The following is a 139,759-nucleotide window of genomic DNA, read 5'->3' as shown; positions in this document are numbered from 1 at the left end:
CTGCCTTGCTCTGTTTGTCCTCTGCTTTGGGATGGGTAGCGAGGACGTTTCCCGGAGCTTCTGTCCTTCTCTGTGTAGTTTCTGTCACTACGGCAGGATGTGCAGCTGTTCCCATTGCAGTAGTGCTGCTGAGGGCAGTTTTGTTTGCTGCTTTGCAGGTTGTGAGAGCACCTCCTCTTGGGAGAATGAGCACCCCGTTCGTGGACACTGGCGTGTTTTGGCTCCTCTTGCAGGGCTCTCTTTCTCTTTAAAGGCCTTGAGCTCTGCATTTCAAAAGAAGACATTCTAAAATGGCTCTGTGCAAAGACACGGCTTGGAAAAGCCCTAGACACAATCCCCCCCGCCTCCAGTGCTCAGGAACAAGCCATGGTGTTTTTGCAGTCTCAGCAGATGCCACCAAACTAAAAGTAAACCGAGCAAAATTCTGCTTGTTGTTTTTTGCTTTCATGATATGAGCATGATTAGGCCTCACTTGCAATGCCTCGCAAGGCCTCGGGAAGCTGGGCTGCGAGTGAGGAAGCAGGAGGGCTGCACTCTGTCTAGTCTTAGCCACTGGTTGAGGGATTGTGGCTGCAGCAGGAGGGCTTTCTCTGCACTGTGGCAGGGAAAACATAACGCACAAGCTACGCGTCCTGCCCATCCCTCCGCAAAACAAAGAACAAAAAAACCCCAAAATAAATAAATAAGGAAGAAAAAGGAAAATGCCACAATCCATTTTGTGCCTCAGTCCTTCCCTCTCTAACCCCCGCAAATACCTTCATCATGGGAGGTGGGTGCTGTGGTGCCGGAAGTGCAGCCTGCTCCTTCTTAGCCCGCTGCTGAGCAAGGCGCGAAGGGCCATGAGATGGCACGGGTGCATAAGAAGGGCGCTCTCCAGGTGTCTCTTCACAGCACCTTGGGAAACAACAGTCACCTCGCTTGAGACCTGTTCTGTGAGCCTGCTCCTGGGCTGAACCCCATCCTAGCATTTTCTAGGAGCGGCTGCCATGGCATACTGAAAACGTAGGCCAGACTGCCAAGTGAAGACTAGATACTGGTCTTCCTCCCACGCCTGTCCCTTTCAGAGCAAGAACTCCTGCTTACACCACCTCTGGCCTGACTTTCCCCTCATTTCAGCGCTCGCCGCTACAGGGAGCGTATACGTGACAAGTGACGCCAGTGCAGCAGGTGATGGCCAAGAAATGAAAGCCAGTACGTGCCTTGGGGAATTGCAGACTGGATAGAGTTCAATTCTACCAATAGCCCCTTCCCGTCAGGACAGAGAATAAAACACAGAGCAGGACGAGGATAAGAAGAGATGTTTGAGTAGTGCCAAAAGCAAATGTACCCTGAAGGCCCTGCAATACACTTGCTCTTACCTGACATAAAAAAGTATATATGCCTGCTGTTTGAGGACGGTTTTGATGTCACAGGCGACTACCGAGTCATCGTTCATCTGATACCACCGTCCATTACTGGCCTGCAAATAAAGGCAGAGATGCCTTTAGAGCAACCGCATGCTTTCTTCAGGAAAACGGCCAGAGAACGCTAGCAGGCAAAGGATACTCCAAGACTCGTCACCAGGACACCCGTAACAAGTCCTTTCCCCTTAAAAGCGGTGCTTGCCAGCCACAGGCAGGGGCAAGCTTCTCTTCACCAGCACAGATTTTGCCCCGCCACAAATGAAGCTGATGCTTACCTTGGTGAAGCAGACGTAGTGCCCTGCACGACCGCTCAGCCCTCTATGCACCAGGACCGCGTATAAGGCATAGAGGACCCGTTCTCCAGAGGACTGGGACATGTACGGTCGAAGGTTCAAATACTCAGGGTAGGCCACATCCTGAAGGCAGAGCAAGAAGATTGAAAACCCCTCTGGGAAGCCTTCATGAAAGAGGCGCAGGAAAACCCTTCTAAGAACATGGGCTGCACATTTTGTGACAGACACGTCCTCTGCTTCCTCAGGGAGTGTTCTTCCCCCAGACTGCATTTTAATCATTTCAGTTGCAGAGAACGGCTCCCTGCAAAATCAGTTCCTTAAGAGCAGAGCATATGTTTCTCATCCCATGGGAACTTTGCTCTTACTGCAAGAGAGAGCGAGACCTGCTAGTCTCACTGATTTTTCCTAGGCATCCTCCAGGGCTGCAGTTGCAGCTGGCAGACATTAAGAACTTTTGAAGGAGTCTTCTGCCGCGGGAAATCTCCCTGCCCGAGAAGGCATTACAGCCGCACACATACCTTGCTAATCTTTTCACCAGTGAAATCGCCAAATCTTTTCAAGGCGATGGTCAGGACGCTGGGTGAGTCTTGTATTGTAAGGCTCTTGGATGCAGCACCGATCTTTTCACACCTGCAAAGTACAGGCAATCGATTCAACTCACTGAGAGAGCAGCTAGCTGCAGTTTTCACAACTGAGGAACTGCACAAGATGTTGTGCGAGCGAGGCCGCAGAGCTTGTGCACTTGGATACTCTAGGCCCTTCACTTGGGAACTCTAGCACCTTTCGGAAGCTGTGGTGGCCTCCCACCCCAAATGCTTGTGCTCAGCTCTTTCCTGCTGGAGCTCACTGCTACCCAGAGGAGGCAGCTTTTAACTCCTGGCTGTAGGAGTAGGTTGGTGCACAATTTCCCAGTTAGCAAGGACGAGCGCCCCCAGGAAGACAGCAAGCAGAAGAAAATACTCCCATAGGCCAGCGTGTGCGCTCCTTGGCCAAGACTGCCAGCTAGTTGCAGAGAATGGGAAAGGTTCCGCTTTGAGAAGCAAGTGGACGCTTTGCAAGCTTCGGGTTGAGTTCAGGCTGTGAGTTGCACAGCCAAAAGCTGCCTCTCATGCTCTTCTTTGTGCAGTAAGTCAAAGGAGAACTTGTGCTTTGAGATAGGCCACAGGTTCGGCCAGGATGAAGCTCCAATTTGGATGGCATTAGGCAGAATCTTACTTGCTGCATTGGTAGCAATTTTCACCTTCCAGCAGCTCCGCTCTCACAAATTCTTTGAGAGCGCTGGGGACAGAGGAGGCTGCCTGCATGAGGAAGAAAGTAGGGCACTGAGATCCCGGAATCTGGATCCCAGCCCGTGACTCCCCTCTTGCCGCGGGGCCTCCCTCGTTAACACCTGGGAATCCTCCTGTGAAGCAGTGAACACTAGGGAGAGGGGAGCTGAAGGAGAGTGTGCTGAACACTGACTGCGCTTGAGCGTCTTGAAGAGCCTTATCAGGCTAGAAAGCCTTGTTGGAAAGGTTGTCTCAAAGTACTGGGCTACCAAGAGCTACCTGTCTGTGGTGGCACACAATGAAGTTAGCTTTGCAGGAGTAAGAAAGGACAAAAAGAAAAGAAAAGAAAAAAACCCAAACCCAAACCAAAGCAAACCACTAGTAAAGCCATCGTATAGCAACTGGCAGTGTACAGAGGCAGTACTGAGGAAGCCTGGCAGGATGAGCATGTGTGCAGAGCCCCCAGCCATCCATCACCCCACGATTTTGCTGTGACCAGTGAGGTCTTCCTAAGGGAAGTCTGACGAGGTGAGAAAGTCACAAAAGGGGAGAGCCAAGCTCAAAATCTCAGCACCTTCAAAGACATCGTCGGCCAGAATTCCACAACCGCTTACCTTTATCTCCAAAGCGATGTCGAGGAACGCCTCAGAGGACTCTGAAACGGCTTGGCAGCTCAGACACGTTACTGCAATGCAAACAGAAACACTTCACAAAACACGAAGGACACTCACTTGCTCCATCTTCATTACTGAGAGCCAGTACTTGAGGAAAGCTCTTTGCAACAAACAGGCACAAAGGCACACTTCTGAGGGCACTAAGAGTCGTAAAAAGTACCTCTGGATGTTAGGAATCCTCCAAATATTTCACGGATGACCGTGGTGCCTTGCAACAAGGTGTCCAAGCTGGAAACAAAATGTTATCATTGTCACTCCCAAGAGCCCAAGCAGAGAGTCAAAGAGCTTTTCTTTTCGGTGAAAACCCTGGGCAAGGCAGGGTAGCAAATGAAGGGTCCTAAAGTCCTAGAGAACACTTAAAGGATAAGTTGGTTCTGCTTACTCGGTGCATCCGTTCAAATAATCAACGTGCATAGCAGCCACGATGTAACGTAGGAATTCGTGAGCATCTTCCTGTCTGCCGAAGCAGAAACGCTCACCTCTTCCTAGTGAATAAAAGGGTTATACAAGGCTTATCTCATAGAAAGGGATAGAAGAAGATGTAGTTTGCTAAAACCTCCCTTCCCTCACAAAAAACAAACAAACAAACAAAAAACTCTCCGTACCCATTGCACCCATGAAACAGCCCTCTCAAAATTTAGGCCTTTCTACAGAGAAAGCCATGTGAAAAGACTTACGCCGAAGGTCATTGAGGACTGCCAGAGGCTCGATGGCCTTGTCAGAGCTGAACAGGACCTGGTTGATGTGTGTTTCCATGGTACACAGCATGCAGGAACCTTGCTCACAACCTGTTGAGCGTCAAGGAAGTAACCCCCTGGCTTTAGTGAAAGCTAGCGACGTTGCTAGAGACAACCTTAAGCAACAACAACCTTGCAGCTTCAAGTGCACTCTCTGCCCTGCGTACCACGCTCTCCTCTCCAAAAGGGCCAAGAGGCCAGTCTGTGTGCATAAGCATTAAGCAGGAAGTCTGCAGTAGCATGCATTTTCTGAGGAAACACCTAAAGGACTATTGGCAAGACATCCTTTGCAAGGGCAGGGAAGTGCACAGGAATAGGCACACCAACTGAGAGTGCTTTCACAGTGCTCTTTGGTAGCTTTCCTCCTCTTGCAGTGCAACCGCATCTGCTGTCACAGTGGTCGTGCATTAGGGAAAGCCAGCTGTGACAGAACGCTGAGAACCTGTGACAGCCTCCTGCAAAATTTTAGCTTCTTTCTACGAACGCGTAAGTAACTCCAGGCCAAATAGTCCTGGAGTGCTTTGCTTCCCTAAACCCTTCCGCATTCACTGGAGGGAGGAAAGAATGCCTCCTTGGCATTTGGGCACAGGGCGTTAAATGAAGGCGAGCACTGCAGCAGCTCTCCTGAGCCTGCCGTGCACGCGCTGTTGAACGCCAGCCCCATCAGGCAAAATAGGGCAAAGTCAGAGTTTGCTTCCCAGAGGCATTCTTGGTCTTTCAGCAGGAGCAGAGTTGTCCAGGAGGTTGCGAGGAAAGGCTTCCCAAGTACTCACACGACTGGCTGTGCTCTCTGGAAAGCATGTAATTAGCCAGAGGGGGAGTGTAGGTCAAACACTGCAGAACCGCGTTGAGGAAACACGTATTTCCCAGGTTGTGGAGTCCAGCTCCAACGCTTTGCCTCTGCTGCCAAGACACAGGAATCTTCTTGGCTGGCAAAGACATCCTTCCTGGTGGAGCCATTCCCTCAGCAGTGGCTGCAAGGAAAGCACATTGTCAAAGAGACTGCCTGCCTTTGTTCTAGGAAGGCAGGTTTCCAAGCCGGCGTTCTGGAGAGCAGCCCCCAGCACCAGAAGCAGCTGCGTGGAGAACACAAGCACCTAGCAGAGACAGCCCATGCGGGGCTGCCGCTCCCATTGGCTGGCCACTCAAGAGCTTATTCACGTCTCTTTCTCATGGGCGACAATGACTTGTGGGCCTCGGGGAGTCACAAGATTAACCCTTTCTCTTGAAGCCTTTACTCACAGGAGTAGCTCCTTTGTCGGCCATCTCTTGCAGGCGGTACCGCATGGCAGCCTGCAGAGCGGGAGTCCATCTCTACACCGTCCAGTTCCGACTGGAAAAGGAAGGAGCCCAGTTCTTCCAAGGGCTTGCTCAGCTCACGCTCCCTTTCAGCAGCGTGCTCGCGAGCGCCGGGGCAGAGAGCGCGCAAGCAGCTCTTGCGCCAGCAGTCTCTGTGCCGCCGAGTGACCCCAGCCGTGCGGGCCATTGTGAGGGAGGGCAGCGCGGCCAAGGCGGGGCTCGTGGCAGCTGAGTGGGCACATCCTTTATGAGGCAGGATCATGGCAGAGACGCGCTCAGCTGACGCCGGGGAGCGCAGGGCGCTGTGCAGAGCCTGTGGCCGCTGCGCTGCCCCACTCAAGGTGGGGGCAGGAGCGGGGACGGTGCTTCCGCCAGCACAGCTCTCACACCTGTTTCTCAGGCAGAATACACTCAGGAAGGGAAGAAGGCACGCGCTTGTCACCATCCCTCATGGGCACTTTGACATGGCCTATTCTCCTTGGTGCGAGGTGTCTCTTTCCCTCTTGTGGTGTGCGCCACACTCTCCCACGGCCTTGTAGAGCACAACGCCGCGCTCCTAGAGGCCCCAGGGCCCTTTTCCAGGCTTTCTCTCTAGGTGTGGAGGGAAAGCAGTCAGCTCATGTTGCAGTACTGGCACCAGGGAAAGAGCCCTTCGGCAGCCATTCCGAGCAAGACTGTGTGAAGACCTTGGAAGGCCAAGAAACTTTTAGGTCATTCTGGGAGTCTCTGCACCAGTTGACGTGTGTCCACGAATGAGCAGAGAAACCTGAGGCCGCTATGCTTTAGCAGTAGGGCCCGTGCATGAGCAGTGCCAGCGTGCTCTGACTTGCTCCCTGCTGAAGGCTCTGCCAAGGACAGGGCCGCTCCCTCCTTTTGCCCCCTTAGCGGCAAACTTAGTGCCATCCAATTGACCCACAGTAGAGTGTGCAGTGAACTAGACAAGAGCACCCGATCTTAGCTACTCAGTGGGGTATGCTTGGCTAAATTTGCTTGGCAAGTTCTGTGCTCTGCCATTAGCACATGAGGGTGTGCAAAGCATTGTTGGCTGGATGCGTCTTTTCAAAGTGCATCAGGTGTTGTCCACGATTACACTGACGGGTCCTGCAGTTTGAGCTTGGCTCTCTGAGCTGCTCGGAGGGCAGGGGATTGTGCCTCCGGAAGTGCAAAGCAACGCTTCTGAAGCCATCCAGCATTTCATTCTGAGGCAGCCAAAGAGGGAGGGGCAGAGGAAGGGGGAGAGGAAGAGAGAGGGAGAGAGAGAGAGAAGAGGGAAGGGAAGAGGAAGGAGATGGCTTAAAGCAAAGATGCCTTGTTCGTAGTCCTATCACAGGCTTCTTAGGCTATGCACACATGTCCAACTCTCCCTCCGGCAGCTGAGCATGTTAGCCCCTCCTGAGAGTAGCAGTGGGGGCCATAATCTGCACTCTCTCCACGAGAGAGATGTAAGCAGATTCCTGGTGGGATGACACTGCTTGAATTTGCTGGAGCTCTGTGCAAGTTTAAGAGCTCTCGGAGACCCTCTCCCACCAGCATCCCCCTGTATCGTGCTGAGCATGTGGCGGTAACTTCTGTTTGGAGGAAGTCTGTAGTCATTGCCAGTAACTGCGGAGACGGCGTAGTAGAGCCCGCGTGTGTGCAGGGGCTCCTGTGCGGGTCTTTGTGGGAAGACGGGGCACGTTTAGGCTTGCCCTTCATGTTTCCAGTTAGGAGCCAGTGTTTTGGTCATGGGCTAAGGTTTTAGTGCTTGTCGTTTCAGGGTAGGGATTGCGGAAGGCTTGGGGGAAGGAAGTGTTTGGAGCCCTGCTCAGGGTTCCTTTGAAGTGGTGAGGGCATGGGCTAGGTTCTGGGGCTCGAGTTAGGGCTCAGGGTGAGCATGGCGTGGCAGAGAATTGGAGTGAGGGATAAGAGTGAGGGCTGGGGTGAGAGCAGCGCCTTGGGGTGTGGGTGAAGGGAAGGCTCGGCCGGCCTGCCACCATGGCCCAGTGTGAGCTCGTGGCACGTGGCCTCTGTGTGTGCTGAGCCCTGCTTTGCTGCATCCCTTATCCAGTTTGGTGTGTCTGCCACCTCTGCGTTGGCCACCATGGCCTCACGTGGCTGTGTTGTCAGGAGCATGAGTGTATGAGTGGCCCTGCAGCTGCAAAGCCCCCATCATCCTCCAGCTGGGCCTCTTTGCATTTCCCTTGACCTTGACCTTGACCTTACACTAGATACTAGAGGTTTCCTTTTCCTTGCTTCTGCCACCACGTGGCAGGGAAACACTCCCAGCTTCTCATGAGGAGGGCTGACGCTTGAGCTGCCCGAGGTGCAGAAAGACTTGCTTCTCGCACTCCTGCCTGGTGCCCCATTTGGGCCTTTGCCACCACCAGGCCCTGCGCACCAGCAGCATCTTTGCCACCCCTTGATATTTCTGGCACCTTTAACAACACGCGCCAGAGGGAAAAGATGTGGGAAAGAAACGCCGCTTCTTTTCACGGTGAGATTTCATACTGTGAAGAGTCCCAAAGATCACACACAACTCAGCAGTTGCTTTCCTGCCTTTATTTCATCCACCTACCCAAGGGATCTGCACTACTGAGTGCTCCTTAAGGCCAAGAGGACAGAGAAGAGGAAGAGGCAGAGGAGAAAGAAGTACAAAGTGATGAAATGTCCTTTTTCACTCTTTCTCCGTTTCCTTTGCATTTCGTTCTCAGCTTCCCCTTCTGCATGGGGATGTCTTCTTTTTCTGCTTCTCGGCTCTTGAGTTTTCTGGGAGGAGCCCTCAAGAGCAGAAGGAAGGGGCACGGCTGCAGGTGCTTGTCTTGGAGGAGAGCATTTTCCAGAGGGCTGCTCCAGTCCTGAATAGAGCCAAGAATCTGCTCGGTGGCTGCTGAAGCGATGCCCATGTTGCCCTCTGGACACGGATGGCAGGTGGAGCCAGCTGCTTTTGCAAGAACGCACGTGTGACCTGCCTTGCTCTGTTTGTCCTCTGCTTTGGGATGGGTAGCGAGGACGTTTCCCGGAGCTTCTGTCCTTCTCTGTGTAGTTTCTGTCACTACGGCAGGATGTGCAGCTGTTCCCATTGCAGTAGTGCTGCTGAGGGCAGTTTTGTTTGCTGCTTTGCAGGTTGTGAGAGCACCTCCTCTTGGGAGAATGAGCACCCCGTTCGTGGACACTGACGTGTTTTGGGTCCTCTTGCAGGGCTCTCTTTCTCTTTAAAGGCCTTGAGCTCTGCATTTCAAAAGAAGACATTCTAAGATGGCTCTGTGCAAAGACACAGCTTGGAAAAGCCCTAGACACAATCCCCCCCGCCTCCAGTGCTCAGGAACAAGCCATGGTGTTTTTGCAGTCTCAGCAGATGCCACCAAACTAAAAGTAAACCAAGCAAAATTCTGCTTGTTGTTTTTTTGCTTTAATGATGTGAGCATGATTAGGCCTCAGTTGCAATGCCTCGCAAGGCCTCGGGAAGCTGGGCTGCGAGTGAGGAAGCAGCAGGGCTGCACTCAGTCTAGTCTTAGCCACTGGTTGAGGGATTGTGGCTGCAGCAGGAGGGCTTTCTCTGCACTGTGGCAGGGAAAACATAACGCACAAGCTACGCGTCCTGCCCATCCCTCCGCAAAACAAAGAACAAAAAAACCCCAAAATAAATAAATAAGGAAGAAAAAGGAAAATGCCACAATCCATTTTGTGCCTCAGTCCTTCCCTCTCTAACCCCCGCAAATACCTTCATCATGGGAGGTGGGTGCTGTGGTGCCGGAAGTGCAGCCTGCTCCTTCTTAGCCCGCTGCTGAGCAAGGCGCGAAGGGCCATGAGATGGCACGGGTGCATAAGAAGGGCGCTCTCCAGGTGTCTCTTCACAGCACCTTGGGAAACAACAGTCACCTCGCTTGAGACCTGTTCTGTCAGCCTGCTCCTGGGCTGAACCCCATCCTAGCATTTTCTAGGAGCGGCTGCCATGGCATACTGAAAACGTAGGCCAGACTGCCAAGTGAAGACTAGATACTGGTCTTCCTCCCACGCCTGTCCCTTTCAGAGCAAGAACTCCTGCTTACACCACCTCTGGCCTGACTTTCCCCTCATTTCAGCGCTCGCCGCTACAGGGAGCGTATACGTGACAAGTGACGCCAGTGCAGCAGGTGACGGCCAAGAAATGAAAGCCAGTACGTGCCTTGGGGAATTGCAGACTGGATAGAGTTCAATTCTACCAATAGCCCCTTCCCGTCAGGACAGAGAATAAAACACAGAGCAGGACGAGGATAAGAAGAGATGTTTGAGTAGTGCCAAAAGCAAATGTACCCTGAAGGCCCTGCAATACACTTGCTCTTACCTGACATAAAAAAGTATATATGCCTGCTGTTTGAGGACGGTTTTGATGTCACAGGCGACTACCGAGTCGTCGTTCATCTGATACCACCGTCCATTACTGGCCTGCAAATAAAGGCAGAGATGCCTTTAGAGCAACCGCATGCTTTCTTCAGGAAAACGGCCAGAGAACGCTAGCAGGCAAAGGATACTCCAAGACTCGTCACCAGGACACCCGTAACAAGTCCTTTCCCCTTAAAAGCGGTGCTTGCCAGCCACAGGCAGGGGCAAGCTTCTCTTCACCAGCACAGATTTTGCCCCGCCACAAATGAAGCTGATGCTTACCTTGGTGAAGCAGACGTAGTGCCCTGCACGACCGCTCAGCCCTCTATGCACCAGGACCGCGTATAAGGCATAGAGGACCCGTTCTCCAGAGGACTGGGACATGTACGGTCGAAGGTTCAAATACTCAGGGTAGGCCACATCCTGAAGGCAGAGCAAGAAGATTGAAAACCCCTCTGGGAAGCCTTCATGAAAGAGGCGCAGGAAAACCCTTCTAAGAACATGGACTGCACATTTTGTGACAGACACGTCCTCTGCTTCCTCAGGGAGTGTTCTTCCCCCAGACTGCATTTTAATCATTTCAGTTGCAGAGAACGGCTCCCTGCAAAATCAGTTCCTTAAGAGCAGAGCATATGTTTCTCATCCCATGGGAACTTTGCTCTTACTGCAAGAGAGAGCGAGACCTACTAGTCTCACTGATTTTTCCTAGGCATCCTCCAGGGCTGCAGTTGCAGCTGGCAGACATTAAGAACTTTTGAAGGAGTCTTCTGCCGCGGGAAATCTCCCTGCCCGAGAAGGCATTACAGCCGCACACATACCTTGCTAATCTTTTCGCCAGTGAAATCGCCAAATCTTTTCAAGGCGATGGTCAGGACGCTGGGTGAGTCTTGTATTGTAAGGCTCTTGGATGCAGCACCGATCTTTTCACACCTGCAAAGTACAGGCAATTGATTCAACTCACTGAGAGAGCAGCTAGCTGCAGTTTTCACAACTGAGGAACTGCACAAGATGTTGTGCGAGCGAGGCCGCAGAGCTTGTGCACTTGGATACTCTAGGCCCTTCACTTGGGAACTCTAGCACCTTTCGGAAGCTGTGGTGGCCTCCCACCCCAAATGCTTGTGCTCAGCTCTTTCCTGCTTGAGCTCACTGCTACCCAGAGGAGGCAGCTTTTAACTCCTGCCTGTAGGAGTAGGTTGGTGCACAATTTCCCAGTTAGCAAGGACGAGCGCCCCCAGGAAGACAGCAAGCGGAAGAAAATACTCCCATAGGCCAGCGTGTGCGCTCCTTGGCCAAGACTGCCAGCTAGTTGCAGAGAATGGGAAAGGTTCCGCTTTGAGAAGCAAGTGGACGCTTTGCAAGCTTCGGGTGAGTTCAGGCTGTGAGCTGCACAGCCAAAAGCTGCCTCTCATGCTCTTCTTTGTGCAGTAAGTCAAAGGAGAACTTGTGCTTTGAGATAGGCCACAGGTTCGGCCAGGATGAAGCTCCAGTTTGGATGGCATTAGGCAGAATCTTACTTGCTGCATTGGTAGCAATTTTCACCTTCCAGCAGCTCCGCTCTCACAAATTCTTTGAGAGCGCTGGGGACAGAGGAGGCTGCCTGCATGAGGAAGAAAGTAGGGCACTGAGATCCCGGAATCTGGATCCCAGCCCGTGACTCCCCTCTTGCCGCGGGGCCTCCCTCTTTAACACCTGGGAATCCTCCTGTGAAGCAGTGAACACTAGGGAGAGGGGAGCTGAAGGAGAGTGTGCTGAACACTGACTGTGCTTGAGCGTCTTGAAGAGCCTTATCAGGCTAGAAAGCCTTGTTGGAAAGGTTGTCTCAAAGTACTGGGCTACCAAGAGCTACCTGTCTGTGGTGGCACACAATGAAGTTAGCTTTGCAGGAGTAAGAAAGGACAAAAAGAAAAGAAAAGAAAAAAACCCAAACCCAAACCAAAGCAAACCACTAGTAAAGCCATCGTATAGCAACTGGCAGTGTACAGAGGCAGTACTGAGGAAGCCTGGCAGGATGAGCATGTGTGCAGAGCCCCCAGCCATCCATCACCCCACGATTTTGCTGTGACCAGTGAGGTCTTCCTAAGGGAAGTCTGACGAGGTGAGAAAGTCACAAAAGGGGAGAGCCAAGCTCAAAATCTCAGCACCTTCAAAGACATCGTCGGCCAGAATTCCACAACCGCTTACCTTTATCTCCAAAGCGATGTCGAGGAACGCCTCAGAGGACTCTGAAACGGCTTGGCAGCTCAGACACGTTACTGCAATGCAAACAGAAACACTTCACAAAACACGAAGGACACTCACTTGCTCCATCTTCATTACTGAGAGCCAGTACTTGAGGAAAGCTCTTTGCAACAAACAGGCACAAAGGCACACTTCTGAGGGCACTAAGAGTCGTAAAAAGTACCTCTGGATGTTAGGAATCCTCCAAATATTTCACGGATGACCGTGGTGCCTTGCAACAAGGTGTCCAAGCTGGAAACAAAATGTTATCATTGTCACTCCCAAGAGCCCAAGCAGAGAGTCAAAGAGCTTTTCTTTTCGGTGAAAACCCTGGGCAACGCAGGGTAGCAAATGAAGGGTCCTAAAGTCCTAGAGAACACTTAAAGGATAAGTTGGTTCTGCTTACTCGGTGCATCCGTTCAAATAATCAACGTGCATAGCAGCCACGATGTAACGTAGGAATTCGTGAGCATCTTCCTGTCTGCCGAAGCAGAAACGCTCACCTCTTCCTAGTGAATAAAAGGGTTATACAAGGCTTATCTCATAGAAAGGGATAGAAGAAGATGTAGTTTGCTAAAACCTCCCTTCCCTCACAAAAAACAAACAAACAAACAAAAAACTCTCCGTACCCATTGCACCCATGAAACAGCCCTCTCAAAATTTAGGCCTTTCTACAGAGAAAGCCATGTGAAAAGACTTACGCCGAAGGTCATTGAGGACTGCCAGAGGCTCGATGGCCTTGTCAGAGCTGAACAGGACCTGGTTGATGTGTGTTTCCATGGTACACAGCATGCAGGAACCTTGCTCACAACCTGTTGAGCGTCAAGGAAGTAACCCCCTGGCTTTAGTGAAAGCTAGCGACGTTGCTAGAGACAACCTTAAGCAACAACAACCTTGCAGCTTCAAGTGCACTCTCTGCCCTGCGTACCACGCTCTCCTCTCCAAAAGGGCCAAGAGGCCAGTCTGTGTGCATAAGCATTAAGCAGGAAGTCTGCAGTAGCATGCATTTTCTGAGGAAACACCTAAAGGACTATTGGCAAGACATCCTTTGCAAGGGCAGGGAAGTGCACAGGAATAGGCACACCAACTGAGAGTGCTTTCACAGTGCTCTTTGGTAGCTTTCCTCCTCTTGCAGTGCAACCGCATCTGCTGTCACAGTGGTCGTGCATTAGGGAAAGCCAGCTGTGACAGAACGCTGAGAACCTGTGACAGCCTCCTGCAAAATTTTAGCTTCTTTCTACGAACGCGTAAGTAACTCCAGGCCAAATAGTCCTGGAGTGCTTTGCTTCCCTAAACCCTTCCGCATTCACTGGAGGGAGGAAAGAATGCCTCCTTGGCATTTGGGCACAGGGCGTTAAATGAAGGCGAGCACTGCAGCAGCTCTCCTGAGCCTGCCGTGCACGCGCTGTTGAACGCCAGCCCCATCAGGCAAAATAGGGCAAAGTCAGAGTTTGCTTCCCAGAGGCATTCTTGGTCTTTCAGCAGGAGCAGAGTTGTCCAGGAGGTTGCGAGGAAAGGCTTCCCAAGTACTCACACGACTGGCTGTGCTCTCTGGAAAGCATGTAATTAGCCAGAGGGGGAGTGTAGGTCAAACACTGCAGAACCGCGTTGAGGAAACACGTATTTCCCAGGTTGTGGAGTCCAGCTCCAACGCTTTGCCTCTGCTGCCAAGACACAGGAATCTTCTTGGCTGGCAAAGACATCCTTCCTGGTGGAGCCATTCCCTCAGCAGTGGCTGCAAGGAAAGCACATTGTCAAAGAGACTGCCTGCCTTTGTTCTAGGAAGGCAGGTTTCCAAGCCGGCGTTCTGGAGAGCAGCCCCCAGCACCAGAAGCAGCTGCCTGGAGAACACAAGCACCTAGCAGAGACAGCCCATGCAGGGCTGCCGCTCCCATTGGCTGGCCACTCAAGAGCTTATTCACGTCTCTTTCTCATGGGCGACAATGACTTGTGGGCCCCGGGGAGTCACAAGATTAACCCTTTCTCTTGAAGCCTTTACTCACAGGAGTAGCTCCTTTGTCGGCCATCTCTTGCAGGCGGTACCGCATGGCAGCCTGCAGAGCGGGAGTCCATCTCTACACCGTCCAGTTCCAATTGGAAAAGGAAGGAGCCCAGTTCTTCCAAGGGCTTGCTCAGCTCACGCTCCCTTTCAGCAGCGTGCTCGCGAGCGCCGGGGCAGAGAGCGCACAAGCAGCTCTTGCGCCAGCAGCCTCTGTGCCGCCGAGTGACCCCAGCCGTGCGGGCCATTGTGAGGGAGGGCAGCGCGGCCAAGGCGGGGCTCGTGGCAGCTGAGTGGGCACATCCTTTATGAGGCAGGATCACGGCAGAGACGCGCTCAGCTGACGCCGGGGAGCGCAGGGCACTGTGCAGAGCCTGTGGCCGCTGCGCTGCCCCACTCAAGGTGGGGGCAGGAGCGGGGACGGTGCTTCTGCCAGCACAGCTCTCACACCTGCTTCTAAGGCAGAATACACTCAGGAAGGGAAGAAGGCACGCGCTTGTCACCATCCCTCATGGGCACTTTGACATGGCCTGTTCTCCTTGGTGCGAGGTGTCTCTTTCCCTCTTGTGGTGTGCGCCACACTCTCCCACGGCCTTGTAGAGCACAACGCCGCGCTCCTAGAGGCCCCAGGGCCCTTTTCCAGGCTTTCTCTCTAGGTGTGGAGGGAAAGAATCAGCTCATGTTGCAGTACTGGCACCAGGGAAAGAGCCCTTCGGCAGCCATTCCGAGGAAGACTGTGTGAAGACCTTGGAAGGCCAAGAAACTTTTAGGTCATTCTGGGAGTCTCTGCACCAGTTGACGTGTGTCCACGAATGAGCAGAGAAACCTGAGGCCGCTATGCTTTAGCAGTAGGGCCCGTGCATGAGCAGTGCCAGCGTGCTCTGACTTGCTCCCTGCTGAAGGCTCTGCCAAGGACAGGGCCGCTCCCTCCTTTTGCCCCCTTAGCGGCAAACTTAGTGCCATCCAATTGACCCACAGTAGAGTGTGCAGTGAACTAGACAAGAGCACCCGATCTTAGCTACTCAGTGGGGTATGCTTGGCTAAATTTGCTTGGCAAGTTCTGTGCTCTGCCATTAGCACATGAGGGTGTGCAAAGCATTGTTGGCTGGATGCGTCTTTTCAAAGTGCATCAGGTGTTGTCCACGATTACACTGACGGGTCCTGCAGTTTGAGCTTGGCTCTCTGAGCTGCTCGGAGGGCAGGGGATTGTGCCTCCGGAAGTGCAAAGCAACGCTTCTGAAGCCATCTAGCATTTCATTCTGAGGCAGCCAAAGAGGGAGGGGCAGAGGAAGGGGGAGAGGAAGAGAGAGGGAGAGAGAGAGAGAAGAGGGAAGGGAAGAGGAAGGAGATGGCTTAAAGCAAAGATGCCTTGTTCGTAGTCCTATCACAGGCTTCTTAGGCTATGCACACATGTCCAACTCTCCCTCCGGCAGCTGAGCATGTTAGCCCCTCCTGAGAGTAGCAGTGGGGGCCATAATCTGCACTCTCTCCACGAGAGAGATGTAAGCAGATTCCTGGTGGGATGACACTGCTTGAATTTGCTGGAGCTCTGTGCAAGTTTAAGAGCTCTCGGAGACCCTCTCCCACCAACATCCCCCTGTATCGTGCTGAGCATGTGGCGGTAACTTCTGTTTGGAGGAAGTCTGTAGTCATTGCCAGTAACTGCGGAGACGGCGTAGTAGAGCCCGCGTGTGTGCAGGGGCTCCTGTGCGGGTCTTTGTGGGAAGACGGGGCACGTTTAGGCTTGCCCTTCATGTTTCCAGTTAGGAGCCAGTGTTTTGGTCATGGGCTAAGGTTTTAGTGCTTGTCGTTTCAGGGTAGGGATTGCGGAAGGCTTGGGGGAAGGAAGTGTTTGGAGCCCTGCTCAGGGTTCCTTTGAAGTGGTGAGGGCATGGGCTAGGTTCTGGGGCTCGAGTTAGGGCTCAGGGTGAGCATGGCGTGGCAGAGAATTGGAGTGAGGGATAAGAGTGAGGGCTGGGGTGAGAGCAGCGCCTTGGGGTGTGGGTGAAGGGAAGGCTCGGCCGGCCTGCCACCATGGCCCAGTGTGAGCTCATGGCACGTGGCCTCTGTGTGTGCTGAGCCCTGCTTTGCTGCATCCCTTATCCAGTTTGGTGTGTCTGCCACCTCTGCGTTGGCCACCATGGCCTCACGTGGCTGTGTTGTCAGGAGCACGAGTGTATGAGTGGCCCTGCAGCTGCAAAGCCCCCATCATCCTCCTGCTGGGCCTCTTTGCATTTCCCTTGACCTTGACCTTACACTAGATACTAGAGGTTTCCTTTTCCTTGCTTCTGCCACCTCGTGGCAGGGAAACACTCCCAGCTTCTCATGAGGAGGGCTGACGCTTGAGCTGCCCGAGGTGCAGAAAGACTTGCTTCTCGCACTCCTGCCTGGTGCCCCATTTGGGCCTTTGCCACCACCAGGCCCTGCGCACCAGCAGCATCTTTGCCACCCCTTGATATTTCTGGCACCTTTAACAACACGCGCCAGAGGGAAAAGATGTGGGAAAGAAACGCCACTTCTTTTCACGGTGAGATTTCATACTGTGAAGAGTCCCAAAGATCACACACAACTCAGCAGTTGCTTTCCTGCCTTTATTTCATCCACCTACCCAAGGGATCTGAACTACTGAGTGCTCCTTAAGGCCAAGAGGACAGAGAAGAGGAAGAGGCAGAGGAGAAAGAAGTACAAAGTGATGAAATGTCCTTTTTCACTCTTTCTCCGTTTCCTTTGCATTTCGTTCTCAGCTTCCCCTTCTGCATGGGGATGTCTTCTTTTTCTGCTTCTCGGCTCTTGAGTTTTCTGGGAGGAGCCCTCAAGAGCAGAAGGAAGGGGCACGGCTGCAGGTGCTTGTCTTGGAGGAGAGCATTTTCCAGAGGGCTGCTCCAGTCCTGAATAGAGCCAAGAATCTGCTCGGTGGCTGCTGAAGCGATGCCCATGTTGCCCTCTGGACACGGATGGCAGGTGGAGCCAGCTGCTTTTGCAAGAACGCACGTGTGACCTGCCTTGCTCTGTTTGTCCTCTGCTTTGGGATGGGTAGCGAGGACGTTTCCCGGAGCTTCTGTCCTTCTCTGTGTAGTTTCTGTCACTACGGCGGGATGTGCAGCTCTTCCCATTGCAGTAGTGCTGCTGAGGGCAGTTTTGTTTGCTGCTTTGCAGGTTGTGAGAGCACCTCCTCTTGGGAGAATGAGCACCCCGTTCGTGGACACTGGCGTGTTTTGGGTCCTCTTGCAGGGCTCTCTTTCTCTTTAAAGGCCTTGAGCTCTGCATTTCAAAAGAAGACATTCTAAGATGGCTCTGTGCAAAGACACGGCTTGGAAAAGCCCTAGACACAATCCCCCCCGCCTCCAGTGCTCAGGAACAAGCCATGGTGTTTTTGCTGTCTCAGCAGATGCCACCAAACTAAAAGTAAACCAAGCAAAATTCTGCTTGTTGTTTTTTGCTTTCATGATGTGAGCATGACTAGGCCTCACTTGCAATGCCTCGCAAGGCCTCGGGAAGCTGGGCTGCGAGTGATGAAGTAGCAGGGCTGCCCTCAGTCTAGTCTTAGCCACTGGTTGAGGGATTGTGGCTGCAGCAGGAGGGCTTTCTCTGCACTGTGGCAGGGAAAACATAACGCACAAGCTACGCGTCCTGCCCATCCCTCCGCAAAACAAAGAACAAAAAAAAGAAAAAAAAAGAAAAGGAAGAAAAAGGAAAATGCCTTCATCATGCTTTCTCTTTAGAAGCTTTAAGTACACTCTCTGCCCTGCGTTCCATGCTCTTCTGTTGATGAAGTCAACAGAATCTTCTGGGATGAAGTATTCAGCCATTCCTATTTACTCGGGAGATGGAATAGTATAGCCCGCGTGTATGCAGGGGTTCCTCTGTTGTCCATGTATTGGTTTTGTAATGTCAGTGGGCATGAATGCACTGTGATCTTTGTCATGCTTGCTCCTGCATTTTCGCACGTCTTCTTCTTGCTGCTGGTGTATTTGTAGAAGCCCTTCCCTTTTTCCCCTATGGTTCTTGCTAAGTTTAATTCCAAACAAGCCTTGTCCTTCCTTGATGCATCCCTGCATTCTCTGACAGTGTGCCTTTATTCCTCTCAAATGGTCTGACTCTTCTTCCACATGATGTTTTCTTTCTTTTTCTGCTTAAATTTTACCACGAGTTCCTTCCAATCCACACAGGCCACAGGTCTCCTGCCCGCCTTGCATCACTTCTTTCTTGTAGGAATGCACCAATCCTGAGCTTGGACAAAGTAGTGCTTGAATATTAGCCAACTATCCTGGACTCTCTTTCCTTCTAGGGCCCTGGACCAGGGGACTCCGTCAAGTAGGTCCCTGAAGAGGTTAAAGTTATTTCTCTTGAAATCCAGGGTTGCAATCCTACTTTTTGCCTAGTTTCCTCCTCGCAGTATATCGAATTCCAACATCTTGAGATGGCTGGAAGGAAGATGGGAGCAGCTCAGCAGTGGATGCCACAAGCCACGGGGAACAAAGGGGTCAGAGTGGTGGATGATTGGTTGTCCCTCTTCTTTTGCCCCAATGCGCTGTGGGCCAGATCCACCACCAGCACAAAATGACCACGAGATGCCCCAAGATGTGCAACTTGTTGAGGTGAGTGTGCGAGGAAGGGCTGTGATGAGGCCTGTGATCACCATCTTGTGCATCACCAACCTCTAGTTGTGCAGATGCAATTGCAGGAAACCCAGGACATCCTCATCAATCTCCTGCTCAAAGTCCATGCAGTTCAGCAGCTGAAACACACCCTGTTGCAGATTGACTGATTATCAGAGCCAACAGCACTCCCTGAATCCTCTGAACCTCCTGCAGAGTCTCAGTTTGAGACATTTGTGAAACGTTTGAGTGGAGAATGGGCCCAAGGGCTGCATGACTTGCAAATGGTTATGAACAGTTGGCCATCAGACATGACCCTCTGGCGGAAATGAACCCAGGTTTGGGTGACTGAGGGGAATGCAGCTCCTGTGGGACAGGAGCCCAGCCCCACTGAGCTGCAGTCTGCCCCCTGCCCATGGGATAGTGAGCCCAGTGTGTGCAGGCTCTGCCCAGAGACACCGCTTACCACCATGCCCACATTGATGAAGACAGATGGTGGCAATCTCCCAGTGTTTGTAACCGCAGCTGATCACTGTGACTACATGATCAAACATCCGGGAACATTCATCAGCCGCATTCATCCACAGCTCCCTGGCCAGAGAGGGGAGAAGGTATCGTGGGCACGGAGCTGGACAGGCAAACCTCTTTGTGCTGCCTGTGCTGCCAACTCGAGCCATCCTGCCACAAGTCTGGCCCCGTGAAGCAAGCTTGCATTTCCACTCAGCTTCGGCAGTGGCAGCCTTTCCCCACCACACCTTGCCTGGCAGTACAGCTAGTCAGGCCTATTTTGGTGAGAGTGGAAAAGTGCCCTTAGTCCACCAAAGCTGTGGCCTTCCAGCTTTCTGTGTTCAGGGCAGAAATGCTGGGCCAGATGAGGAGGAAGGTGGCTCTCACCTAGTCAGCAAAGTGGCTCCTGCGTGTTAGGTCTCCAGACTCGTAAGCGTGTCCCAGCCCCCTGCCTCTCCATGGAGTCAGCCAGATGGCCATGCTGACTTCCTGCCTACATGAAACACAGAAGGCCCATTTTGTGAAGCAAGGGGTGATTGCACTGACAAAAGTGTTCTGTCCATAACATTCTGCAGATATGGGGTGGCAGGGGAGATGTCTACAACGCCCTGAGATATCTGTTGCTGCCATTGCCTTTTTTTCTCTACTGTGTAACCCTCCACCTCCAGCCCTAAGCGGGTGGCCTGACTTTGCCTAGGTGTCCCCTGCATTGCCCCCTTGGAGAGATGGGAGGAGAAGGATGGAGCTCCTGGTGGGGCTGACCAGAGGATGCTTTTCCTCCTGACCATATATCTGGCTGTAGCCTTGAAGGTCCTGCTGCCACAACCTGTGGGCAGTGAGTAGTGAGCTGCTGGGGTGCGGTTGGATGGCTGGGATCAGGGTCATGGTGTGCTGGTCCCATAAAGAGGCAGAGCTTGCAGGTCGCCAGAGGGGCTACAGCTCTGCCGCTGGCACAAAGCTTTTGGCTATCCCAGGTTCAGGGAGAGTGGGATGCACCTGCACTCGATGCTTGGGAGGCACATCATCTTTGCCAGGGGAGAAGGGGAAAGAGTTCTCTGGGCATGGAGCAGCACCATAGAAGTTGCATGTTTTGACAATACGATGCAGAGAGTGGTGGTTCCTCGCTAGTCTGACAGTATGTTGGAAGTGAGGGAATATAGGCCTGGCAGCTGGGACCTTAATCCCCTGACAGAGACAGTGTTGCAAAAATCAGCATCATTCCTGCTCCCTGAACTGAGGTGGACAACCAGCTTGTCACCAGTCACCTGTTGCTTTAGGCGATGGTCATCAAGCCAGGGCGCACCTGTCTCGATGTTCTCCTGGGGACAGGCAGGTCAGCAGGAGCAGAAGGAGATGCTCCGACAGCTGTGGGAAGGATGAGCGTGTGTGTCTGCAGGAGGAGCGGGCTGGAGAGTCACTCTCGGATTCCTTGTTTAGGCACCTCAGTGGAATGCATGCGCCCAGGTTGGGGAGCACTTGTGTTCAGTCACAGTATGTTACACTTCATTGTACATTAGCCCCTTTCAGAAGCTTAATGCCAAATTCTCTTAGTAGTTAACAGCGTTGGCACCGATGGCACATAGTTCTTCCACACTCTCAAATCTTCCTTGCTCTTTCTGGTCTTGTTTGAAGACTCTCCCAAGAGCTCTTCTGTACTGAAATGCTTCTTAATACAGTATCATCGAGATCAGTATCATCGAGATCAAGTTGCTGGCCCTCAGTACATTCTCCTATGAATGAATCAAATCCTCAGGGTAACTAGGGCAGTCTCATTTTGAGCTTCTTTTCACCCAAAGCTTTAAGAGAGTGGCACAACCTGGGCAAATGCAGATTCTCCATTAAGCCTTGAAGCAATCTGAGAATTAGCTGAGAAAGTTGTCTAGTTCATGGAATGTTGCTCTGACTGTTCTGCATGGAAGTATTAAATGGTGCAAAGAAAGACAGTTTTTGTTCAGTCATATGAGCAGCTAGCTACTAAATCTGCTTGGTAATTTGGTCAAAAACAGATGTCCCATTGCAGTGGGAAAGGTTGCCAGGTCCAGATTAACACCATTTTCAAAAAGAATAGCATTGAGGGCAGATACACACACGCATCCAAAATCACGCATGTCTTATTATCACAAGTGCTCTGCCCGATGCAGGTACCATAGAAATGTTTCACACTGCATAATTTTGAAGCACTAGGCATGGTAGGGCAGGTCCATCCTTGATTAGATAGCCAGTAGGTGCAACATTTACTAATTTCGTTAAGTGTCCAGTGCAAGCTGTCTCTTGCAACTATAGATAGCCACCTATTTTCATTCAAGGCTTTAGGAATGACAAGAGAATGGCATAAAGGTATTATTTGAGTGTCCCTCACCTGTGCAATCCCCACCAACTTTCTTTTGTGTTGTCATTGTAACAAACGCCTTGCGTAATTTTAAGCCTTTCTCCTTTGAATTTGTCTTTCACTAGGTCAGAGAGCAATCATTTTAGGGTTAGTGTAACATTATTGCCTGCTGTCAATCCTTGACCTCATGCTCTTACAGATGGTATTCCTCCTCTCCCCATAGCTCTAAAGATGGGTCTTGACTTATTTTTCAAGATCCCAGCTGTTCCACAGACAACATGAGAAGGTAGAACCTGATGCCCACAATGACACGGTGTCCTGCTAGCTTGTTAAGGGAGACAGTAAAATAATCCATAGGGGGTCAACCAATAAACTTTATTCACCAGTGCAAGATCTTTGTGCTAACAACATCCACCATTAAGTGGCACAATTGTTATGGGGCATAAGCTTTGTAATTAGCCTCTTGCAATTAGTGCAACTGACTAAGGTATGCTGCTTGTCCCTGGTAAAATGCTATAGCGTTTCTTCACCATGAGCGTCCAGGAGATGACACCACCTTGCAAAGAGATGACAACTGCTAGCATATTTCTTCTCCCTGAATGTGCAGAGGACTCTCAACTGGCTACCCTGCATGGATAGAGGAGCGTAAGATCCAAACCAGGACAGGATCACAGCTTTACTTTCCCACCATCAATCCTTCTTCCCTTCCCAGACTGGTCACAGTGCAGCAGCTCCCCTGATGTAAGAGAGCCCCAGGAAGGAAGGAGTGTTCCAAACTTTTCTGCTCCCTTGCAAACCCTGGACTCCATGGGACGACTTGCTACTACAGGGGCTGGCATTGAGCTCTCTCAGCTCTGGCTTCCTGGTGATGCAAAACATCTTGCAGGTCTGGCATTGTCAGAGAGTGGGTCCATCAGGTCAGTGTCTCATGCCCAAGGACTCCTGATGGGACATCTCCTCACAGTACCAGAAGCGGGGAGCATGCCTTGGGGAGTAGGACCATCTCCCTCAAGGGAGCATGGCTTCCCCAGCATGCTCTCCCATGAGCCAGGGGTCTCCTGGTTGCAGAGGCCCTTCTCCTCTGTCACCCCAACAGCAAAGCCTTCCTCAGTGCCCCATGTGGCTCACACTCGTCTGTCCCCCTGCCCCTGCCAAAACTTTGCCTTGCACCAAAGCAGGGGAGGAGCTTGATCCTCCTTCTCAGGATCCACACAGCTGGCAGTTGACACTGCTGGTCCCCAGCTCCTCCTCACTCACAGAGAGGGATCTGGACAGGCTGGATTGATGGGCTGAAGCCAGCTGTAGGAGATTCAACAAGACCAAGTACTGGGTCCTGCATTTGGTCACAACAACCCCATGCAACACTACGGGCTTGGGGCAGAGCAGCTGCAGAGCTGCACAGCAGACAAGGATCTGGGAGTGTTGTCTGACGGCTGTTGAACATGAGCCAGCAGTGTGCCCAGGTGGTCAAGATGATCAACAGCATCCTGGCTAGTGTCAAGAATAATGTAGTCAGCAGGACTAAGGGAGTGATTGTACCTTCTGCTCGGTGCTAGTAAGGCTGTGCTTCAAATAATGTGCTTAGTTTTGGGCCTCTCACTACAAGAAAGACATTAATGCACTGGAGTGTGTGCAAAGAAGGGCAACAAAGTTGGAAGGGGCTGGAGCACAAACCTTATGAGGGAACTGGGAGTAGTTAGTCTGGAGGAGGCTCAAGGGAGACCTTATTGCGCTCTACAACTACCTGAAAGAAAGTTGTAGTGAGGCAGTGTAAGAGACTGTTTTGAATTGTCTTTTGTCTCGACATTGTTGCCATAACTCCTTGGCCTTGGCTCAGGGAAAACCGTGATGTCAGCTCCAGGTGTTTCGTCTCCCTACAATTACCTACTTCTTGACCTTGGCACCCTACCTCTGGGAGGACTGTGAGATTAACACGAGGCCCAAACAATGCCCAGCAGTGTCTATGGAGCAGGGCTGGCACTCATGTTGGGGGAAGAGGAGCACCAGAGCAGGCAAAGAAGGGAGGCGGACTCCGCAAGTACAGGGACGTAAAAGCACTTCGTATTCCCCGCCTGGGGGGAGCGTGCAGCAGCTTCTTCACAGATGTGTGTGGTTTCTTCTGGGGTGCACAGCTTCTTTCCCGGGACATCACCTGCATCGAGGTGTGTGGAACATCACCTGCACCAAGGAGCATGCAGGACATCACCAGCACCGAGGCACCTGTGCCTGCACCAAAGCAGAGCCAACGACACTTAGCTGGACTGGTGGTGGTGGTAACTATAATCCTGCTACATCTCTCTCTTCCGCTTGCTTGCTTATCCTTCTTTCTTTTTTCCTTCTTCTCTCTGTCCTATTGCGCTTATGAGAATAAAGTTTACAAGGTTGTACGGCATTTGACCTCATTTGCGTCTTAAATCTCACTCTTGGGATCTTATCGAAACCTCCCCCGACACTGGATCGGGACAGGCAGGAGGTCTGTCTCTTCTCCAAAACAACTATCAATAGGAGAAGAGGAATTGGCCTCAAGTTGTGCCAGGACAGGTTCAGGTTAGATATTAGGAAAAAATTCTACACGCAAAGGGTAAAATGTATGTGGACTCAGAGAACAGTGGGAGAACAAAGAAGGATTTTGCAGGATCCATTGCAGCATGCATGCAACTGCTGTCCCTGGTTGCTTATCGTCTGCATGATTTGATGCAGGTTGGCTGCCAGAGGAGGCACTCACTGCATGTGGGCAAACACGGTCCTTGCCTTGCTCCCCATCCGCTCCCCATCAGTGTTATTTTCATGGGCAGCATAGATGGGACTGTTCCCCAAGCTTTTTTCCCTCTTCCATCACTCTCACCCCTGGCCACAGCACTTCCTGTAACCTCCCGTCCAGGCCCTTTTCCCTGCTAGCACAGGGGGTGGAATATAGTGAGTTGTCACTGCCCACAAATGAGTTTTGGGGATGAGGGAATATTTCACACTTCTGGGAAATATTCTTGCTGGGGAAATATTCTTGCTGGGGAAGTTGAGAAAAAACTTTGTTGTATTTTCTTTTCATTGAAATTTTCATTGAAATGAGCAGACTCCAAAGCAGCTGTATCAAATCCTATTAGAGGATGAAAAGGAGGAAGAGTGAGCCAAATGCGGAGATGAGTGCATAAGTAAGAAGCCTTACCTCTGTCCTCAGACTGGCAGTTATTGGTAGCACTTACAATAACAGGCTTTTTAAATGTGTTTTTAAACCTTTTTTTTAATAATATTTTTTTTCAAATAAAATAGCTAAGTGCTATGGCATGCTCATGCCATCTAGCACGATAAAAACATATTTTCTTTATTCTAGAGCTTTCACCTACATCCTTGTTCAGCCTGAATGCCTTCTTTGAGTTCTGGTTGTATTTCAGATACACGCTGGCATCAACTAACTTGGTCACAACTTGTAAGCAGCAGATCCTTCTAGGGATGCAGAATGCAGCTATGTATCATAAATGCCTGTTTATCTTCTTTAAGTTGGTATCTTGATCAAGTGCAATTCTCAACTCCTTTGTCTGAACACATCAGAATTACTTGCAGCATATTAAAATTCAAAACAGGAATGCTAAATTGGTGAGGAGAGGGGAGTGGAGGGGAGAACTGAAGAGGAAACAAGCCATAAAAAGGAGGAGATAGTGGGCTGCTAAAGGGCAGTCGGACAGACTCGCCGTGAAGCAGGACAAGGAATTTGTGACCTCTCCATGGAGCTGGGAAGAGGGCTTTTTAGCATTGTTGCATTTTATTCAGAGAAAGCTGCATGTCTGTGTTTTGCTGTGCATTTAGAGGAAGGAGGAGAGTTTGAGGCTGCTGCATGTGCAGTGCTAATTGTGTTTTTCTGCTTCTTGAAGCAGTACAAATAGCTCCAGTGCACAACCTGGCAGGGAAGCAAGTCCCTTCCTCTAGGCCTCCTCCTGTGATCCAGGGTCAAAGGGTGCTGAGTTACAGCCCAAGCTGCCCCCCTGGGCAGTCCCAGCTTTGCCTCGGGTCGTATCCCAGGCCACAGCCTTCAGCTGCAGGCTCTGTGAAGCAGTGACGCTTCTTCCAGCAGGGCTTTAATCTCGCTGAGCAGCAGTTACAGCCAGGTAAGGACTGTGATGGGTGCAAGGGAGCACTCTGGATTGGCTTCTCTTGTCTTCGTCTTTTGCCGTAAGCCAGTGGAGGTGTGTGGTAGGTGTTGGCTGCGTTTAATGTGCCCTACACATTGACCCACTTTTATCCTGATAGCACTGGGAGCTCAAGCCAGTGAATTTGGACTCATGGGTGATGCGGTGTCCTGTGAAGAGAAAGCAGAAGTGCAGTATGCCAAGCTGCTGAGGAAATCACATGATGCAGCCATTAGATGTATGAAGGATGTGGAACACAGGCCCTAAAAGCTCCTGTCGTTTTCTCTCAAGTTGCTGTGGGTGGATAATAATGTTTTTTCTGAAGGTTTGAGCAAGGGTGCTTGTGTCGGCACCAGCTTGATCACCTGAATGCTGGTTCGTAAGTGTAAGATATGTTCCTATAGGCTGCCCATTCTTGTCGTTAGAAGAGGTACAGCAGAATGGAGAAGTGCCTCATCTCGAAGAGAATTGCATCTTTGAGTCTCCTGGGAATGGGGGTGGGCTTGGACATGGAGCTTAAAAGAACATACTGGTAAGAGAGAAGGAATAAGACAAATTTTCAACCTAAGCTAATGCCCTGGCTGACATGTTCTTCCTTCTGAAAATACAGTATTCTGAAAACTTTACACTTGCAAACCGGAGCCATCGGGGGAAGCGGAACCGGGATACAGGGGTGTGGTGGGATCAGGGTGATGGGGAAACCAGGGTAAGGGGGTCCTGGCACGGGAGCATTGGGACATGAGGGAACTGGGGACATGGAGAACAGCGGAAAGGGGCACCGCCGGAAAGGGGAACCAAAGGATCAAAGTCCCAGGGACACGAGGACTGGAAGCTGCGGGCACCATGGACAGGGGGTCACGGGGACTTGGGGGAACTGGGGACAGAGGCACTGCGGGAAGCGGGAAGAGAGTGACAGGACCAGCGCGGCAAGGACAGACGGGGGGAAGAGGGAACCGGGGGAAGGTGAAACTGGGGATGCGGAGACGGAGGCAAGGGGGAATCGGGGACGCAGAGACCGGGGGAAGGGGAATCCGGGGACGACGGAACCGGGGGAAGGGGGAACCTGGGACGCGGGAACTGGGGGAAGGAGGAATCGGAGGAAGGGGGATCCTGGGGTGCCGGGAGCCACTGAGCTGCCGCTGACGATATCACCCAGCGCCGAGCGACGTCCCAGCCACAGTGAGGCTCTCAGCAGGCGCGAAGTCACCCCCGGCGCCGCAGTGACATCACGGCGCGGCGCTGACGTCACGCGGCGGTGCTGTTGTCGCTGCGCGAGCTGGGGCAGTGACTGCGCCTGGCGCCCTGCGAGCTCGGCCTGCAGGGGCTGGCGCTGCTGCTCTGCTCCGCGCTGCTGGCGCTCAAGGCGGACGGCGCGGCCGCCGCGCTCTCCTGGCGGGCCGTGCTCGGGCCCTGCTTCGCCGCCGACGGCCTCAGCACCTACTTCAGCACCATCGTGTCCGTGCGGCTCTGCCGGGATGGCGAGAAGCGGCTGGCCGTGCTGCGGCTGCTCTGGGTGCTCACCGTGCTGGGGCTCAAGTTCGTCTTCGAGCTGCTGCTGTGCCAGAAGCTGGCGGAGGGCACGCGCGAGCTCTGGTACGGGCTGGTCATGGCGCCCATCTTCATCCTGCTGCAGCTGCTGCTCCGCGCCTGCCGCGTGAACTGAGGGGCGACGCGGATGGCTGGGGACTGACCTTCTGGAGAGCAGCTCTGCGGAGAAAGACCTGGGTGTAATGATGGAGGATAAGTTGACCATGAGGCAGCAGTGTGCCCTTGTGGCCAAGAAGGCCAATGGGATCCTGGGGTGCATTAAGAAGAGCATCTCCAGCGGGTCGAGGGAGGTTATCCTGCCCCTCTACTCAGCCCTGGTGAGACCGCATCTGGAGTATTGTGTCCAGTTCTGGGCTCCACAGTACAAGAGGGATGTGGAGCTGCTGGAGAGAGTCCAGCGCAGGCCCATAAGGATGATCAGGGGCCTGGAACATCTGCCCGACGAGGAGAGGCTGAGGGAGCTGGGTCTGTTCAGCCTGGAGAAGAGAAGGCTGAGAGGGGATCTAATCAGTGTATATAAGTACCTCAAGGGAGGGAGTGCAGAGGATGGTGCTGGTCTCTTTTCCCTGGTGGCCACCGACAGAACTAGAGGTAATGGCCACAAACTGAAGCACCAAAAGTTCCACAGGAACTTAAGGAAAAATTTCTTAACAGTGAGGTTGACAGAGCACTGGAACAGGCTGCCCAGAGAGGTTGTGGAGTCTCCTTCTCTGGAGATCTTCAAAACCCGCTTGGACGCATTCGTGTGCCACGTGCTCTAGGTGACCCTGCGTGTGCAGGGGGGTTGGACTAGATGATCTCTAGAGGTCCCTTCCAACCCTATGCATTCTATGATTCTATGATTCTATGGGCCGGCCCCGGCCCCGACTCCAGCCCCGGCCAGGACGGGCATGAGGTGCCGGGGGCTGCGGCCCACAGCGGAGCCTCTGCGGAGCAGCCGCGTCAGGACGGGGCAGCGCTGAACCCCGAGCAGCAGGCGCGGGGCCCGGGGGCCTGCGCTGGCCTCAGCGCCAGGCTTCACTCCAGCCACGGCGATTCTGACATCTCCGCAAAGGCCCCGTTTGTGCCGTCGCCAACGTCGGCCTCGCTCGGCTCTCGTGTGAATGTGTCCTGATGTGCAGGCCCTGTTGGACGGGCCAGTGAATGTAAAGCAAAACTCTACAGATAGGGGAATTATACACATACAGCTCCTTGTTTCTTGTTGTTGTTTATTTTCCCCCTGGAAAGTTTCTGTACTGAAACCTGCCGCCTGGAGTAAGAATTCTTTGGGGGTTGTTTATGTGCTGTCGGCACCTGTGTAAACCTCAAGCTGCTGCCAGCCTTAAACAGAGAAGCTGCTGCTTGTCCTGAGCAGTCCGAGGCCATGATCTTAACACCGATTTCTGCAGTTCTACTCCAATGTGTTCCCGTTTCTCCTGTCCATCCCCCCCTCCCCCCCGCCCCGAGCGGCACTTCCTGCCCTCAGGGTGCCAGCAATGTTGTCTCACGGATTGTGCTGGGAGGCAGAGGGACTGGGGGACTGCTGCATGGTGTTGAACAGAAATGCAGTTTTTAGTGTTGGAGGCCTATTCCCCAAGGTAGTGCTAAGGGTGTTGGGAGGGCCAAGCGAAGGGGCACAGCAGGAGCAGCTGCTGCTGCTCCTGGAGGCAGTTTCTCTGGGTCACAGCTTTGGTGGGAAACGCTCCTCGACCGTCTAGAAATGAGCCGGGCTGAATGAGGGGGCTTTAGTCTTTCAAGGGGACTTTGAGATCAGCAAGTTACCGTGAGATTCACAAAGTAAAGATGCTTCAGTGTCATTTAGCTGCAGCCGTGAGGCTGTTCGGGACTATGGATCCCTCACCTACCTGTGAGACAACGAACGTTACTCTGGTGCCCAGAGGCAACTTTGTGCTGGATTTGGGGACAATGATGGTTGCAAGAAACCTCCCACAGTCGTGGGCTTCCCCGCCAAGCTCCACCGTGCTCGGTGACCCTTCGCTGCCTGTGCTGGCTCTGCCCCTTCACAAAGTTACTCTGTGCCTCTGCTGGGACGTGTCCTCTCTGGAACGTGTGGACAGACGTGGTGCCGGGTAGAGCTGCCTGGCCAGGCAGAGCAGGGTGAATGTGACCCTAGGAGGACAGGCTTGGAAGCCACAGGGAGCCGCTGCAGCCAGAGCAGTGACCCCATAGAACAGACCCTGCGGAGTGCCACTGAGTTCAGCTGGGGCTATGCGGCACATGCAGCGCTCCAGCCGAGCAGCAGTGGATGGGTGGAGAAGCCACCCTGGTGGCTTAGAGCTTGTGTCCTCCAGAAATGGGCCGAGCCGAGAGGTTCTAGGCAGGGGGATGGTGTCTGAGGGCACAGGCAGAGACAGCAGCAGCGAAGCTGTGAACATGACCATGTGCGAGTCCCTTGGCAGCACTCTGGGGCAGGGCAGGACCATGTCCATGGGGCTGATGGCCCCAGCGCTGTAGGATCCTCTGATGATCATGAAATAAGTGATTGGCTTCCTTTTCTTGACAGCCCTCGGGCATGGGGCGGACATTTTCCCTATGTGATGGGGATTGTCCCTTCACAGGGAATCTGCTACAGCCAGGTTGTGACAGAAAGGGGTCTGATCCAGGAGGAGGCCAGGGCTGACAGCGAGGGACTTAGTCCCCGCTGTGTGGTGTGACCTGGTGTCCCCACCGGCCTCTGCTCAGCTCAACTGTGGCTGCAGCCCTGGCCCAGGGACACTCAATGGCCTGTCCTGGCCTCAGGGTGTGGAGCTGAAAAGGGCCAGGAGCAGCTCAGAGACAGCTCTGGCTGCTGCCAGGAGATGGAGGCAGTGGGGGCTGCCTCTGCTCAGGGCCCCGGCCCCCTCCTTGCACGGCCATCCCTCCTTTGCCAACGGCATCCTGCTTCTGGTTGGAATCAAAGCTGCTCTCAAGACCCCGGCTGCTCTGCGGGCAATTTCAGGGCGGGGATATGACCAAGGTTGCTCTTTAAGAGGTGACAGATTCGTAAGGGCAATGTGAAAAGTGGCACGTGTGGTGTCATCATGACAATGTGCAACTGCTCAATGCCCACGTGAGGTAACCTAGAGAAGCTCAAAATTCCAGAACTCTGCCTGAGTTCTGTTGACAGTCAGGTATCCACGAGCGACTGGCAGGACGAAGAGGACAAGTAAGTCGGTTTTCCCCATCTTCACTGTTGCCCGTTAGCGATCCTGGCTCCCTCCCTGGCTGCCCGTGTGTACGTGCTGGGCAGTGCGCAGGCGTGAGAGTGCAGGCAGGTGAGAGGAGCCCATTGACCTCAAGATACCCGCAGCTTCCTTGAGGAGAGGGCCAACCTGGAGGCCGCTTTGGGGAACGGCCTCCTTGCAGCTTTAACTCATCAACGCTCTTCCCAGCGCATCACATCCAAGCAATTTCTCTCTTTCTGTGTTGACCTTTGCAGGGTCCTTTGCCAGGATGGCCATTAAAAAGAGCCGTCTGATCTCTGTTGTTCTGGCGTTACTGCTCCTGGAGTCATTCATTGCCCGTCAGCTGGTCTTGTTCAAGGTCACCTTGTCACCCAAGGCCAAGGTGAGCAGCACTGCAGAGCAGACATGTGGCACAGATGCTCCATGAGACAAGAGCTCATGTTAGGGCTTTGGAGTGTGTGGGGCTCGCTAGGATGAGTCTTGCAGGTCATAGGCGTGAGTCTTCTCCAGCCATGCCAAAATGCAGGCAGAAGAGAGAAGGCAGGGGCCCTGAAAGAGCCTTGCTGGAGCTGGGGCCAGCATGGGCCAGGCTGATCGAGCCCTCTGGCTGACTCTGTGCCCTTCATCTCAGACTCAAGACCAGACCTTGAAGGGCCCTGTCCTGTCACTGCTCTACTTGGCCGTGCTGGAGACTGCCATAGCTTTGGGAGGGTCTCCGCATTAAGAGCAATAAGAGTTGCTCTTTGGGACACCCTCTTGGGGACATCTTAGCTTGAACAAAGTGACCGGTCTCCTGGCAGGGCTGGGCTCCAGCCCCACCATCCCTGCTGCTCTTCCAGCCAGCCACGAGCTCTTCATTTGTGCTTCCAGGTGGACCGAGAGATGGACGCCGGCTCGTCCCACCCCACTCTGTTCATCATCAAAAGGGAGACAGGTGATGACAACAACATGGCTGAGATCAGGCAGAGCTTTTTCTGTAATGTGCAGGGTCAGTATCCCCTCTGCGGTGGCCTTGATGCTGCCCTGGGTTTGTGTGTGTGTCTGTATGGCAGCTGGGGTGGCCTCGTTTCCCTTTCCTTAGTGTGCCAAAGCGGGGCGTTTCTCATCCGAGTGACCTGACTCTCTTCCAGGACCAGGCATATCAAGCTATGCCAACGATACTGCGAAAGCTCTGGAGTCCCTAAGAGAGTGGCTGGACAGAGCTCTGAAGGCCATTGCCACTGAGAAAGGGAGAGAGGAAGCAGCTTTTCTTGGAGCACCAGCAGGCAGCAGGCTCCTGAGGTACTTGTGCACGCCCTGAGGAGAAGGGGAGGTGGCCAAGCTGCAGGCAGCCGCCAGCAGCCTGGCTAATGCGGCATCCTGCACGGGGCCGGCTGCGCTGAGCTCCCCAGCTGCCCTGAGCAAGGGAGCCCTGGCAGGAAGGCAGCACAGTGGGGAGCCGTGGCAGGACCTGAGCTGTACTGGCCACTGTGCTGGGCCCTGGGGGCCCAGAGACAGACGCTGGCCTTTTTGGGAGCCCACGAGCGCCAAGGATGCTGCTCTGCTTCTTGCCAAGCGGGAAATGCTCCATAGTCTTGCTTTGCTCTTCCTTCTTCCTGCAACATAAGGCAGTGGTTCCCACCAGGGCACGCACTTTCTGCAGACGTGGTTGGGTGCTGGTAGGGGAGTGTGTTCAAGGTAGAATGCCAAAGGGCTGTTGTGCCACCTCATCTTGCTTTTCCCTGGAAAAGCAAGGAACACCTTGTACAAGCTAGAGAGCAGCAAACATCATTTCACAGCAACTGCTCAGGACCAAACGCTGCAATATGTGAAAGTAGGAGGAAGCCAACTGCTTCCTTGGGTTCTCTGCATTGGGATTATTTCACTGCATTTGTTTCTTGAATTTTGGATGCTTCTTAGGGAAAAGAACAACTCATCAGCAGATCAAAGCATGGAGGGAATTGCTAAGAGCATGAAGGAGTTTGCCATGGATTTCCACGGGGTTCGAATCATCACAGGGCAAGAGGAAAGAGCTTATGGCTGGATCAGCGTCACCTACCTAATCTATTCCTTCCCTGAGGTGAGAGAAGGCTGAAACAGCCACCCCTTCTTTGCACTGGGTGCTTGTTGGTTTGTGTGGTTGTTCCTTTCTTTCTTTTGGATCTTTCTTAGCTTTTTAAACTCACTTAGCACAGAAGGAAAGGTCTGGGTCTTTGCGCCTCAGGAATGATGTAGGAGAAGGAATTCTTTTATTAGGCTAAAGTACAAGGGGAGGGAGAGAGCAAGGATGAGGGTTTTGCAGCCAGAAGATCAGGGCACATCCCCATGCCATGTGGACACAGGGAAGAAAACCCCATGCTAACTAACACCGAGCACATCTGGAAAAGCCAAGGCCAGCCGATGCCCTCAAGGACATCCCTTCTGCTTTATTCTGTTTGGCTCTGATCCAATCCAGTTGTGCTCTGGGAACCAGCTCACACATTTCCCCCTCCCTGCCCGCCAACCACCACCCCCAAAAAGAAAAAAAAAAAAAAAAAAAAAAAAAAAACGAAAACCACAACTGCCTTAAATGGGAGGAGAATGTGACTTGCACCCAGGACATAGGGCTGTCTTGGGATCCTCTTTCTGTCCTGTCTCGTCCTGGCAGAACTCCTGCTAACACGCAGCTGTGCAGCTCAGCCCCGTGGCCAAGGCTCGTGGAGACCTCCTGCCTGGGGACACGCGCTGTGCCTGTGCCAGGCCTGGCACGCAGGGCCCCAGTGCTGCTAGGGGCATCTCTGTGCTAGAGCTGCCCTCACGATGCCCCTCTCTCCTTTGGCAGGCCGGGAGCACGGACGTCGGCTGGAGCCTGGGCTACGCGCTGGAGCTCGTCGACACCATCCCACAGGAGGTGCTGCACTTGGTGTGGAAAAAACCCTCCGTGCGCGCTGCAGCCGTGGCCTTCGTGGGTCTCGTTGTCATCCACATGCAATGGCCATGTAGGAGCTGGGCTGCATCTCTAAGACAGTAGGAGGGCATCGAGGCTGGACGGCTGACTTGGGCAGGGTGACTTATAAATATATAAATTAACTTATAAAACTTATAAATATATACATTTATAAATATATAAATTATATTATAATAAATAGATAAGTATTATAGAAATTATATTATAATAAATAAATAAATACGTAATATAGAAATAAATGGCATTCTAAGGAATGCCTTCCAGAATGCATTAAAGAAATTCTCGTTCTTTGGCTCTTGAATCAAAAGGATTTTAATGTTGTTCGTCCCAGGTAAGGGGGGTGCCGATGGTGGGAGCTGAGGCGAGGTGCCAGAACAAGGGCCTTGGCCATGGGGAGGTGCTCTGCAAAATGCAGCTCAGTCCCCGGTGTGTGGTGTGACCTGGCTCCCCACCGGCCTCTGCTCAGGTCACCTGTGGCTGCAGCCCTGGCCCGGGGACGCTCAATGGCCTGTCCTGGCCTCAGAGTGTGGAGCTGAAAACCCAGCCTGGGAGCACCCCATTTCCCGGTCCTTGTGCACCCTCAGCTGTGACTGGGACCCCGGCACAGGCCACTGGGATTTCATTCCTGCTGTGGGTGCCACTGTCTGCTGAAGGGCACAGAGCAGCAGAGCGGTGGAGGAGGGAGGACAGGGGATGTGAAGGCTGAGCCGAACAGCAGGGAGCAGGAGGCAGCAAAGCCTCTGACTCAGGAGGGGACACAAACGCAGGGACAGCGACCCACATTCCAGCTCCTTTTCCCGCCCCCGCCGCGCTCCCAGCCTTTCCACGGCCGCGCTCCCGCCGACGGCCGCCGCTCCGGGCACTGTCCCCTTGCCCGGGACGGCCGAGCTGCTGCAGCCCCAGGGCCCGGCACACGGCCGCACTCGCAGCCACGGCCGCCCCCGGCGCAGAGCCCCCGGGCGCTGCCCCCGCCGCCCGCACCCGCTGCCCGCAGGGGAAGGGGCTTCGCGCTGCCAGGGACGTGCTCCAGGCGCCTGCGGAACCGGGAACCGGGGAAGCGGGAACCACTGCGGGAAGGGGGAGCTGGGGATCGCGGTCCCGGCCATGCGGGAACCAGAGCTCGGGGGCACCACGGACAGGGGCTCACGGGGACTGGAGGGAAGCGGGGACGGAGGCACCGCGGGAAGCAGGAAGAGAGTGACGGGAGCAGCGCGGCAAGGACGGACCGGGGACGGGAGGGACCGGGGGAAGGAGGAATCGGGGACCGGGAAAGGGGGAATCGGGGATGCGGGGACCGGGCAATCGCGGTCCCAGCGACACCGGCGCTGGAACCGGGAGTGAGGAGAGCGCCCCGCGCCGGGAGCCACGGAGCTGCCGCTGACGTCATCACCCGGCGCCGAGCGCCGTCCCCGCCGCAGTGAGGCGCTCTGCGCTGGGAGCCACGGAGCTGCCGCTGACGTCATCACCCGGCGCCGAGCGCCGTCCCCGCCGCAGTGAGGCGCTCAGCAGCCCCCGCCGACGGCCTCAGCACCTACTTCAGCACCATCGTGTCTGTGCGGCTCTGCTGGGATGGCGAGAACCACAGAATCACAGAATGCTGAAGGTTGGAAGGGACCTCTGGAGGTCATCTAGTCCAACCCCCTGAACACGCAGTGTTGCCTAGAGCACATGGCACAGGACTGCATCCAAGCGGGTTTTGAAGATCTCCAGAGAAGGAGACTCCACAACCTCTCTGGGCAGCCTGTTCCAGCGCTCTGTCACCTTCACTGTTAAGAAATTTTTCCTTAAGTTCATGTGCAACTTATGGTGCTTCAGTTTGTGGCCATTACCTCTAGTTCTGTCGGTGGCCACCAGGGAAAAGAGGCCGGCCCCATCCTCCTCACTGCCTCCCTTGAGGTACTTATAGACACTGCTCAGGTCCCCTCTCAGCCTTCTCTTCTCCAGGCTGAACAGGCCCAGCTCCCTCAGCCTCTCCTCATGGGGCAGATGTTCCAGGCCCCTGATCATCCTTGTGGCCCTGTGCTGGACTCTCTCCAGCAGCTCCACATCCCTCTTATACTGTGGAGCCCAGAACTGGACACAATAGTCCAGATGCGGCTTCACCAGGGCTGAGTAGACGGGCAGGATAACCTCCCTCGACCTGCTGCAGATGCTCTTCTTAATGCACCCCAGGATCCCATTGGCCTTCTTGGCCACAAGGGCACACTGCTGCCTCATGGTCAACTTACCCTCCACCATGACACCCAGGTCTTTCTCCGCAGAGCTGCTGTCCAGAAGGTCAGTCCCCAGCCATCCGCGTCGCCCCCTCAGTTCACGCGGCAGGCGCGGAGCAGCAGCAGCTGCAGCAGGATGAAGACGGGCGCCATGACCAGCCCTTACCAGAGCTCGCGCGTGCCCTCCGCCAGCTTCTGGCACAGCAGCAGCTCGAAGACGAACTTGAGCCCCAGCAGGGTGAGCACCCAGAGCAGGTGCAGCACGGCCAGGTTTCTCTTTCCCTTTTGTGGTGTGCGCCACACTCTCCCACGGCCTTGTAGAGCACAACACCGCACTCCTAGAGCAGGGCCCTTTTCCAGGCTTTCTCTCTAGGTGTGGAGGGAAAGCAATCGGCTCATGTTGCAGTACTGGCACCAGGGAAAGAGCCCTTCGGCTGCCCTTCCGAGCAAGACTCTGTGAAGCCCTTGAAAGGCCAAGAAGCTTTTATTTCATTCTGGGAGCCTCTGCAGAAGATGACGTGGGTCCGCGAATGAGCAGAAAAGCCTGAGGCTGCTATGCTTTAGCAGTAGGGTCCCTGCATGAGCAGTGCCAGCGTGCTCTGACTTGCTCCCTGCTGAAGGCTCTCTCAAGGACAGGGCCGCTCCCTCATTTTGCCCCCTCAGTGGCAAACTTAGTGCCATCCAATTGACCCACAGTAGAGTCTGCAGCGAACTAGACAAGGAGTTCTGATGCTTGAGATGCCCGAGGTGCAGAAAGACTTGCTTCTCGCACTCCTGCCTGGTGCCCCATTTGGGCCTTTGCCACCTCCAGGCCCTGCGCACCAGCAGCATCTTTGCCACCCCTTGATATTTCTGGCACCTTTAACAACACGCGCCAGAGGGAAAAGATGTTGGAAAGAAACGCCGCTTCTTTTCACGGTGAGATTTCATACTGTGAAGAGTCCCAAAGATCACACACAACTCAGCAGTTGCTTTCCTGCCTTTATTTCATCCACCTACCCAAGGGATCTGCACTACTGAGTGCTCCTTAAGGCCAAGAGGACAGAGAAGAGGAAGAGGCAGAGGAGAAAGAAGTACAAAGTGATGAAATGTCCTTTTTCACTCTTTCTCCGTTTCCTTTGCATTTCGTTCTCAGCTTCCCCTTCTGCATGGGGATGTCTTCTTTTTCTGCTTCTCGGCTCTTGAGTTTTCTGGGAGGAGCCCTCAAGAGCAGAAGGAAGGGGCACGGCTGCAGGTGCTTGTCTTGGAGGAGAGCATTTTCCAGAGGGCTGCTCCAGTCCTGAATAGAGCCAAGAATCTGCTCGGTGGCTGCTGAAGCGATGCCCATGTTGCCCTCTGGACACGGATGGCAGGTGGAGCCAGCTGCTTTTGCAAGAACGCACGTGTGACCTGCCTTGCTCTGTTTGTCCTCTGCTTTGGGATGGGTAGCGAGGACGTTTCCCGGAGCTTCTGTCCTTCTCTGTGTAGTTTCTGTCACTACGGCAGGATGTGCAGCTGTTCCCATTGCAGTAGTGCTGCTGAGGGCAGTTTTGTTTGCTGCTTTGCAGGTTGTGAGAGCACCTCCTCTTGGGAGAAGGAGCACCCCGTTCGTGGACAGTGACGTGTTTTGGCTCCTCTTGCAGGGCTCTCTTTCTCTTTAAAGGCCTTGAGCTCTGCATTTCAAAAGAAGACATTCTAAGATGGCTCTGTGCAAAGACACGGCTTGGAAAAGCCCTAGACACAATCCCCCCCGCCTCCAGTGCTCAGGAACAAGCCATGGTGTTTTTGCAGTCTCAGCAGATGCCACCAAACTAAAAGTAAACCAAGCAAAATTCTGCTTGTTGTTTTTTTGCTTTCATGATGTGAGCATGATTAGGCCTCACTTGCAATGCCTCGCAAGGCCTCGGGAAGCTGGGCTGCGAGTGAGGAAGCAGCAGGGCTGCACTCAGTCTAGTCTTAGCCACTGGTTGAGGGATTGTGGCTGCAGCAGGAGGGCTTTCTCTGCACTGTGGCAGGGAAAACATAACGCACAAGCTTCGCGTCCTGCCCATCCCTCCGCAAAACAAAGAATAAAAAAACCCCAAAATAAATAAATAAGGAAGAAAAAGGAAAATGCCACAATCCATTTTGTGCCTCAGTCCTTCCCTCTCTAACCCCCGCAAATACCTTCATCATGGGAGGTGGGTGCTGTGGTGCCGGAAGTGCAGCCTGCTCCTTCTTAGCCCCCTGCTGAGCAAGGCGCGAAGGGCCATGAGATGGCACGGGTGCATAAGAAGGGCGCTCTCCAGGTGTCTCCTCACAGCACCTTGGGAAACAACAGTCACCTCGCTTGAGACCTGTTCTGTCAGCCTGCTCCTGGGCTGAACCCCATCCTAGCATTTTCTAGGAGCGGCTGCCATGGCATACTGAAAACGTAGGCCAGACTGCCAAGTGAAGACTAGATACTGGTCTTCCTCCCACGCCTGTCCCTTTCAGAGCAAGAACTCCTGCTTACACCACCTCTGGCCTGACTTTCCCCTCATTTCAGCGCTCGCCGCTACAGGGAGCGTATACGTGACAAGTGACGCCAGTGCAGCAGGTGACGGCCAAGAAATGAAAGCCAGTACGTGCCTTGGGGAATTGCAGACTGGATAGACTTGAATTCTACCAATAGCCCCTTCCCGTCAGGACAGAGAATAAAACACAGAGCAGGACGAGGATAAGAAGAGATGTTTGAGTAGTGCCAAAAGCAAATGTACCCTGAAGGCCCTGCAATACACTTGCTCTTACCTGACATAAAAAAGTATATATGCCTGCTGTTTGAGGACGGTTTTGATGTCACAGGCGACTACCGAGTCGTCGTTCATCTGATACCACCGTCCATTACTGGCCTGCAAATAAAGGCAGAGATGCCTTTAGAGCAACCGCATGCTTTCTTCAGGAAAACGGCCAGAGAACGCTAGCAGGCAAAGGATACTCCAAGACTCGTCACCAGGACACCCGTAACAAGTCCTTTCCCCTTAAAAGCGGTGCTTGCCAGCCACAGGCAGGGGCAAGCTTCTCTTCACCAGCACAGATTTTGCCCCGCCACAAATGAAGCTGATGCTTACCTTGGTGAAGCAGACGTAGTGCCCTGCACGACCGCTCAGCCCTCTGTGCACCAGGACCGCGTATAAGGCATAGAGGACCCGTTCTCCAGAGGACTGGGACATGTACGGTCGAAGGTTCAAATACTCAGGGTAGGCCACATCCTGAAGGCAGAGCAAGAAGATTGAAAACCCCTCTGGGAAGCCTTCATGAAAGAGGCGCAGGAAAACCCTTCTAAGAACATGGACTGCACATTTTGTGACAGACACGTCCTCTGCTTCCTCAGGGAGTGTTCTTCCCCCAGACTGCATTTTAATCATTTCAGTTGCAGAGAACGGCTCCCTGCAAAATCAGTTCCTTAAGAGCAGAGCATATGTTTCTCATCCCATGGGAACTTTGCTCTTACTGCAAGAGAGAGCGAGACCTACTAGTCTCACTGATTTTTCCTAGGCATCCTCCAGGGCTGCAGTTGCAGCTGGCAGACATTAAGAACTTTTGAAGGAGTCTTCTGCCGCGGGGAAATCTCCCTGCCCGAGAAGGCATTACAGCCGCACACATACCTTGCTAATCTTTTCACCAGTGAAATCGCCAAATCTTTTCAAGGCGATGGTCAGGACGCTGGGTGAGTCTTGTATTGTAAGGCTCTTGGATGCAGCACCGATCTTTTCACACCTGCAAAGTACAGGCAATTGATTCAACTCACTGAGAGAGCAGCTAGCTGCAGTTTTCACAACTGAGGAACTGCACAAGATGTTGTGCGAGCGAGGCCGCAGAGCTTGTGCACTTGGATACTCTAGGCCCTTCACTTGGGAACTCTAGCACCTTTCGGAAGCTGTGGTGGCCTCCCACCCCAAATGCTTGTGCTCAGCTCTTTCCTGCTTGAGCTCACTGCTACCCAGAGGAGGCAGCTTTTAACTCCTGGCTGTAGGAGTAGGTTGGTGCACAATTTCCCAGTTAGCAAGGACGAGCGCCCCCAGGAAGACAGCAAGCAGAAGAAAATACTCCCATAGGCCAGCGTGTGCGCTCCTTGGCCAAGACTGCCAGCTAGTTGCAGAGAATGGGAAAGGTTCCGCTTTGAGAAGCAAGTGGACGCTTTGCAAGCTTCGGGTGAGTTCAGGCTGTGAGCTGCACAGCCAAAAGCTGCCTCTCATGCTCTTCTTTGTGCAGTAAGTCAAAGGAGAACTTGTGCTTTGAGATAGGCCACAGGTTCGGCCAGGATGAAGCTCCCATTTGGATGGCATTAGGCAGAATCTTACTTGCTGCATTGGTAGCAATTTTCACCTTCCAGCAGCTCCGCTCTCACAAATTCTTTGAGAGCGCTGGGGACAGAGGAGGCTGCCTGCATGAGGAAGAAAGTAGGGCACTGAGATCCCGGAATCTGGATCCCAGCCCGTGACTCCCCTCTTGCCGCGGGGCCTCCCTCGTTAACACCTGGGAATCCTCCTGTGAAGCAGTGAACACTAGGGAGAGGGGAGCTGAAGGAGAGTGTGCTGAACACGGACTGTGCTTGAGCGTCTTGAAGAGCCTTATCAGGCTAGAAAGCCTTGTTGGAAAGGTTGTCTCAAAGTACTGGGCTACCAAGAGCTACCTGTCTGTGGTGGCACACAATGAAGTTAGCTTTGCAGGAGTAAGAAAGGACAAAAAGAAAAGAAAAGAAAAAAACCCAAACCCAAACCAAAGCAAACCACTAGAAAAGCCATCGTATAGCAACTGGCAGTGTACAGAGGCAGTACTGAGGAAGCCTGGCAGGATGAGCATGTGTGCAGAGCCCCCAGCCATCCATCACCCCACGATTTTGCTGTGACCAGTGAGGTCTTCCTAAGGGAAGTCTGACGAGGTGAGAAAGTCACAAAAGGGGAGAGCCAAGCTCAAAATCTCAGCACCTTCAAAGACATCGTCGGCCAGAATTCCACAACCGCTTACCTTTATCTCCAAAGCGATGTCGAGGAACGCCTCAGAGGACTCTGAAACGGCTTGGCAGCTCAGACACGTTACTGCAATGCAAACAGAAACACTTCACAAAACACGAAGGACACTCACTTGCTCCATCTTCATTACTGAGAGCCAGTACTTGAGGGAAGCTCTTTGCAACAAACAGGCACAAAGGCACACTTCTGAGGGCACTAAGAGTCGTAAAAAGTACCTCTGGATGTTAGGAATCCTCCAAATATTTCACGGATGACCGTGGTGCCTTGCAACAAGGTGTCCAAGCTGGAAACAAAATGTTATCATTGTCACTCCCAAGAGCCCAAGCAGAGAGTCAAAGAGCTTTTCTTTTCGGTGAAAACCCTGGGCAACGCAGGGTAGCAAATGAAGGGTCCTAAAGTCCTAGAGAACACCTAAAGGATAAGTTGGTTCTGCTTACTCGGTGCATCTGTTCAAATAATCAACGTGCATAGCAGCCACGATGTAACGTAGGAATTCGTGAGCATCTTCCTGTCTGCCGAAGCAGAAACGCTCACCTCTTCCTAGTGAATAAAAGGGTTATACAAGGCTTATCTCATAGAAAGGGATAGAAGAAGATGTAGTTTGCTAAAACCTCCCTTCCCTCACAAAAAACAAACAAACAAACAAAAAACTCTCCGTACCCATTGCACCCGTGAAACAGCCCTCTCAAAATTTAGGCCTTTCTACAGAGAAAGCCATGTGAAAAGACTTACGCCGAAGGTCATTGAGGACTGCCAGAGGCTCGATGGCCTTGTCAGAGCTGAACAGGACCTGGTTGATGTGTGTTTCCATGGTACACAGCATGCAGGAACCTTGCTCACAACCTGTTGAGCGTCAAGGAAGTAACCCCCTGGCTTTAGTGAAAGCTAGCGACGTTGCTAGAGACAACCTTAAGCAACAACAACCTTGCAGCTTCAAGTGCACTCTCTGCCCTGCGTACCACGCTCTCCTCTCCAAAAGGGCCAAGAGGCCAGTCTGTGTGCATAAGCATTAAGCAGGAAGTCTGCAGTAGCATGCATTTTCTGAGGAAACACCTAAAGGACTATTGGCAAGACATCCTTTGCAAGGGCAGGGAAGTGCACAGGAATAGGCACACCAACTGAGAGTGCTTTCACAGTGCTCTTTGGTAGCTTTCCTCCTCTTGCAGTGCAACCGCATCTGCTGTCACAGTGGTCGTGCATTAGGGAAAGCCAGCTGTGACAGAACGCTGAGAACCTGTGACAGCCTCCTGCAAAATTTTAGCTTCTTTCTACGAACGCGTAAGTAACTCCAGGCCAAATAGTCCTGGAGTGCTTTGCTTCCCTAAACCCTTCCGCATTCACTGGAGGGAGGAAAGAATGCCTCCTTGGCATTTGGGCACAGGGCGTTAAATGAAGGCGAGCACTGCAGCAGCTCTCCTGAGCCTGCCGTGCACGCGCTGTTGAACGCCAGCCCCATCAGGCAAAATAGGGCAAAGTCAGAGTTTGCTTCCCAGAGGCATTCTTGGTCTTTCAGCAGGAGCAGAGTTGTCCAGGAGGTTGCGAGGAAAGGCTTCCCAAGTACTCACACGACTGGCTGTGCTCTCTGGAAAGCATGTAATTAGCCAGAGGGGGAGTGTAGGTCAAACACTGCAGAACCGCGTTGAGGAAACACGTATTTCCCAGGTTGTGGAGTCCAGCTCCAACGCTTTGCCTCTGCTGCCAAGACACAGGAATCTTCTTGGCTGGCAAAGACATCCTTCCTGGTGGAGCCATTCCCTCAGCAGTGGCTGCAAGGAAAGCACATTGTCAAAGAGACTGCCTGTCTTTGTTCTAGGAAGGCAGGTTTCCAAGCCGGCGTTCTGGAGAGCAGCCCCCAGCACCAGAAGCAGCTGCGTGGAGAACACAAGCACCTAGCAGAGACAGCCCATGCAGGGCTGCCGCTCCCATGGGCTGGCCACTCAAGAGCTTATTCACGTCTCTTTCTCATGGGCGACAATGACTTGTGGGCCCCGGGGAGTCACAAGATTAACCCTTTCTCTTGAAGCCTTTACTCACAGGAGTAGCTCCTTTGTCGGCCATCTCTTGCAGGCGGTACCGCATGGCAGCCTGCAGAGCGGGAGTCCATCTCTACACCGTCCAGTTCCGACTGGAAAAGGAAGGAGCCCAGTTCTTCCAAGGGCTTGCTCAGCTCACGCTCCCTTTCAGCAGCGTGCTCGCGAGCGCCGGGGCAGAGAGCGCGCAAGCAGCTCTTGCGCCAGCAGCCTCTGTGCCGCCGAGTGACCCCAGCCGTGCGGGCCATTGTGAGGGAGGGCAGCGCGGCCAAGGCGGGGCTCGTGGCAGCTGAGTGGGCACATCCTTTATGAGGCAGGATCACGGCAGAGACGCGCTCAGCTGACGCCGGGGAGCGCAGGGCGCTGTGCAGAGCCTGTGGCCGCTGCGCTGCCCCACTCAAGGTGGGGGCAGGAGCGGGGACGGTGCTTCCGCCAGCACAGCTCTCACACCTGTTTCTCAGGCAGAATACACACTCAGGAAGGGAAGAAGGCACGCGCTTGTCACCATCCCTCATGGGCACTTTGACATGGCCTATTCTCCTTGGTGCGAGGTGTCTCTTTCCCTCTTGTGGTGTGCGCCACACTCTCCCACGGCCTTGTAGAGCACAACGCCGCGCTCCTAGAGGCCCCAGGGCCCTTTTCCAGGCTTTCTCTCTAGGTGTGGAGGGAAAGCAGTCAGCTCATGTTGCAGTACTGGCACCAGGGAAAGAGCCCTTCGGCAGCCATTCCGAGCAAGACTGTGTGAAGACCTTGGAAGGCCAAGAAACTTTTAGGTCATTCTGGGAGTCTCTGCACCAGTTGACGTGTGTCCACGAATGAGCAGAGAAACCTGAGGCCGCTATGCTTTAGCAGTAGGGCCCGTGCATGAGCAGTGCCAGCGTGCTCTGACTTGCTCCCTGCTGAAGGCTCTGCCAAGGACAGGGCCGCTCCCTCCTTTTGCCCCCTTAGCGGCAAACTTAGTGCCATCCAATTGACCCACAGTAGAGTGTGCAGTGAACTAGACAAGAGCACCCGATCTTAGCTACTCAGTGGGGTATGCTTGGCTAAATTTGCTTGGCAAGTTCTGTGCTCTGCCATTAGCACATGAGGGTGTGCAAAGCATTGTTGGTTGGATGCGTCTTTTCAAAGTGCATCAGGTGTTGTCCACGATTACACTGACGGGTCCTGCAGTTTGAGCTTGGCTCTCTGAGCTGCTCGGAGGGCAGGGGATTGTGCCTCCGGAAGTGCAAAGCAACGCTTCTGAAGCCATCCAGCATTTCATTCTGAGGCAGCCAAAGAGGGAGGGGCAGAGGAAGGGGGAGAGGAAGAGAGAGGGAGAGAGAGAGAGAAGAGGGAAGGGAAGAGGAAGGAGATGGCTTAAAGCAAAGATGCCTTGTTCGTAGTCCTATCACAGGCTTCTTAGGCTATGCACACATGTCCAACTCTCCCTCCGGCAGCTGAGCATGTTAGCCCCTCCTGAGAGTAGCAGTGGGGGCCATAATCTGCACTCTCTCCACGAGAGAGATGTAAGCAGATTCCTGGTGGGATGACACTGCTTGAATTTGCTGGAGCTCTGTGCAAGTTTAAGAGCTCTCGGAGACCCTCTCCCACCAGCATCCCCCTGTATCGTGCTGAGCATGTGGCGGTAACTTCTGTTTGGAGGAAGTCTGTAGTCATTGCCAGTAACTGCGGAGACGGCGTAGTAGAGCCCGCGTGTGTGCAGGGGCTCCTGTGCGGGTCTTTGTGGGAAGACGGGGCACGTTTAGGCTTGCCCTTCATGTTTCCAGTTAGGAGCCAGTGTTTTGGTCATGGGCTAAGGTTTTAGTGCTTGTCGTTTCAGGGTAGGGATTGCGGAAGGCTTGGGGGAAGGAAGTGTTTGGAGCCCTGCTCAGGGTTCCTTTGAAGTGGTGAGGGCATGGGCTAGGTTCTGGGGCTCGAGTTAGGGCTCAGGGTGAGCATGGCGTGGCAGAGAATTGGAGTGAGGGATAAGAGTGAGGGCTGGGGTGAGAGCAGCGCCTTGGGGTGTGGGTGAAGGGAAGGCTCGGCCGGCCTGCCACCATGGCCCAGTGTGAGCTCGTGGCACGTGGCCTCTGTGTGTGCTGAGCCCTGCTTTGCTGCATCCCTTATCCAGTTTGGTGTGTCTGCCACCTCTGCGTTGGCCACCATGGCCTCACGTGGCTGTGTTGTCAGGAGCACGAGTGTATGAGTGGCCCTGCAGCTGCAAAGCCCCCATCATCCTCCTGCTGGGCCTCTTTGCATTTCCCTTGACCTTGACCTTACACTAGATACAAGACCTTATACTAGATACAAGAGGCCAGAGAAGAGGAAGAGGCAGAGGAGAAAGAAGTACAAAGTGATGAAATGTCCTTTTTCACTCTTTCTCCGTTTCCTTTGCATTTCGTTCTCAGCTTCCCCTTCTGCATGGGGATGTCTTCTTTTTCTGCTTCTCGGCTCTTGAGTTTTCTGGGAAGAGCCCTCAAGAGCAGAAGGAAGGGGCACGGCTGCAGGTGCTTGTCTTGGAGGAGAGCATTTTCCAGAGGGCTGCTCCAGTCCTGAATAGAGCCAAGAATCTGCTCGGTGGCTGCTGAAGCGATGCCCATGTTGCCCTCTGGACACGGATGGCAGGTGGAGCCAGCTGCTTTTGCAAGAACGCACGTGTGACCTGCCTTGCTCTGTTTGTCCTCTGCTTTGGGATGGGTAGCGAGGACGTTTCCCGGAGCTTCTGTCCTTCTCTGTGTAGTTTCTGTCACTACGGCGGGATGTGCAGCTGTTCCCATTGCAGTAGTGCTGCTGAGGGCAGTTTTGTTTGCTGCTTTGCGGGTTGTGAGAGCACCTCCTCTTGGGAGAATGAGCACCCCGTTCGTGGACACTGACGTGTTTTGGGTCCTCTTGCAGGGCTCTCTTTCTCTTTAAAGGCCTTGAGCTCTGCATTTCGAAAGAAGACATTCTAAGATGGCTCTGTGCAAAGACATGGCTTGGAAAAGCCCTAGACACAATCCCCCCCGCCTCCAGTGCTCAGGAACAAGCCATGGTGTTTTTGCTGTCTCAGCAGATGCCACCAAACTAAAAGTAAACCAAGCAAAATTCTGCTTGTTGTTTTTTGCTTTCATGATGTGAGCATGACTAGGCCTCACTTGCAATGCCTCGCAAGGCCTCGGGAAGCTGGGCTGCGAGTGATGAAGTAGCAGGGCTGCCCTCAGTCTAGTCTTAGCCACTGGTTGAGGGATTGTGGCTGCAGCAGGAGGGCTTTCTCTGCACTGTGGCAGGGAAAACATAACGCACAAGCTACGCGTCCTGCCCATCCCTCCACAAAACAAAGAACAAAAAAAAGAAAAAAAAAGAAAAGGAAGAAAAAGGAAAATGCCTTCATCATGCTTTCTCTTTAGAAGCTTTAAGTACACTCTCTGCCCTGCGTTCCATGCTCTTCTGTTGATGAAGTCAACAGAATCTTCTGGGATGAAGTATTCAGCCATTCCTATTTACTCGGGAGATGGAATAGTATAGCCCGCGTGTATGCAGGGGTTCCTCTGTTGTCCATGTATTGGTTTTGTAATGTCAGTGGGCATGAATGCACTGTGATCTTTGTCATGCTTGCTCTTGCATTTTCCCACGTCTTCTTCTTGCTGCTGGTGTATTTCTAGAAGCCCTTCCTTTTTTCCCCTATTGTTCTTGCTAAGTTTAATTCCAAACAAGCCTTGTCCTTCCTTGATGCATCCCTGCATTCTCTGACAGTGTGCCTTTATTCCTCTCAAATGGTCTGACTCTTCTTCCACATGATGTTTTCTTTCTTTTTCTGCTTAAATTTTACCACAAGTTCCTTCCAATCCACACAGGTCACAGGTCTCCTGCCCGCCTCGCATCACTTCTTTCTTGTAGGAATGCACCAATCCTGAGCTTGGACAAAGTAGTGCTTGAATATTAGCCAACTATCCTGGACTCCCTTTCCTTCTAGGGCCCTGGACCAGGGGACTCCTTCAAGTAGGTCCCTGAAGAGGTTAAAGTTATTTCTCTTGAAATCCAGGGTTGCAATCCTACTTTTTGCCTAGTTTCCTCCTCGCAGTATATCGAATTCCAACAGCTTGAGATGGCTGGAAGGAAGATGGGAGCAGCTCAGCAGTGGATGCCACAAGCCACGGGGAACAAAGGGGTCAGAGTGGTGGATGATTGGTTGTCCCTCTTCTTTTGCCCCAATGCGCTGTGGGCCAGATCCACCACCAGCACAAAATGACCACGAGATGCCCCAAGATGTGCAACTTGTTGAGGTGAGTGTGCGAGGAAGGGCTGTGATGAGGCCTGTGATCACCATCTTGTGCATCACCAACCTCTAGTTGTGCAGATGCAATTGCAGGAAACCCAGGACATCCTCATCAATCTCCTGCTCAAAGTCCATGCAGTTCAGCAGCTGAAACACACCCTGTTGCAGATTGACTGATTATCAGAGCCAACAGCACTCCCTGAATCCTCTGAACCTCCTGCAGAGTCTCAGTTTGAGACATTTGTGAAACGTTTGAGTGGAGAATGGGCCCAAGGGCTGCATGACTTGCAAATGGTTATGAACAGTTGGCCATCAGACATGACCCTCTGGCGGAAATGAACCCAGGTTTGGGTGACTGAGGGGAATGCAGCTCCTGTGGGACAGGAGCCCAGCCCCACTGAGCTGCAGTCTGCCCCCTGCCCATGGGATAGTGAGCCCAGTGTGTGCAGGCTCTGCCCAGAGACACCGCTTACCACCATGCCCACATTGATGAAGACAGATGGTGGCAATCTCCCAGTGTTTGTAACCGCAGCTGATCACTGTGACTACATGATCAAACATCCGGGAACATTCATCAGCCGCATTCATCCACAGCTCCCTGGCCAGAGAGGGGAGAAGGTATCGTGGGCACGGAGCTGGACAGGCAAATCTCTTTGTGCTGCCTGTGCTGCCAACTCGAGCCATCCTGCCACAAGTCTGGCCCCGTGAAGCAAGCTTGCATTTCCACTCAGCTTCGGCAGTGGCAGCCTTTCCCCACCACACCTTGCCTGGCAGTACAGCTAGTCAGGCCTATTTTGGTGAGAGTGGAAAAGTGCCCTTAGTCCACCAAAGCTGTGGCCTTCCAGCTTTCTGTGTTCAGGGCAGAAATGCTGGGCCAGATGAGGAGGAAGGTGGCTCTCACCTAGTCAGCAAAGTGGCTCCTGCGTGTTAGGTCTCCAGACTCGTAAGCGTGTCCCAGCCCCCTGCCTCTCCATGGAGTCAGCCAGATGGCCATGCTGACTTCCTGCCTACATGAAACACAGAAGGCCCATTTTGTGAAGCAAGGGGTGATTGCACTGACAAAAGTGTTCTGTCCATAACATTCTGCAGATATGGTGTGGCAGGGGAGATGTCTACAACGCCCTGAGATATCTGTTGCTGCCATTGCCTTTTTTTCTCTACTGCGTAACCCTCCACCTCCAGCCCTAGGCGGGTGGCCTGACTTTGCCTAGGTGTCCCCTGCATTGCCCCCTTGGAGAGATGGGAGGAGAAGGATGGAGCTCCTGGTGGGGCTGACCAGAGGATGCTTTTCCTCCTGACCATATATCTGGCTGTAGCCTTGAAGGTCCTGCTGCCACAACCTGTGGGCAGTGAGTAGTGAGCTGCTGGGGTGCGGTTGGATGGCTGGGATCAGGGTCATGGTGTGCTGGTCCCATAAAGAGGCAGAGCTTGCAGGTCGCCAGAGGGGCTACAGCTCTGCCGCTGGCACAAAGCTTTTGGCTATCCCAGGTTCAGGGAGAGTGGGATGCACCTTCACTCGATGCTTGGGAGGCACATCATCTTTGCCAGGGGAGAAGGGGAAAGAGTTCTCTGGGCATGGAGCAGCACCATAGAAGTTGCATGTTTTGACAATACGATGCAGAGAGTGGTGGTTCCTCGCTAGTCTGACAGTATGTTGGAAGTGAGGGAATATAGGCCTGGCAGCTGGGACCTTAATCCCCTGACAGAGACAGTGTTGCAAAAATCAGCATTATTCCTGCTCCCTGAACTGAGGTGGACAACCAGCTTGTCACCAGTCACCTGTTGCTTTAGGCGATGGTCATCAAGCCAGGGCGCACCTGTCTCGATGTTCTCCTGGGGACAGGCAGGTCAGCAGGAGCAGAAGGAGATGCTCCGACAGCTGTGGGAAGGATGAGCGTGTGTGTCTGCAGGAGGAGCGGGCTGGAGAGTCACTCTCGGATTCCTTGTTTAGGCACCTCAGTGGAATGCATGCGCCCAGGTTGGGGAACACTTGTGTTTGGTCACAGTATGTTACACTTCATTGTACATTAGCCCCTTTCAGAAGCTTAATGCCAAATTCTCTTAGTAGTTAACAGCGTTGGCACCGATGGCACATAGTTCTTCCACACTCTCAAATCTTCCTTGCTCTTTCTGGTCTTGTTTGAAGACTCTCCCAAGAGCTCTTCTGTACTGAAATGCTTCTTAATACAGTATCATCGAGATCAGTATCATCGAGATCAAGTTGCTGGCCCTCAGTACATTCTCCTATGAATGAATCAAATCCTCAGGGTAACTAGGGCAGTCTCATTTTGAGCTTCTTTTCACCCAAAGCTTTAAGAGAGTGGCACAACCTGGGCAAATGCAGATTCTCCATTAAGCCTTGAAGCAATCTGAGAATTAGCTGAGAAAGTTGTCTAGTTCATGGAATGTTGCTCTGACTGTTCTGCATGGAAGTATTAAATGGTGCAAAGAAAGACAGTTTTTGTTCAGTCATATGAGCAGCTAGCTACTAAATCTGCTTGGTAATTTGGTCAAGAACAGATGTCCCATTGCAGTGGGAAAGGTTGCCAGGTCCAGATTAACACCATTTTCAAAAAGAATAGCATTGAGGGCAGATACACACACGCATCCAAAATCACGCATGTCTTATTATCACAAGTGCTCTGCCCGATGCAGGTACCATAGAAATGTTTCACACTGCATAATTTTGAAGCACTAGGCATGGTAGGGCAGGTCCATCCTTGATTGGATAGCCAGTAGGTGCAACATTTACTAATTTCGTTAAGTGTCCAGTGCAAGCTGTCTCCTGCAACTATAGATAGCCACCTATTTTCATTCAAGGCTTTAGGAATGACAATAGAATGGCATAAAGGTATTATTTGAGTGTCCCTCACCTGTGCAATCCCCACCAACTTTCTTTTGTGTTGTCATTGTAACAAACGCCTTGCGTAGTTTTAAGTCTTTCTCCTTTGAATTTGTCTTTCACTAGGTCAGAGAGCAATCATTTTAGGGTTAGTGTAACATTATTGCCTGCTGTCAATCCTTGACCTCATGCTCTTACAGATGGTATTCCTCCTCTCCCCATAGCTCTAAAGATGGGTCTTGACTTATTTTTCAAGATCCCAGCTGTTCCACAGACAACATGAGAAGGTAGAACCTGATGCCCACAATGACACGGTGTCCTGCTAGCTTGTTAAGGGAGACAGTAAAATAATCCATAGGGGGTCAACCAATAAACTTTATTCACCAGTGCAAGATCTTTGTGCTAACAACATCCACCATTAAGTGGCACAATTGTTATGGGGCATAAGCTTTGTAATTAGCCTCTTGCAATTAGTGCAACTGACTAAGGTATGCTGCTTGTCCCTGGTAAAATGCTATAGCGTTTCTTCACCATGAGCGTCCAGGAGATGACACCACCTTGCAAAGAGATGACAACTGCTAGCATATTTCTTCTCCCTGAATGTGCAGAGGACTCTCAACTGGCTACCCCGCATGGATAGAGGAGCGTAAGATCCAAACCAGGACAGGATCACAGCTTTACTTTCCCACCATCAATCCTTCTTCCCTTCCCAGACTGGTCACAGTGCAGCAGCTCCCCTGATGTAAGAGAGCCCCAGGAAGGAAGGAGTGTTCCAAACTTTTCTGCTCCCTTGCAAACCCTGGACTCCATGGGACGACTTGCTACTACAGGGGCTGGCATTGAGCTCTCTCAGCTCTGGCTTCCTGGTGATGCAAAACATCTTGCAGGTCTGGCATTGTCAGAGAGTGGGTCCATCAGGTCAGTGTCTCATGCCCAAGGACTCCTGATGGGACATCTCCTCACAGTACCAGAAGCGGGGAGCATGCCTTGGGGAGTAGGACCATCTCCCTCAAGGGAGCATGGCCTCCCCAGCATGCTCTCCCATGAGCCAGGGGTCTCCTGGTTGCAGAGGCCCTTCTCCTCTGTCACCCCAACAGCAAAGCCTTCCTCAGTGCCCCGTGTGGCTCACACTCGTCTGTCCCCCTGCCCCTGCCAAAACTTTGCCTTGCACCAAAGCAGGGGAGGAGCTTGATCCTCCTTCTCAGGATCCACACAGCTGGCAGTTGACACTGCTGGTCCCCAGCTCCTCCTCACTCACAGAGAGGGATCTGGACAGGCTGGATTGATTGGCTGAAGCCAGCTGTAGGAGATTCAACAAGACCAAGTACTGGGTCCTGCATTTGGTCACAACAACCCCATGCAACACTACGGGCTTGGGGCAGAGCAGCTGCAGAGCTGCACAGCAGACAAGGATCTGGGAGTGTTGTCTGACGGCTGTTGAACATGAGCCAGCAGTGTGCCCAGGTGGTCAAGATGATCAACAGCATCCTGGCTAGTGTCAAGAATAATGTAGTCAGCAGGACTAAGGGAGTGATTGTACCTTCTGCTCGGTGCTAGTAAGGCTGTCCTTCAAATAATGTGCTTAGTTTTGGGCCTCTCACTACAAGAAAGACATTGATGCACTGGAGTGTGTGCAAAGAAGGGCAACAAAGTTGGAAGGGGTTGGAGCACAAACCTTATGAGGGAACTGGGAGTAATTAGTCTGGAGGAGGCTCAAGGGAGACCTTATTGCGCTCTACAACTACCTGAAAGAAAGTTGTAGTGAGGCAGTGTAAGAGACTGTTTTGAATTGTCTTTTGTCTCGACATTGTTGCCATAACTCCTTGGCCTTGGCTCAGGGAAAACCGTGATGTCAGCTCCAGGTGTTTCGTCTCCCTACAATTACCTACTTCTTGACCTTGGCACCCTACCTCTGGGAGGACTGTGAGATTAACACGAGGCCCAAACAATGCCCAGCAGTGTCTATGGAGCAGGGCTGGCACTCATGTTGGGGGAAGAGGATCACCAGAGCAGGCAAAGAAGGGAGGCGGACTCCGCAAGTACAGGGACGTAAAAGCACTTCGTATTCCCCGCCTGGGGGGAGCGTGCAGCAGCTTCTTCCCAGATGTGTGTGGTTTCTTCTGGGGTGCACAGCTTCTTTCCCGGGACATCACCTGCATCGAGGTGTGTGGAACATCACCTGCACCAAGGAGCATGCAGGACATCACCAGCACCGAGGCACCTGTGCCTGCACCAAAGCAGAGCCAACGACACTTAGCTGGACTGGTGGTGGTGGTAACTATAATCCTGCTACATCTCTCTCTTCCGCTTGCTTGCTTATCCTTCTTTCTTTTTTCCTTCTTCTCTCTGTCCTATTGCGCTTATGAGAATAAAGTTTACAAGGTTGTACGGCATTTGACCTCATTTGCGTCTTAAATCTCACTCTTGGGATCTTATCGAAACCTCCCCCGACACTGAATCGGGACAGGCAGGAGGTCTGTCTCTTCTCCAAAACAACTATCAATAGGAGAAGAGGAATTGGCCTCAAGTTGTGCCAGGACAGGTTCAGGTTAGATATTAGGAAAAAATTCTACACGCAAAGGGTAAAATGTATGTGGACTCAGAGAACAGTGGGAGAACAAAGAAGGATTTTGCAGGATCCATTGCAGCATGCATGCAACTGCTGTCCCTGGTTGCTTATCGTCTGCATGATTTGATGCAGGTTGGCTGCCAGAGGAGGCACTCACTGCATGTGGGCAAACACGGTCCTTGCCTTGCTCCCCATCCGCTCCCCATCAGTGTTATTTTCATGGGCAGCATAGATGGGACTGTTCCCCAAGCTTTTTTCCCTCTTCCATCACTCTCACCCCTGGCCACAGCACTTCCTGTAACCTCCCGTCCAGGCCCTTTTCCCTGCTAGCACAGGGGGTGGAATATAGTGAGTTGTCACTGCCCACAAATGAGTTTTGGGGATGAGGGAATATTTCACACTTCTGGGAAATATTCTTGCTGGGGAAATATTCTTGCTGGGGAAGTTGAGAAAAAACTTTGTTGTATTTTCTTTTACACGTCTTCATGCCGTAGAAATTTCCTCATTGTAGTGACAGGTAAGAGTCTCTTAGCGGCTGTGTTGTGGGGCTACGTGACATTTCTAGATAATTTAAGTTTCATTGAAATGAGCAGACTCCAAAGCAGCTGTATCAAATCCTATTAGAGGATGAAAAGGAGGAAGAGTGAGCCAAATGCGGAGATGAGTGCATAAGTAAGAAGCCTTACCTCTGTCCTCAGACTGGCAGTTATTGGTAGGACTTACAATAACAGGCTTTTTAAATGTGTTTTTAAACCTTTTTTTTAATAATATTTTTTTTTCAAATAAAATAGCTAAGTGCTATGGCATGCTCATGCCATCTAGCACGATAAAAACATATTTTCTTTATTCTAGAGCTTTCACCTACATCCTTTTTCAGCCTGAATGCCTTCTTTGAGTTCTGGTTGTATTTCAGATACACGCTGGCATCAACTAACTTGGTCACAACTTGTAAGCAGCAGATCCTTCTAGGGATGCAGAATGCAGCTATGTATCATAAATGCCTGATTATCTTCTTTAAGTTGGTATCTTGATCAAGTGCAATTCTCAACTCCTTTGTCTGAACACATCAGAATTACTTGCAGCATATTAAAATTCAAAACAGGAATGCTAAATTGGTGAGGAGAGGGGAGTGGAGGGGAGAACTGAAGAGGAAACAAGCCATAAAAAGGAGGAGATAGTGGGCTGCTAAAGGGCAGTCGGACAGACTCGCCGTGAAGCAGGACAAGGAATTTGTGACCTCTCCATGGAGCTGGGAAGAGGGCTTTTTAGCATTGTTGCATTTTATTCAGAGAAAGCTGCATGTCTGTGTTTTGCTGTGCATTTAGAGGAAGGAGGAGAGTTTGAGGCTGCTGCATGTGCAGTGCTAATTGTGTTTTTCTGCTTCTTGAAGCAGTACAAATAGCTCCAGTGCACAACCTGGCAGGGAAGCAAGTCCCTTCCTCTAGGCCTCCTCCTGTGATCCAGGGTCAAAGGGTGCTGAGTTACAGCCCAAGCTGCCCCCCTGGGCAGTCCCAGCTTTGCCTCGGGTCGTATCCCAGGCCACAGCCTTCAGCTGCAGGCTCTGTGAAGCAGTGACGCTTCTTCCAGCAGGGCTTTAATCTCGCTGAGCAGCAGTTACAGCCAGGTAAGGACTGTGATGGGTGCAAGGGAGCACTCTGGATTGGCTTCTCTTGTCTTCGTCTTTTGCCGTAAGCCAGTGGAGGTGTGTGGTAGGTGTTGGCTGCGTTTAATGTGCCCTACACATTGACCCACTTTTATCCTGATAGCACTGGGAGCTCAAGCCAGTGAATTTGGACTCATGGGTGATGCGGTGTCCTGTGAAGAGAAAGCAGAAGTGCAGTATGCCAAGCTGCTGAGGAAATCACATGATGCAGCCATTAGATGTATGAAGGATGTGGAACACAGGCCCTAAAAGCTCCTGTCGTTTTCTCTCAAGTTGCTGTGGGTGGATAATAATGTTTTTTCTGAAGGTTTGAGCAAGGGTGCTTGTGTCGGCACCAGCTTGATCACCTGAATGCTGGTTCGTAAGTGTAAGATATGTCCCTATAGGCTGCCCATTCTTGTCGTTAGAAGAGGTACAGCAGAATGGAGAAGTGCCTCATCTCGAAGAGAATTGCATCTTTGAGTCTCCTGGGAATGGGGGTGGGCTTGGACATGGAGCTTAAAAGAACATACTGGTAAGAGAGAAGGAATAAGACAAATTTTCAACCTAAGCTAATGCCCTGGCTGACATGTTCTTCCTTCTGAAAATACAGTATTCTGAAAACTTTACACTTGCAAACCGGAGCCATCGGGGGAAGCGGAACCGGGATACAGGGGTGTGGTGGGATCAGGGTGATGGGGAAACCAGGGTAAGGGGGTCCTGGCACGGGAGCATTGGGACATGAGGGAACTGGGGACATGGAGAACAGCGGAAAGGGGCACCGCCGGAAAGGGGAACCAAAGGATCAAAGTCCCAGGGACACGAGGACTGGAAGCCGCGGGCACCATGGACAGGGGGTCACGGGGACTTGGGGGAACTGGGGACAGAGGCACCGCGGGAAGCGGGAAGAGAGTGACGGGACCAGCGCGGCAAGGACAGACGGGGGGAAGAGGGAACCGGGGGAAGGTGAAACTGGGGATGCGGAGACGGAGGCAAGGGGGAATCGGGGACGCAGAGACCGGGGGAAGGGGAATCCGGGGACAACGGAACCGGGGGAAGGGGGAACCTGGGACGCGGGAACTGGGGGAAGGAGGAATCGGAGGAAGGGGGATCCTGGGGTGCCGGGAGCCACTGAGCTGCCGCTGACGATATCACCCAGCGCCGAGCGACGTCCCAGCCGCAGTGAGGCTCTCAGCAGGCGCGAAGTCACCCCCGGCGCCGCAGTGACATCACGGCGCGGCGCTGACGTCACGCGGCGCTGCTGTTGTCGCTGCGCGAGCTGGGGCAGTGGCTGCGCCTGGCGACCTGCGAGCTCGGCCTGCAGGGGCTGGCGCTGCTGCTCTGCTCCGCGCTGCTGGCGCTCAAGGCAGACGGCGCGGCCGCCGCGCTCTCCTGGCGGGCCGTGCTCGGGCCCTGCTTGGCCGCTGATGGCCTCAGCACCTACTTCAGCACCATCGTGTCCGTGCGGCTCTGCCGGGATGGCGAGAAGCGGCTGGCCGTGCTGCGGCTGCTCTGGGTGCTCAGCGTGCTGGGCCTCAAGTTCGTCTTCGAGCTGCTGCTGTGCCAGAAGCTGGCGGAGGGCACGCGCGAGCTCTGGTACGGGCTGGTCATGGCGCCCATCTTCATCCTGCTGCAGCTGCTGCTCCGCGCCTGCCGCGTGAACTGAGGGGCGACGCGGATGGCTGGGGACTGACCTTCTGGAGAGCAGCTCTGCGGAGAAAGACCTGGGTGTAATGATGGAGGATAAGTTGACCATGAGGCAGCAGTGTGCCCTTGTGGCCAAGAAGGCCAATGGGATCCTGGGGTGCATTAAGAAGAGCGTCTCCAGCAGGTCGAGGGAGGTGATCCTGCCCCTCTACTCAGCCCTGGTGCGGCCTCATCTGGAGTATTGTGTCCAGTTCTGGGCTCCACAGTACAAGAGGGATGTGGAGCTGCTGGAGAGAGTCCAGCGCAGGGCCATAAGGATGATCAGGGGCCTGGAACATCTGCCCGACGAGGAGAGGCTGAGGGAGCTGGGTCTGTTCAGCCTGGAGAAGAGAAGGCTGAGAGGGGATCTAATCAGTGTCTATAAGTACCTCAAGGGAGGGAGTGCAGAGGATGGTGCTGGTCTCTTTTCCCTGGTGGCCACCGACAGAACTAGAGGTAATGGCCACAAACTGAAGCACCAAAAGTTCCACAGGAACTTAAGGAAAAATTTCTTAACAGTGAGGTTGACAGAGCACTGGAACAGGCTGCCCAGAGAGGTTGTGGAGTCTCCTTCTCTGGAGATCTTCAAAACCCGCTTGGACGCATTCGTGTGCCACGTGCTCTAGGTGACCCTGCGCGTGCAGGGGCGTTGGACTAGATGATCTCTAGAGGTCCCTTCCAACCCTATGCATTCTATGATTCTATGATTCTATGGGCCGGCCCCGGCCCCGACTCCAGCCCCGGCCAGGACGGGCATGAGGTGCCGGGGGCTGCGGCCCACAGCGGAGCCTCTGCGGAGCAGCCGCGTCAGGACGGGGCAGCGCTGAACCCCGAGCAGCAGGCGCGGGGCCCGGGGGCCTGCGCTGGCCTCAGCGCCAGGCTTCACTCCAGCCACGGCGATTCTGACATCTCCGCAAAGGCCCCGTTTGTGCCGCGTCGCCAACGTCGGCCTCGCTCGGCTCTCGTGTGAATGTGCCCTGATGTGCAGGCCCTGTTGGACGGGCCAGTGAATGTAAAGCAAAACTCTACAGATAGGGGAATTATACACATACAGCTCCTTGTTTCTTGTTGTTGTTTATTTTCCCCCTGGAAAGTTTCTGTACTGAAACCTGCCGCCTGGAGTAAGAATTCTTTGGGGGTTGTTTATGTGCTGTCGGCACCTGTGTAAACCTCAAGCTGCTGCCAGCCTGAAACAGAGAAGCTGCTGCTTGTCCTGAGCAGTCCGAGGCCATGATCTTAACACCGATTTCTGCAGTTCTACTCCAATGTGTTCCCGTTTCTCCTGTCCATCCCCCCCGCCCCCCCCCCCCCCCCCCCCCCCGAGCGGCACTTCCTGCCCTCAGGGTGCCAGCAATGTTGTCTCACGGATTGTGCTGGGAGGCAGAGGGACTGGGGGACTGCTGCATGGTGTTGAACAGAAAGGCAGTTTTTAGTGTTGGAGGCCTATTCCCCAAGGTAGTGCTAAGGGTGTTGGGAGGGCCAAGCGAAGGGGCACAGCAGGAGCAGCTGCTGCTGCTCCTGGAGGCAGTTTCTCTGGGTCACAGCTTTGGTGGGAAACGCTCCTCGACCGTCTAGAAATGAGCCGGGCTGAATGAGGGGGCTTTAGTCTTTCGAGGGGACTTTGAGATCAGCAAGTTACCGTGAGATTCACAAAGTAAAGATGCTTCAGTGTCATTTAGCTGCAGCCGTGAGGCTGTTCGGGACTATGGATCCCTCACCTACCTGTGAGACAACGAACGTTACTCTGGTGCCCAGAGGCAACTTTGTGCTGGATTTGGGGACAATGATGGTTGCAAGAAACCTCCCACAGTCGTGGGCTTCCCCGCCAAGCTCCACCGTGCTCGGTGACCCTTCGCTGCCTGTGCTGGCTCTGCCCTTTCACAAAGTTACTCTGTGCCTCTGCTGGGACGTGTCCTCTCTGGAACGTGTGGACAGACGTGGTGCCGGGTAGAGCTGCCTGGCCAGGCAGAGCAGGGTGAATGTGACCCTAGGAGGACGGGCTTGGAAGCCACAGGGAGCCGCTGCAGCCAGAGCAGTGACCCCATAGAACAGACCCTGCGGAGTGCCACCGAGTTCAGCTGGGGCTATGCGGCACATGCAGCGCTCCAGCCGAGCAGCAGTGGATGGGTGGAGAAGCCACCCTGGTGGCTTAGAGCTTGTGTCCTCCAGAAATGGGCCGAGCCGAGAGGTTCTAGGCAGGGGGATGGTGTCTGAGGGCACAGGCAGAGACAGCAGCAGTGAAGCTGTGAACACGACCATGTCCGAGTCCCTTGGCAGCACTCTGGGGCAGGGCAGGACCATGTCCATGGGGCTGATGGCCCCAGCGCTGTAGGATCCTCTGATGATCATGAAATAAGTGATTGGCTTCCTTTTCTTGACAGCCCTCGGGCATGGGGCGGACATTTTCCCTATGTGATGGGGATTGTCCCTTGACAGGGAATCTGCTACAGCCAGGTTGTGACAGAAAGGGGTCTGATCCAGGAGGAGGCCAGGGCTGACAGCGAGGGACTTAGTCCCCGCTGTGTGGTGTGACCTGGTGTCCCCACCGGCCTCTGCTCAGCTCAACTGTGGCTGCAGCCCTGACCTGGGGACACTCAATGGCCTGTCCTGGCCTCAGGGTGTGGAGCTGAAAAGGGCCAGGAGCAGCTCAGAGACAGCTCTGGCTGCTGCCAGGAGATGGAGGCAGCAGGGGCTGCCTCTGCTCAGGGCCCCGGCCCCCTCCTTGCACGGCCATCCCTCCTTTTCCAACGGCATCCTGCTTCTGGTTGGAATCAAAGCTGCTCTCAAGACCCCGGCTGCTCTGCGGGCAATTTCAGGGCAGGGGATATGACCAAGGTTGCTCTTTAAGAGGTGACAGATTCGTAAGGGCAATGTGAAAAGTGGCACGTGTGGTGTCATCATGACAATGTGCAACTGCTCAATGCCCACGTGAGGTAACCTAGAGAAGCTCAAAATTCCAGAACTCTGCCTGAGTTCTGTTGACAGTCAGGTATCCACGAGCGACTGGCAGGACGAAGAGGACAAGTAAGTCGGTTTTCCCCATCTTCACTGTTGCCCGTTAGCGATCCTGGCTCCCTCCCTGGCTGCCCGTGTGTGCGTGCTGGGCAGTGCGCAGGCGTGAGAGTGCAGGCAGGTGAGAGGAGCCCATTGACCTCAAGATACCCGCAGCTTCCTTGAGGAGAGGGCCAACCTGGAGGCCGCTTTGGGGAACGGCCTCCTTGCAGCTTTAACTCATCAACGCTCTTCCCAGCGCATCACATCCAAGCAATTTCTCTCTTTCTGTGTTGACCTTTGCAGGGTCCTTTGCCAGGATGGCCATTAAAAAGAGCCGTCTGATCTCTGTTGTTCTGGCGTTACTGCTCCTGGAGTCATTCATTGCCCGTCAGCTGGTCTTGTTCAAGGTCACCTTGTCACCCAAGGCCAAGGTGAGCAGCACTGCAGAGCAGACATGTGGCACAGATGCTCCATGAGACAAGAGCTCATGTTAGGGCTTTGGAGTGTGTGGGGCTCGCTAGGATGAGTCTTGCAGGTCATAGGCGTGAGTCTTCTCCAGCCATGCCAAAATGCAGGCAGAAGAGAGAAGGCAGGGGCCCTGAAAGAGCCTTGCTGGAGCTGGGGCCAGCATGGGCCAGGCTGATCGAGCCCTCTGGCTGACTCTGTGCCCTTCATCTCAGACTCAAGACCAGACCTTGAAGGGCCCTGTCCTGTCACTGCTCTACTTGGCCGTGCTGGAGACTGCCATAGCTTTGGGAGGGTCTCCGCATTAAGAGCAATAAGAGTTGCTCTTTGGGACACCCTCTTGGGGACATCTTAGCTTGAACAAAGTGACCGGTCTCCTGGCAGGGCTGGGCTCCAGCCCCACCATCCCTGCTGCTCTTCCAGCCAGCCACGAGCTCTTCATTTGTGCTTCCAGGTGGACCGAGAGATGGACGCCGGCTCGTCCCACCCCACTCTGTTCATCATCAAAAGGGAGACAGGTGATGACAACAACATGGCTGAGATCAGGCAGAGCTTTTTCTGTAATGTGCAGGGTCAGTATCCCCTCTGCGGTGGCCTTGATGCTGCCCTGGGTTTGTGTGTGTGTCTGTATGGCAGCTGGGGTGGCCTCGTTTCCCTTTCCTTAGTGTGCCAAAGCGGGGCGTTTCTCATCCGAGTGACCTGACTCTCTTCCAGGACCAGGCATATCAAGCTATGCCAACGATACTGCGAAAGCTCTGGAGTCCCTAAGAGAGTGGCTGGACAGAGCTCTGAAGGCCATTCCCACTGAGAAAGGGAGAGAGGTAGCAGCTTTTCTTGGAGCACCAGCAGGCAGCAGGCTCCTGAGGTACTTGTGCACGCCCTGAGGAGAAGGGGAGGTGGCCAAGCTGCAGGCAGCCGCCAGCAGCCTGGCTAATGCGGCATCCTGCACGGGGCCGGCTGCGCCGAGCTCCCCAGCTGCCCTGAGCAAGGGAGCCCTGGCAGGAAGGCAGCACAGTGGGCAGCCATGGCAGGGCCTGAGCTGTACTGGGCCCTGTGCTGGGCCTTGGGGGCCCAGAGACAGACGCTGGCCTTTTTGGGAGCCCACGAGCGCCAAGGATGCTGCTCTGCTTCTTGCCAAGCGGGAAATGCTCCGTGCTCTTGCTTTGCTCTTCCTTCTTCCTGCAACATAAGGCAGTGGTTCCCACCAGGGCACGCACTTTCTGCAGACGTGGTTGGGTGCTGGTAGGGGAGTGTGTTCAAGGTAGAATGCCAAAGGGCTGTTGTGCCACCTCATCTTGCTCTTCCCTGGAAAAGCAAGGAACACCTTGTACAAGCTAGAGAGCAGCAAACATCATTTCACAGCAACTGCTCAGGACCAAACGCTGCAATATGTGAAAGTAGGAGGAAGCCAACTGCTTCCTTGGGTTCTCTGCATTGGGATTATTTCACTGCATTTGTTTCTTGAATTTTGGATGCTTCTTAGGGAAAAGAACAACTCATCAGCAGATCAAAGCATGGAGGGAATTGCTAAGAGCATGAAGGAGTTTGCCATGGATTTCCACGGGGTTCGAATCATCACAGGGCAAGAGGAAAGAGCTTATGGCTGGATCAGCGTCACCTACCTAATCTATTCCTTCCCTGAGGTGAGAGAAGGCTGAAACAGCCACCCCTTCTTTGCACTGGGTGCTTGTTGGTTTGTGTGGTTGTTCCTTTCTTTCTTTTGGATCTTTCTTAGCTTTTTAAACTCACTTAGCACAGAAGGAAAGGTCTGGGTCTTTGCGCCTCAGGAATGATGTAGGAGAAGGAATTCTTTTATTAGGCTAAAGTACAAGGGGAGGGAGAGAGCAAGGATGAGGGTTTTGCAGCCAGAAGATCAGGGCACATCCCCATGCCATGTGGACACAGGGAAGAAAACCCCATGCTAACTAACACCGAGCACATCTGGAAAAGCCAAGGCCAGCCGATGCCCTCAAGGACATCCCTTCTGCTTTATTCTGTTTGGCTCTGATCTAATCCAGTTGTGCTCTGGGAACCAGCTCACACATTTCCCCCTCCCTGCCCGCCAACCACCACCCCCAAAAAGAAAAAAAAAAAAAACAAAAAACAAAAACCACAACTGCCTTAAATGGGAGGAGAATGTGACTTGCACCCAGGACATAGGGCTGTCTTGGGATCCTCTTTCTGTCCTGTCTCGTCCTGGCAGAACTCCTGCTAACACGCAGCTGTGCAGCTCAGCCCCGTGGCCAAGGCTCGTGGAGACCTCCTGCCTGGGGACACGCGCTGTGCCTGTGCCAGGCCTGGCACGCAGGGCCCCAGTGCTGCTAGGGGCATCTCTGTGCTAGAGCTCCCCTCACGATGCCCCTCTCTCCTTTGGCAGGCCGGGAGCACGGACGTCGGCTGGAGCCTGGGCTACGCGCTGGAGCTCGCCAACACCATCCCACAGGAGGTGCTGCACTTGGTGTGGAAAAAACCCTCCGTGCGCGCTGCAGCCGTGGCCTTCGTGGGTCTCGTTGTCATCCACATGCAATGGCCATGTAGGAGCTGGGCTGCATCTCTAAGACAGTAGGAGGGCATCGAGGCTGGACGGCTGACTTGGGCAGGGTGACTTATAAATATATAAATTAACTTAGAAAACTTATAAATATATAAATTTATAAATATATAAATTATATTATAATAAATAGATAAGTATTATAGAAATTATATTATAATAAATAAATAAATACGTAATATAGAAATAAATGGCATTCTAAAGAATGCCTTCCAGAATGCATTAAAGAAATTCTCGTTCTTTTGCTCTTGAATCAAAAGGATTTTAATGTTGTTCGTCCCAGGTAAGGGGGGGTGCCGATGGTGGGAGCTGAGCCAAGGGCCCAGAACAAGGGCCTTGGCCATGGGGAGGTGCTCTGCAAAATGCAGCTCAGTCCCCGGTGTGTGGTGTGACCTGGCTCCCCACCGGCCTCTGCTCAGGTCACCTGTGGCTGCAGCCCTGGCCCGGGGACGCTCAATGGCCTGTCCTGGCCTCAGAGTGTGGAGCTGAAAACCCAGCCTGGGAGCACCCCATTTCCTGGTCCTTGTGCACCCTCAGCTGTGACTGGGACCCCGGCATAGGCCACTGGGATTTCATTCCTGCTGTGGGTGCCACTGTCTGCTGAAGGGCACAGAGCAGCAGAGCGGTGGAGGAGGGAGGACAGGGGATGTGAAGGCTGAGCCGAACAGCAGGGAGCAGGAGGCAGCAAAGCCTCTGACTCAGGAGGGGACACAAACGCAGGGACAGCGACCCACATTCCAGCTCCTTTTCCCGGCCCCGCCGCGCTCCCAGCCTTTCCACGGCCGCGCTCCCGCCGGCGGCCGCCGCTCCGGGCACTGTCCCCTTGCCCGGGACGGCAGAGCTGCTGCAGCCCCAGGGCCCGGCACACGGCCGCACTCGCAGCCACGGCCGCCCCCGGCGCAGAGCCCCCGGGCGCTGCCCCCGCCGCCCGCACCCGCTGCCCGCAGGGGAAGGGGCTTCGCGCTGCCAGGGACGCGCTCCAGGCGCCTGCGGAACCGGGAACCGGGGAAGCGGGAACCACTGCGGGAAGGGGGAGCTGGGGATCGCGGTCCCGGCCATGCGGGAACCAGAGCTCGGGGGCACCACGGACAGGGGCTCACGGGGACTGGGGGGAAGCGGGGACGGAGGCACCGCGGGAAGCAGGAAGAGAGTGACGGGAGCAGCGCGGCAAGGACGGACCAGGGACGGGAGGGACCGGGGGAAGGAGGAATCGGGGACCGGAGAAAGGGGGAATCGGGGACGCGGGGACCGGGCAATCGCGGTCCCAGCGACACCGGCGCTGGAACCGGGAGTGAGGAGAGCGCCCCGCCCCGGGAGCCACGGAGCTGCCGCTGACGTCATCACCCGGCGCCGAACGACGTTCCAGCCGTAGGGAGGCGCTCTGCGCTGGGAGCCACGGAGCTGCCGCTGACGTCATCACCCGGCGCCGAGCGCCGTCCCCGCCGCAGTGAGGCGCTCTGCGCCGGGAGCCACGGAGCTGCCGCTGACGTCATCACCCGGCGCCGAGCGCCGTCCCCGCCACAGTGAGGCGCTCAGCAGCCCCCGCCGACGGCCTCAGCACCTACTTCAGCACCATCGTGTCTGTGCGGCTCTGCTGGGATGGCGAGAACCGCAGAATCACAGAACGCTGAAGGTTGGAAGGGACCTCTGGAGGTCATCTAGTCCAACCCCCTGCACACGCAGGGTTGCCTAGAGCACGTGGCACAGGAATGCATCCAAGCGGGTTTTGAAGATCTCCAGAGAAGGAGACTCCACAACCTCTCTGGGCAGCCTGTTCCAGCGCTCTGTCACCTTCACTGTTAAGAAATTTTTCCTTAAGTTCATGTGCAACTTATGGTGCTTCAGTTTGAGGCCATTACCTCTAGTTCTGTCGGTGGCCACCAGGGAAAAGAGGCCAGCACCATCCTCCTCACTGCCTCCCTTGAGGTACTTATAGACACTGCTCAGGTCCCCTCTCAGCCTTCTCTTCTCCAGGCTGAACAGGCCCAGCTCCCTCAGCCTCTCCTCATGGTTCAGATGTTCCAGGCCCCTGATCATCCTTGTGGCCCTGTGCTGGACTCTCTCCAGCAGCTCCACATCCCTCTTATACTGTGGAGCCCAGAACTGGACACAATAGTCCAGATGCGGCTTCACCAGGGCTGAGTAGAGGGGCAGGATAACCTCCCTCGACCTGCTGGAGATGCTCTTCTTAATGCACCCCAGGATCCCATTGGCCTTCTTGGCCACGAGTGCACACTGCTGCCTCATGGTCAACTTACCCTCCACCATGACACCCAGGTCTTTCTCCGCAGAGCTGCTCTCCAGAAGGTCAGTCCCCAGCCATCCGCGTCGCCCCCTCAGTTCACGCGGCAGGCGCGGAGCAGCAGCAGCTGCAGCAGGATGAAGATGGGCGCCATGACCAGCCCGTACCAGAGCTCGCGCGTGCCCTCCGCCAGGTTCTGGCACAGCAGCAGCTCAAAGGTGAAATTGAGGCCCAGCACGCTGAGCACCCAGAGCAGCTGCAGCACGGCCAGCCGCTTCTCGCCATCCCGGCAGAGCCGCACGGACACGATGGTGCTGAAGTAGGTGCTGAGGCCGTCGGCGGCGAAGCAGGGCCCGAGCACGGCCCGCCAGGAGAGCGCGGCGGCCGCGCCGTCCGCCTTGAGCGCCAGCAGCGCGGAGCAGAGCAGCAGCGCCAGCCCCTGCAGGCCGAGCTCGCAGGGCGCCAGGCGCAGCCACTGCCCCAGCTCGCGCAGCGACAACAGCAGCGCCGCGTCCCCCTGGGGGACCCCGCTAGCTACAGGCCTCCAACCAGACTCAGCACCGCTGATCACCACCCTCTGAGCTCTGCCATCCAGCCAGTTCCTAATCCACCTCACTGTGCACTCATCTATCCCACACTTCCAGAGCTTGCCTAGGAGGATGTTGTGAGGGACGGTGTCAGAAGCCTTGGTGAAGTCGAGAAAGGCAACATCCACCGCTCTCCCCTCATCTATCCAGCTGGTCCTTCCATCATAGAAGGCTATCAGATTAGTCAAGCAAGATTTCCCCTTGGTGAATCCATGCTGACTACTCCTGAGCACCTTCTTGTCCTCCACGTGCCTGGAGACAACAGCCAGTATGAGCCGTTCCATCACTTTTCCGGGGACAGAGGTGAGGCTGACTGGCCTGGAGTTGCCTGGATCCTCCTTCTTGCCTTTTTTGAAGACTGGCGTGACATTGGCCTTCTTCCAGTCTTCTGGCACCTTTCAAAGGTGCTGGAGAGTGGCTTAGCTATGACATCTGCCAGCTCCAGCAGCACTCTGGGGTGCATCCCATCAGGGCCCATGGATTTGTGGGTATCAAGTTTCCTTAGGTGCTCTCTGACCAAGCAAAACCAAGCAAAATTCTGCTTGTTGTTTTTTTGCTTTCATGATGTGAGCATGATTAGGCCTCACTTGCAATGCCTCGCAAGGCCTCGGGAAGCTGGGCTGCGAGTGAGGAAGCAGCAGGGCTGCACTCAGTCTAGTCTTAGCCACTGCTTGAGGGATTGTGGCTGCAGCAGGAGGGCTTTCTCTGCACTGTGGCAGGGAAAACATAACGCACAAGCTACGCGTCCTGGCCATCCCTCCGCAAAACAAAGAACAAAAAAACCCCAAAATAAATAAATAAGGAAGAAAAAGGAAAATGCCACAATCCATTTTGTGCCTCAGTCCTTCCCTCTCTAACCCCCGCAAATACCTTCATCATGGGAGGTGGGTGCTGTGGTGCCGGAAGTGCAGCCTGCTCCTTCTTAGCCCGCTGCTGAGCAAGGCGCGAAGGGCCATGAGATGGCACGGGTGCATAAGAAGGGCACTCTCCAGGTGTCTCCTCACAGCACCTTGGGAAACAACAGTCACCTCGCTTGAGACCTGTTCTGTCAGCCTGCTCCTGGGCTGAACCCCATCCTAGCATTTTCTAGGAGCGGCTGCCATGGCATACTGAAAACGTAGGCCAGACTGCCAAGTGAAGACTAGATACTGGTCTTCCTCCCACGCCTGTCCCTTTCAGAGCAAGAACTCCTGCTTACACCACCTCTGGCCTGACTTTCCCCTCATTTCAGCGCTCGCCGCTACAGGGAGCGTATACGTGACAAGTGACGCCAGTGCAGCAGGTGACGGCCAAGAAATGAAAGCCAGTACGTGCCTTGGGGAATTGCAGACTGGATAGAGTTCAATTCTACCAATAGCCCCTTCCCGTCAGGACAGAGAATAAAACACAGAGCAGGACGAGGATAAGAAGAGATGTTTGAGTAGTGCCAAAAGCAAATGTACCCTGAAGGCCCTGCAATACACTTGCTCTTACCTGACATAAAAAAGTATATATGCCTGCTGTTTGAGGACGGTTTTGATGTCACAGGCGACTACCGAGTCGTCGTTCATCTGATACCACCGTCCATTACTGGCCTGCAAATAAAGGCAGAGATGCCTTTAGAGCAACCGCATGCTTTCTTCAGGAAAACGGCCAGAGAACGCTAGCAGGCAAAGGATACTCCAAGACTCGTCACCAGGACACCCGTAACAAGTCCTTTCCCCTTAAAAGCGGTGCTTGCCAGCCACAGGCAGGGGCAAGCTTCTCTTCACCAGCACAGATTTTGCCCTGCCACAAATGAAGCTGATGCTTACCTTGGTGAAGCAGACGTAGTGCCCTGCACGACCGCTCAGCCCTCTATGCACCAGGACCGCGTATAAGGCATAGAGGACCCGTTCTCCAGAGGACTGGGACATGTACGGTCGAAGGTTCAAATACTCAGGGTAGGCCACATCCTGAAGGCAGAGCAAGAAGATTGAAAACCCCTCTGGGAAGCCTTCATGAAAGAGGCGCAGGAAAACCCTTCTAAGAACATGGACTGCACATTTTGTGACAGACACGTCCTCTGCTTCCTCAGGGAGTGTTCTTCCCCCAGACTGCATTTTAATCATTTCAGTTGCAGAGAACGGCTCCCTGCAAAATCAGTTCCTTAAGAGCAGAGCATATGTTTCTCATCCCATGGGAACTTTGCTCTTACTGCAAGAGAGAGCGAGACCTACTAGTCTCACTGATTTTTCCTAGGCATCCTCCAGGGCTGCAGTTGCAGCTGGCAGACATTAAGAACTTTTGAAGGAGTCTTCTGCCGCGGGGAAATCTCCCTGCCCGAGAAGGCATTACAGCCGCACACATACCTTGCTAATCTTTTCACCAGTGAAATCGCCAAATCTTTTCAAGGCGATGGTCAGGACGCTGGGTGAGTCTTGTATTGTAAGGCTCTTGGATGCAGCACCGATCTTTTCACACCTGCAAAGTACAGGCAATCGATTCAACTCACTGAGAGAGCAGCTAGCTGCAGTTTTCACAACTGAGGAACTGCACAAGATGTTGTGCGAGCGAGGCCGCAGAGCTTGTGCACTTGGATACTCTAGGCCCTTCACTTGGGAACTCTAGCACCTTTCGGAAGCTGTGGTGGCCTCCCACCCCACGTGCTTGTGCTCAGCTCTTTCCTGCTTGAGCTCACTGCTACCCAGAGGAGGCAGCTTTTAACTCCTGGCTGTAGGAGTAGGTTGGTGCACAATTTCCCAGTTAGCAAGGACGAGCGCCCCCAGGAAGACAGCAAGCGGAAGAAAATACTCCCATAGGCCAGCGTGTGCGCTCCTTGGCCAAGACTGCCAGCTAGTTGCAGAGAATGGGAAAGGTTCCGCTTTGAGAAGCAAGTGGACGCTTTGCAAGCTTCGGGTGAGTTCAGGCTGTGAGCTGCACAGCCAAAAGCTGCCTCTCATGCTCTTCTTTGTGCAGTAAGTCAAAGGAGAACTTGTGCTTTGAGATAGGCCACAGGTTCGGCCAGGATGAAGCTCCAATTTGGATGGCATTAGGCAGAATCTTACTTGCTGCATTGGTAGCAATTTTCACCTTCCAGCAGCTCCGCTCTCACAAATTCTTTGAGAGCGCTGGGGACAGAGGAGGCTGCCTGCATGAGGAAGAAAGTAGGGCACTGAGATCCCGGAATCTGGATCCCAGCCCGTGACTCCCCTCTTGCCGCGGGGCCTCCCTCGTTAACACCTGGGAATCCTCCTGTGAAGCAGCGAACACTAGGGAGAGGGGAGCTGAAGGAGAGTGTGCTGAACACTGACTGCGCTTGAGCGTCTTGAAGAGCCTTATCAGGCTAGAAAGCCTTGTTGGAAAGGTTGTCTCAAAGTACTGGGCTACCAAGAGCTACCTGTCTGTGGTGGCACACAATGAAGTTAGCTTTGCAGGAGTAAGAAAGGACAAAAAGAAAAGAAAAGAAAAAAACCCAAACCCAAACCAAAGCAAACCACTAGTAAAGCCATCGTATAGCAACTGGCAGTGTACAGAGGCAGTACTGAGGAAGCCTGGCAGGATGAGCATGTGTGCAGAGCCCCCAGCCATCCATCACCCCACGATTTTGCTGTGACCAGTGAGGTCTTCCTAAGGGAAGTCTGACGAGGTGAGAAAGTCACAAAAGGGGAGAGCCAAGCTCAAAATCTCAGCACCTTCAAAGACATCGTCGGCCAGAATTCCACAACCGCTTACCTTTATCTCCAAAGCGATGTCGAGGAACGCCTCAGAGGACTCTGAAACGGCTTGGCAGCTCAGACACGTTACTGCAATGCAAACAGAAACACTTCACAAAACACGAAGGACACTCACTTGCTCCATCTTCATTACTGAGAGCCAGTACTTGAGAGAAGCTCTTTGCAACAAACAGGCACAAAGGCACACTTCTGAGGGCACTAAGAGTCGTAAAAAGTACCTCTGGATGTTAGGAATCCTCCAAATATTTCACGGATGACCGTGGTGCCTTGCAACAAGGTGTCCAAGCTGGAAACAAAATGTTATCATTGTCACTCCCAAGAGCCCAAGCAGAGAGTCAAAGAGCTTTTCTTTTCGGTGAAAACCCTGGGCAACGCAGGGTAGCAAATGAAGGGTCCTAAAGTCCTAGAGAACACTTAAAGGATAAGTTGGTTCTGCTTACTCGGTGCATCCGTTCAAATAATCAACGTGCATAGCAGCCACGATGTAACGTAGGAATTCGTGAGCATCTTCCTGTCTGCCGAAGCAGAAACGCTCACCTCTTCCTAGTGAATAAAAGGGTTATACAAGGCTTATCTCATAGAAAGGGATAGAAGAAGATGTAGTTTGCTAAAACCTCCCTTCCCTCACAAAAAACAAACAAACAAACAAAAAACTCTCCGTACCCATTGCACCCATGAAACAGCCCTCTCAAAATTTAGGCCTTTCTACAGAGAAAGCCATGTGAAAAGACTTACGCCGAAGGTCATTGAGGACTGCCAGAGGCTCGATGGCCTTGTCAGAGCTGAACAGGACCTGGTTGATGTGTGTTTCCATGGTACACAGCATGCAGGAACCTTGCTCACAACCTGTTGAGCGTCAAGGAAGTAACCCCCTGGCTTTAGTGAAAGCTAGCGACGTTGCTAGAGACAACCTTAAGCAACAACAACCTTGCAGCTTCAAGCGCACTCTCTGCCCTGCGTACCACGCTCTCCTCTCCAAAAGGGCCAAGAGGCCAGTCTGTGTGCATAAGCATTAAGCAGGAAGTCTGCAGTAGCATGCATTTTCTGAGGAAACACCTAAAGGACTATTGGCAAGACATCCTTTGCAAGGGCAGGGAAGTGCACAGGAATAGGCACACCAACTGAGAGTGCTTTCACAGTGCTCTTTGGTAGCTTTCCTCCTCTTGCAGTGCAACCGCATCTGCTGTCACAGTGGTCGTGCATTAGGGAAAGCCAGCTGTGACAGAACGCTGAGAACCTGTGACAGCCTCCTGCAAAATTTTAGCTTCTTTCTACGAACGCGTAAGTAACTCCAGGCCAAATAGTCCTGGAGTGCTTTGCTTCCCTAAACCCTTCCGCATTCACTGGAGGGAGGAAAGAATGCCTCCTTGGCATTTGGGCACAGGGCGTTAAATGAAGGCGAGCACTGCAGCAGCTCTCCTGAGCCTGCCGTGCACGCGCTGTTGAACGCCAGCCCCATCAGGCAAAATAGGGCAAAGTCAGAGTTTGCTTCCCAGAGGCATTCTTGGTCTTTCAGCAGGAGCAGAGTTGTCCAGGAGGTTGCGAGGAAAGGCTTCCCAAGTACTCACACGACTGGCTGTGCTCTCTGGAAAGCATGTAATTAGCCAGAGGGGGAGTGTAGGTCAAACACTGCAGAACCGCGTTGAGGAAACACGTATTTCCCAGGTTGTGGAGTCCAGCTCCAACGCTTTGCCTCTGCTGCCAAGACACAGGAATCTTCTTGGCTGGCAAAGACATCCTTCCTGGTGGAGCCATTCCCTCAGCAGTGGCTGCAAGGAAAGCACATTGTCAAAGAGACTGCCTGCCTTTGTTCTAGGAAGGCAGGTTTCCAAGCCGGCGTTCTGGAGAGCAGCCCCCAGCACCAGAAGCAGCTGCGTGGAGAACACAAGCACCTAGCAGAGGCAGCCCATGCGGGGCTGCCGCTCCCATGGGCTGGCCACTCAAGAGCTTATTCACGTCTCTTTCTCATGGGCGACAATGACTTGTGGGCCCCGGGGAGTCACAAGATTAACCCTTTCTCTTGAAGCCTTTACTCACAGGAGTAGCTCCTTTGTCGGCCATCTCTTGCAGGCGGTACCGCAAGGCAGCCTGCAGAGCGGGAGTCCATCTCTACACCGTCCAGTTCCGACTGGAAAAGGAAGGAGCCCAGTTCTTCCAAGGGCTTGCTCAGCTCACGCTCCCTTTCAGCAGCGTGCTCGCGAGCGCCGGGGCAGAGAGCGCGCAAGCAGCTCTTGCGCCAGCAGCCTCTGTGCCGCCGAGTGACCCCAGCCGTGCGGGCCATTGTGAGGGAGGGCAGCGCGGCCAAGGCGGGGCTCGTGGCAGCTGAGTGGGCACATCCTTTATGAGGCAGGGTCACGGCAGAGACGCGCTCAGCTGACGCCGGGGAGCGCAGGGCGCTGTGCAGAGCCTGTGGCCGCTGCGCTGCCCCACTCAAGGTGGGGGCAGGAGCGGGGACGGTGCTTCCGCCAGCACAGCTCTCACACCTGTTTCTCAGGCAGAATACACACTCAGGAAGGGAAGAAGGCACGCGCTTGTCACCATCCCTCATGGGCACTTTGACATGGCCTATTCTCCTTGGTGCGAGGTGTCTCTTTCCCTCTTGTGGTCTGCGCCACACTCTCCCACGGCCTTGTAGAGCACAACGCCGCGCTCCTAGAGGCCCCAGGGCCCTTTTCCAGGCTTTCTCTCTAGGTGTGGAGGGAAAGAATCAGCTCATGTTGCAGTACTGGCACCAGGGAAAGAGCCCTTCGGCAGCCATTCCGAGCAAGACTGTGTGAAGACCTTGGAAGGCCAAGAAACTTTTAGGTCATTCTGGGAGTCTCTGCACCAGTTGACGTGTGTCCACGAATGAGCAGAGAAACCTGAGGCCGCTATGCTTTAGCAGTAGGGCCCGTGCATGAGCAGTGCCAGCGTGCTCTGACTTGCTCCCTGCTGAAGGCTCTGCCAAGGACAGGGCCGCTCCCTCCTTTTGCCCCCTTAGCGGCAAACTTAGTGCCATCCAATTGACCCACAGTAGAGTGTGCAGTGAACTAGACAAGAGCACCCGATCTTAGCTACTCAGTGGGGTATGCTTGGCTAAATTTGCTTGGCAAGTTCTGTGCTCTGCCATTAGCACATGAGGGTGTGCAAAGCATTGTTGGTTGGATGCGTCTTTTCAAAGTGCATCAGGTGTTGTCCACGATTACACTGACGGGTCCTGCAGTTTGAGCTTGGCTCTCTGAGCTGCTCGGAGGGCAGGGGATTGTGCCTCCGGAAGTGCAAAGCAACGCTTCTGAAGCCATCCAGCATTTCATTCTGAGGCAGCCAAAGAGGGAGGGGCAGAGGAAGGGGGAGAGGAAGAGAGAGGGAGAGAGAGAGAGAAGAGGGAAGGGAAGAGGAAGGAGATGGCTTAAAGCAAAGATGCCTTGTTCGTAGTCCTATCACAGGCTTCTTAGGCTATGCACACATGTCCAACTCTCCCTCCGGCAGCTGAGCATGTTAGCCCCTCCTGAGAGTAGCAGTGGGGGCCATAATCTGCACTCTCTCCACGAGAGAGATGTAAGCAGATTCCTGGTGGGATGACACTGCTTGAATTTGCTGGAGCTCTGTGCAAGTTTAAGAGCTCTCGGAGACCCTCTCCCACCAACATCCCCCTGTATCGTGCTGAGCATGTGGCGGTAACTTCTGTTTGGAGGAAGTCTGTAGTCATTGCCAGTAACTGCGGAGACGGCGTAGTAGAGCCCGCGTGTGTGCAGGGGCTCCTGTGCGGGTCTTTGTGGGAAGACGGGGCACGTTTAGGCTTGCCCTTCATGTTTCCAGTTAGGAGCCAGTGTTTTGGTCATGGGCTAAGGTTTTAGTGCTTGTCGTTTCAGGGTAGGGATTGCGGAAGGCTTGGGGGAAGGAAGTGTTTGGAGCCCTGCTCAGGGTTCCTTTGAAGTGGTGAGGGCATGGGCTAGGTTCTGGGGCTCGAGTTAGGGCTCAGGGTGAGCATGGCGTGGCAGAGAATTGGAGTGAGGGATAAGAGTGAGGGGCTGGGGTGAGAGCAGCGCCTTGGGGTGTGGGTGAAGGGAAGGCTCGGCCGGCCTGCCACCATGGCCCAGTGTGAGCTCGTGGCACGTGGCCTCTGTGTGTGCTGAGCCCTGCTTTGCTGCATCCCTTATCCAGTTTGGTGTGTCTGCCACCTCTGCGTTGGCCACCATGGCCTCACGTGGCTGTGTTGTCAGGAGCACGAGTGTATGAGTGGCCCTGCAGCTGCAAAGCCCCCATCATCCTCCAGCTGGGCCTCTTTGCATTTCCCTTGACCTTGACCTTGACCTTACACTAGATACTAGAGGTTTCCTTTTCCTTGCTTCTGCCACCTCGTGGCAGGGAAACACTCCCAGCTTCTCATGAGGAGGGCTGACGCTTGAGCTGCCCGAGGTGCAGAAAGACTTGCTTCTCGCACTCCTGCCTGGTGCCCCATTTGGGCCTTTGCCACCACCAGGCCCTGCGCACCAGCAGCATCTTTGCCACCCCTTGATATTTCTGGCACCTTTAACAACATGCGCCAGAGGGAAAAGATGTGGGAAAGAAACGCCGCTTCTTTTCACGGTGAGATTTCATACTGTGAAGAGTCCCAAAGATCACACACAACTCAGCAGTTGCTTTCCTGCCTTTATTTCATCCACCTACCCAAGGGATCTGCACTACTGAGTGCTCCTTAAGGCCAAGAGGAGAGAGAAGAGGAAGAGGCAGAGGAGAAAGAAGTACAAAGTGATGAAATGTCCTTTTTCACTCTTTCTCCGTTTCCTTTGCATTTCGTTCTCAGCTTCCCCTTCTGCATGGGGATGTCTTCTTTTTCTGCTTCTCGGCTCTTGAGTTTTCTGGGAGGAGCCCTCAAGAGCAGAAGGAAGGGGCACGGCTGCAGGTGCTTGTCTTGGAGGAGAGCATTTTCCAGAGGGCTGCTCCAGTCCTGAATAGAGCCAAGAATCTGCTCGGTGGCTGCTGAAGCGATGCCCATGTTGCCCTCTGGACACGGATGGCAGGTGGAGCCAGCTGCTTTTGCAAGAACGCACGTGTGACCTGCCTTGCTCTGTTTGTCCTCTGCTTTGGGATGGGTAGCGAGGACGTTTCCCGGAGCTTCTGTCCTTCTCTGTGTAGTTTCTGTCACTACGGCAGGATGTGCAGCTGTTCCCATTGCAGTAGTGCTGCTGAGGGCAGTTTTGTTTGCTGCTTTGCAGGTTGTGAGAGCACCTCCTCTTGGGAGAATGAGCACCCCGTTCGTGGACACTGACGTGTTTTGGGTCCTCTTGCAGGGCTCTCTTTCTCTTTAAAGGCCTTGAGCTCTGCATTTCAAAAGAAGACATTCTAAGATGGCTCTGTGCAAAGACACGGCTTGGAAAAGCCCTAGACACAATCCCCCCCGCCTCCAGTGCTCAGGAACAAGCCATGGTGTTTTTGCAGTCTCAGCAGATGCCACCAAACTAAAAGTAAACCAAGCAAAATTCTGCTTGTTGTTTTTTTGCTTTCATGATGTGAGCATGATTAGGCCTCACTTGCAATGCCTCGCAAGGCCTCCGGAAGCTGGGCTGCGAGTGAGGAAGCAGCAGGGCTGCACTCAGTCTAGTCTTAGCCACTGCTTGAGGGATTGTGGCTGCAGCAGGAGGGCTTTCTCTGCACTGTGGCAGGGAAAACATAACGCACAAGCTACGCGTCCTGCCCATCCCTCCGCAAAACAAAGAACAAAAAAACCCCAAAATAAATAAATAAGGAAGAAAAAGGAAAATGCCACAATCCATTTTGTGCCTCAGTCCTTCCCTCTCTAACCCCCGCAAATACCTTCATCATGGGAGGTGGGTGCTGTGGTGCCGGAAGTGCAGCCTGCTCCTTCTTAGCCCGCTGCTGAGCAAGGCGCGAAGGGCCATGAGATGGCACGGGTGCATAAGAAGGGCGCTCTCCAGGTGTCTCCTCACAGCACCTTGGGAAACAACAGTCACCTCGCTTGAGACCTGTTCTGTCAGCCTGCTCCTGGGCTGAACCCCATCCTAGCATTTTCTAGGAGCGGCTGCCATGGCATACTGAAAACGTAGGCCAGACTGCCAAGTGAAGACTAGATACTGGTCTTCCTCCCACGCCTGTCCCTTTCAGAGCAAGAACTCCTGCTTACACCACCTCTGGCCTGACTTTCCCCTCATTTCAGCGCTCGCCGCTACAGGGAGCGTATACGTGACAAGTGACGCCAGTGCAGCAGGTGACGGCCAAGAAATGAAAGCCAGTACGTGCCTTGGGGAATTGCAGACTGGATAGAGTTCAATTCTACCAATAGCCCCTTCCCGTCAGGACAGAGAATAAAACACAGAGCAGGACGAGGATAAGAAGAGATGTTTGAGTAGTGCCAAAAGCAAATGTACCCTGAAGGCCCTGCAATACACTTGCTCTTACCTGACATAAAAAAGTATATATGCCTGCTGTTTGAGGACGGTTTTGATGTCACAGGCGACTACCGAGTCGTCGTTCATCTGATACCACCGTCCATTACTGGCCTGCAAATAAAGGCAGAGATGCCTTTAGAGCAACCGCATGCTTTCTTCAGGAAAACGGCCAGAGAACGCTAGCAGGCAAAGGATACTCCAAGACTCATCACCAGGACACCCGTAACAAGTCCTTTCCCCTTAAAAGCGGTGCTTGCCAGCCACAGGCAGGGGCAAGCTTCTCTTCACCAGCACAGATTTTGCCCTGCCACAAATGAAGCTGATGCTTACCTTGGTGAAGCAGACGTAGTGCCCTGCACGACCGCTCAGCCCTCTATGCACCAGGACCGCGTATAAGGCATAGAGGACCCGTTCTCCAGAGGACTGGGACATGTACGGTCGAAGGTTCAAATACTCAGGGTAGGCCACATCCTGAAGGCAGAGCAAGAAGATTGAAAACCCCTCTGGGAAGCCTTCATGAAAGAGGCGCAGGAAAACCCTTCTAAGAACATGGACTGCACATTTTGTGACAGACACGTCCTCTGCTTCCTCAGGGAGTGTTCTTCCCCCAGACTGCATTTTAATCATTTCAGTTGCAGAGAACGGCTCCCTGCAAAATCAGTTCCTTAAGAGCAGAGCATATGTTTCTCATCCCATGGGAACTTTGCTCTTACTGCAAGAGAGAGCGAGACCTACTAGTCTCACTGATTTTTCCTAGGCATCCTCCAGGGCTGCAGTTGCAGCTGGCAGACATTAAGAACTTTTGAAGGAGTCTTCTGCCGCGGGGAAATCTCCCTGCCCGAGAAGGCATTACAGCCGCACACATACCTTGCTAATCTTTTCACCAGTGAAATCGCCAAATCTTTTCAAGGCGATGGTCAGGACGCTGGGTGAGTCTTGTATTGTAAGGCTCTTGGATGCAGCACCGATCTTTTCACACCTGCAAAGTACAGGCAATCGATTCAACTCACTGAGAGAGCAGCTAGCTGCAGTTTTCACAACTGAGGAACTGCACAAGATGTTGTGCGAGCGAGGCCGCAGAGCTTGTGCACTTGGATACTCTAGGCCCTTCACTTGGGAACTCTAGCACCTTTCGGAAGCTGTGGTGGCCTCCCACCCCACGTGCTTGTGCTCAGCTCTTTCCTGCTTGAGCTCACTGCTACCCAGAGGAGGCAGCTTTTAACTCCTGGCTGTAGGAGTAGGTTGGTGCACAATTTCCCAGTTAGCAAGGACGAGCGCCCCCAGGAAGACAGCAAGCGGAAGAAAATACTCCCATAGGCCAGCGTGTGCGCTCCTTGGCCAAGACTGCCAGCTAGTTGCAGAGAATGGGAAAGGTTCCGCTTTGAGAAGCAAGTGGACCCTTTGCAAGCTTCGGGTGAGTTCAGGCTGTGAGCTGCACAGCCAAAAGCTGCCTCTCATGCTCTTCTTTGTGCAGTAAGTCAAAGGAGAACTTGTGCTTTGAGATAGGCCACAGGTTCGGCCAGGATGAAGCTCCAATTTGGATGGCATTAGGCAGAATCTTACTTGCTGCATTGGTAGCAATTTTCACCTTCCAGCAGCTCCGCTCTCACAAATTCTTTGAGAGCGCTGGGGACAGAGGAGGCTGCCTGCATGAGGAAGAAAGTAGGGCACTGAGATCCCGGAATCTGGATCCCAGCCCGTGACTCCCCTCTTGCCGCGGGGCCTCCCTCATTAACACCTGGGAATCCTCCTGTGAAGCAGTGAACACTAGGGAGAGGGGAGCTGAAGGAGAGTGTGCTGAACACTGACTGCGCTTGAGCGTCTTGAAGAGCCTTATCAGGCTAGAAAGCCTTGTTGGAAAGGTTGTCTCAAAGTACTGGGCTACCAAGAGCTACCTGTCTGTGGTGGCACACAATGAAGTTAGCTTTGCAGGAGTAAGAAAGGACAAAAAGAAAAGAAAAGAAAAAAACCCAAACCCAAACCAAAGCAAACCACTAGTAAAGCCATCGTATAGCAACTGGCAGTGTACAGAGGCAGTACTGAGGAAGCCTGGCAGGATGAGCATGTGTGCAGAGCCCCCAGCCATCCATCACCCCACGATTTTGCTGTGACCAGTGAGGTCTTCCTAAGGGAAGACTGACGAGGTGAGAAAGTCACAAAAGGGGAGAGCCAAGCTCAAAATCTCAGCACCTTCAAAGACATCGTCGGCCAGAATTCCACAACCGCTTACCTTTATCTCCAAAGCGATGTCGAGGAACGCCTCAGAGGACTCTGAAACGGCTTGGCAGCTCAGACACGTTACTGCAATGCAAACAGAAACACTTCACAAAACACGAAGGACACTCACTTGCTCCATCTTCATTACTGAGAGCCAGTACTTGAGGAAAGCTCTTTGCAACAAACAGGCACAAAGGCACACTTCTGAGGGCACTAAGAGTCGTAAAAAGTACCTCTGGATGTTAGGAATCCTCCAAATATTTCACGGATGACCGTGGTGCCTTGCAACAAGGTGTCCAAGCTGGAAACAAAATGTTATCATTGTCACTCCCAAGAGCCCAAGCAGAGAGTCAAAGAGCTTTTCTTTTCGGTGAAAACCCTGGGCAACGCAGGGTAGCAAATGAAGGGTCCTAAAGTCCTAGAGAACACTTAAAGGATAAGTTGGTTCTGCTTACTCGGTGCATCCGTTCAAATAATCAGCGTGCATAGCAGCCACGATGTAACGTAGGAATTCGTGAGCATCTTCCTGTCTGCCGAAGCAGAAACGCTCACCTCTTCCTAGTGAATAAAAGGGTTATACAAGGCTTATCTCATAGAAAGGGACAGAAGAAGATGTAGTTTGCTAAAACCTCCCTTCCCTCACAAAAAACAAACAAACAAACAAAAAACTCTCCGTACCCATTGCACCCATGAAACAGCCCTCTCAAAATTTAGGCCTTTCTACAGAGAAAGCCATGTGAAAAGACTTACGCCGAAGGTCATTGAGGACTGCCAGAGGCTCGATGGCCTTGTCAGAGCTGAACAGGACCTGGTTGATGTGTGTTTCCATGGTACACAGCATGCAGGAACCTTGCTCACAACCTGTTGAGCGTCAAGGAAGTAACCCCCTGGCTTTAGTGAAAGCTAGCGACGTTGCTAGAGACAACCTTAAGCAACAACAACCTTGCAGCTTCAAGTGCACTCTCTGCCCTGCGTACCACACTCTCCTCTCCAAAAGGGCCAAGAGGCCAGTCTGTGTGCATAAGCATTAAGCAGGAAGTCTGCAGTAGCATGCATTTTCTGAGGAAACACCTAAAGGACTATTGGCAAGACATCCTTTGCAAGGGCAGGGAAGTGCACAGGAATAGGCAGACTAACTGAGAGTGCTTTCACAGTGCTCTTTGGTAGCTTTCCTCCTCTTGCAGTGCAACCGCATCTGCTGTCACAGTGGTCGTGCATTAGGGAAAGCCAGCTGTGACAGAACGCTGAGAACCTGTGACAGCCTCCTGCAAAATTTTAGCTTCTTTCTACGAACGCGTAAGTAACTCCAGGCCAAATAGTCCTGGAGTGCTTTGCTTCCCTAAACCCTTCCGCATTCACTGGAGGGAGGAAAGAATGCCTCCTTGGCATTTGGGCACAGGGCGTTAAATGAAGGCGAGCACTGCAGCAGCTCTCCTGAGCCTGCCGTGCACGCGCTGTTGAACGCCAGCCCCATCAGGCAAAATAGGGCAAAGTCAGAGTTTGCTTCCCAGAGGCATTCTTGGTCTTTCAGCAGGAGCAGAGTTGTCCAGGAGGTTGCGAGGAAAGGCTTCCCAAGTACTCACACGACTGGCTGTGCTCTCTGGAAAGCATGTAATTAGCCAGAGGGGGAGTGTAGGTCAAACACTGCAGAACCGCGTTGAGGAAACACGTATTTCCCAGGTTGTGGAGTCCAGCTCCAACGCTTTGCCTCTGCTGCCAAGACACAGGAATCTTCTTGGCTGGCAAAGACATCCTTCCTGGTGGAGCCATTCCCTCAGCAGTGGCTGCAAGGAAAGCACATTGTCAAAGAGACTGCCTGCCTTTGTTCTAGGAAGGCAGGTTTCCAAGCCGGCGTTCTGGAGAGCAGCCCCCAGCACCAGAAGCAGCTGCGTGGAGAACACAAGCACCTAGCAGAGACAGCCCATGCGGGGCTGCCGCTCCCATGGGCTGGCCACTCAAGAGCTTATTCACGTCTCTTTCTCATGGGCGACAATGACTTGTGGGCCCCGGGGAGTCACAAGATTAACCCTTTCTCTTGAAGCCTTTACTCACAGGAGTAGCTCCTTTGTCGGCCATCTCTTGCAGGCGGTACCGCATGGCAGCCTGCAGAGCGGGAGTCCATCTCTACACCGTCCAGTTCCGACTGGAAAAGGAAGGAGCCCAGTTCTTCCAAGGGCTTGCTCAGCTCACGCTCCCTTTCAGCAGCGTGCTCGCGAGCGCCGGGGCAGAGAGCGCGCAAGCAGCTCTTGCGCCAGCAGCCTCTGTGCCGCCGAGTGACCCCAGCCGTGCGGGCCATTGTGAGGGAGGGCAGCGCGGCCAAGGCGGGGCTCGTGGCAGCTGAGTGGGCACATCCTTTATGAGGCAGGGTCACGGCAGAGACGCGCTCAGCTGACGCCGGGGAGCGCAGGGCGCTGTGCAGAGCCTGTGGCCGCTGCGCTGCCCCACTCAAGGTGGGGGCAGGAGCGGGGATGGTGCTTCCGCCAGCACAGCTCTCACACCTGTTTCTCAGGCAGAATACACACTCAGGAAGGGAAGAAGGCACGCGCTTGTCACCATCCCTCATGGGCACTTTGACATGGCCTATTCTCCTTGGTGCGAGGTGTCTCTTTCCCTCTTGTGGTCTGCGCCACACTCTCCCACGGCCTTGTAGAGCACAACGCCGCGCTCCTAGAGGCCCCAGGGCCCTTTTCCAGGCTTTCTCTCTAGGTGTGGAGGGAAAGAATCAGCTCATGTTGCAGTACTGGCACCAGGGAAAGAGCCCTTCGGCAGCCATTCCGAGCAAGACTGTGTGAAGACCTTGGAAGGCCAAGAAACTTTTAGGTCATTCTGGGAGTCTCTGCACCAGTTGACGTGTGTCCACGAATGAGCAGAGAAACCTGAGGCCGCTATGCTTTAGCAGTAGGGCCCGTGCATGAGCAGTGCCAGCGTGCTCTGACTTGCTCCCTGCTGAAGGCTCTGCCAAGGACAGGGCCGCTCCCTCCTTTTGCCCCCTTAGCGGCAAACTTAGTGCCATCCAATTGACCCACAGTAGAGTGTGCAGTGAACTAGACAAGAGCACCCGATCTTAGCTACTCAGTGGGGTATGCTTGGCTAAATTTGCTTGGCAAGTTCTGTGCTCTGCCATTAGCACATGAGGGTGTGCAAAGCATTGTTGGTTGGATGCGTCTTTTCAAAGTGCATCAGGTGTTGTCCACGATTACACTGACGGGTCCTGCAGTTTGAGCTTGGCTCTCTGAGCTGCTCGGAGGGCAGGGGATTGTGCCTCCGGAAGTGCAAAGCAACGCTTCTGAAGCCATCCAGCATTTCATTCTGAGGCAGCCAAAGAGGGAGGGGCAGAGGAAGGGGGAGAGGAAGAGAGAGGGAGAGAGAGAGAGAAGAGGGAAGGGAAGAGGAAGGAGATGGCTTAAAGCAAAGATGCCTTGTTCGTAGTCCTATCACAGGCTTCTTAGGCTATGCACACATGTCCAACTCTCCCTCCGGCAGCTGAGCATGTTAGCCCCTCCTGAGAGTAGCAGTGGGGGCCATAATCTGCACTCTCTCCACGAGAGAGATGTAAGCAGATTCCTGGTGGGATGACACTGCTTGAATTTGCTGGAGCTCTGTGCAAGTTTAAGAGCTCTCGGAGACCCTCTCCCACCAGCATCCCCCTGTATCGTGCTGAGCATGTGGCGGTAACTTCTGTTTGGAGGAAGTCTGTAGTCATTGCCAGTAACTGCGGAGACAGCGTAGTAGAGCCCGCGTGTGTGCAGGGGCTCCTGTGCGGGTCTTTGTGGGAAGACGGGGCACGTTTAGGCTTGCCCTTCATGTTTCCAGTTAGGAGCCAGTGTTTTGGTCATGGGCTAAGGTTTTAGTGCTTGTCGTTTCAGGGTAGGGATTGCGGAAGGCTTGGGGGAAGGAAGTGTTTGGAGCCCTGCTCAGGGTTCCTTTGAAGTGGTGAGGGCATGGGCTAGGTTCTGGGGCTCGAGTTAGGGCTCAGGGTGAGCATGGCGTGGCAGAGAATTGGAGTGAGGGATAAGAGTGAGGGCTGGGGTGAGAGCAGCGCCTTGGGGTGTGGGTGAAGGGAAGGCTCGGCCGGCCTGCCACCATGGCCCAGTGTGAGCTCGTGGCACGTGGCCTCTGTGTGTGCTGAGCCCTGCTTTGCTGCATCCCTTATCCAGTTTGGTGTGTCTGCCACCTCTGCGTTGGCCACCATGGCCTCACGTGGCTGTGTTGTCAGGAGCACGAGTGTATGAGTGGCCCTGCAGCTGCAAAGCCCCCATCATCCTCCAGCTGGGCCTCTTTGCATTTCCCTTGACCTTGACCTTGACCTTACACTAGATACTAGAGGTTTCCTTTTCCTTGCTTCTGCCACCTCGTGGCAGGGAAACACTCCCAGCTTCTCATGAGGAGGGCTGACGCTTGAGCTGCCCGAGGTGCAGAAAGACTTGCTTCTCGCACTCCTGCCTGGTGCCCCATTTGGGCCTTTGCCACCACCAGGCCCTGCGCACCAGCAGCATCTTTGCCACCCCTTGATATTTCTGGCACCTTTAACAACATGCGCCAGAGGGAAAAGATGTGGGAAAGAAACGCCGCTTCTTTTCACGGTGAGATTTCATACTGTGAAGAGTCCCAAAGATCACACACAACTCAGCAGTTGCTTTCCTGCCTTTATTTCATCCACCTACCCAAGGGATCTGCACTACTGAGTGCTCCTTAAGGCCAAGAGGAGAGAGAAGAGGAAGAGGCAGAGGAGAAAGAAGTACAAAGTGATGAAATGTCCTTTTTCACTCTTTCTCCGTTTCCTTTGCATTTCGTTCTCAGCTTCCCCTTCTGCATGGGGATGTCTTCTTTTTCTGCTTCTCGGCTCTTGAGTTTTCTGGGAGGAGCCCTCAAGAGCAGAAGGAAGGGGCACGGCTGCAGGTGCTTGTCTTGGAGGAGAGCATTTTCCAGAGGGCTGCTCCAGTCCTGAATAGAGCCAAGAATCTGCTCGGTGGCTGCTGAAGCGATGCCCATGTTGCCCTCTGGACACGGATGGCAGGTGGAGCCAGCTGCTTTTGCAAGAACGCACGTGTGACCTGCCTTGCTCTGTTTGTCCTCTGCTTTGGGATGGGTAGCGAGGACGTTTCCCGGAGCTTCTGTCCTTCTCTGTGTAGTTTCTGTCACTACGGCAGGATGTGCAGCTGTTCCCATTGCAGTAGTGCTGCTGAGGGCAGTTTTGTTTGCTGCTTTGCAGGTTGTGAGAGCACCTCCTCTTGGGAGAATGAGCACCCCGTTCGTGGACACTGACGTGTTTTGGGTCCTCTTGCAGGGCTCTCTTTCTCTTTAAAGGCCTTGAGCTCTGCATTTCAAAAGAAGACATTCTAAGATGGCTCTGTGCAAAGACACGGCTTGGAAAAGCCCTAGACACAATCCCCCCCGCCTCCAGTGCTCAGGAACAAGCCATGGTGTTTTTGCAGTCTCAGCAGATGCCACCAAACTAAAAGTAAACCAAGCAAAATTCTGCTTGTTGTTTTTTTGCTTTCATGATGTGAGCATGATTAGGCCTCACTTGCAATGCCTCGCAAGGCCTCGGGAAGCTGGGCTGCGAGTGAGGAAGCAGCAGGGCTGCACTCAGTCTAGTCTTAGCCACTGCTTGAGGGATTGTGGCTGCAGCAGGAGGGCTTTCTCTGCACTGTGGCAGGGAAAACATAACGCACAAGCTACGCGTCCTGGCCATCCCTCCGCAAAACAAAGAACAAAAAAACCCCAAAATAAATAAATAAGGAAGAAAAAGGAAAATGCCACAATCCATTTTGTGCCTCAGTCCTTCCCTCTCTAACCCCCGCAAATACCTTCATCATGGGAGGTGGGTGCTGTGGTGCCGGAAGTGCAGCCTGCTCCTTCTTAGCCCGCTGCTGAGCAAGGCGCGAAGGGCCATGAGATGGCACGGGTGCATAAGAAGGGCACTCTCCAGGTGTCTCCTCACAGCACCTTGGGAAACAACAGTCACCTCGCTTGAGACCTGTTCTGTCAGCCTGCTCCTGGGCTGAACCCCATCCTAGCATTTTCTAGGAGCGGCTGCCATGGCATACTGAAAACGTAGGCCAGACTGCCAAGTGAAGACTAGATACTGGTCTTCCTCCCACGCCTGTCCCTTTCAGAGCAAGAACTCCTGCTTACACCACCTCTGGCCTGACTTTCCCCTCATTTCAGCGCTCGCCGCTACAGGGAGCGTATACGTGACAAGTGACGCCAGTGCAGCAGGTGACGGCCAAGAAATGAAAGCCAGTACGTGCCTTGGGGAATTGCAGACTGGATAGAGTTCAATTCTACCAATAGCCCCTTCCCGTCAGGACAGAGAATAAAACACAGAGCAGGACGAGGATAAGAAGAGATGTTTGAGTAGTGCCAAAAGCAAATGTACCCTGAAGGCCCTGCAATACACTTGCTCTTACCTGACATAAAAAAGTATATATGCCTGCTGTTTGAGGACGGTTTTGATGTCACAGGCGACTACCGAGTCGTCGTTCATCTGATACCACCGTCCATTACTGGCCTGCAAATAAAGGCAGAGATGCCTTTAGAGCAACCGCATGCTTTCTTCAGGAAAACGGCCAGAGAACGCTAGCAGGCAAAGGATACTCCAAGACTCGTCACCAGGACACCCGTAACAAGTCCTTTCCCCTTAAAAGCGGTGCTTGCCAGCCACAGGCAGGGGCAAGCTTCTCTTCACCAGCACAGATTTTGCCCTGCCACAAATGAAGCTGATGCTTACCTTGGTGAAGCAGACGTAGTGCCCTGCACGACCGCTCAGCCCTCTATGCACCAGGACCGCGTATAAGGCATAGAGGACCCGTTCTCCAGAGGACTGGGACATGTACGGTCGAAGGTTCAAATACTCAGGGTAGGCCACATCCTGAAGGCAGAGCAAGAAGATTGAAAACCCCTCTGGGAAGCCTTCATGAAAGAGGCGCAGGAAAACCCTTCTAAGAACATGGACTGCACATTTTGTGACAGACACGTCCTCTGCTTCCTCAGGGAGTGTTCTTCCCCCAGACTGCATTTTAATCATTTCAGTTGCAGAGAACGGCTCCCTGCAAAATCAGTTCCTTAAGAGCAGAGCATATGTTTCTCATCCCATGGGAACTTTGCTCTTACTGCAAGAGAGAGCGAGACCTACTAGTCTCACTGATTTTTCCTAGGCATCCTCCAGGGCTGCAGTTGCAGCTGGCAGACATTAAGAACTTTTGAAGGAGTCTTCTGCCGCGGGGAAATCTCCCTGCCCGAGAAGGCATTACAGCCGCACACATACCTTGCTAATCTTTTCACCAGTGAAATCGCCAAATCTTTTCAAGGCGATGGTCAGGACGCTGGGTGAGTCTTGTATTGTAAGGCTCTTGGATGCAGCACCGATCTTTTCACACCTGCAAAGTACAGGCAATCGATTCAACTCACTGAGAGAGCAGCTAGCTGCAGTTTTCACAACTGAGGAACTGCACAAGATGTTGTGCGAGCGAGGCCGCAGAGCTTGTGCACTTGGATACTCTAGGCCCTTCACTTGGGAACTCTAGCACCTTTCGGAAGCTGTGGTGGCCTCCCACCCCAAATGCTTGTGCTCAGCTCTTTCCTGCTTGAGCTCACTGCTACCCAGAGGAGGCAGCTTTTAACTCCTGGCTGTAGGAGTAGGTTGGTGCACAATTTCCCAGTTAGCAAGGACGAGCGCCCCCAGGAAGACAGCAAGCGGAAGAAAATACTCCCATAGGCCAGCGTGTGCGCTCCTTGGCCAAGACTGCCAGCTAGTTGCAGAGAATGGGAAAGGTTCCGCTTTGAGAAGCAAGTGGACCCTTTGCAAGCTTCGGGTGAGTTCAGGCTGTGAGCTGCACAGCCAAAAGCTGCCTCTCATGCTCTTCTTTGTGCAGTAAGTCAAAGGAGAACTTGTGCTTTGAGATAGGCCACAGGTTCGGCCAGGATGAAGCTCCAATTTGGATGGCATTAGGCAGAATCTTACTTGCTGCATTGGTAGCAATTTTCACCTTCCAGCAGCTCCGCTCTCACAAATTCTTTGAGAGCGCTGGGGACAGAGGAGGCTGCCTGCATGAGGAAGAAAGTAGGGCACTGAGATCCCGGAATCTGGATCCCAGCCCGTGACTCCCCTCTTGCCGCGGGGCCTCCCTCATTAACACCTGGGAATCCTCCTGTGAAGCAGTGAACACTAGGGAGAGGGGAGCTGAAGGAGAGTGTGCTGAACACTGACTGCGCTTGAGCGTCTTGAAGAGCCTTATCAGGCTAGAAAGCCTTGTTGGAAAGGTTGTCTCAAAGTACTGGGCTACCAAGAGCTACCTGTCTGTGGTGGCACACAATGAAGTTAGCTTTGCAGGAGTAAGAAAGGACAAAAAGAAAAGAAAAGAAAAAAACCCAAACCCAAACCAAAGCAAACCACTAGTAAAGCCATCGTATAGCAACTGGCAGTGTACAGAGGCAGTACTGAGGAAGCCTGGCAGGATGAGCATGTGTGCAGAGCCCCCAGCCATCCATCACCCCACGATTTTGCTGTGACCAGTGAGGTCTTCCTAAGGGAAGACTGACGAGGTGAGAAAGTCACAAAAGGGGAGAGCCAAGCTCAAAATCTCAGCACCTTCAAAGACATCGTCGGCCAGAATTCCACAACCGCTTACCTTTATCTCCAAAGCGATGTCGAGGAACGCCTCAGAGGACTCTGAAACGGCTTGGCAGCTCAGACACGTTACTGCAATGCAAACAGAAACACTTCACAAAACACGAAGGACACTCACTTGCTCCATCTTCATTACTGAGAGCCAGTACTTGAGGAAAGCTCTTTGCAACAAACAGGCACAAAGGCACACTTCTGAGGGCACTAAGAGTCGTAAAAAGTACCTCTGGATGTTAGGAATCCTCCAAATATTTCACGGATGACCGTGGTGCCTTGCAACAAGGTGTCCAAGCTGGAAACAAAATGTTATCATTGTCACTCCCAAGAGCCCAAGCAGAGAGTCAAAGAGCTTTTCTTTTCGGTGAAAACCCTGGGCAACGCAGGGTAGCAAATGAAGGGTCCTAAAGTCCTAGAGAACACTTAAAGGATAAGTTGGTTCTGCTTACTCGGTGCATCCGTTCAAATAATCAGCGTGCATAGCAGCCACGATGTAACGTAGGAATTCGTGAGCATCTTCCTGTCTGCCGAAGCAGAAACGCTCACCTCTTCCTAGTGAATAAAAGGGTTATACAAGGCTTATCTCATAGAAAGGGACAGAAGAAGATGTAGTTTGCTAAAACCTCCCTTCCCTCACAAAAAACAAACAAACAAACAAAAAACTCTCCGTACCCATTGCACCCATGAAACAGCCCTCTCAAAATTTAGGCCTTTCTACAGAGAAAGCCATGTGAAAAGACTTACGCCGAAGGTCATTGAGGACTGCCAGAGGCTCGATGGCCTTGTCAGAGCTGAACAGGACCTGGTTGATGTGTGTTTCCATGGTACACAGCATGCAGGAACCTTGCTCACAACCTGTTGAGCGTCAAGGAAGTAACCCCCTGGCTTTAGTGAAAGCTAGCGACGTTGCTAGAGACAACCTTAAGCAACAACAACCTTGCAGCTTCAAGTGCACTCTCTGCCCTGCGTACCACACTCTCCTCTCCAAAAGGGCCAAGAGGCCAGTCTGTGTGCATAAGCATTAAGCAGGAAGTCTGCAGTAGCATGCATTTTCTGAGGAAACACCTAAAGGACTATTGGCAAGACATCCTTTGCAAGGGCAGGGAAGTGCACAGGAATAGGCAGACTAACTGAGAGTGCTTTCACAGTGCTCTTTGGTAGCTTTCCTCCTCTTGCAGTGCAACCGCATCTGCTGTCACAGTGGTCGTGCATTAGGGAAAGCCAGCTGTGACAGAACGCTGAGAACCTGTGACAGCCTCCTGCAAAATTTTAGCTTCTTTCTACGAACGCGTAAGTAACTCCAGGCCAAATAGTCCTGGAGTGCTTTGCTTCCCTAAACCCTTCCGCATTCACTGGAGGGAGGAAAGAATGCCTCCTTGGCATTTGGGCACAGGGCGTTAAATGAAGGCGAGCACTGCAGCAGCTCTCCTGAGCCTGCCGTGCACGCGCTGTTGAACGCCAGCCCCATCAGGCAAAATAGGGCAAAGTCAGAGTTTGCTTCCCAGAGGCATTCTTGGTCTTTCAGCAGGAGCAGAGTTGTCCAGGAGGTTGCGAGGAAAGGCTTCCCAAGTACTCACACGACTGGCTGTGCTCTCTGGAAAGCATGTAATTAGCCAGAGGGGGAGTGTAGGTCAAACACTGCAGAACCGCGTTGAGGAAACACGTATTTCCCAGGTTGTGGAGTCCAGCTCCAACGCTTTGCCTCTGCTGCCAAGACACAGGAATCTTCTTGGCTGGCAAAGACATCCTTCCTGGTGGAGCCATTCCCTCAGCAGTGGCTGCAAGGAAAGCACATTGTCAAAGAGACTGCCTGCCTTTGTTCTAGGAAGGCAGGTTTCCAAGCCGGCGTTCTGGAGAGCAGCCCCCAGCACCAGAAGCAGCTGCGTGGAGAACACAAGCACCTAGCAGAGACAGCCCATGCGGGGCTGCCGCTCCCATGGGCTGGCCACTCAAGAGCTTATTCACGTCTCTTTCTCATGGGCGACAATGACTTGTGGGCCCCGGGGAGTCACAAGATTAACCCTTTCTCTTGAAGCCTTTACTCACAGGAGTAGCTCCTTTGTCGGCCATCTCTTGCAGGCGGTACCGCATGGCAGCCTGCAGAGCGGGAGTCCATCTCTACACCGTCCAGTTCCGACTGGAAAAGGAAGGAGCCCAGTTCTTCCAAGGGCTTGCTCAGCTCACGCTCCCTTTCAGCAGCGTGCTCGCGAGCGCCGGGGCAGAGAGCGCGCAAGCAGCTCTTGCGCCAGCAGCCTCTGTGCCGCCGAGTGACCCCAGCCGTGCGGGCCATTGTGAGGGAGGGCAGCGCGGCCAAGGCGGGGCTCGTGGCAGCTGAGTGGGCACATCCTTTATGAGGCAGGGTCACGGCAGAGACGCGCTCAGCTGACGCCGGGGAGCGCAGGGCGCTGTGCAGAGCCTGTGGCCGCTGCGCTGCCCCACTCAAGGTGGGGGCAGGAGCGGGGACGGTGCTTCCGCCAGCACAGCTCTCACACCTGTTTCTCAGGCAGAATACACACTCAGGAAGGGAAGAAGGCACGCGCTTGTCACCATCCCTCATGGGCACTTTGACATGGCCTATTCTCCTTGGTGCGAGGTGTCTCTTTCCCTCTTGTGGTCTGCGCCACACTCTCCCACGGCCTTGTAGAGCACAACGCCGCGCTCCTAGAGGCCCCAGGGCCCTTTTCCAGGCTTTCTCTCTAGGTGTGGAGGGAAAGAATCAGCTCATGTTGCAGTACTGGCACCAGGGAAAGAGCCCTTCGGCAGCCATTCCGAGCAAGACTGTGTGAAGACCTTGGAAGGCCAAGAAACTTTTAGGTCATTCTGGGAGTCTCTGCACCAGTTGACGTGTGTCCACGAATGAGCAGAGAAACCTGAGGCCGCTATGCTTTAGCAGTAGGGCCCGTGCATGAGCAGTGCCAGCGTGCTCTGACTTGCTCCCTGCTGAAGGCTCTGCCAAGGACAGGGCCGCTCCCTCCTTTTGCCCCCTTAGCGGCAAACTTAGTGCCATCCAATTGACCCACAGTAGAGTGTGCAGTGAACTAGACAAGAGCACCCGATCTTAGCTACTCAGTGGGGTATGCTTGGCTAAATTTGCTTGGCAAGTTCTGTGCTCTGCCATTAGCACATGAGGGTGTGCAAAGCATTGTTGGTTGGATGCGTCTTTTCAAAGTGCATCAGGTGTTGTCCACGATTACACTGACGGGTCCTGCAGTTTGAGCTTGGCTCTCTGAGCTGCTCGGAGGGCAGGGGATTGTGCCTCCGGAAGTGCAAAGCAACGCTTCTGAAGCCATCCAGCATTTCATTCTGAGGCAGCCAAAGAGGGAGGGGCAGAGGAAGGGGGAGAGGAAGAGAGAGGGAGAGAGAGAGAGAAGAGGGAAGGGAAGAGGAAGGAGATGGCTTAAAGCAAAGATGCCTTGTTCGTAGTCCTATCACAGGCTTCTTAGGCTATGCACACATGTCCAACTCTCCCTCCGGCAGCTGAGCATGTTAGCCCCTCCTGAGAGTAGCAGTGGGGGCCATAATCTGCACTCTCTCCACGAGAGAGATGTAAGCAGATTCCTGGTGGGATGACACTGCTTGAATTTGCTGGAGCTCTGTGCAAGTTTAAGAGCTCTCGGAGACCCTCTCCCACCAGCATCCCCCTGTATCGTGCTGAGCATGTGGCGGTAACTTCTGTTTGGAGGAAGTCTGTAGTCATTGCCAGTAACTGCGGAGACAGCGTAGTAGAGCCCGCGTGTGTGCAGGGGCTCCTGTGCGGGTCTTTGTGGGAAGACGGGGCACGTTTAGGCTTGCCCTTCATGTTTCCAGTTAGGAGCCAGTGTTTTGGTCATGGGCTAAGGTTTTAGTGCTTGTCGTTTCAGGGTAGGGATTGCGGAAGGCTTGGGGGAAGGAAGTGTTTGGAGCCCTGCTCAGGGTTCCTTTGAAGTGGTGAGGGCATGGGCTAGGTTCTGGGGCTCGAGTTAGGGCTCAGGGTGAGCATGGCGTGGCAGAGAATTGGAGTGAGGGATAAGAGTGAGGGCTGGGGTGAGAGCAGCGCCTTGGGGTGTGGGTGAAGGGAAGGCTCGGCCGGCCTGCCACCATGGCCCAGTGTGAGCTCGTGGCACGTGGCCTCTGTGTGTGCTGAGCCCTGCTTTGCTGCATCCCTTATCCAGTTTGGTGTGTCTGCCACCTCTGCGTTGGCCACCATGGCCTCACGTGGCTGTGTTGTCAGGAGCACGAGTGTATGAGTGGCCCTGCAGCTGCAAAGCCCCCATCATCCTCCAGCTGGGCCTCTTTGCATTTCCCTTGACCTTGACCTTGACCTTACACTAGATACTAGAGGTTTCCTTTTCCTTGCTTCTGCCACCTCGTGGCAGGGAAACACTCCCAGCTTCTCATGAGGAGGGCTGACGCTTGAGCTGCCCGAGGTGCAGAAAGACTTGCTTCTCGCACTCCTGCCTGGTGCCCCATTTGGGCCTTTGCCACCACCAGGCCCTGCGCACCAGCAGCATCTTTGCCACCCCTTGATATTTCTGGCACCTTTAACAACACGCGCCAGAGGGAAAAGATGTGGGAAAGAAACGCCGCTTCTTTTCACGGTGAGATTTCATACTGTGAAGAGTCCCAAAGATCACACACAACTCAGCAGTTGCTTTCCTGCCTTTATTTCATCCACCTACCCAAGGGATCTGCACTACTGAGTGCTCCTTAAGGCCAAGAGGAGAGAGAAGAGGAAGAGGCAGAGGAGAAAGAAGTACAAAGTGATGAAATGTCCTTTTTCACTCTTTCTCCGTTTCCTTTGCATTTCGTTCTCAGCTTCCCCTTCTGCATGGGGATGTCTTCTTTTTCTGCTTCTCGGCTCTTGAGTTTTCTGGGAGGAGCCCTCAAGAGCAGAAGGAAGGGGCACGGCTGCAGGTGCTTGTCTTGGAGGAGAGCATTTTCCAGAGGGCTGCTCCAGTCCTGAATAGAGCCAAGAATCTGCTCGGTGGCTGCTGAAGCGATGCCCATGTTGCCCTCTGGACACGGATGGCAGGTGGAGCCAGCTGCTTTTGCAAGAACGCACGTGTGACCTGCCTTGCTCTGTTTGTCCTCTGCTTTGGGATGGGTAGCGAGGACGTTTCCCGGAGCTTCTGTCCTTCTCTGTGTAGTTTCTGTCACTACGGCAGGATGTGCAGCTGTTCCCATTGCAGTAGTGCTGCTGAGGGCAGTTTTGTTTGCTGCTTTGCAGGTTGTGAGAGCACCTCCTCTTGGGAGAATGAGCACCCCGTTCGTGGACACTGACGTGTTTTGGGTCCTCTTGCAGGGCTCTCTTTCTCTTTAAAGGCCTTGAGCTCTGCATTTCAAAAGAAGACATTCTAAGATGGCTCTGTGCAAAGACACGGCTTGGAAAAGCCCTAGACACAATCCCCCCCGCCTCCAGTGCTCAGGAACAAGCCATGGTGTTTTTGCAGTCTCAGCAGATGCCACCAAACTAAAAGTAAACCAAGCAAAATTCTGCTTGTTGTTTTTTTGCTTTCATGATGTGAGCATGATTAGGCCTCACTTGCAATGCCTCGCAAGGCCTCGGGAAGCTGGGCTGCGAGTGAGGAAGCAGCAGGGCTGCACTCAGTCTAGTCTTAGCCACTGCTTGAGGGATTGTGGCTGCAGCAGGAGGGCTTTCTCTGCACTGTGGCAGGGAAAACATAACGCACAAGCTACGCGTCCTGGCCATCCCTCCGCAAAACAAAGAACAAAAAAACCCCAAAATAAATAAATAAGGAAGAAAAAGGAAAATGCCACAATCCATTTTGTGCCTCAGTCCTTCCCTCTCTAACCCCCGCAAATACCTTCATCATGGGAGGTGGGTGCTGTGGTGCCGGAAGTGCAGCCTGCTCCTTCTTAGCCCGCTGCTGAGCAAGGCGCGAAGGGCCATGAGATGGCACGGGTGCATAAGAAGGGCACTCTCCAGGTGTCTCCTCACAGCACCTTGGGAAACAACAGTCACCTCGCTTGAGACCTGTTCTGTGAGCCTGCTCCTGGGCTGAACCCCATCCTAGCATTTTCTAGGAGCGGCTGCCATGGCATACTGAAAACGTAGGCCAGACTGCCAAGTGAAGACTAGATACTGGTCTTCCTCCCACGCCTGTCCCTTTCAGAGCAAGAACTCCTGCTTACACCACCTCTGGCCTGACTTTCCCCTCATTTCAGCGCTCGTCACTACAGGGAGTGTATACGTGACACGTGACGCCAGTGCAGCAGGTGACGGCCAAGAAATGAAAGCCAGTACGTGCCTTGGGGAATTGCAGACTGGATAGAGTTCAATTCTACCAATAGCCCCTTCCCGTCAGGACAGAGAATAAAACACAGAGCAGGACGAGGATAAGAAGAGATGTTTGAGTAGTGCCAAAAGCAAATGTACCCTGAAGGCCCTGCAATACACTTGCTCTTACCTGACATAAAAAAGTATATATGCCTGCTGTTTGAGGACGGTTTTGATGTCACAGGCGACTACCGAGTCGTCGTTCATCTGATACCACCGTCCATTACTGGCCTGCAAATAAAGGCAGAGATGCCTTTAGAGCAACCGCATGCTTTCTTCAGGAAAACGGCCAGAGAACGCTAGCAGGCAAAGGATACTCCAAGACTCGTCACCAGGACACCCGTAACAAGTCCTTTCCCCTTAAAAGCGGTGCTTGCCAGCCACAGGCAGGGGCAAGCTTCTCTTCACCAGCACAGATTTTGCCCTGCCACAAATGAAGCTGATGCTTACCTTGGTGAAGCAGACGTAGTGCCCTGCACGACCGCTCAGCCCTCTATGCACCAGGACCGCGTATAAGGCATAGAGGACCCGTTCTCCAGAGGACTGGGACATGTACGGTCGAAGGTTCAAATACTCAGGGTAGGCCACATCCTGAAGGCAGAGCAAGAAGATTGAAAACCCCTCTGGGAAGCCTTCATGAAAGAGGCGCAGGAAAACCCTTCTAAGAACATGGGCTGCACATTTTGTGACAGACACGTCCTCTGCTTCCTCAGGGAGTGTTCTTCCCCCAGACTGCATTTTAATCATTTCAGTTGCAGAGAACGGCTCCCTGCAAAATCAGTTCCTTAAGAGCAGAGCATATGTTTCTCATCCCATGGGAACTTTGCTCTTACTGCAAGAGAGAGCGAGACCTACTAGTCTCACTGATTTTTCCTAGGCATCCTCCAGGGCTGCAGTTGCAGCTGGCAGACATTAAGAACTTTTGAAGGAGTCTTCTGCCGTGGGAAATCTCCCTGCCCGAGAAGGCATTACAGCCGCACACATACCTTGCTAATCTTTTCACCAGTGAAATCGCCAAATCTTTTCAAGGCGATGGTCAGGACGCTGGGTGAGTCTTGTATTGTAAGGCTCTTGGATGCAGCACCGATCTTTTCACACCTGCAAAGTACAGGCCATCGATTCAACTCACTGAGAGAGCAGCTAGCTGCAGTTTTCACAACTGAGGAACTGCACAAGATGTTGTGCGAGCGAGGCCGCAGAGCTTGTGCACTTGGATACTCTAGGCCCTTCACTTGGGAACTCTAGCACCTTTCGGAAGCTGTGGTGGCCTCCCACCCCAAATGCTTGTGCTCAGCTCTTTCCCGCTTGAGCTCACTGCTACCCAGAGGAGGCAGCTTTTAACTTCTGGCTGTAAGAGTAGGTTGGTGCACAATTTCCCAGTTAGCAAGGACGAGCGCCCCCAGGAAGACAGCAAGCGGAAGAAAATACTCCCATAGGCCAGCGTGTGCGCTCCTTGGCCAAGACTGCCAGCTAGTTGCAGAGAATGGGAAAGGTTCCGCTTTGAGAAGCAAGTGGACGCTTTGCAAGCTTCGGGTGAGTTCAGGCTGTGAGCTGCACAGCCAAAAGCTGCCTCTCATGCTCTTCTTTGTGCAGTAAGTCAAAGGAGAACCTGTGCTTTGAGATAGGCCACAGGTTCGGCCAGGATGAAGCTCCAATTTGGATGGCATTAGGCAGAATCTTACTTGCTGCATTGGTAGCAATTTTCACCTTCCAGCAGCTCCGCTCTCACAAATTCTTTGAGAGCGCTGGGGACAGAGGAGGCTGCCTGCATGAGGAAGAAAGTAGGGCACTGAGATCCCGGAATCTGGATCCCAGCCCGTGACTCCCCTCTTGCCGCGGGGCCTCCCTCGTTAAGACCTGGGAATCCTCCTGTGAAGCAGTGAACACTAGGGAGAGGGGAGCTGAAGGAGAGTGTGCTGAACACGGACTGCGCTTGAGCGTCTTGAAGAGCCTTATCAGGCTAGAAAGCCTTGTTGGAAAGGTTGTCTCAAAGTACTGGGCTACCAAGAGCTACCTGTCTGTGGTGGCACACAATGAAGTTAGCTTTGCAGGAGTAAGAAAGGACAAAAAGAAAAGAAAAGAAAAAAACCCAAACCCAAACCAAAGCAAACCACTAGTAAAGCCATCGTATAGCAACTGGCAGTGTACAGAGGCAGTACTGAGGAAGCCTGGCAGGATGAGCATGTGTGCAGAGCCCCCAGCCATCCATCACCCCACGATTTTGCTGTGACCAGTGAGGTCTTCCTAAGGGAAGTCTGACGAGGTGAGAAAGTCACAAAAGGGGAGAGCCAAGCTCAAAATCTCAGCACCTTCAAAGACATCGTCGGCCAGAATTCCACAACCGCTTACCTTTATCTCCAAAGCGATGTCGAGGAACGCCTCAGAGGACTCTGAAACGGCTTGGCAGCTCAGACACGTTACTGCAATGCAAACAGAAACACTTCACAAAACACGAAGGACACTCACTTGCTCCATCTTCATTACTGAGAGCCAGTACTTGAGAGAAGCTCTTTGCAACAAACAGGCACAAAGGCACACTTCTGAGGGCACTAAGAGTCGTAAAAAGTACCTCTGGATGTTAGGAATCCTCCAAATATTTCACGGATGACCGTGGTGCCTTGCAACAAGGTGTCCAAGCTGGAAACAAAATGTTATCATTGTCACTCCCAAGAGCCCAAGCAGAGAGTCAAAGAGCTTTTCTTTTCGGTGAAAACCCTGGGCAACGCAGGGTAGCAAATGAAGGGTCCTAAAGTCCTAGAGAACACTTAAAGGATAAGTTGGTTCTGCTTACTCGGTGCATCCGTTCAAATAATCAACGTGCATAGCAGCCACGATGTAACGTAGGAATTCGTGAGCATCTTCCTGTCTGCCGAAGCAGAAACGCTCACCTCTTCCTAGTGAATAAAAGGGTTATACAAGGCTTATCTCATAGAAAGGGATAGAAGAAGATGTAGTTTGCTAAAACCTCCCTTCCCTCACAAAAAACAAACAAACAAACAAAAAACTCTCCGTACCCATTGCACCCATGAAACAGCCCTCTCAAAATTTAGGCCTTTCTACAGAGAAAGCCATGTGAAAAGACTTACGCCGAAGGTCATTGAGGACTGCCAGAGGCTCGATGGCCTTGTCAGAGCTGAACAGGACCTGGTTGATGTGTGTTTCCATGGTGCACAGCATGCAGGAACCTTGCTCACAACCTGTTGAGCGTCAAGGAAGTAACCCCCTGGCTTTAGTGAAAGCTAGCGACGTTGCTAGAGACAACCTTAAGCAACAACAACCTTGCAGCTTCAAGCGCACTCTCTGCCCTGCGTACCACGCTCTCCTCTCCAAAAGGGCCAAGAGGCCAGTCTGTGTGCATAAGCATTAAGCAGGAAGTCTGCAGTAGCATGCATTTTCTGAGGAAACACCTAAAGGACTATTGGCAAGACATCCTTTGCAAGGGCAGGGAAGTGCACAGGAATAGGCACACCAACTGAGAGTGCTTTCACAGTGCTCTTTGGTAGCTTTCCTCCTCTTGCAGTGCAACCGCATCTGCTGTCACAGTGGTCGTGCATTAGGGAAAGCCAGCTGTGACAGAACGCTGAGAACCTGTGACAGCCTCCTGCAAAATTTTAGCTTCTTTCTACGAACGCGTAAGTAACTCCAGGCCAAATAGTCCTGGAGTGCTTTGCTTCCCTAAACCCTTCCGCATTCACTGGAGGGAGGAAACAATGCCTCCTTGGCATTTGGGCACAGGGCGTTAAATGAAGGCGAGCACTGCAGCAGCTCTCCTGAGCCTGCCGTGCACGCGCTGTTGAACGCCAGCCCCATCAGGCAAAATAGGGCAAAGTCAGAGTTTGCTTCCCAGAGGCATTCTTGGTCTTTCAGCAGGAGCAGAGTTGTCCAGGAGGTTGCGAGGAAAGGCTTCCCAAGTACTCACACGACTGGCTGTGCTCTCTGGAAAGCATGTAATTAGCCAGAGGGGGAGTGTAGGTCAAACACTGCAGAACCGCGTTGAGGAAACACGTATTTCCCAGGTTGTGGAGTCCAGCTCCAACGCTTTGCCTCTGCTGCCAAGACACAGGAATCTTCTTGGCTGGCAAAGACATCCTTCCTGGTGGAGCCATTCCCTCAGCAGTGGCTGCAAGGAAAGCACATTGTCAAAGAGACTGCCTGCCTTTGTTCTAGGAAGGCAGGTTTCCAAGCCGGCGTTCTGGAGAGCAGCCCCCAGCACCAGAAGCAGCTGCGTGGAGAACACAAGCACCTAGCAGAGACAGCCCATGCGGGGCTGCCGCTCCCATGGGCTGGCCACTCAAGAGCTTATTCACGTCTCTTTCTCATGGGCGACAATGACTTGTGGGCCCCGGGGAGTCACAAGATTAACCCTTTCTCTTGAAGCCTTTACTCACAGGAGTAGCTCCTTTGTCGGCCATCTCTTGCAGGCGGTACCGCATGGCAGCCTGCAGAGCGGGAGTCCATCTCTACACCGTCCAGTTCCGACTGGAAAAGGAAGGAGCCCAGTTCTTCCAAGGGCTTGCTCAGCTCACGCTCCCTTTCAGCAGCGTGCTCGCGAGCGCCGGGGCAGAGAGCGCGCAAGCAGCTCTTGCGCCAGCAGCCTCTGTGCCGCCGAGTGACCCCAGCCGTGCGGGCCATTGTGAGGGAGGGCAGCGCGGCCAAGGCGGGGCTCGTGGCAGCTGAGTGGGCACATCCTTTATGAGGCAGGGTCACGGCAGAGACGCGCTCAGCTGACGCCGGGGAGCGCAGGGCGCTGTGCAGAGCCTGTGGCCGCTGCGCTGCCCCACTCAAGGTGGGGGCAGGAGCGGGGACGGTGCTTCCGCCAGCACAGCTCTCACACCTGTTTCTCAGGCAGAATACACTCAGGAAGGGAAGAAGGCACGCGCTTGTCACCATCCCTCATGGGCACTTTGACATGGCCTATTCTCCTTGGTGCGAGGTGTCTCTTTCCCTCTTGTGGTGTGCGCCACACTCTCCCATGGCCTTGTAGAGCACAACGCCGCGCTCCTAGAGGCCCCAGGGCCCTTTTCCAGGCTTTCTCTCTAGGTGTGGAGGGAAAGCAATCAGCTCATGTTGCAGTACTGGCACCAGGGAAAGAGCCCTTCGGCAGCCATTCCGAGCAAGACTGTGTGAAGACCTTGGAAGGCCAAGAAACTTTTAGGTCATTCTGGGAGTCTCTGCACCAGTTGACGTGTGTCCACGAATGAGCAGAGAAACCTGAGGCCGCTATGCTTTAGCAGTAGGACCCGTGCATGAGCAGTGCCAGCGTGCTCTGACTTGCTCCCTGCTGAAGGCTCTGCCAAGGACAGGGCCGCTCCCTCCTTTTGCCCCCTTAGCGGCAAACTTAGTGCCATCCAATTGACCCACAGTAGAGTGTGCAGTGAACTAGACAAGAGCACCCGATCTTAGCTACTCAGTGGGGTATGCTTGGCTAAATTTGCTTGGCAAGTTCTGTGCTCTGCCATTAGCACATGAGGGTGTGCAAAGCATTGTTGGCTGGATGCGTCTTTTCAAAGTGCATCAGGTGTTGTCCACGATTACACTGACGGGTCCTGCAGTTTGAGCTTGGCTCTCTGAGCTGCTCGGAGGGCAGGGGATTGTGCCTCCGGAAGTGCAAAGCAACGCTTCTGAAGCCATCCAGCATTTCATTCTGAGGCAGCCAAAGAGGGAGGGGCAGAGGAAGGGGGAGAGGAAGAGAGAGGGAGAGAGAGAGAGAAGAGGGAAGGGAAGAGGAAGGAGATGGCTTAAAGCAAAGATGCCTTGTTCGTAGTCCTATCACAGGCTTCTTAGGCTATGCACACATGTCCAACTCTCCCTCCGGCAGCTGAGCATGTTAGCCCCTCCTGAGAGTAGCAGTGGGGGCCATAATCTGCACTCTCTCCACGAGAGAGATGTAAGCAGATTCCTGGTGGGATGACACTGCTTGAATTTGCTGGAGCTCTGTGCAAGTTTAAGAGCTCTCGGAGACCCTCTCCCACCAGCATCCCCCTGTATCGTGCTGAGCATGTGGCGGTAACTTCTGTTTGGAGGAAGTCTGTAGTCATTGCCAGTAACTGCGGAGACGGCGGAGTAGAGCCCGCGTGTGTGCAGGGGCTCCTGTGCGGGTCTTTGTGGGAAGACGGGGCACGTTTAGGCTTGCCCTTCATGTTTCCAGTTAGGAGCCAGTGTTTTGGTCATGGGCTAAGGTTTTAGTGCTTGTCGTTTCAGGGTAGGGATTGCGGAAGGCTTGGGGGAAGGAAGTGTTTGGAGCCCTGCTCAGGGTTCCTTTGAAGTGGTGAGGGCATGGGCTAGGTTCTGGGGCTCGAGTTAGGGCTCAGGGTGAGCATGGCGTGGCAGAGAATTGGAGTGAGGGATAAGAGTGAGGGCTGGGGTGAGAGCAGCGCCTTGGGGTGTGGGTGAAGGGAAGGCTCGGCCGGCCTGCCACCATGGCCCAGTGTGAGCTCGTGGCACGTGGCCTCTGTGTGTGCTGAGCCCTGCTTTGCTGCATCCCTTATCCAGTTTGGTGTGTCTGCCACCTCTGCGTTGGCCACCATGGCCTCACGTGGCTGTGTTGTCAGGAGCACGAGTGTATGAGTGGCCCTGCAGCTGCAAAGCCCCCATCATCCTCCTGCTGGGCCTCTTTGCATTTCCCTTGACCTTGACCTTGACCTTACACTAGATACTAGAGGTTTCCTTTTCCTTGCTTCTGCCACCTCGTGGCAGGGAAACACTCCCAGCTTCTCATGAGGAGGGCTGACGCTTGAGCTGCCCGAGGTGCAGAAAGACTTGCTTCTCGCACTCCTGCCTGGTGCCCCATTTGGGCCTTTGCCACCACCAGGCCCTGCGCACCAGCAGCATCTTTGCCACCCCTTGATATTTCTGGCACCTTTAACAACACGCGCCAGAGGGAAAAGATGTGGGAAAGAAACGCCGCTTCTTTTCACGGTGAGATTTCATACTGTGAAGAGTCCCAAAGATCACACACAACTCAGCAGTTGCTTTCCTGCCTTTATTTCATCCACCTACCCAAGGGATCTGCACTACTGAGTGCTCCTTAAGGCCAAGAGGACAGAGAAGAGGAAGAGGCAGAGGAGAAAGAAGTACAAAGTGATGAAATGTCCTTTTTCACTCTTTCTCCGTTTCCTTTGCATTTCGTTCTCAGCTTCCCCTTCTGCATGGGGATGTCTTCTTTTTCTGCTTCTCGGCTCTTGAGTTTTCTGGGAAGAGCCCTCAAGAGCAGAAGGAAGGGGCACGGCTGCAGGTGCTTGTCTTGGAGGAGAGCATTTTCCAGAGGGCTGCTCCAGTCCTGAATAGAGCCAAGAATCTGCTCGGTGGCTGCTGAAGCGATGCCCATGTTGCCCTCTGGACACGGATGGCAGGTGGAGCCAGCTGCTTTTGCAAGAACGCACGTGTGACCTGCCTTGCTCTGTTTGTCCTCTGCTTTGGGATGGGTAGCGAGGACGTTTCCCGGAGCTTCTGTCCTTCTCTGTGTAGTTTCTGTCACTACGGCAGGATGTGCAACTGTTCCCATTGCAGTAGTGCTGCTGAGGGCAGTTTTGTTTGCTGCTTTGCAGGTTGTGAGAGCACCTCCTCTTGGGAGAATGAGCACCCCGTTCGTGGACACTGACGTGTTTTGGGTCCTCTTGCAGGGCTCTCTTTCTCTTTAAAGGCCTTGAGCTCTGCATTTCAAAAGAAGACATTCTAAGATGGCTCTGTGCAAAGACACGGCTTGGAAAAGCCCTAGACACAATCCCCCCCGCCTCCAGTGCTCAGGAACAAGCCATGGTGTTTTTGCAGTCTCAGCAGATGCCACCAAACTAAAAGTAAACCAAGCAAAATTCTGCTTGTTGTTTTTTGCTTTCATGATGTGAGCATGATTAGGCCTCACTTGCAATGCCTCGCAAGGCCTCGGGAAGCTGGGCTGCGAGTGAGGAAGCAGCAGGGCTGCACTCAGTCTAGTCTTAGCCACTGGTTGAGGGATTGTGGCTGCAGCAGGAGGGCTTTCTCTGCACTGTGGCAGGGAAAACATAACGCACAAGCTACGCGTCCTGCCCATCCCTCCGCAAAACAAAGAACAAAAAAACCCCAAAATAAATAAATAAGGAAGAAAAAGGAAAATGCCACAATCCATTTTGTGCCTCAGTCCTTCCCTCTCTAACCCCCGCAAATACCTTCATCATGGGAGGTGGGTGCTGTGGTGCCGGAAGTGCAGCCTGCTCCTTCTTAGCCCGCTGCTGAGCAAGGCGCGAAGGGCCATGAGATGGCACGGGTGCATAAGAAGGGCACTCTCCAGGTGTCTCCTCACAGCACCTTGGGAAACAACAGTCACCTCGCTTGAGACCTGTTCTGTGAGCCTGCTCCTGGGCTGAACCCCATCCTAGCATTTTCTAGGAGCGGCTGCCATGGCATACTGAAAACGTAGGCCAGACTGCCAAGTGAAGACTAGATACTGGTCTTCCTCCCACGCCTGTCCCTTTCAGAGCAAGAACTCCTGCTTACACCACCTCTGGCCTGACTTTCCCCTCATTTCAGCGCTCGCCGCTACAGGGAGCGTATACGTGACAAGTGACGCCAGTGCAGCAGGTGACGGCCAAGAAATGAAAGCCAGTACGTGCCTTGGGGAATTGCAGACTGGATAGAGTTCAATTCTACCAATAGCCCCTTCCCGTCAGGACAGAGAATAAAACACAGAGCAGGACGAGGATAAGAAGAGATGTTTGAGTAGTGCCAAAAGCAAATGTACCCTGAAGGCCCTGCAATACACTTGCTCTTACCTGACATAAAAAAGTATATATGCCTGCTGTTTGAGGACGGTTTTGATGTCACAGGCGACTACCGAGTCGTCGTTCATCTGATACCACCGTCCATTACTGGCCTGCAAATAAAGGCAGAGATGCCTTTAGAGCAACCGCATGCTTTCTTCAGGAAAACGGCCAGAGAACGCTAGCAGGCAAAGGATACTCCAAGACTCGTCACCAGGACACCCGTAACAAGTCCTTTCCCCTTAAAAGCGGTGCTTGCCAGCCACAGGCAGGGGCAAGCTTCTCTTCACCAGCACAGATTTTGCCCTGCCACAAATGAAGCTGATGCTTACCTTGGTGAAGCAGACGTAGTGCCCTGCACGACCGCTCAGCCCTCTATGCACCAGGACCGCGTATAAGGCATAGAGGACCCGTTCTCCAGAGGACTGGGACATGTACGGTCGAAGGTTCAAATACTCAGGGTAGGCCACATCCTGAAGGCAGAGCAAGAAGATTGAAAACCCCTCTGGGAAGCCTTCATGAAAGAGGCGCAGGAAAACCCTTCTAAGAACATGGACTGCACATTTTGTGACAGACACGTCCTCTGCTTCCTCAGGGAGTGTTCTTCCCCCAGACTGCATTTTAATCATTTCAGTTGCAGAGAACGGCTCCCTGCAAAATCAGTTCCTTAAGAGCAGAGCATATGTTTCTCATCCATGGGAACTTTGCTCTTACTGCAAGAGAGAGCGAGACCTACTAGTCTCACTGATTTTTCCTAGGCATCCTCCAGGGCTGCAGTTGCAGCTGGCAGACATTAAGAACTTTTGAAGGAGTCTTCTGCCGCGGGGAAATCTCCCTGCCCGAGAAGGCATTACAGCCGCACACATACCTTGCTAATCTTTTCACCAGTGAAATCGCCAAATCTTTTCAAGGCGATGGTCAGGACGCTGGGTGAGTCTTGTATTGTAAGGCTCTTGGATGCAGCACCGATCTTTTCACACCTGCAAAGTACAGGCAATCGATTCAACTCACTGAGAGAGCAGCTAGCTGCAGTTTTCACAACTGAGGAACTGCACAAGATGTTGTGCGAGCGAGGCCGCAGAGCTTGTGCACTTGGATACTCTAGGCCCTTCACTTGGGAACTCTAGCACCTTTCGGAAGCTCTGGTGGCCTCCCACCCCACGTGCTTGTGCTCAGCTCTTTCCCGCTTGAGCTCACTGCTACCCAGAGGAGGCAGCTTTTAACTCCTGGCTGTAGGAGTAGGTTGGTGCACAATTTCCCAGTTAGCAAGGACGAGCGCCCCCAGGAAGACAGCAAGCGGAAGAAAATACTCCCATAGGCCAGCGTGTGCGCTCCTTGGCCAAGACTGCCAGCTAGTTGCAGAGAATGGGAAAGGTTCCGCTTTGAGAAGCAAGTGGACCCTTTGCAAGCTTCGGGTGAGTTCAGGCTGTGAGCTGCACAGCCAAAAGCTGCCTCTCATGCTCTTCTTTGTGCAGTAAGTCAAAGGAGAACTTGTGCTTTGAGATAGGCCACAGGTTCGGCCAGGATGAAGCTCCAATTTGGATGGCATTAGGCAGAATCTTACTTGCTGCATTGGTAGCAATTTTCACCTTCCAGCAGCTCCGCTCTCACAAATTCTTTGAGAGCGCTGGGGACAGAGGAGGCTGCCTGCATGAGGAAGAAAGTAGGGCACTGAGATCCCGGAATCTGGATCCCAGCCCGTGACTCCCCTCTTGCCGCGGGGCCTCCCTCATTAACACCTGGGAATCCTCCTGTGAAGCAGCGAACACTAGGGAGAGGGGAGCTGAAGGAGAGTGTGCTGAACACTGACTGCGCTTGAGCGTCTTGAAGAGCCTTATCAGGCTAGAAAGCCTTGTTGGAAAGGTTGTCTCAAAGTACTGGGCTACCAAGAGCTACCTGTCTGTGGTGGCACACAATGAAGTTAGCTTTGCAGGAGTAAGAAAGGACAAAAAGAAAAGAAAAGAAAAAAACCCAAACCCAAACCAAAGCAAACCACTAGTAAAGCCATCGTATAGCAACTGGCAGTGTACAGAGGCAGTACTGAGGAAGCCTGGCAGGATGAGCATGTGTGCAGAGCCCCCAGCCATCCATCACCCCACGATTTTGCTGTGACCAGTGAGGTCTTCCTAAGGGAAGACTGACGAGGTGAGAAAGTCACAAAAGGGGAGAGCCAAGCTCAAAATCTCAGCACCTTCAAAGACATCGTCGGCCAGAATTCCACAACCGCTTACCTTTATCTCCAAAGCGATGTCGAGGAACGCCTCAGAGGACTCTGAAACGGCTTGGCAGCTCAGACACGTTACTGCAATGCAAACAGAAACACTTCACAAAACACGAAGGACACTCACTTGCTCCATCTTCATTACTGAGAGCCAGTACTTGAGGAAAGCTCTTTGCAACAAACAGGCACAAAGGCACACTTCTGAGGGCACTAAGAGTCGTAAAAAGTACCTCTGGATGTTAGGAATCCTCCAAATATTTCACGGATGACCGTGGTGCCTTGCAACAAGGTGTCCAAGCTGGAAACAAAATGTTATCATTGTCACTCCCAAGAGCCCAAGCAGAGAGTCAAAGAGCTTTTCTTTTCGGTGAAAACCCTGGGCAAGGCAGGGTAGCAAATGAAGGGTCCTAAAGTCCTAGAGAACACTTAAAGGATAAGTTGGTTCTGCTTACTCGGTGCATCCGTTCAAATAATCAGCGTGCATAGCAGCCACGATGTAACGTAGGAATTCGTGAGCATCTTCCTGTCTGCCGAAGCAGAAACGCTCACCTCTTCCTAGTGAATAAAAGGGTTATACAAGGCTTATCTCATAGAAAGGGATAGAAGAAGATGTAGTTTGCTAAAACCTCCCTTCCCTCACAAAAAACAAACAAACAAACAAAAAACTCTCCGTACCCATTGCACCCATGAAACAGCCCTCTCAAAATTTAGGCCTTTCTACAGAGAAAGCCATGTGAAAAGACTTACGCCGAAGGTCATTGAGGACTGCCAGAGGCTCGATGGCCTTGTCAGAGCTGAACAGGACCTGGTTGATGTGTGTTTCCATGGTACACAGCATGCAGGAACCTTGCTCACAACCTGTTGAGCGTCAAGGAAGTAACCCCCTGGCTTTAGTGAAAGCTAGCGACGTTGCTAGAGACAACCTTAAGCAACAACAACCTTGCAGCTTCAAGTGCACTCTCTGCCCTGCGTACCACGCTCTCCTCTCCAAAAGGGCCAAGAGGCCAGTCTGTGTGCATAAGCATTAAGCAGGAAGTCTGCAGTAGCATGCATTTTCTGAGGAAACACCTAAAGGACTATTGGCAAGACATCCTTTGCAAGGGCAGGGAAGTGCACAGGAATAGGCACACCAACTGAGAGTGCTTTCACAGTGCTCTTTGGTAGCTTTCCTCCTCTTGCAGTGCAACCGCATCTGCTGTCACAGTGGTCGTGCATTAGGGAAAGCCAGCTGTGACAGAACGCTGAGAACCTGTGACAGCCTCCTGCAAAATTTTAGCTTCTTTCTACGAACGCGTAAGTAACTCCAGGCCAAATAGTCCTGGAGTGCTTTGCTTCCCCAAACCCTCCCACATTCACAGGAGGGAGGAAAGAATGCCTCCTTGGCATTTGGGCACAGGGCATTAAATGAAGGCGAGCACTGCAGCAGCTCTCCTGAGCCTGCCGTGCACGCGCTGTTGAACGCCAGCCCCATCAGGCAAAATAGGGCAAAGTCAGAGTTTGCTTCCCAGAGGCATTCTTGGTCTTTCAGCAGGAGCAGAGTTGTCCAGGAGGTTGCGAGGAAAGGCTTCCCAAGTACTCACACGACTGGCTGTGCTCTCTGGAAAGCATGTAATTAGCCAGAGGGGGAGTGTAGGTCAAACACTGCAGAACCGCGTTGAGGAAACACGTATTTCCCAGGTTGTGGAGTCCAGCTCCAACGCTTTGCCTCTGCTGCCAAGACACAGGAATCTTCTTGGCTGGCAAAGACATCCTTCCTGGTGGAGCCATTCCCTCAGCAGTGGCTGCAAGGAAAGCACATTGTCAAAGAGACTGCCTGCCTTTGTTCTAGGAAGGCAGGTTTCCAAGCCGGCGTTCTGGAGAGCAGCCCCCAGCACCAGAAGCAGCTGCGTGGAGAACACAAGCACCTAGCAGAGACAGCCCATGCAGGGCTGCCGCTCCCATTGGCTGGCCACTCAAGAGCTTATTCACGTCTCTTTCTCATGGGCGACAATGACTTGTGGGCCTCGGGGAGTCACAAGATTAACCCTTTCTCTTGAAGCCTTTACTCACAGGAGTAGCTCCTTTGTCGGCCATCTCTTGCAGGCGGTACCGCATGGCAGCCTGCAGAGCGGGAGTCCATCTCTACACCGTCCAGTTCCGACTGGAAAAGGAAGGAGCCCAGTTCTTCCAAGGGCTTGCTCAGCTCACGCTCCCTTTCAGCAGCGTGCTCGCGAGCGCCGGGGCAGAGAGCGCGCAAGCAGCTCTTGCGCCAGCAGCCTCTGTGCCGCCGAGTGACCCCAGCCGTGCGGGCCATTGTGAGGGAGGGCAGCGCGGCCAAGGCGGGGCTCGTGGCAGCTGAGTGGGCACATCCTTTATGAGGCAGGATCACGGCAGAGACGCGCTCAGCTGACGCCGGGGAGCGCAGGGCGCTGTGCAGAGCCTGTGGCCGCTGCGCTGCCCCACTCAAGGTGGGGGCAGGAGCGGGGACGGTGCTTCCGCCAGCACAGCTCTCACACCTGTTTCTCAGGCAGAATACACACTCAGGAAGGGAAGAAGGCACGCGCTTGTCACCATCCCTCATGGGCACTTTGACATGGCCTATTCTCCTTGGTGCGAGGTGTCTCTTTCCCTCTTGTGGTGTGCGCCACACTCTCCCACGGCCTTGTAGAGCACAACGCCGCGCTCCTAGAGGCCCCAGGGCCCTTTTCCAGGCTTTCTCTCTAGGTGTGGAGGGAAAGCAGTCAGCTCATGTTGCAGTACTGGCACCAGGGAAAGAGCCCTTCGGCAGCCATTCCGAGCAAGACTGTGTGAAGACCTTGGAAGGCCAAGAAACTTTTAGGTCATTCTGGGAGTCTCTGCACCAGTTGACGTGTGTCCACGAATGAGCAGAGAAACCTGAGGCCGCTATGCTTTAGCAGTAGGGCCCGTGCATGAGCAGTGCCAGCGTGCTCTGACTTGCTCCCTGCTGAAGGCTCTGCCAAGGACAGGGCCGCTCCCTCCTTTTGCCCCCTTAGCGGCAAACTTAGTGCCATCCAATTGACCCACAGTAGAGTGTGCAGTGAACTAGACAAGAGCACCCGATCTTAGCTACTCAGTGGGGTATGCTTGGCTAAATTTGCTTGGCAAGTTCTGTGCTCTGCCATTAGCACATGAAGGTGTGCAAAGCATTGTTGGTTGGATGCGTCTTTTCAAAGTGCATCAGGTGTTGTCCACGATTACACTGACGGGTCCTGCAGTTTGAGCTTGGCTCTCTGAGCTGCTCGGAGGGCAGGGGATTGTGCCTCCGGAAGTGCAAAGCAACGCTTCTGAAGCCATCCAGCATTTCATTCTGAGGCAGCCAAAGAGGGAGGGGCAGAGGAAGGGGGAGAGGAAGAGAGAGGGAGAGAGAGAGAGAAGAGGGAAGGGAAGAGGAAGGAGATGGCTTAAAGCAAAGATGCCTTGTTCGTAGTCCTATCACAGGCTTCTTAGGCTATGCACACATGTCCAACTCTCCCTCCGGCAGCTGAGCATGTTAGCCCCTCCTGAGAGTAGCAGTGGGGGCCATAATCTGCACTCTCTCCACGAGAGAGATGTAAGCAGATTCCTGGTGGGATGACACTGCTTGAATTTGCTGGAGCTCTGTGCAAGTTTAAGAGCTCTCGGAGACCCTCTCCCACCAGCATCCCCCTGTATCGTGCTGAGCATGTGGCGGTAACTTCTGTTTGGAGGAAGTCTGTAGTCATTGCCAGTAACTGCGGAGACGGCGTAGTAGAGCCCGCGTGTGTGCAGGGGCTCCTGTGCGGGTCTTTGTGGGAAGACGGGGCACGTTTAGGCTTGCCCTTCATGTTTCCAGTTAGGAGCCAGTGTTTTGGTCATGGGCTAAGGTTTTAGTGCTTGTCGTTTCAGGGTAGGGATTGCGGAAGGCTTGGGGGAAGGAAGTGTTTGGAGCCCTGCTCAGGGTTCCTTTGAAGTGGTGAGGGCATGGGCTAGGTTCTGGGGCTCGAGTTAGGGCTCAGGGTGAGCATGGCGTGGCAGAGAATTGGAGTGAGGGATAAGAGTGAGGGCTGGGGTGAGAGCAGCGCCTTGGGGTGTGGGTGAAGGGAAGGCTCGGCCGGCCTGCCACCATGGCCCAGTGTGAGCTCGTGGCACGTGGCCTCTGTGTGTGCTGAGCCCTGCTTTGCTGCATCCCTTATCCAGTTTGGTGTGTCTGCCACCTCTGCGTTGGCCACCATGGCCTCACGTGGCTGTGTTGTCAGGAGCACGAGTGTATGAGTGGCCCTGCAGCTGCAAAGCCCCCATCATCCTCCTGCTGGGCCTCTTTGCATTTCCCTTGACCTTGACCTTGACCTTACACTAGATACTAGAGGTTTCCTTTTCCTTGCTTCTGCCACCTCGTGGCAGGGAAACACTCCCAGCTTCTCATGAGGAGGGCTGACGCTTGAGCTGCCCGAGGTGCAGAAAGACTTGCTTCTCGCACTCCTGCCTGGTGCCCCATTTGGGCCTTTGCCACCACCAGGCCCTGCGCACCAGCAGCATCTTTGCCACCCCTTGATATTTCTGGCACCTTTAACAACACGCGCCAGAGGGAAAAGATGTGGGAAAGAAACGCCGCTTCTTTTCACGGTGAGATTTCATACTGTGAAGAGTCCCAAAGATCACACACAACTCAGCAGTTGCTTTCCTGCCTTTATTTCATCCACCTACCCAAGGGATCTGCACTACTGAGTGCTCCTTAAGGCCAAGAGGACAGAGAAGAGGAAGAGGCAGAGGAGAAAGAAGTACAAAGTGATGAAATGTCCTTTTTCACTCTTTCTCCGTTTCCTTTGCATTTCGTTCTCAGCTTCCCCTTCTGCATGGGGATGTCTTCTTTTTCTGCTTCTCGGCTCTTGAGTTTTCTGGGAGGAGCCCTCAAGAGCAGAAGGAAGGGGCACGGCTGCAGGTGCTTGTCTTGGAGGAGAGCATTTTCCAGAGGGCTGCTCCAGTCCTGAATAGAGCCAAGAATCTGCTCGGTGGCTGCTGAAGCGATGCCCATGTTGCCCTCTGGACACGGATGGCAGGTGGAGCCAGCTGCTTTTGCAAGAACGCACGTGTGACCTGCCTTGCTCTGTTTGTCCTCTGCTTTGGGATGGGTAGCGAGGACGTTTCCCGGAGCTTCTGTCCTTCTCTGTGTAGTTTCTGTCACTACGGCAGGATGTGCAGCTGTTCCCATTGCAGTAGTGCTGCTGAGGGCAGTTTTGTTTGCTGCTTTGCAGGTTGTGAGAGCACCTCCTCTTGGGAGAATGAGCACCCCGTTCGTGGACACTGACGTGTTTTGGGTCCTCTTGCAGGGCTCTCTTTCTCTTTAAAGGCCTTGAGCTCTGCATTTCAAAAGAAGACATTCTAAGATGGCTCTGTGCAAAGACACGGCTTGGAAAAGCCCTAGACACAATCCCCCCCGCCTCCAGTGCTCAGGAACAAGCCATGGTGTTTTTGCTGTCTCAGCAGATGCCACCAAACTAAAAGTAAACCGAGCAAAATTCTGCTTGTTGTTTTTTGCTTTCATGATGTGAGCATGATTAGGCCTCACTTGCAATGCCTCGCAAGGCCTCGGGAAGCTGGGCTGCGAGTGAGGAAGCAGCAGGGCTGCACTCAGTCTAGTCTTAGCCACTGCTTGAGGGATTGTGGCTGCAGCAGGAGGGCTTTCTCTGCACTGTGGCAGGGAAAACATAACGCACAAGCTACGCGTCCTGCCCATCCCTCCGCAAAACAAAGAACAAAAAAACCCCAAAATAAATAAATAAGGAAGAAAAAGGAAAATGCCACAATCCATTTTGTGCCTCAGTCCTTCCCTCTCTAACCCCCGCAAATACCTTCATCATGGGAGGTGGGTGCTGTGGTGCCGGAAGTGCAGCCTGCTCCTTCTTAGCCCGCTGCTGAGCAAGGCGCGAAGGGCCATGAGATGGCACGGGTGCATAAGAAGGGCGCTCTCCAGGTGTCTCTTCACAGCACCTTGGGAAACAACAGTCACCTCGCTTGAGACCTGTTCTGTGAGCCTGCTCCTGGGCTGAACCCCATCCTAGCATTTTCTAGGAGCGGCTGCCATGGCATACTGAAAACGTAGGCCAGACTGCCAAGTGAAGACTAGATACTGGTCTTCCTCCCACGCCTGTCCCTTTCAGAGCAAGAACTCCTGCTTACACCACCTCTGGCCTGACTTTCCCCTCATTTCAGCGCTCGCCGCTACAGGGAGCGTATACGTGACAAGTGACGCCAGTGCAGCAGGTGACGGCCAAGAAATGAAAGCCAGTACGTGCCTTGGGGAATTGCAGACTGGATAGAGTTCAATTCTACCAATAGCCCCTTCCCGTCAGGACAGAGAATAAAACACAGAGCAGGACGAGGATAAGAAGAGATGTTTGAGTAGTGCCAAAAGCAAATGTACCCTGAAGGCCCTGCAATACACTTGCTCTTACCTGACATAAAAAAGTATATATGCCTGCTGTTTGAGGACGGTTTTGATGTCACAGGCGACTACCGAGTCGTCGTTCATCTGATACCACCGTCCATTACTGGCCTGCAAATAAAGGCAGAGATGCCTTTAGAGCAACCGCATGCTTTCTTCAGGAAAACGGCCAGAGAACGCTAGCAGGCAAAGGATACTCCAAGACTCGTCACCAGGACACCCGTAACAAGTCCTTTCCCCTTAAAAGCGGTGCTTGCCAGCCACAGGCAGGGGCAAGCTTCTCTTCACCAGCACAGATTTTGCCCCGCCACAAATGAAGCTGATGCTTACCTTGGTGAAGCAGACGTAGTGCCCTGCACGACCGCTCAGCCCTCTATGCACCAGGACCGCGTATAAGGCATAGAGGACCCGTTCTCCAGAGGACTGGGACATGTACGGTCGAAGGTTCAAATACTCAGGGTAGGCCACATCCTGAAGGCAGAGCAAGAAGATTGAAAACCCCTCTGGGAAGCCTTCATGAAAGAGGCGCAGGAAAACCCTTCTAAGAACATGGACTGCACATTTTGTGACAGACACGTCCTCTGCTTCCTCAGGGAGTGTTCTTCCCCCAGACTGCATTTTAATCATTTCAGTTGCAGAGAACGGCTCCCTGCAAAATCAGTTCCTTAAGAGCAGAGCATATGTTTCTCATCCCATGGGAACTTTGCTCTTACTGCAAGAGAGAGCGAGACCTACTAGTCTCACTGATTTTTCCTAGGCATCCTCCAGGGCTGCAGTTGCAGCTGGCAGACATTAAGAACTTTTGAAGGAGTCTTCTGCCGCGGGAAATCTCCCTGCCCGAGAAGGCATTACAGCCGCACACATACCTTGCTAATCTTTTCACCAGTGAAATCGCCAAATCTTTTCAAGGCGATGGTCAGGACGCTGGGTGAGTCTTGTATTGTAAGGCTCTTGGATGCAGCACCGATCTTTTCACACCTGCAAAGTACAGGCAATCGATTCAACTCACTGAGAGAGCAGCTAGCTGCAGTTTTCACAACTGAGGAACTGCACAAGATGTTGTGCGAGCGAGGCCGCAGAGCTTGTGCACTTGGATACTCTAGGCCCTTCACTTGGGAACTCTAGCACCTTTCGGAAGCTGTGGTGGCCTCCCACCCCAAATGCTTGTGCTCAGCTCTTTCCTGCTTGAGCTCACTGCTACCCAGAGGAGGCAGCTTTTAACTCCTGGCTGTAGGAGTAGGTTGGTGCACAATTTCCCAGTTAGCAAGGACGAGCGCCCCCAGGAAGACAGCAAGCGGAAGAAAATACTCCCATAGGCCAGCGTGTGCGCTCCTTGGCCAAGACTGCCAGCTAGTTGCAGAGAATGGGAAAGGTTCCGCTTTGAGAAGCAAGTGGACGCTTTGCAAGCTTCGGGTGAGTTCAGGCTGTGAGCTGCACAGCCAAAAGCTGCCTCTCATGCTCTTCTTTGTGCAGTAAGTCAAAGGAGAACTTGTGCTTTGAGATAGGCCACAGGTTCGGCCAGGATGAAGCTCCCATTTGGATGGCATTAGGCAGAATCTTACTTGCTGCATTGGTAGCAATTTTCACCTTCCAGCAGCTCCGCTCTCACAAATTCTTTGAGAGCGCTGGGGACAGAGGAGGCTGCCTGCATGAGGAAGAAAGTAGGGCACTGAGATCCCGGAATCTGGATCCCAGCCCGTGACTCCCCTCTTGCCGCGGGGCCTCCCTCGTTAACACCTGGGAATCCTCCTGTGAAGCAGCGAACACTAGGGAGAGGGGAGCTGAAGGAGAGTGTGCTGAACACTGACTGTGCTTGAGCGTCTTGAAGAGCCTTATCAGGCTAGAAAGCCTTGTTGGAAAGGTTGTCTCAAAGTACTGGGCTACCAAGAGCTACCTGTCTGTGGTGGCACACAATGAAGTTAGCTTTGCAGGAGTAAGAAAGGACAAAAAGAAAAGAAAAGAAAAAAACCCAAACCCAAACCAAAGCAAACCACTAGTAAAGCCATCGTATAGCAACTGGCAGTGTACAGAGGCAGTACTGAGGAAGCCTGGCAGGATGAGCATGTGTGCAGAGCCCCCAGCCATCCATCACCCCACGATTTTGCTGTGACCAGTGAGGTCTTCCTAAGGGAAGTCTGACGAGGTGAGAAAGTCACAAAAGGGGAGAGCCAAGCTCAAAATCTCAGCACCTTCAAAGACATCGTCGGCCAGAATTCCACAACCGCTTACCTTTATCTCCAAAGCGATGTCGAGGAACGCCTCAGAGGACTCTGAAACGGCTTGGCAGCTCAGACACGTTACTGCAATGCAAACAGAAACACTTCACAAAACACGAAGGACACTCACTTGCTCCATCTTCATTACTGAGAGCCAGTACTTGAGGAAAGCTCTTTGCAACAAACAGGCACAAAGGCACACTTCTGAGGGCACTAAGAGTCGTAAAAAGTACCTCTGGATGTTAGGAATCCTCCAAATATTTCACGGATGACCGTGGTGCCTTGCAACAAGGTGTCCAAGCTGGAAACAAAATGTTATCATTGTCACTCCCAAGAGCCCAAGCAGAGAGTCAAAGAGCTTTTCTTTTCGGTGAAAACCCTGGGCAACGCAGGGTAGCAAATGAAGGGTCCTAAAGTCCTAGAGAACACTTAAAGGATAAGTTGGTTCTGCTTACTCGGTGCATCCGTTCAAATAATCAACGTGCATAGCAGCCACGATGTAACGTAGGAATTCGTGAGCATCTTCCTGTCTGCCGAAGCAGAAACGCTCACCTCTTCCTAGTGAATAAAAGGGTTATACAAGGCTTATCTCATAGAAAGGGATAGAAGAAGATGTAGTTTGCTAAAACCTCCCTTCCCTCACAAAAAACAAACAAACAAACAAAAAACTCTCCGTACCCATTGCACCCATGAAACAGCCCTCTCAAAATTTAGGCCTTTCTACAGAGAAAGCCATGTGAAAAGACTTACGCCGAAGGTCATTGAGGACTGCCAGAGGCTCGATGGCCTTGTCAGAGCTGAACAGGACCTGGTTGATGTGTGTTTCCATGGTACACAGCATGCAGGAACCTTGCTCACAACCTGTTGAGCGTCAAGGAAGTAACCCCCTGGCTTTAGTGAAAGCTAGCGACGTTGCTAGAGACAACCTTAAGCAACAACAACCTTGCAGCTTCAAGCGCACTCTCTGCCCTGCGTACCACGCTCTCCTCTCCAAAAGGGCCAAGAGGCCAGTCTGTGTGCATAAGCATTAAGCAGGAAGTCTGCAGTAGCATGCATTTTCTGAGGAAACACCTAAAGGACTATTGGCAAGACATCCTTTGCAAGGGCAGGGAAGTGCACAGGAATAGGCACACCAACTGAGAGTGCTTTCACAGTGCTCTTTGGTAGCTTTCCTCCTCTTGCAGTGCAACCGCATCTGCTGTCACAGTGGTCGTGCATTAGGGAAAGCCAGCTGTGACAGAACGCTGAGAACCTGTGACAGCCTCCTGCAAAATTTTAGCTTCTTTCTACGAACGCGTAAGTAACTCCAGGCCAAATAGTCCTGGAGTGCTTTGCTTCCCTAAACCCTTCCACATTCACTGGAGGGAGGAAAGAATGCCTCCTTGGCATTTGGGCACAGGGCGTTAAATGAAGGCGAGCACTGCAGCAGCTCTCCTGAGCCTGCCGTGCACGCGCTGTTGAACGCCAGCCCCATCAGGCAAAATAGGGCAAAGTCAGAGTTTGCTTCCCAGAGGCATTCTTGGTCTTTCAGCAGGAGCAGAGTTGTCCAGGAGGTTGCGAGGAAAGGCTTCCCAAGTACTCACACGACTGGCTGTGCTCTCTGGAAAGCATGTAATTAGCCAGAGGGGGAGTGTAGGTCAAACACTGCAGAACCGCGTTGAGGAAACACGTATTTCCCAGGTTGTGGAGTCCAGCTCCAACGCTTTGCCTCTGCTGCCAAGACACAGGAATCTTCTTGGCTGGCAAAGACATCCTTCCTGGTGGAGCCATTCCCTCAGCAGTGGCTGCAAGGAAAGCACATTGTCAAAGAGACTGCCTGCCTTTGTTCTAGGAAGGCAGGTTTCCAAGCCGGCGTTCTGGAGAGCAGCCCCCAGCACCAGAAGCAGCTGCGTGGAGAACACAAGCACCTAGCAGAGGCAGCCCATGCGGGGCTGCCGCTCCCATGGGCTGGCCACTCAAGAGCTTATTCACGTCTCTTTCTCATGGGCGACAATTACTTGTGGGCCCCGGGGAGTCACAAGATTAACCCTTTCTCTTGAAGCCTTTACTCACAGGAGTAGCTCCTTTGTCGGCCATCTCTTGCAGGCGGTACCGCAAGGCAGCCTGCAGAGCGGGAGTCCATCTCTACACCGTCCAGTTCCGACTGGAAAAGGAAGGAGCCCAGTTCTTCCAAGGGCTTGCTCAGCTCACGCTCCCTTTCAGCAGCGTGCTCGCGAGCGCCGGGGCAGAGAGCGCGCAAGCAGCTCTTGCGCCAGCAGCCTCTGTGCCGCCGAGTGACCCCAGCCGTGCGGGCCATTGTGAGGGAGGGCAGCGCGGCCAAGGCGGGGCTCGTGGCAGCTGAGTGGGCACATCCTTTATGAGGCAGGGTCACGGCAGAGACGTGCTCAGTTGACGCCGGGGAGCGCAGGGCGCTGTGCAGAGCCTGTGGCCGCTGCGCTGCCCCACTCAAGGTGGGGGCAGGAGCGGGGACGGTGCTTCCGCCAGCACAGCTCTCACACCTGCTTCTCAGGCAGAATACACTCAGGAAGGGAAGAAGGCACGCGCTTGTCACCATCCCTCATGGGCACTTTGACATGGCCTATTCTCCTTGGTGCGAGGTGTCTCTTTCCCTCTTGTGGTGTGCGCCACACTCTCCCACGGCCTTGTAGAGCACAACGCCGCGCTCCTAGAGGCCCCAGGGCCCTTTTCCAGGCTTTCTCTCTAGGTGTGGAGGGAGAGCAATCAGCTCATGTTGCAGTACTGGCACCAGGGAAAGAGCCCTTCGGCAGCCATTCCGAGCAAGACTGTGTGAAGACCTTGGAAGGCCAAGAAACTTTTAGGTCATTCTGGGAGTCTCTGCACCAGTTGACGTGTGTCCACGAATGAGCAGAGAAACCTGAGGCCGCTATGCTTTAGCAGTAGGGCCCGTGCATGAGCAGTGCCAGCGTGCTCTGACTTGCTCCCTGCTGAAGGCTCTGCCAAGGACAGGGCCGCTCCCTCCTTTTGCCCCCTTAGCGGCAAACTTAGTGCCATCCAATTGACCCACAGTAGAGTGTGCAGTGAACTAGACAAGAGCACCCGATCTTAGCTACTCAGTGGGGTATGCTTGGCTAAATTTGCTTGGCAAGTTCTGTGCTCTGCCATTAGCACATGAGGGTGTGCAAAGCATTGTTGGTTGGATGCGTCTTTTCAAAGTGCATCAGGTGTTGTCCACGATTACACTGACGGGTCCTGCAGTTTGAGCTTGGCTCTCTGAGCTGCTCGGAGGGCAGGGGATTGTGCCTCCGGAAGTGCAAAGCAACGCTTCTGAAGCCATCCAGCATTTCATTCTGAGGCAGCCAAAGAGGGAGGGGCAGAGGAAGGGGGAGAGGAAGAGAGAGGGAGAGAGAGAGAGAAGAGGGAAGGGAAGAGGAAGGAGATGGCTTAAAGCAAAGATGCCTTGTTCGTAGTCCTATCACAGGCTTCTTAGGCTATGCACACATGTCCAACTCTCCCTCCAGCAGCTGAGCATGTTAGCCCCTCCTGAGAGTAGCAGTGGGGGCCATAATCTGCACTCTCTCCACGAGAGAGATGTAAGCAGATTCCTGGTGGGATGACACTGCTTGAATTTGCTGGAGCTCTGTGCAAGTTTAAGAGCTCTCGGAGACCCTCTCCCACCAACATCCCCCTGTATCGTGCTGAGCATGTGGCGGTAACTTCTGTTTGGAGGAAGTCTGTAGTCATTGCCAGTAACTGCGGAGACGGCGTAGTAGAGCCCGCGTGTGTGCAGGGGCTCCTGTGCGGGTCTTTGTGGGAAGACGGGGCACGTTTAGGCTTGCCCTTCATGTTTCCAGTTAGGAGCCAGTGTTTTGGTCATGGGCTAAGGTTTTAGTGCTTGTCGTTTCAGGGTAGGGATTGCGGAAGGCTTGGGGGAAGGAAGTGTTTGGAGCCCTGCTCAGGGTTCCTTTGAAGTGGTGAGGGCATGGGCTACGTTCTGAGGCTCGAGTTAGGGCTCAGGGTGAGCATGGCGTGGCAGAGAATTGGAGTGAGGGATAAGAGTGAGGGCTGGGGTGAGAGCAGCGCCTTGGGGTGTGGGTGAAGGGAAGGCTCGGCCGGCCTGCCACCATGGCCCAGTGTGAGCTCGTGGCACGTGGCCTCTGTGTGTGCTGAGCCCTGCTTTGCTGCATCCCTTATCCAGTTTGGTGTGTCTGCCACCTCTGCGTTGGCCACCATGGCCTCACGTGGCTGTGTTGTCAGGAGCACGAGTGTATGAGTGGCCCTGCAGCTGCAAAGCCCCCATCATCCTCCTGCTGGGCCTCTTTGCATTTCCCTTGACCTTGACCTTGACCTTACACTAGATACTAGAGGTTTCCTTTTCCTTGCTTCTGCCACCTCGTGGCAGGGAAACACTCCCAGCTTCTCATGAGGAGGGCTGACGCTTGAGCTGCCCGAGGTGCAGAAAGACTTGCTTCTCGCACTCCTGCCTGGTGCCCCATTTGGGCCTTTGCCACCACCAGGCCCTGCGCACCAGCAGCATCTTTGCCACCCCTTGATATTTCTGGCACCTTTAACAACACGCGCCAGAGGGAAAAGATGTGGGAAAGAAACGCCGCTTCTTTTCACGGTGAGATTTCATACTGTGAAGAGTCCCAAAGATCACACACAACTCAGCAGTTGCTTTCCTGCCTTTATTTCATCCACCTACCCAAGGGATCTGCACTACTGAGTGCTCCTTAAGGCCAAGAGGACAGAGAAGAGGAAGAGGCAGAGGAGAAAGAAGTACAAAGTGATGAAATGTCCTTTTTCACTCTTTCTCCGTTTCCTTTGCATTTCGTTCTCAGCTTCCCCTTCTGCATGGGGATGTCTTCTTTTTCTGCTTCTCGGCTCTTGAGTTTTCTGGGAGGAGCCCTCAAGAGCAGAAGGAAGGGGCACGGCTGCAGGTGCTTGTCTTGGAGGAGAGCATTTTCCAGAGGGCTGCTCCAGTCCTGAATAGAGCCAAGAATCTGCTCGGTGGCTGCTGAAGCGATGCCCATGTTGCCCTCTGGACACGGATGGCAGGTGGAGCCAGCTGCTTTTGCAAGAACGCACGTGTGACCTGCCTTGCTCTGTTTGTCCTCTGCTTTGGGATGGGTAGCGAGGACGTTTCCCGGAGCTTCTGTCCTTCTCTGTGTAGTTTCTGTCACTACGGCAGGATGTGCAGCTGTTCCCATTGCAGTAGTGCTGCTGAGGGCAGTTTTGTTTGCTGCTTTGCAGGTTGTGAGAGCACCTCCTCTTGGGAGAATGAGCACCCCGTTCGTGGACACTGACGTGGTTTGGGTCCTCTTGCAGGGCTCTCTTTCTCTTTAAAGGCCTTGAGCTCTGCATTTCAAAAGAAGACATTCTAAGATGGCTCTGTGCAAAGACACGGCTTGGAAAAGCCCTAGACACAAGCCCCCCCGCCTCCAGTGCTCAGGAACAAGCCATGGTGTTTTTGCAGTCTCAGCAGATGCCACCAAACTAAAAGTAAACCAAGCAAAATTCTGCTTGTTGTTTTTTTGCTTTCATGATGTGAGCATGATTAGGCCTCACTTGCAATGCCTCGCAAGGCCTCGGGAAGCTGGGCTGCGAGTGAGGAAGCAGCAGGGCTGCACTCAGTCTAGTCTTAGCCACTGGTTGAGGGATTGTGGCTGCAGCAGGAGGGCTTTCTCTGCACTGTGGCAGGGAAAACATAACGCACAAGCTACGCGTCCTGCCCATCCCTCCGCAAAACAAAGAACAAAAAAACCCCAAAATAAATAAATAAGGAAGAAAAAGGAAAATGCCACAATCCATTTTGTGCTTCAGTCCTTCCCTCTCTAACCCCCGCAAATACCTTCATCATGGGAGGTGGGTGCTGTGGTGCCGGAAGTGCAGCCTGCTCCTTCTTAGCCCGCTGCTGAGCAAGGCGCGAAGGGCCATGAGATGGCACGGGTGCATAAGAAGGGCACTCTCCAGGTGTCTCCTCACAGCACCTTGGGAAACAACAGTCACCTCGCTTGAGACCTGTTCTGTCAGCCTGCTCCTGGGCTGAACCCCATCCTAGCATTTTCTAGGAGCGGCTGCCATGGCATACTGAAAACGTAGGCCAGACTGCCAAGTGAAGACTAGATACTGGTCTTCCTCCCACGCCTGTCCCTTTCAGAGCAAGAACTCCTGCTTACACCACCTCTGGCCTGACTTTCCCCTCATTTCAGCGCTCGCCGCTACAGGGAGCGTATACGTGACAAGTGACGCCAGTGCAGTAGGTGACGGCCAAGAAATGAAAGCAAGTACGTGCCTTGGGGAATTGCAGACTGGATAGAGTTTAATTCTACCAATAGCCTCTTCCCGTCAGGACAGAGAATAAAACACAGAGCAGGACGAGGATAAGAAGAGATGTTTGAGTAGTGCCAAAAGCAAATGTACCCTGAAGGCCCTGCAATACACTTGCTCTTACCTGACATAAAAAAGTATATATGCCTGCTGTTTGAGGACGGTTTTGATGTCACAGGCGACTACCGAGTCGTCGTTCATCTGATACCACCGTCCATTACTGGCCTGCAAATAAAGGCAGAGATGCCTTTAGAGCAACCGCATGCTTTCTTCAGGAAAACGGCCAGAGAACGCTAGCAGGCAAAGGATGCTCCAAGACTCGTCACCAGGACACCCGTAACAAGTCCTTTCCCCTTAAAAGCGGTGCTTGCCAGCCACAGGCAGGGGCAAGCTTCTCTTCACCAGCACAGATTTTGCCCCGCCACAAATGAAGCTGATGCTTACCTTGGTGAAGCAGACGTAGTGCCCTGCACGACCGCTCAGCCCTCTATGCACCAGGACCGCGTATAAGGCATAGAGGACCCGTTCTCCAGAGGACTGGGACATGTACGGTCGAAGGTTCAAATACTCAGGGTAGGCCACATCCTGAAGGCAGAGCAAGAAGATTGAAAACCCCTCTGGGAAGCCTTCATGAAAGAGGCGCAGGAAAACCCTTCTAAGAACATGGACTGCACATTTTGTGACAGACACGTCCTCTGCTTCCTCAGGGAGTGTTCTTCCCCCAGACTGCATTTTAATCATTTCAGTTGCAGAGAACGGCTCCCTGCAAAATCAGTTCCTTAAGAGCAGAGCATATGTTTCTCATCCCATGGGAACTTTGCTCTTACTGCAAGAGAGAGCGAGACCTACTAGTCTCACTGATTTTTCCTAGGCATCCTCCAGGGCTGCAGTTGCAGCTGGCAGACATTAAGAACTTTTGAAGGAGTCTTCTGCCGCGGGGAAATCTCCCTGCCCGAGAAGGCATTACAGCCGCACACATACCTTGCTAATCTTTTCACCAGTGAAATCGCCAAATCTTTTCAAGGCGATGGTCAGGACGCTGGGTGAGTCTTGTATTGTAAGGCTCTTGGATGCAGCACCGATCTTTTCACACCTGCAAAGTACAGGCAATCGATTCAACTCACTGAGAGAGCAGCTAGCTGCAGTTTTCACAACTGAGGAACTGCACAAGATGTTGTGCGAGCGAGGCCGCAGAGCTTGTGCACTTGGATACTCTAGGCCCTTCACTTGGGAACTCTAGCACCTTTCGGAAGCTGTGGTGGCCTCCCACCCCACGTGCTTGTGCTCAGCTCTTTCCCGCTTGAGCTCACTGCTACCCAGAGGAGGCAGCTTTGAACTCCTGGCTGTAGGAGTAGGTTGGTGCACAATTTCCCAGTTAGCAAGGACGAGCGCCCCCAGGAAGACAGCAAGCGGAAGAAAATACTCCCATAGGCCAGCGTGTGCGCTCCTTGGCCAAGACTGCCAGCTAGTTGCAGAGAATGGGAAAGGTTCCGCTTTGAGAAGCAAGTGGACGCTTTGCAAGCTTCGGGTGAGTTCAGGCTGTGAGCTGCACAGCCAAAAGCTGCCTCTCATGCTCTTCTTTGTGCAGTAAGTCAAAGGAGAACTTGTGCTTTGAGATAGGCCACAGGTTCGGCCAGGATGAAGCTCCCATTTGGATGGCATTAGGCAGAATCTTACTTGCTGCATTGGTAGCAATTTTCACCTTCCAGCAGCTCCGCTCTCACAAATTCTTTGAGAGCGCTGGGGACAGAGGAGGCTGCCTGCATGAGGAAGAAAGTAGGGCACTGAGATCCCGGAATCTGGATCCCAGCCCGTGACTCCCCTCTTGCCGCGGGGCCTCCCTCGTTAACACCTGGGAATCCTCCTGTGAAGCAGTGAACACTAGGGAGAGGGGAGCTGAAGGAGAGTGTGCTGAACACTGACTGTGCTTGAGCGTCTTGAAGAGCCTTATCAGGCTAGAAAGCCTTGTTGGAAAGGTTGTCTCAAAGTACTGGGCTACCAAGAGCTACCTGTCTGTGGTGGCACACAATGAAGTTAGCTTTGCAGGAGTAAGAAAGGACAAAAAGAAAAGAAAAGAAAAAAACCCAAACCCAAACCAAAGCAAACCACTAGTAAAGCCATCGTATAGCAACTGGCAGTGTACAGAGGCAGTACTGAGGAAGCCTGGCAGGATGAGCATGTGTGCAGAGCCCCCAGCCATCCATCACCCCACGATTTTGCTGTGACCAGTGAGGTCTTCCTAAGGGAAGTCTGACGAGGTGAGAAAGTCACAAAAGGGGAGAGCCAAGCTCAAAATCTCAGCACCTTCAAAGACATCGTCGGCCAGAATTCCACAACCGCTTACCTTTATCTCCAAAGCGATGTCGAGGAACGCCTCAGAGGACTCTGAAACGGCTTGGCAGCTCAGACACGTTACTGCAATGCAAACAGAAACACTTCACAAAACACGAAGGACACTCACTTGCTCCATCTTCATTACTGAGAGCCAGTACTTGAGGGAAGCTCTTTGCAACAAACAGGCACAAAGGCACACTTCTGAGGGCACTAAGAGTCGTAAAAAGTACCTCTGGATGTTAGGAATCCTCCAAATATTTCACGGATGACCGTGGTGCCTTGCAACAAGGTGTCCAAGCTGGAAACAAAATGTTATCATTGTCACTCCCAAGAGCCCAAGCAGAGAGTCAAAGAGCTTTTCTTTTCGGTGAAAACCCTGGGCAACGCAGGGTAGCAAATGAAGGGTCCTAAAGTCCTAGAGAACACTTAAAGGATAAGTTGGTTCTGCTTACTCGGTGCATCCGTTCAAATAATCAACGTGCATAGCAGCCACGATGTAACGTAGGAATTCGTGAGCATCTTCCTGTCTGCCGAAGCAGAAACGCTCACCTCTTCCTAGTGAATAAAAGGGTTATACAAGGCTTATCTCATAGAAAGGGACAGAAGAAGATGTAGTTTGCTAAAACCTCCCTTCCCTCACAAAAAACAAACAAACAAACAAAAAACTCTCCGTACCCATTGCACCCATGAAACAGCCCTCTCAAAATTTAGGCCTTTCTACAGAGAAAGCCATGTGAAAAGACTTACGCCGAAGGTCATTGAGGACTGCCAGAGGCTCGATGGCCTTGTCAGAGCTGAACAGGACCTGGTTGATGTGTGTTTCCATGGTACACAGCATGCAGGAACCTTGCTCACAACCTGTTGAGCGTCAAGGAAGTAACCCCCTGGCTTTAGTGAAAGCTAGCGACGTTGCTAGAGACAACCTTAAGCAACAACAACCTTGCAGCTTCAAGCGCACTCTCTGCCCTGCGTACCACGCTCTCCTCTCCAAAAGGGCCAAGAGGCCAGTCTGTGTGCATAAGCATTAAGCAGGAAGTCTGCAGTAGCATGCATTTTCTGAGGAAACACCTAAAGGACTATTGGCAAGACATCCTTTGCAAGGGCAGGGAAGTGCACAGGAATAGGCACACCAACTGAGAGTGCTTTCACAGTGCTCTTTGGTAGCTTTCCTCCTCTTGCAGTGCAACCGCATCTGCTGTCACAGTGGTCGTGCATTAGGGAAAGCCAGCTGTGACAGAACGCTGAGAACCTGTGACAGCCTCCTGCAAAATTTTAGCTTCTTTCTACGAACGCGTAAGTAACTCCAGGCCAAATAGTCCTGGAGTGCTTTGCTTCCCTAAACCCTTCCGCATTCACTGGAGGGAGGAAAGAATGCCTCCTTGGCATTTGGGCACAGGGAGTTAAATGAAGGCGAGTACTGCAGCAGCTCTCCTGAGCCTGCCGTGCACGCGCTGTTGAACGCCAGCCCCATCAGGCAAAATAGGGCAAAGTCAGAGTTTGCTTCCCAGAGGCATTCTTGGTCTTTCAGCAGGAGCAGAGTTGTCCAGGAGGTTGCGAGGAAAGGCTTCCCAAGTACTCACACGACTGGCTGTGCTCTCTGGAAAGCATGTAATTAGCCAGAGGGGGAGTGTAGGTCAAACACTGCAGAACCGCGTTGAGGAAACACGTATTTCCCAGGTTGTGGAGTCCAGCTCCAACGCTTTGCCTCTGCTGCCAAGACACAGGAATCTTCTTGGCTGGCAAAGACATCCTTCCTGGTGGAGCCATTCCCTCAGCAGTGGCTGCAAGGAAAGCACATTGTCAAAGAGACTGCCTGCCTTTGTTCTAGGAAGGCAGGTTTCCAAGCCGGCGTTCTGGAGAGCAGCCCCCAGCACCAGAAGCAGCTGCGTGGAGAACACAAGCACCTAGCAGAGACAGCCCATGCAGGGCTGCCGCTCCCATTGGCTGGCCACTCAAGAGCTTATTCACGTCTCTTTCTCATGGGCGACAATGACTTGTGGGCCCCGGGGAGTCACAAGATTAACCCTTTCTCTTGAAGCCTTTACTCACAGGAGTAGCTCCTTTGTCGGCCATCTCTTGCAGGCGGTACCGCATGGCAGCCTGCAGAGCGGGAGTCCATCTCTACACCGTCCAGTTCTGACTGGAAAAGGAAGGAGCCCAGTTCTTCCAAGGGCTTGCTCAGCTCACGCTCCCTTTCAGCAGCGTGCTCGCGAGCGCCGGGGCAGAGAGCGCGCAAGCAGCTCTTGCGCCAGCAGCCTCTGTGCCGCCGAGTGACCCCAGCCGTGCGGGCCAGTGTGAGGGAGGGCAGCGCGGCCAAGGCGGGGCTCGTGGCAGCTGAGTGGGCACATCCTTTATGAGGCAGGGTCACGGCAGAGACGCGCTCAGCTGACGCCGGGGAGCGCAGGGCGCTGTGCAGAGCCTGTGGCCGCTGCGCTGCCCCACTCAAGGTGGGGGCAGGAGCGGGGACGGTGCTTCCGCCAGCACAGCTCTCACACCTGCTTCTCAGGCAGAATACACTCAGGAAGGGAAGAAGGCACGCGCTTGTCACCATCCCTCATGGGCACTTTGACATGGCCTATTCTCCTTGGTGCGAGGTGTCTCTTTCCCTCTTGTGGTTTGCGCCACACTCTCCCACGGCCTTGTAGAGCACAACGCCGCGCTCCTAGAGGCCCCAGGGCCCTTTTCCAGGCTTTCTCTCTAGGTGTGGAGGGAAAGCAGTCAGCTCATGTTGCAGTACTGGCACCAGGGAAAGAGCCCTTCGGCAGCCATTCCGAGCAAGACTGTGTGAAGACCTTGGAAGGCCAAGAAACTTTTAGGTCATTCTGGGAGTCTCTGCACCAGTTGACGTGTGTCCACGAATGAGCAGAGAAACCTGAGGCCGCTATGCTTTAGCTGTAGGGCCCGTGCATGAGCAGTGCCAGCGTGCTCTGACTTGCTCCCTGCTGAAGGCTCTGCCAAGGACAGGGCCGCTCCCTCCTTTTGCCCCCTTAGCGGCAAACTTAGTGCCATCCAATTGACCCACAGTAGAGTGTGCAGTGAACTAGACAAGAGCACCCGATCTTAGCTACTCAGTGGGGTATGCTTGGCTAAATTTGCTTGGCAAGTTCTGTGCTCTGCCATTAGCACATGAGGGTGTGCAAAGCATTGTTGGCTGGATGCGTCTTTTCAAAGTGCATCAGGTGTTGTCCACGATTACACTGACGGGTCCTGCAGTTTGAGCTTGGCTCTCTGAGCTGCTCGGAGGGCAGGGGATTGTGCCTCCGGAAGTGCAAAGCAACGCTTCTGAAGCCATCCAGCATTTCATTCTGAGGCAGCCAAAGAGGGAGGGGCAGAGGAAGGGGGAGAGGAAGAGAGAGGGAGAGAGAGAGAGAAGAGGGAAGGGAAGAGGAAGGAGATGGCTTAAAGCAAAGATGCCTTGTTCATAGTCCTATCACAGGCTTCTTAGGCTATGCACACATGTCCAACTCTCCCTCCGGCAGCTGAGCATGTTAGCCCCTCCTGAGAGTAGCAGTGGGGGCCATAATCTGCACTCTCTCCACGAGAGAGATGTAAGCAGATTCCTGGTGGGATGACACTGCTTGAATTTGCTGGAGCTCTGTGCAAGTTTAAGAGCTCTCGGAGACCCTCTCCCACCAGCATCCCCCTGTATCGTGCTGAGCATGTGGCGGTAACTTCTGTTTGGAGGAAGTCTGTAGTCATTGCCAGTAACTGCGGAGACGGCGTAGTAGAGCCCGCGTGTGTGCAGGGGCTCCTGTGCGGGTCTTTGTGGGAAGACGGGGCACGTTTAGGCTTGCCCTTCATGTTTCCAGTTAGGAGCCAGTGTTTTGGTCATGGGCTAAGGTTTTAGTGCTTGTCGTTTCAGGGTAGGGATTGCGGAAGGCTTGGGGGAAGGAAGTGTTTGGAGCCCTGCTCAGGGTTCCTTTGAAGTGGTGAGGGCATGGGCTAGGTTCTGGGGCTCGAGTTAGGGCTCAGGGTGAGCATGGCGTGGCAGAGAATTGGAGTGAGGGATAAGAGTGAGGGCTGGGGTGAGAGCAGCGCCTTGGGGTGTGGGTGAAGGGAAGGCTCGGTCGGCCTGCCACCATGCCCCATCGTGAGCTCGTGGCACGTGGCCTCTGTGTGTGCTGAGCCCTGCTTTGCTGCATCCCTTATCCAGTTTGGTGTGTCTGCCACCTCTGCGTTGGCCACCATGGCCTCACGTGGCTGTGTTGTCAGGAGCACGAGTGTATGAGTGGCCCTGCAGCTGCAAAGCCCCCATCATCCTCCTGCTGGGCCTCTTTGCATTTCCCTTGACCTTGACCTTGACCTTACACTAGATACTAGAGGTTTCCTTTTCCTTGCTTCTGCCACCTCGTCGCAGGGAAACACTCCCAGCTTCTCATGAGGAGGGCTGACGCTTGAGCTGCCCGAGGTGCAGAAAGACTTGCTTCTCGCACTCCTGCCTGGTGCCCCATTTGGGCCTTTGCCACCACCAGGCCCTGCGCACCAGCAGCATCTTTGCCACCCCTTGATATTTCTGGCACCTTTAACAACACGCGCCAGAGGGAAAAGATGTGGGAAAGAAACGCCGCTTCTTTTCACGGTGAGATTTCATACTGTGAAGAGTCCCAAAGATCACACACAACTCAGCAGTTGCTTTCCTGCCTTTATTTCATCCACCTACCCAAGGGATCTGAACTACTGAGTGCTCCTTAAGGCCAAGAGGACAGAGAAGAGGAAGAGGCAGAGGAGAAAGAAGTACAAAGTGATGAAATGTCCTTTTTCACTCTTTCTCCGTTTCCTTTGCATTTCGTTCTCAGCTTCCCCTTCTGCATGGGGATGTCTTCTTTTTCTGCTTCTCGGCTCTTGAGTTTTCTGGGAGGAGCCCTCAAGAGCAGAAGGAAGGGGCACGGCTGCAGGTGCTTGTCTTGGAGGAGAGCATTTTCCAGAGGGCTGCTCCAGTCCTGAATAGAGCCAAGAATCTGCTCGGTGGCTGCTGAAGCGATGCCCATGTTGCCCTCTGGACACGGATGGCAGGTGGAGCCAGCTGCTTTTGCAAGAACGCACGTGTGACCTGCCTTGCTCTGTTTGTCCTCTGCTTTGGGATGGGTAGCGAGGACGTTTCCCGGAGCTTCTGTCCTTCTCTGTGTAGTTTCTGTCACTACGGCGGGATGTGCAGCTCTTCCCATTGCAGTAGTGCTGCTGAGGGCAGTTTTGTTTGCTGCTTTGCAGGTTGTGAGAGCACCTCCTCTTGGGAGAATGAGCACCCCGTTCGTGGACACTGACGTGTTTTGGGTCCTCTTGCAGGGCTCTCTTTCTCTTTAAAGGCCTTGAGCTCTGCATTTCGAAAGAAGACATTCTAAGATGGCTCTGTGCAAAGACACGGCTTGGAAAAGCCCTAGACACAATCCCCCCCGCCTCCAGTGCTCAGGAACAAGCCATGGTGTTTTTGCAGTCTCAGCAGATGCCACCAAACTAAAAGTAAACCAAGCAAAATTCTGCTTGTTGTTTTTTGCTTTCATGATGTGAGCATGACTAGGCCTCACTTGCAATGCCTCGCAAGGCCTCGGGAAGCTGGGCTGCGAGTGATGAAGTAGCAGGGCTGCCCTCAGTCTAGTCTTAGCCACTGGTTGAGGGATTGTGGCTGCAGCAGGAGGGCTTTCTCTGCACTGTGGCAGGGAAAACATAACGCACAAGCTACGCGTCCTGCCCATCCCTCCGCAAAACAAAGAACAAAAAAAAGAAAAAAAAAGAAAAGGAAGAAAAAGGAAAATGCCTTCATCATGCTTTCTCTTTAGAAGCTTTAAGTACACTCTCTGCCCTGCGTTCCATGCTCTTCTGTTGATGAAGTCAACAGAATCTTCTGGGATGAAGTATTCAGCCATTCCTATTTACTCGGGAGATGGAATAGTATAGCCCGCGTGTATGCAGGGGTTCCTCTGTTGTCCATGTATTGGTTTTGTAATGTCAGTGGGCATGAATGCACTGTGATCTTTGTCATGCTTGCTCTTGCATTTTCCCACGTCTTCTTCTTGCTGCTGGTGTATTTCTAGAAGCCCTTCCTTTTTTCCCCTATTGTTCTTGCTAAGTTTAATTCCAAACAAGCCTTGTCCTTCCTTGATGCATCCCTGCATTCTCTGACAGTGTGCCTTTATTCCTCTCAAATGGTCTGACTCTTCTTCCACATGATGTTTTCTTTCTTTTTCTGCTTAAATTTTACCACAAGTTCCTTCCAATCCACACAGGTCACAGGTCTCCTGCCCGCCTCGCATCACTTCTTTCTTGTAGGAATGCACCAATCCTGAGCTTGGACAAAGTAGTGCTTGAATATTAGCCAACTATCCTGGACTCCCTTTCCTTCTAGGGCCCTGGACCAGGGGACTCCTTCAAGTAGGTCCCTGAAGAGGTTAAAGTTATTTCTCTTGAAATCCAGGGTTGCAATCCTACTTTTTGCCTAGTTTCCTCCTCGCAGTATATCGAATTCCAACAGCTTGAGATGGCTGGAAGGAAGATGGGAGCAGCTCAGCAGTGGATGCCACAAGCCACGGGGAACAAAGGGGTCAGAGTGGTGGATGATTGGTTGTCCCTCTTCTTTTGCCCCAATGCGCTGTGGGCCAGATCCACCACCAGCACAAAATGACCACGAGATGCCCCAAGATGTGCAACTTGTTGAGGTGAGTGTGCGAGGAAGGGCTGTGATGAGGCCTGTGATCACCATCTTGTGCATCACCAACCTCTAGTTGTGCAGATGCAATTGCAGGAAACCCAGGACATCCTCATCAATCTCCTGCTCAAAGTCCATGCAGTTCAGCAGCTGAAACACACCCAGTTGCAGACTGACTGATTATCAGAGCCAACAGCACTCCCTGAATCCTCTGAACCTCCTGCAGAGTCTCAGTTTGAGACATTTGTGAAACGTTTGAGTGGAGAATGGGCCCAAGGGCTGCATGACTTGCAAATGGTTATGAACAGTTGGCCATCAGACATGACCCTCTGGCGGAAATGAACCCAGGTTTGGGTGACTGAGGGGAATGCAGCTCCTGTGGGACAGGAGCCCAGCCCCACTGAGCTGCAGTCTGCCCCCTGCCCATGGGATAGTGAGCCCAGTGTGTGCAGGCTCTGCCCAGAGACACCGCTTACCACCATGCCCACATTGATGAAGACAGATGGTGGCAATCTCCCAGTGTTTGTAACCGCAGCTGATCACTGTGACTACATGATCAAACATCCGGGAACATTCATCAGCCGCATTCATCCACAGCTCCCTGGCCAGAGAGGGGAGAAGGTATCGTGGGCACGGAGCTGGACAGGCAAACCTCTTTGTGCTGCCTGTGCTGCCAACTCGAGCCATCCTGCCACAAGTCTGGCCCCGTGAAGCAAGCTTGCATTTCCACTCAGCTTCGGCAGTGGCAGCCTTTCCCCACCACACCTTGCCTGGCAGTACAGCTAGTCAGGCCTATTTTGGTGAGAGTGGAAAAGTGCCCTTAGTCCACCAAAGCTGTGGCCTTCCAGCTTTCTGTGTTCAGGGCAGAAATGCTGGGCCAGATGAGGAGGAAGGTGGCTCTCACCTAGTCAGCAAAGTGGCTCCTGCGTGTTAGGTCTCCAGACTCGTAAGCGTGTCCCAGCCCCCTGCCTCTCCATGGAGTCAGCCAGATGGCCATGCTGACTTCCTGCCTACATGAAACACAGAAGGCCCATTTTGTGAAGCAAGGGGTGATTGCACTGACAAAAGTGTTCTGTCCATAACATTCTGCAGATATGGGGTGGCAGGGGAGATGTCCACAATGCCCTGAGATATCTGTTGCTGCCATTGCCTTTTTTTCTCTACTGCGTAACCCTCCACCTCCAGCCCTAGGCGGGTGGCCTGACTTTGCCTAGGTGTCCCCTGCATTGCCCCCTTGGAGAGATGGGAGGAGAAGGATGGAGCTCCTGGTGGTGCTGACCAGAGGATGCTTTTCCTCCTGACCATATATCTGGCTGTAGCCTTGAAGGTCCTGCTGCCACAACCTGGGGGCAGTGAGTAGTGAGCTGCTGGGGTGCGGCTGGATGGCTGGGATCAGGGTCATGGTGTGCTGGTCCCATAAAGAGGCAGAGCTTGCAGGTCGCCAGAGGGGCTACAGCTCTGCCGCTGGCACAAAGCTTTTGGCTATCCCAGGTTCAGGGAGAGTGGGATGCACCTGCACTCGATGCTTGGGAGGCACATCATCTTTGCCAGGGGAGAAGGGGAAAGAGTTCTCTGGGCATGGAGCAGCACCATAGAAGTTGCATGTTTTGACAATACGATGCAGAGAGTGGTGGTTCCTCGCTAGTCTGACAGTATGTTGGAAGTGAGGGAATATAGGCCTGGCAGCTGGGACCTTAATCCCCTGACAGAGACAGTGTTGCAAAAATCAGCATTATTCCTGCTCCCTGAACTGAGGTGGACAACCAGCTTGTCACCAGTCACCTGTTGCTTTAGGCGATGGTCATCAAGCCAGGGCGCACCTGTCTCGATGTTCTCCTGGGGACAGGCAGGTCAGCAGGAGCAGAAGGAGATGCTCCGACAGCTGTGGGAAGGATGAGCGTGTGTGTCTGCAGGAGGAGCGGGCTGGAGAGTCACTCTCGGATTCCTTGTTTAGGCACCTCAGTGGAATGCATGCGCCCAGGTTGGGGAGCACTTGTGTTCGGTCACAGAATGTTACACTTCATTGTACATTAGCCCCTTTCAGAAGCTTAATGCCAAATTCTCTTAGTAGTTAACAGCGTTGGCACCGATGGCACATAGTTCTTCCACACTCTCAAATCTTCCTTGCTCTTTCTGGTCTTGTTTGAAGACTCTCCCAAGAGCTCTTCTGTACTGAAATGCTTCTTAATACAGTATCATCGAGATCAGTATCATCGAGATCAAGTTGCTGGCCCTCAGTACATTCTCCTATGAATGAATCAAATCCTCAGGGTAACTAGGGCAGTCTCATTTTGAGCTTCTTTTCACCCAAAGCTTTAAGAGAGTGGCACAACCTGGGCAAATGCAGATTCTCCATTAAGCCTTGAAGCAATCTGAGAATTAGCTGAGAAAGTTGTCTAGTTCATGGAATGTTGCTCTGACTGTTCTGCATGGAAGTATTAAATGGTGCAAAGAAAGACAGTTTTTGTTCAGTCATATGAGCAGCTAGCTACTAAATCTGCTTGGTAATTTGGTCAAAAACAGATGTCCCATTGCAGTGGGAAAGGTTGCCAGGTCCAGATTAACACCATTTTCAAAAAGAATAGCATTGAGGGCAGATACACACACGCATCCAAAATCACGCATGTCTTATTATCACAAGTGCTCTGCCCGATGCAGGTACCATAGAAATGTTTCACACTGCATAATTTTGAAGCACTAGGCATGGTAGGGCAGGTCCATCCTTGATTGGATAGCCAGTAGGTGCAACATTTACTAATTTCGTTAAGTGTCCAGTGCAAGCTGTCTCTTGCAACTATAGATAGCCACCTATTTTCATTCAAGGCTTTAGGAATGACAAGAGAATGGCATAAAGGTATTATTTGAGTGTCCCTCACCTGTGCAATCCCCACCAACTTTCTTTTGTGTTGTCATTGTAACAAACGCCTTGCGTAGTTTTAAGCCTTTCTCCTTTGAATTTGTCTTTCACTAGGTCAGAGAGCAATCATTTTAGGGTTAGTGTAACATTATTGCCTGCTGTCAATCCTTGACCTCATGCTCTTACAGATGGTATTTCTCCTCTCCCCATAGCTCTAAAGATGGGTCTTGACTTATTTTTCAAGATCCCAGCTGTTCCACAGACAACATGAGAAGGTAGAACCTGATGCCCACAATGACACGGTGTCCTGCTAGCTTGTTAAGGGAGACAGTAAAATAATCCATAGGGGGTCAACCAATAAACTTTATTCACCAGTGCAAGATCTTTGTGCTAACAACATCCACCATTAAGTGGCACAATTGTTATGGGGCATAAGCTTTGTAATTAGCATCTTGCAATTAGTGCAACTGACTAAGGTATGCTGCTTGTCCCTGGTAAAATGCTATAGCGTTTCTTCACCATGAGCGTCCAGGAGATGACACCACCTTGCAAAGAGATGACAACTGCTAGCATATTTCTTCTCCCTGAATGTGCAGAGGACTCTCAACTGGCTACCCCGCATGGATAGAGGAGCGTAAGATCCAAACCAGGACAGGATCACAGCTTTACTTTCCCACCATCAATCCTTCTTCCCTTCCCAGACTGGTCACAGTGCAGCAGCTCCCCTGATGTAAGAGAGCCCCAGGAAGGAAGGAGTGTTCCAAACTTTTCTGCTCCCTTGCAAACCCTGGACTCCATGGGACGACTTGCTACTACAGGGGCTGGCATTGAGCTCTCTCAGCTCTGGCTTCCTGGTGATGCAAAACATCTTGCAGGTCTGGCATTGTCAGAGAGTGGGTCCATCAGGTCAGTGTCTCATGCCCAAGGACTCCTGATGGGACATCTCCTCAAAGTACCAGAAGCGGGGAGCATGCCTTGGGGAGTAGGACCATCTCCCTCAAGGGAGCATGGCTTCCCCAGCATGCTCTCCCATGAGCCAGGGGTCTCCTGGTTGCAGAGGCCCTTCTCCTCTGTCACCCCAACAGCAAAGCCTTCCTCAGTGCCCCATGTGGCTCACACTCGTCTGTCCCCCTGCCCCTGCCAAAACTTTGCCTTGCACCAAAGCAGGGGAGGAGCTTGATCCTCCTTCTCAGGATCCACACAGCTGGCAGTTGACACTGCTGGTCCCCAGCTCCTCCTCACTCACAGAGAGGGATCTGGACAGGCTGGATTGATGGGCTGAAGCCAGCTGTAGGAGATTCAACAAGACCAAGTACTGGGTCCTGCATTTGGTCACAACAACCCCATGCAACACTACGGGCTTGGGGCAGAGCAGCTGCAGAGCTGCACAGCAGACAAGGATCTGGGAGTGTTGTCTGACGGCTGTTGAACATGAGCCAGCAGTGTGCCCAGGTGGTCAAGATGATCAACAGCATCCTGGCTAGTGTCAAGAATAATGTAGTCAGCAGGACTAAGGGAGTGATTGTACCTTCTGCTCGGTGCTAGTAAGGCTGTCCTTCAAATAATGTGCTTAGTTTTGGGCCTCTCACTACAAGAAAGACATTGATGCACTGGAGTGTGTGCAAAGAAGGGCAACAAAGTTGGAAGGGGCTGGAGCACAAACCTTATGAGGGAACTGGGAGTAGTTAGTCTGGAGGAGGCTCAAGGGAGACCTTATTGCGCTCTACAACTACCTGAAAGAAAGTTGTAGTGAGGCAGTGTAAGAGACTGTTTTGAATTGTCTTTTGTCTCGACATTGTTGCCATAACTCCTTGGCCTTGGCTCATGGAAAACTGTGATGTCAGCTCCAGGTGTTTCGTCTCCCTACAATTACCTACTTCTTGACCTTGGCACCCTACCTCTGGGAGGACTGTGAGATTAACACGAGGCCCAAACAATGCCCAGCAGTGTCTATGGAGCAGGGCTGGCACTCATGTTGGGGGAAGAGGAGCACCAGAGCAGGCAGAGAAGGGAGGCGGACTCCGCAAGTACAGGGACATAAAAGCACTTCGTATTCCCTGCCTGGGGGGAGCGTGCAGCAGCTTCTTCCCAGATGTGTGTGGTTTCTTCTGGGGTGCACAGCTTCTTTCCCGGGACATCACCTGCATCGAGGTGTGTGGAACATCACCTGCACCAAGGAGCATGCAGGACATCACCAGCACCGAGGCACCTGTGCCTGCACCAAAGCAGAGCCAACGACACTTAGCTGGACTGGTGGTGGTGGTAACTATAATCCTGCTACATCTCTCTCTTCCGCTTGCTTGCTTATCCTTCTTTCTTTTTTCCTTCTTCTCTCTGTCCTATTGCGCTTATGAGAATAAAGTTTACAAGGTTGTACGGCATTTGACCTCATTTGCGTCTTAAATCTCACTCTTGGGATCTTATCGAAACCTCCCCCGACACTGGATCGGGACAGGCAGGAGGTCTGTCTCTTCTCCAAAACAACTATCAATAGGAGAAGAGGAATTGGCCTCAAGTTGTGCCAGGACAGGTTCAGGTTAGATATTAGGAAAAAATTCTACACGCAAAGGGTAAAATGTATGTGGACTCAGAGAACAGTAGGAGAACAAAGAAGGATTTTGCAGGATCCATTGCAGCATGCATGCAACTGCTGTCCCTGGTTGCTTATCGTCTGCATGATTTGATGCAGATTGGCTGCCAGAGGAGGCACTCACTGCATGTGGGCAAACACGGTCCTTGCCTTGCTCCCCATCCGCTCCCCATCAGTGTTATTTTCATGGGCAGCATAGATGGGACTGTTCCCCAAGCTTTTTTCCCTCTTCCATCACTCTCACCCCTGGCCACAGCACTTCCTGTAACCTCCCGTCCAGGCCCTTTTCCCTGCTGGCACAGGGGGTGGAATATAGTGAGTTGTCACTGCCCACAAATGAGTTTTGGGGATGAGGGAATATTTCACACTTCTGGGAAATATTCTTGCTGGGGAAATATTCTTGCTGGGGAAGTTGAGAAAAAACTTTGTTGTATTTTCTTTTACACGTCTTCATGCTGTAGAAATTTCCTCATTGTAGTGACAGGTAAGAGTCTCTTAGCGGCTGTGTTGTGGGGCTACGTGACATTTCTAGATAATTTAAGTTTCATTGAAATGAGCAGACTCCAAAGCAGCTGTATCAAATCCTATTAGAGGATGAAAAGGAGGAAGAGTGAGCCAAATGCGGAGATGAGTGCATAAGTAAGAAGCCTTACCTCTGTCCTCAGACTGGCAGTTATTGGTAGCACTTACAATAACAGGCTTTTTAAATGTGTTTTTAAACCTTTTTTTTAATAATATTTTTTTTCAAATAAAATAGCTAAGTGCTATGGCATGCTCATGCCATCTAGCACGATAAAAACTTATTTTCTTTATTCTAGAGCTTTCACCTACATCCTTTTTCAGCCTGAATACCTTCTTTGAGTTCTGGTTGTATTTCAGATACATGCTGGCATCAACTACCTTGGTCACAACTTGTAAGCAGCAGATCCTTCTAGGGATGCAGAATGCAGCTATGTATCATAAATGCCTGTTTATCTTCTTTAAGTTGGTATCTTGATCAAGTGCAATTCTCAACTCCTTTGTCTGAACACATCAGAATTACTTGCAGCATATTAAAATTCAAAACAGGAATGCTAAATTGGTGAGGAGAGGGGAGTGGAGGGGAGAACTGAAGAGGAAACAAGCCATAAAAAGGAGGAGATAGTGGGCTGCTAAAGGGCAGTCGGACAGACTCGCCGTGAAGCAGGACAAGGAATTTGTGACCTCTCCATGGAGCTGGGAAGAGGGCTTTTTAGCATTGTTGCATTTTATTCAGAGAAAGCTGCATGTCTGTGTTTTGCTGTGCATTTAGAGGAAGGAGGAGAGTTTGAGGCTGCTGCATGTGCAGTGCTAATTGTGTTTTTCTGCTTCTTGAAGCAGTACAAATAGCTCCAGTGCACAACCTGGCAGGGAAGCAAGTCCCTTCCTCTAGGCCTCCTCCTGTGATCCAGGGTCAAAGGGTGCTGAGTTACAGCCCAAGCTGCCCCCCTGGGCAGTCCCAGCTTTGCCTCGGGTCGTATCCCAGGCCACAGCCTTCAGCTGCAGGCTCTGTGAAGCAGTGACGCTTCTTCCAGCAGGGCTTTAATCTCGCTGAGCAGCAGTTACAGCCAGGTAAGGACTGTGATGGGTGCAAGGGAGCACTCTGGATTGGCTTCTCTTGTCTTCGTCTTTTGCCGTAAGCCAGTGGAGGTGTGTGGTAGGTGTTGGCTGCGTTTAATGTGCCCTACACATTGACCCACTTTTATCCTGATAGCACTGGGAGCTCAAGCCAGTGAATTTGGACTCATGGGTGATGGGGTGTCCTGTGAAGAGAAAGCAGAAGTGCAGTATGCCAAGCTGCTGAGGAAATCACATGATGCAGCCATTAGATGTATGAAGGATGTGGAACACAGGCCCTAAAAGCTCCTGTCGTTTTCTCTCAAGTTGCTGTGGGTGGATAATAATGTTTTTTCTGAAGGTTTGAGCAAGGGTGCTTGTGTCGGCACCAGCTTGATCACCTGAATGCTGGTTCGTAAGTGTAAGATATGTCCCTATAGGCTGCCCATTCTTGTCGTTAGAAGAGGTACAGCAGAATGGAGAAGTGCCTCATCTCGAAGAGAATTGCATCTTTGAGTCTCCTGGGAATGGGGGTGGGCTTGGACATGGAGCTTAAAAGAACATACTGGTAAGAGAGAAGGAATAAGACAAATTTTCAACCTAAGCTAATGCCCTGGCTGACATGTTCTTCCTTCTGAAAATACAGTATTCTGAAAACTTTACACTTGCAAACCGGAGCCATCGGGGGAAGCGGAACCGGGATACAGGGGTGTGGTGGGATCAGGGTGATGGGGAAACCAGGGTAAGGGGGTCCTGGCACGGGAGCATTGGGACATGAGGGAACTGGGGACATGGAGAACAGCGGAAAGGGGCACCGCCGGAAAGGGGAACCAAAGGATCAAAGTCCCAGGGACACGAGGACTGGAAGCCGCGGGCACCATGGACAGGGGGTCACGGGGACTTGGGGGAACTGGGGACAGAGGCACTGCGGGAAGCGGGAAGAGAGTGACAGGACCAGCGCGGCAAGGACAGACGGGGGGAAGAGGGAACCGGGGGAAGGTGAAACTGGGGATGCGGAGACGGAGGCAAGGGGGAATCGGGGACGCAGAGACCGGGGGAAGGGGAATCCGGGGACGACGGAACCGGGGGAAGGGGGAACCTGGGACGCGGGAACTGGGGGAAGGAGGAATCGGAGGAAGGGGGATCCTGGGGTGCCGGGAGCCACTGAGCTGCCGCTGACGATATCACCCAGCGCCGAGCGACGTCCCAGCCACAGTGAGGCTCTCAGCAGGCGCGAAGTCACCCCCGGCGCCGCAGTGACATCACGGCGCGGCGCTGACGTCACGCGGCGCTGCTGTTGTCGCTGCGCGAGCTGGGGCAGTGGCTGCGCCTGGCGACCTGCGAGCTCGGCCTGCAGGGGCTGGCGCTGCTGCTCTGCTCCGCGCTGCTGGCGCTCAAGGCGGACGGCGCGGCCGCCGCGCTCTCCTGGCGGGCCGTGCTCGGGCCCTGCTTCGCCGCCGACGGCCTCAGCACCTACTTCAGCACCATCGTGTCCGTGCGGCTCTGCCAGGATGGCGAGAAGCGGCTGGCCGTGCTGCGGCTGCTCTGGGTGCTCACCGTGCTGGGGCTCAAGTTCGTCTTCAAGCTGCTGCTGTGCCAGAAGCTGGCGGAGGGCACGCGCGAGCTCTGGTACGGGCTGGTCATGGCGCCCATCTTCATCCTGCTGCAGCTGCTGCTCCGCGCCTGCCGCGTGAACTGAGGGGCGACACGGATGGCTGGGGACTGACCTTCTGGACAGCAGCTCTGCGGAGAAAGACCTGGGTGTAATGATGGAGGATAAGTTGACCATGAGGCAGCAGTGTGCCCTTGTGGCCAAGAAGGCCAATGGGATCCTGGGGTGCATTAAGAAGAGCATCTCCAGCGGGTCGAGGGAGGTGATCCTGCCCCTCTACTCAGCCCTGGTGCGGCCTCATCTGGAGTATTGTGTCCAGTTCTGGGCTCCACAGTACAAGAGGGATGTGGAGCTGCTGGAGAGAGTCCAGCGCAGGGCCATAAGGATGATCAGGGGCCTGGAACATCTGCCCGACGAGGAGAGGCTGAGGGAGCTGGGTCTGTTCAGCCTGGAGAAGAGAAGGCTGAGAGGGGATCTAATCAGTGTATATAAGTACCTCAAGGGAGGGAGTGCAGAGGATGGTGCTGGTCTCTTTTCCCTGGTGGCCACTGACAGAACTAGAGGTAATGGCCACAAACTGAAGCACCAAAAGTTCCGCAGGAACTTAAGGAAAAATTTCTTAACAGTGAGGTTGACAGAGCACTGGAACAGGTTGCCCAGAGAGGTTGTGGAGTCTCCTTCTCTGGAGATCTTCAAAACCCGCTTGGACGCATTCGTGTGCCACGTGCTCTAGGTGACCCTGCGCGTGCAGGGGCGTTGGACTAGATGATCTCTAGAGGTCCCTTCCAACCCTATACATTCTATGATTCTATGATTCTATGGGCCGGCCCCGGCCCCGACTCCAGCCCCGGCCAGGACGGGCATGAGGTGCCCGGGGCTGCGGCCCAGAGCGGAGCCGCTGCGGAGCAGCCGCGTCAGGACGGGGCAGCGCTGAACCCCGAGCAGCAGGCGCGGGGCCCGGGGGCCTGCGCTGGCCTCAGCGCCAGGCTTCACTCCAGCCACGGCGATTCTGACATCTCCGCAAAGGCCCCGTTTGTGCCGCGTCGCCAACGTCGGCCTCGCTCGGCTCTCGTGTGAATGTGCCCTGATGTGCAGGCCCTGTTGGACGGGCCAGTGAATGTAAAGCAAAACTCTACAGATAGGGGAATTATACACATACAGCTCCTTGTTTCTTGTTGTTGTTTATTTTCCCCCTGGAAAGTTTCTGTACTGAAACCTGCCGCCTGGAGTAAGAATTCTTTGGGGGTTGTTTATGTGCTGTCGGCACCTGTGTAAACCTCAAGCTGCTGCCAGCCTGAAACAGAGAAGCTGCTGCTTGTCCTGAGCAGTCCGAGGCCATGATCTTAACACCGATTTCTGCAGTTCTACTCCAATGTGTTCCCGTTTCTCCTGTCCATCCCCCCCTCCCCCCCCCCCCACCCCGAGCGGCACTTCCTGCCCTCAGGGTGCCAGCAATGTTGTCTCACGGATTGTGCTGGGAGGCAGAGGGACTGGGGGACTGCTGCATGGTGTTGAACAGAAAGGCAGTTTTTAGTGTTGGAGGCCTATTCCCCAAGGTAGTGCTAAGGGTGTTGGGAGGGCCAAGCGAAGGGGCACAGCAGGAGCAGCTGCTGCTGCTCCTGGAGGCAGTTTCTCTGGGTCACAGCTTTGGTGGGAAACGCTCCTCGACCATCTAGAAATGAGCCGGGCTGAATGAGGGGGCTTTAGTCTTTCGAGGGGACTTTGAGATCAGCAAGTTACCGTGAGATTCACAAAGTAAAGATGCTTCAGTGTCATTTAGCTGCAGCCGTGAGGCTGTTCGGGACTATGGATCCCTCACCTACCTGTGAGACAACGAACGTTACTCTGGTGCCCAGAGGCAACTTTGTGCTGGATTTGGGGACAATGATGGTTGCAAGAAACCTCCCACAGTCGTGGGCTTCCCCGCCAAGCTCCACCGTGCTCGGTGACCCTTCGCTGCCTGTGCTGGCTCTGCCCCTTCACAAAGTTACTCTGTGTCTCTGCTGGGACGTGTCCTCTCTGGAACGTGTGGACAGACGTGGTGCCGGGTAGAGCTGCCTGGCCAGGCAGAGCAGGGTGAATGTGACCCTAGGAGGACGGGCTTGGAAGCCACAGGGAGCCACTGCAGCCAGAGCAGTGACCCCATAGAACAGACCCTGCGGAGTGCCACCGAGTTCAGCTGGGGCTATGCGGCACATGCAGCGCTCCAGCCGAGCAGCAGTGGATGGGTGGAGAAGCCACCCTGGTGGCTTAGAGCTTGTGTCCTCCAGAAATGGGCCGAGCCGAGAGGTTCTAGGCAGGGGGATGGTGTCTGAGGGCACAGGCAGAGACAGCAGCAGTGAAGCTGTGAACACGACCATGTCCGAGTCCCTTGGCAGCACTCTGGGGCAGGGCAGGACCATGTCCATGGGGCTGATGGCCCCAGCGCTGTAGGATCCTCTGATGATCATGAAATAAGTGATTGGCTTCCTTTTCTTGACAGCCCTCGGGCATGGGGCGGACATTTTCCCTATGTGATGGGGATTGTCCCTTCACAGGGAATCTGCTACAGCCAGGTTGTGACAGAAAGGGGTCTGATCCAGGAGGAGGCCAGGGCTGACAGCGAGGGACTTAGTCCCCGCTGTGTGGTGTGACCTGGTGTCCCCACCGGCCTCTGCTCAGCTCAACTGTGGCTGCAGCCCTGGCCCGGGGACACTCAATGGCCTGTCCTGGCCTCAGGGTGTGGAGCTGAAAAGGGCCAGGAGCAGCTCAGAGACAGCTCTGGCTGCTGCCAGGAGACCGAGGCAGTGGGGGCTGCCTCTGTTCAGGGCCCCGGCCCCCTCCTTGCACGGCCATCCCTCCTTTTCCAACGGCATCCTGCTTCTGGTTGGAATCAAAGCTGCTCTCAAGACCCCGGCTGCTCTGCGGGCAATTTCAGGGCAGGGGATATGACCAAGGTTGCTCTTTAAGAGGTGACAGATTCGTAAGGGCAATGTGAAAAGTGGCACGTGTGGTGTCATCATGACAATGTGCAACTGCTCAATGCCCACGTGAGGTAACCTAGAGAAGCTCAAAATTCCAGAACTCTGCCTGAGTTCTGTTGACAGTCAGGTATCCACGAGCGACTGGCAGGACGAAGAGGACAAGTAAGTCGGTTTTCCCCATCTTCACTGTTGCCCGTTAGCGATCCTGGCTCCCTCCCTGGCTGCCCGTGTGTACGTGCTGGGCAGTGCGCAGGCGTGAGAGTGCAGGCAGGTGAGAGGAGCCCATTGACCTCAAGATACCCGCAGCTTCCTTGAGGAGAGGGCCAACCTGGAGGCCGCTTTGGGGAACGGCCTCCTTGCAGCTTTAACTCATCAACGCTCTTCCCAGCGCATCACATCCAAGCAATTTCTCTCTTTCTGTGTTGACCTTTGCAGGGTCCTTTGCCAGGATGGCCATTAAAAAGAGCCGTCTGATCTCTGTTGTTCTGGCGTTACTGCTCCTGGAGTCATTCATTGCCCGTCAGCTGGTCTTGTTCAAGGTCACCTTGTCACCCAAGGCCAAGGTGAGCAGCACTGCAGAGCAGACATGTGGCACAGATGCTCCATGAGACAAGAGCTCATGTTAGGGCTTTGGAGTGTGTGGGGCTCGCTAGGATGAGTCTTGCAGGTCATAGGCGTGAGTCTTCTCCAGCCATGCCAAAATGCAGGCAGAAGAGAGAAGGCAGGGGCCCTGAAAGAGCCTTGCTGGAGCTGGGGCCAGCATGGGCCAGGCTGATCGAGCCCTCTGGCTGACTCTGTGCCCTTCATCTCAGACTCAAGACCAGACCTTGAAGGGCCCTGTCCTGTCACTGCTCTACTTGGCCGTGCTGGAGACTGCCATAGCTTTGGGAGGGTCTCCGCATTAAGAGCAATAAGAGTTGCTCTTTGGGACACCCTCTTGGGGACATCTTAGCTTGAACAAAGTGACCGGTCTCCTGGCAGGGCTGGGCTCCAGCCCCACCATCCCTGCTGCTCTTCCAGCCAGCCACGAGCTCTTCATTTGTGCTTCCAGGTGGACCGAGAGATGGACGCCGGCTCGTCCCACCCCACTCTGTTCATCATCAAAAGGGAGACAGGTGATGACAACAACATGGCTGAGATCAGGCAGAGCTTTTTCTGTAATGTGCAGGGTCAGTATCCCCTCTGCGGTGGCCTTGATGCTGCCCTGGGTTTGTGTGTGTGTCTGTATGGCAGCTGGGGTGGCCTCGTTTCCCTTTCCTTAGTGTGCCAAAGCGGGGCGTTTCTCATCCGAGTGACCTGACTCTCTTCCAGGACCAGGCATATCAAGCTATGCCAACGATACTGCGAAAGCTCTGGAGTCCCTAAGAGAGTGGCTGGACAGAGCTCTGAAGGCCATTCCCACTGAGAAAGGGAGAGAGGTAGCAGCTTTTCTTGGAGCACCAGCAGGCAGCAGGCTCCTGAGGTACTTGTGCACGCCCTGAGGAGAAGGGGAGGTGGCCAAGCTGCAGGCAGCCGCCAGCAGCCTGGCTAATGCGGCATCCTGCACGGGGCCGGCTGCGCCGAGCTCCCCAGCTGCCCTGAGCAAGGGAGCCCTGGCAGGAAGGCAGCACAGTGGGCAGCCATGGCAGGGCCTGAGCTGTACTGGGCCCTGTGCTGGGCCTTGGGGGCCCAG

The 139,759-nt window shown here is 53.3% G+C and overlaps 3 protein-coding genes and 1 pseudogene across 3 annotated transcripts; 3 read left to right on the top strand and 1 right to left on the bottom strand.

Annotated features, from left to right (window-relative positions):
• Positions 1 to 27,032: 27,032 nt before the first annotated feature.
• On the top strand, positions 27,033 to 27,449 carry LOC148594102 (transmembrane protein 203-like; annotated as a pseudogene).
• A 27,727-nt stretch (positions 27,450 to 55,176) lies between these two features.
• LOC148594101 (transmembrane protein 203-like) lies at positions 55,177 to 55,593 on the top strand (the record flags this gene model as incomplete). Its single annotated transcript, XM_088528024.1, has 1 exon — positions 55,177 to 55,593. A coding segment is annotated over one exon (417 nt), but the record flags the coding sequence as incomplete, so codon positions are not given.
• Positions 55,594 to 63,959: 8,366 nt separating this feature from the next.
• Positions 63,960 to 132,822, bottom strand: LOC148594100 (transmembrane protein 203-like). Its single transcript, XM_088528023.1, has 2 exons — positions 132,769 to 132,822; positions 63,960 to 64,382 (listed from the first exon to the last, which is right to left on the bottom strand). The coding sequence occupies exons 1-2, from the start codon at positions 132,820 to 132,822 to the stop codon at positions 63,960 to 63,962; spliced, it is 477 nt and encodes a 158-aa protein (XP_088384149.1).
• Positions 132,823 to 134,794: 1,972 nt separating this feature from the next.
• Positions 134,795 to 135,211, top strand: LOC148594099 (transmembrane protein 203-like; the record flags this gene model as incomplete). The annotated part of the gene is made up of 1 exon (XM_088528022.1): positions 134,795 to 135,211. A coding segment is annotated over one exon (417 nt), but the record flags the coding sequence as incomplete, so codon positions are not given.
• Between the last annotated feature and the right edge of the window lie 4,548 nt (positions 135,212 to 139,759).

Source organism: Tinamus guttatus, unplaced genomic scaffold (genome assembly GCF_059628265.1).
Source record: "Tinamus guttatus ecotype Peru unplaced genomic scaffold, ASM5962826v1 Tinamus_guttatus_pri_ptg000297l, whole genome shotgun sequence".
Lineage (NCBI taxonomy): Eukaryota > Metazoa > Chordata > Aves > Tinamiformes > Tinamidae > Tinamus > Tinamus guttatus.
This window is presented reverse-complemented; position numbering and strand designations above follow the sequence as displayed.

Bases quoted from the DNA above. Each gene is read 5' to 3' on its own strand.
- LOC148594100 (XM_088528023.1), bottom strand. From the start codon at position 132,822: ATGTATCTGAAATACAACCAGAACTCAAAGAAGGTATTCAGGCTGAAA. The intron at 64,383-132,768 runs GTAGGTGAAAGC...GGGGTCCCCCAG, and splicing joins TATTCAGGCTGAAAAAGGAT to GGGGACGCGGCGCTGCTGTT.